Here is a 121,896-nt window from a genome sequence, read left to right as displayed (position 1 = left end):
TCATGTGAAAGAGAGAGTCATACAAGCTAAAATAAGCAAACTTTGTTTTGTTCCTCTTTTTTTTCCTTTTTCTCACTCTCTCTTTTCATCTTTTTCTTTGTTCTTCCTTTTTCATTTGTGATTTTAAGCTTTTAATATTTTAATTTTATTCTTCTTTTTGGAATGAATATAGGGTTTGTAAAAAGGAGAAATCAACCTTGGGTTTCAGTTAAAAGCAAAGGATAGAGAGAGCGTGTGGGATGCTAAAGATTGATAAAATCACCTTTCTATTCTTCTTCATGTGATGAATATTTTAGTTAGTTTATGTTTAGAAAAAGTCATTCCAAGGATTTTTTCCTATGAAATCACTTTATTCTACAAAATGAACATTTTTTTCCTTTAAATTCCGTATGTCATATAGACTTTTTTTCTCATCCCACCATATTATTTCAACGCAAATTAAGTTATGACATAACTGATTTGATAAACTTTATATCCAACTTATTAAGGCCATCGCTAGAAAAAATGTTGAGAGAAATCAAAGAATCATATATCATTCCATTAACTATAAGACCTAGCTAGCTATATATTTTCGAAAATTTCACTTCAAAAGTTTATTGTTTTTGGGGAAGCAAAAAAAAAAAAAAGGAGTAAAAAGATGAAAAATAAAATAAAAGGTGGAATGTAGATTAAGAAAAGAACAATAAAAATGGTTTAAAACAAAAATAAAGGATTTACTTTTCTGCTCCAAAGAAAAGAAAAGAGTGCAAAGAAAGAAAGAAAAAAGAAAGCCTTATTTACCATTTACCACTTTTGTTTTTTTTTTTAATTTCTTTTTCTTTTTCCAATTTCTTTATCTCTTTGCTTTTCTTCCCCTTTCTTAACCTAAGTTCCTCTAGCCCCCCATGTCCACACAAACACCTTTCTCTCTCCTCTCTCTCATACACACACTCAAGTGTCATTTTCTCACATATACTTCACACAAAAGAAACAAACCATTCACTACATACTACCTTGTCATTGATTTTTCTCTCTCTATATCTCTCAAAAATCTTTGCAAAATCTGCTTAACCTCCCAACTATAGAGAAACAACATTCTCAACAAAACCCAGAACTCTCTTCCTCAAATCCTTAATACCCCTTTTCTTTTTCCTCCCTTTCCCACAATATACAAAAATTAGGATAGCTCTCTTTTTATTATTTTCTTTGTCTTTAATTCAAGCGAACAAGAACTAGGGTTCATCTCTGGAAACCGACTGAAGAATCTATTCAAGAAGAATAATATAATAAGTTTTTAAAGGTCTCTTTCATGGAGCTGTTTCCTGCTCAGCCCGATTTATCCTTACAGATAAGTCCTCCAAACAGCAAACCATCATCCACATGGCAGAGAAGAAGATCAACATCAGATCAAGAAGATCATGAGGAACTCGATTTAGGGTTTTGGAGAAGAGCTCTCGATTCAAGAACATCTACTCTCGTCTCTAATTCCAGCTCAAAGCCAACCAATCATCCATTCCAAGACCTCTCGCTCTCTAACAACTCTCATCATCAACAACAACAACATCAACATCACCAGCCTCACCTTGTCCCTAATTGCAACGGCTCTAACATCTTGACCTCTTTCCAATTTCCGACACAACAGCAACAACAACACTTACAAGGGTTTCTTGCTCACGACCTTAATACTCACTTGAGACCAATCAGAGGAATCCCACTTTACCACAACCCTCCTCCTCATCATCATCACCGTCAGCCGCCGCCATGTTTCCCTTTCGATCCGTCCTCTCTAATTCCTTCTTCCTCCCCTTCTCCACCGTCTCTTACCGGAAACAACAATAGCTTTAATACTAGTAGCGTAAGTAACTCCGGTTTGATTACAAACCCTAATTACTACAATCATCATCATCATCACCAGACTCTGAACAGAGCGAGATTCATGCCAAGATTCCCGGCTAAGAGAAGCATGAGAGCTCCTCGGATGCGATGGACCACCACTCTCCATGCCCGGTTCGTTCACGCCGTTGAGTTACTCGGTGGCCATGAAAGTATGTTCCTTTTACCTTAAGGCTTATCTCTTTCTCATTTCTTAATTACCCTTTTAATAAAAGTTTAATGAGTTCTTGTTTTATTCACTTGTTAATTAGGAGCAACACCTAAATCAGTTCTTGAGCTCATGGATGTCAAAGATCTCACCTTGGCTCATGTTAAGTCCCATTTACAGGTAAATTAATTAATAGTATAGATAGTAATTTCTATGATTGATATATAATTAATTGGGATGAAAAAAAGAAAAAAAGTTATTAGTTAATAGTGTAATAATCTTCTCGGGTATCGATGCATTTGACTCGGTGACTTCCTTAAATCAGAGTTCCACTCGAGTCAGAACAGATCGAATCTTGTTTTCTTCTGATCCTTCCTTTTTTATTCTTATCTTAATTAAATCCAATTTCGCCCACCAATAATGCAGCCCTTGCTTGAGTTAAGACAAAAGAAAAATGCATTTAAACATTCCATACATTTATATTATAAATAAAAATTTCATGGTCCTTGATCGACAGTCTTCTTTTTGCAAGTTTTTAAAAAATAAAATTTCGTCTTGGAAGAATAAACTTGTCCTGTTACAAGTAAACCAAAAATTACTCAATATTACTATTACTGACACACATAGAATAGAAAGTTAGAGAGAGAAATTGAGAGATGAGAAATTACGTAAGTGATTGTGCTAATTTTCAAGAAAAACATTAGTAGTACATTGTGGTTTCTTATCATCCATTTTTCTTGGGTTATACACCAACATTTGGACTTTGTTTCTACATAATCATTTAGTTTTACACATTTTATCGTATTCGAATTAAGTATGATTGGATTTATTTTGTAATGTATATATATATATATATATATATATATATTATGATACTATAGCTCACAAGTCTAGTTTCTTATTAGGGATAATTCTTAGGACAATCTAATTATGGATAAATTCTAAGTAATAAGAATATATCGGTAGGAAAAAAGTAATTTTAATAATAATGAAAATAGAAAAATCAGAAAGGGAGAGTACAAGAAACACCATCATTTCTTAATGATGAATTGGTTTTGGTCTTACACACAGTCACGGTGAGAGAGAGAGAGAGAGAGAGAGAAGGTTCATCTAACTTAACCATGGTTCCACTTCTCCATATGTTTAATGGGCTAGATTTTAACCATGGTTAGACACATAAATTCATGCATGGGTACATGAAAATCGCAAACTTCATTAATAATGTCAATTAATGCTTCTGTTCCGAACAGTTCCATTTTTTTTCTAAATTATTCCAATGTGTCTGTGCACATATATATACTAGTAGAATATAATTGTATGCGTATATATATGTTTCTTATTTTGAAAATTGGTTGGTACTATTCAACTGTGTCGGAAGACAACAGTACATTGGTCTCCTTACTTTGGTCTCTTCTTCCTTTGCCATATAATTCGATACATGCATCTATATATATACGGATCTAAGAGTTTTGCTTTTTTGACTTATTAATCGAAATTCTAATACTGCTGACTAATACTGTACAGTGTACATGCGTTTTCTTAATTATATTTTTGATGCACATTTTTAAAAAATATTATCAGATGTACAGAACAGTGAAGACAACCGACAAAGCAGCAGCTTCGTCAGGTTAGTGTTAGGGAAATAATTCAGATTCTTTTGCGGTGAAATTTTTGGATATATATGGTTTAATAATGAAATTGTATGATTCTGATAGAAACCCTAATTGTTTGTTTTCTTCTATATGTTATTTAGGACAATCTGATGTCTATGAAAATGGATCGTCAGGAGATAATAACTCAGACGATTGGATGTTCGATATGAATCGAAAATCTAGAGATAGTGAGGAATTGACGAATCCTCTAGAGAAAGGAAATGGCCTATGGACCAATTCTTCCGGGTACGTGCATATACGGTCTATCTTTACACATACATTCATGCCTAGATATAGATGATTATTCCATCGTTAATAACTATATGTAACGTGAAGTCTCGCTCAAGCATGTACATGTTGCATGCTTTTATATATTTTTATATAATATAAGTGTAGTTAAGAATTGGGTTAGGTTTTATGTTTCAGCTTTGTAGTCCTGTTTTGTCTCTTTTCTCAGCCACAAACCCAACGGATTGGCGTTGAGACAAAACACATGATGGGTTAATCATCATGTGTTGTTCGCTCTCACTCCACAGTCACAACTCACAAGAATACACACATAGATATATATATATATATATCAAATTAATTCGAGATATATATTTAGGGGAATTAAAGCTCTTTTAGAATGGTTTACACATGAACAAATGGGCAAACACATGGGTTGGAGGAAAAGATTGATTTCTCAACTTTATACTAAAAATAAAGTAAGATATATATGTCAGAATATAATATTACAACGTTCTAAATTTTGCTTACGTTAAACAAACAGCCATGCCAGTCGACAGAGATTAAAACAACTTTAATTTGTTATTACCAAAAGAAAGACGCTTTGTTTTCTTTCGTCTTGTAATTTCATATCTTCCTTTTTCACTTTCTTCATCTTTTTGTTTATTTCTTTGATTCTTTCATTTTTATTTATTCATTTCTATAAAGCGAATATCACATATAACAAGCTTTTGTTGGCTTTTGCAGAGAAGCACGTTTGCATGGGAAGCTAATCGATAATGTTGCAGAAATTATGCTACCTTCTGAGGTACGATACATCTCTTTCTGCAACGTATAACTATGTATACGAAAAATGTGTGTGTATAGTATATGTATTGTACTACATATCAATTTATCTATGCATTGTCCATTTCTTTTCATTGCTAAGTCACCCGAAAACATAAAAAGGGGTGCCACAAAAAGGGCTTTCATTAAAGCTTGCTTTAGGAATTTTCAAAAGTAAAGGGTATTTTCGCTATTTAGACATTTATTAGGAAAAAAAAATAAAGAAAACCTAACCATGTTGACATTGACCATGATGAGATTTTTTGTTTTGACCTTTGACACGCATATATTGTGACTTGTGAAAGCTTATGCCTTGAGGTGCGGTTATCTAAGTTTGTCTTATAGGCTAATATGGGCAAAAGCAAAAACCACGGCAGCTTCCATTGAACAATAAGAAAGAATGAGAGTCTATAATTGTGTCAATGTCACACACTAGTCCTTAGGAAAATAATTAGGGTAAGCTTATATCTTAGAAACTAATTTCTTAATTAGTGGAACCGCTAGTGAAATGTTAAGATTATCTTTACTTAGTGTTGCATGAGTTTCTGCACTTTATAAACTAGTGATAAATTATTTACATTTACATGATGATCATTCATATAATAATGCAAAGCATATATTTTACACAATGGAAGATTTAGCTAATTGTGATGAATGTTTTTTTTAAAATTGGAACAGAAGGAAATAGATGGAAAGTGTTCAAGTTATGAAAGAATATCATCAGAAGAGATGAGCTCATCAAGCATCTCGGGAACAAGTCCATTCAAGCCAAATCTTGAGTTTACTTTGGGTCGATCTCACTAAATTTATTGTTTAGCTAGCTAGTAATTAATTAGTATCAAATTAACTTCTATTTTGGCTAATGACTAGTTCGATATTCATATCAATTGAATAAATTTTTTTTAAAGCTCAAATCTCAGTGTCCTCTTGGAAGGTTGACAAACACTGTTCTTTTTCCTTCTCTATTGAGAAGAGCTAGTAAAGAATCAACCACTAGAGGCACAATAAATGTTCTGTTTCTTTGGTTGAACATTTATTTTTATTATTCTACAATTCCGATAATAAAGATATATAGAAATCTATATAAAGAATAATAATAGAGTAAAAAAGAAAAGACATAAAAGAGAAAAAGCAGAAAAAGTAAAGAGAGAAAAAGGTTTAAAAGAAGGACAAAAGAGGACATGAATGAAAGAAAGCAAACAAATTAAAGGAGAATGGGTAAAGTTGTAAGAAGAATATTTATCATTTTTTCTACATATAAAAGTTCATTTATTTTGCTAAGAAAAAAATGGACGTGAGTTTGGTTAATATATGATTAGTGATTACCTTTAGATTGGCCTTAAGGTTTTAGAGTGGGTATAAAGCATATGAACTGTCTATCACCATAAGCTTTTGGAAAAGATAATTAACTTATACATTAAAGCAAAGAATATCTCTTTATTCTCGTTAAAAGTAAAGAAAAATATCTCGTATATATGTTTTTAGGTACCAAATATTATTAATATTGGAACTTGTTCTTGGAGTGTATTTACTATACATGACGATGTATCACTAAAGTCCATTGAATATATCATAAGGAAAAAGTAAAAGGCGTAAAAGAGAGAAAAAAAATAATAATAATTCAAACGTATAAGGTAGATAGATGCCCACCAACGAATGTTTAGTTCATTGCTTTCACTTAAGATTTTGATGTTTCCTTAGTCGTCAACACTCGAGCACACTGAATTATACGAAGCATGACGATTGCTATCCATCCGACAGACCAAAATAACTAAAATATTGAGATAAATTAATTGCTGCCAAATTGATTTTGTCATGGATTTGATTTGAGTTGATGAAATGATGTTTGTTAAATATTCATAACTGAAATAAATTTTAATATGTGTAATTGTAATTTGAATACGGATATTGGCAAAACAAATCTATGATTGATTTCAAATTAAAGTTAAATATATATAATGCAATTCGTATCTAATTTTTATATTTTTTCAAACCCACAAGTATTAGAAAATATAACGACTTCAACTCTAGACTTTTCGACTAGTAATAAGTTTTTCTCTTTTTATATTAACTAAAAAAATTACAAGGATTAAAGAGTATTTCTTTAGTTAAAAGAACAATAAAAAAAAATATAGAGTAAGTAGTGATTTTCAACAAAAATAAGTAAACAAAGAAAATTATGTTTTCATACAAACAAAACAAAGAATGTTTAACATCTATATCCAGCAATGGAGACATCGGGTTAGTTTGTTTTGAAATAAGGACATAGTCAAAGAATAATCGAATAATGATTTAATTGAAAAACAAGTTTTGGGCTAAACGACCCCGAAAAAAAATGATTAACATCAGTTAAACTAATTAATGTTTTTTTTTTTTTTTCACAAGCTGGTTGAATTGAATCTTATACTAATTAGGAAAATCTGAGTGATAGATCAAATAATTTAGTTTAGATCACATGGATGATCGAAGAACAAGTCATCAATGAAATTTTTTGATATGGATGGGTGAGTGGCAACATAACAAAAGATAATCACATTACCTAAGCCAATATCAAGTTGATGACATAACAAGTGATCAAAATTAGAGGCTAAGCCATTATCAAATTGGTTACTCAGTTATGTCATTAACATGATATACAAGATGATCCACATTGGAGCCTAAATTATGATTATATTAATTATCGAGGTATAGATTTATGATCATGAGATCATGAGATTTGATCTTTTAGAGTTAAATAGCCGACCAGAGTGATTTGGAATGGGATCAAATGGTAAAGTTGAACAATTTGTATGAGCTTAACGAAATAGATGAACAGCTAGATGAGTGTGGTGAGTTTATAATTAGCATCTCAACGTAGTTGGACGATTGAACTGATTGAATATTTATGTATCTGGACCGGATAATTGATCATGTCAAACCCAAACTAATAGACTAAGAAAGCATCTAGACTTAGTCGTTGTTCCAATGGATCTTGGCGGAGTTAGGATACCGATTAATATGTTTTATAAAAACATGGTACTTGAACCTTATGATCAATATGATTAATGAACGAGTGGTTTTATGTTAATTAAAATCTTTTCTGTTATGTGGTTTATAAAAAGTTAAATGAACCTAAGAATAAAAACATTTTATTAAGTTCTAGATACATGAGTTACCAACAAAACTTCACGTAAATCACATCAACGGAACATCTCCGTACAAATTGATTTATATATTATAACTTCTCTTTATTTCTTTCTCGTAACTTCTCTTTTGATTTACATATATAATAACTGAAAATATATATTAACCAAAATCGTAATGTGACCGAAAACAAACTTTAGTTCTTGTATACGATTTATTAATCATGGGGCAATTAAGTTCGTCTACCAATAAATTATCTAAAAAACTATTCATAAACCAAATAATAGATTGAGAGACTCATCCAATTTCTCTGTGGCCACGAATAGTTTACTATATACCCTCTAATATAAAACCGAAAGGCCTCCCAATATTAAAAATATTCAAATCAACATTTGATATCAACCATCTATTTATCAAATAAATAAACATATATTATATATCAAAATCATCCAAATTCTTGAGGAAAAATCTAAGAATTGACAATTGAAAGTATGGTTGTCTTCACATTGTATGGGTAGTCGCATTTGACAATTGAAACACGGCCTTGTGTCATTGTCTTGTCACGTGCAACGCGAAACATCCCAAACCTTACAATTTTAAAAGTTTATACTTTTATTTATTATTGTTTTCAAGTTTTGAAAGCAAAACGGAATATAAAAGGCACGCAAAAGGTACATTCACCAATAATTGCAACATACACCCACCCACTCATCCAAACTATTAAATGCTATCACATATTTTGCAAACAAAGTTATACTATTTCATACCCCTACAATGTAAATCTAACCAATTTCAGTTTGATAAATTAGCTAAATAGATCTTATTGTCAACACACAAAGTTTGATTGGTTTTTGTTTTTAATAGTTTGTTTTTGACATGTAGAGACAAGTTTAAAGTTGTTGGTGCTAGATGATGATGAATGATCTTGTGATAATATGACATAAAGAGGGATGGCACAATTAGTAGATCCATAAGAATCAGAAGGAGAATTATGGGGAAAAGAGAACAATTGGTCTTACTTTCTTTCTCTCTCTAGCTCAAAAGTCTTTCATCTGTCCTTTCTCCTTGGGCTACCCCCAAATTGATTGACTTTCTTCTTAAATTATTACTACTTTAATCATACAAATAAAAAATAAAATAAAATAGGGTAATACTACAAAAATTTAAAATTGTACTTTTGAGACGAAAAATGAAGTTTGCAACTATATTTAGCAACTCCAATGACTAGCTTAGCAAGCATGACACATTGTTGCTTAAAAATCGAAATCATCTCCCTTAAATAGGTAGAAAGATGACTATGGCCATCTCCAATGGTTTTCCCTATTTTTTCCTCTATAATAGAAGAATTTTATAATTGGGGTGAGTTTTACTCCAACCACCTGTATTCTCATCTCTAAAATAGAGATTGCTATTTTTTCCTTTATTTATAAAGGAACCTTTTAAAAAAATATGGTTCCTCTAAATAAAAGAAAAAATAGCAATCTCTATTATAGATGTGAGAATAAAGGTGGATTGGAGTAAAACTTATCTTAACTTACCTCTATAATAGAATTCCTCTATTATAAATGCAAAAATAGAGTACTATTGGAAATTGGAAATGATGTAAACCATATTTACTTAAAATGTAAATAAACTTTTCTATTCCTCGTGGTATAAGTAAAATTGTTACATGACCTATTCATATTCGCGCACTAAATTAAAAGAAAAAATAAACATTATCATATATTTATATATATTATAGTATATAATGGGAGTATAATTATAAAGCTTAAAAGATGGCTTCTGTCACTCTCTCACTTTCTCTGTGCGGTTTGAGGCAAAGACTGAAACACTGCTGGATAGTAATTTACTGTCTGTTGTACGAACAGAGAAGAGCACGAAGTCCACAGAATGTCAAAAAGTATATAAATTATTAAACCATCATTACATTATCATTTCAATCTTTGGATCTTTTCGTACAGAAGCTCTCTCATCCACGTGTCGTAGTCTCGACGATACGATTGTTGGGTTAGGTCTCTGCTGCTCTGCAAGCCGTCAGATGAGAGATATTGCCAAATGTTGCGAAGATGTTATACTGATCAACAAGAAAGTGACCAGTAAAGTTTACGCTCCTTCCTTGTTTTCACCTTCATGAGACATCATCTCTCTCTCTCTCTCTCTCTTTCTTTCTTATTCCTTTTTTTTTTTTTTTTTTTCATTTTTCAAAAAGTTTATAAGTCCTTACAAAAGACAAGAAAGTTTTATTAATTAAAATGCTCATTCCATTAACCAAAGAAAGACTATATATGAGTTTACATTTCTGAAAATGTCGTGCTATATACAGATACAATATCAATCTTTATATAGTCAGACACATGTATAATAATATGTTAGTATATACAGTATATAACAATTATAAGAGATGCAAAACAAAAAAAAAAGGTGAAAAGAGAGCAAAGGAAGAGACTAGTATTTGATGAAGTTTTGCAGTGTTTAATTGAGTAGCTCGAGGAGCTTTTTTGCATGGGGAGGAGAAGAAGCTGTGGTCGTGGGTCCTCTCAACGTTAATTCAAACGTCAAATGTGTGAAAAGATTTCATGAAACTATGGTTTATATATAAATATATATATATATATATTGAAATATTCATAATTAATTCAATTTTTCAATACTTTGAGATATAGAGACAATGCTATATAATTAATGTGATGATAAATTTAGGTGGAATTTTTGTGAATAATTGAAAAAGAAAAAAATGGAGAAAGACAAAAAAAATAAATTATTCTCAAAGAGGACAACGGATAATAAGGCGAAATTCTCGCGGGAACCAACGCCTCCCCTCTTTTCTCTCTCCCTTCCCGTAATAAATAAATATACAGACAAATTACATACCTACAAATATACTCTCTTGTACAATACATACATTATACATTATAGATATATATATAAAGACTAAAAAATACATCAACAGTTCTCTTACTTATATATAAATCTCGGATTTTCTATATCCAAATTAAAATTGAAATACAAAGAAAAACAAACATTTCTAGTGCATTAAAGACACCCACTAGATAAAATTGTAACAATTTGAAGAACAGAATAATCTATAACAGCAACTATAACAATTCAACATTTATTTTTCTCCTATTTCTTATGATCAACAGGCTTGACATAAATTAAATCACATGCAATAGAAAACATATAACAAAACAGTTATATAGAAAGAGAATGTAACGTATCCATATTTTAGAACAAAGATTAGTTTGTTTTTAAAAACGCAACTTAAATAAATTTTACTTGTCACATAAATTATGAGATAAAATCCGATACCATGTGTATGTAGTTAAGAATGTTTTTCAGTGTCATCATACTCAAAATAATAATAAGAAAAAAAGAGTCAAAAGGACCAGAAAAAAAGAGAGAGGTGTTGGGGGAAATGTCAGACGGTGGCGAAAGAAGTGACGTGTCAAAGGGATTTGGTCAATAAAAACACGAAAATTTACTGTCACAGAGTACCACCACCACCTCTTGGGGACCTTCTCTTCTTATCAACGACTATTCCTCCTCCTTCCTTCCTTCCCCCACCAATTCGTTTTGTCATTTATTGAGAGCTCTTTCACAGTCCTGTCACTGTATCCCTTTCTTCCTTTTTTTTTTTTTTTTTTTTTTTTTCTTTTTTGCACAGACAAAAATTCCTAAATCATACATAAGAATTGACAATTTGTTGGAAACAAACAAAACGAATTGTCAATTTTCATATTATTAATCAACGTTTCTTTTGTAGTATTCTTTGATTAGTTTTTTTTCTCTAAAAAATATATTATTTGACGAAAATTTCCCAAAATAATATTTTAAAAGTACCTTCATTCCCAGGCTCAGGCCCAGCCCAGATCCAACCAATAAAACTGTCTCCATAGTTTCAACTTGTATTGGATATGTTCGGTCGGCTACTGCAATCTATTAGACTATATGCTCTCTAGCTATGTTGCTCTTTCGTTTCAAACGTGATGTTGATCTAACTCTGATGTAGCCATATATGTTTTCGTAACAGCACAGAGGAACACAAATTTATGCGAACTTTAATATCTTTTATAAGCCAATGACTTTGTCTCGTCACCAAATGAGGTCACTATAAAGTCTATAATCGACGAAATACATTCAATAACATGATATATATAAAAATCAGTCAAGACATTTCCTAGAATACTACAAAGTACCTCACAAGCCAAACTGGGAGAAGTCCAGAAGTCGATCGAGACTTTTCACGAGTAGGTCGGAACTTCCTGTCTACTGGCTTTGCTACTGTGGATGGTCGCTCTCATAGTCCACTCATGCATTGGAGTCTCATGATCTGGTCTAGAGGAGAATGCTTAGCTTCACTAGCATATAGAGCGTTGGGCTTGGATTTGCGCCAAATTCCCTGGTCGGAGCCCAACAAGATAAAGGTATAGCTGTGGTTGTCGATGATAGGCCATGAATCTTATAAAGGTGACCTTACCGTGTGAAGACACTGTGGAAGATAACATGGTCCCTTTCCTGCTAAGCCTCTTGTCTTATGCAAGATTTGGCCCCTTGAGTTTTCGACTGTTGCTCTTTTGTTTGGGCATTGATTAAAGCTTATTGTAACGACCTCACAAAACAAAGATATAAAGAATCCTTCAGGATATAATCGTGAAAAGAAACCAGTCGGAACCATTGTTCTTTTGGGTGAACAACTCAGATCAGATTCCATGTCGGTGCCAAACAAAGAAAGAGATCATAAACTGACCAATTCCATCACTACACAGAAACTGGTCTTGTTTCTTTAAAATCTGATTGGACCTCAGAATATCGAGATATCTGCTGGCGTCTCATCGATAGAGGCCAAGCTTCTCGTGGTATCACACTATCTTGATTGGCCTCTAGGACTAGAATAGAATGTAAAAGGAGACCAGCAGTAGCGAGTTTGGTAACCGTCTTCATCCAAAAGCTCCCCAATATTACAGAATCATTTCGTCAGGAAGTAAAATTCTTAACTCATTCAGCAGCACGTTTTAATTTTGCAACGAACGAAAAAGGTGAAATAGTGAAGAGAAGTTTCACGCGATACTACTCAACGACCAAACTTTAGTCAATTCAAAGACTTCCACAACAATGTTTGCAGCTAAAGAAAAACAAAGACCCAACGACATCACTGTCTTATATAATACGCTTGTTCACGACAGAAAAGTCGACACATTAAGCCCTACCCACGACAGAGACCCCAAAACCAAAAGCCTAAAATTAGAAAAAGTCAAAAGGAGAACCACAAAGGCGGGTAGATTAGAAAGCAGCTTCCTTTTGATATTCGTCATCATCCTCTTTTTTTTACTTACAACCCACCTGCACCTTCTTCATGGTCTCTGATGCTTCCAGGAATCTCTTTCCCCAACTTTGGCTGGTGTCAAACAAAAAACGTTTTGTGAGCATCTTGTAAACATTATATTGTAAACTTACCATTCACGAGATCTCTACTACTAACTTACCTGGTTTTGAAGCGTTGTTATGGTGGACCTAAGCAGATTATCTCCTACAATCACCCTCAGTTTCCTCACAAAATCTGCTCTCGTCATCTTCTTTTCCTGCAGAACAGATTTCTTAAATATTTCAGCTCATGCAATTATCAAAATCATATATACATAGCAAACTCTCAGAATCAGTTTTTACTATACCCTCAGTTGTTGATAGTCAGCAATGATCAACGACATGTCCTTCTCTGCAACCTTATGTGAGATTGCTGCAAACAAAGTTGGAAAAGGCATCCATGGAGATTTGGGTGTAGTAGTGCTTGAACCGACACTATTTGCGCTCCCTGAACCTCCAGCTCCCTGCTTTTTTAAAAACACACAACAAAAGTATCGTTGTTGAATCCCTCTCTTACTATAGAGAGATTATACAAAGAAAAACTACATAACCAAACTCACGTTTCCCTCTAACTGCGGAGGAAGATCCTTAGGTCCTTCCAAAGTGACCCCCGAGTTATCACGCTTAGCAATCAAATTCCCTGCAGAAACCAGTGTATGTCATCGACTTCTAATACTACACAAAACAGAATTTGATGGATCGAAATACCCATTAAGGCGTGGATATCTCATCCGACCCCCGGATGATGAATCAGAGACGTGTCTCTTGAAACCCAAATGTGTTATAACACCGGAGGTCGTTAGGTTTATCATCACATAAGGACCCTTTTTTATCTAAATTTATCGGTTGAGACCTGAGCTTCAGCCAGATCTCTAAGCTGTGTCCCTTTCAATGCGTCATCAGTTGATTTGAATGTGGGAAATTTTATATGTGAGGAACAAAAAAGAAACAAACTAATCACCTTCAGCATTGGGGGGAACAGACAGCTTGAACCTAACAACAAACTCTGGAAAGATATGAGTGTTCATATTGATGTTCCAGACTATGTAATTCTTCGGGTTCTCGACATCATCAACTCCATTGTCGTATTCTTCTCCACCAGAAAAGAATTGCGCTTTATCACCACGAAGATGCTCCATATTCCCCATTATTACACGGCATAAAAACATGTAACGTACACCGTTTTCGTCAATATCACAATATCTAGCACTGAAAACAAGTTCACTGTTAGTACTTGGCAACCTAAGTACCTATAGCAGAGAGGAAGGTAATATACATGATCTCTAAACATGGAAAAACAAATGAATACCGAGACAAATTCAACGACAGAGCAAGAAAATACCTGAAATAAGGGCAGTCTGCAGCAGTTAAATGGATCCCAACACCATAGATGGACTTTCTAATAAATGCTCCACCAACTCCAAGTCCTTGCATCATAATTGCCGATAGAACTTCCCTCTTTGCAGGAAGCCAGGCGTACCTAACGTTTGCATCACCTCTATGTTTCTTGGTGATCTCAACCTGCTTCTGGAAAAGCGCCAGACGAGCTTTAGCAATCTCACTGGAAAAACGGCCCACATCCAGCACTGCAACGTGCCCTAGAGAAGCTGTGCCTACAGCAAACATTTTTTTAACTGCATCTTTATCAAGTACTTCGGTTCCAGTAGGCTTTGAACCAGAGACTATAGCATCAGTCTCATCCCATTTCGAAGCAGCAGCTCCAAGCTTGCGACTGCAGCTATCCTCTGTTGCCTCGTCATAGTGCTCATTTGAGGATCGTTGAGCACATGGAACATCGTCCATATTATCACCAGACTCATCACTGCACTCCTCCAAGTTCAACCTTGGAGGCTCGCCACCATTAACATCAATCTCAAGGCGCAGTTTGATATCTTGTGGAGCATACTGCTTTGGATCTTCCACACGGTTACGATGGCAACAATTGGTCCTTTCATCACTGTCGTAAATCTCAGGGAAAAAGCATTTGCCTCCAACGTCAATCCATGCAAGAGGGGTTTTAGCCCCTGTTTCCAAATCCAGTCTGTGCATGTGCAAGAAGTCCAAAATATAACTGCGACCACACAATTCAAACTCAATCGCGGCTCTCTTTTCATCTAGTTCATTTCGGATGGCGCAGATAATATGCTCAGGCAAATCATTCCATTCACCATTCTCATAGATCATAACACGTTTCGCAGCTCCAGTCTTCTTAAAATAAGAGTAGTATCTGACCAGTGACTTCCCAGAGCGATTCTCATAAGCACTAAGCTTGTTTTCACCTCCCAGTTTCCTTCTCTTGTCAGGAACCTGACTCTGCCCATTCGGTGGGGGAACATGTTGCAGCTGTGCACATGAAACTCCAGTAACATATGCAGCACAGGTTGCTACGCGCTTCCTCTTCTTCCCGAACCCATTTTCACACCTACTATCCAACACCTTGGCGATCTTGGCTTCCATTTCTATATATTAACAACGCTAATAAACCTATAACCTTGTAAGAAAAAGTCAACTGTGTAGCCTCTAAGTAAGTCCCTAGCAGTCCTAAAGATAGATTCTTGCCGACAGCATTAGACAACACTGCAAAAAAGACAATATTTACATGTTAACACAGAAACAAACCAAATCAAAACTCAATCAACAAACCTAGAGAAAGACAAAACACAGTAAAACCTAAAGCTATGAAGCTTAAAAATACTCACCCAAGTGTAACAGTTAAAGCCTGATAGATACAAGTGTTCATCATGTTCTCTGTCATAAAAATAAACACAATCAGAGAAGAAGTGCCACCGTCCTAAATCAGTTTTTTTTTTTTTACAGCCGCCGGCAAGATAAGAGTTCCTGCAAAATACAAATTTAAAACTGGTCAATTCCTTTTATCAAAAAAAAAAAAAAAACCTCTGTGCCTTCTTCACAAAATCAATAAATCGCAACAAGTCAATAACAGTTTCATTTGATTTGATTTGATTTCATCAAAAAAAAAACGCAGATCGTGGCCAAAACTCACACAAACAACTCAAAAAATCAAACGAAACAACTCAAATCGTCTCAGAACCATACGAATCTAACCCGATCTACAACAACCGACTTCAAAAGAAACATGCGACGAATTAAGAACAGAAACCAAACAAAAAAAAGAGAGATAAGCTAACCGACCTTCTTTTTTTTTCAGATCGATCGCTGAGGCAAGGGTTCTCAAAGCAAAAAGCTAAATCAGAAAATTAACAGAGAGGGAGAGAGAAGAAGACGAAGAAGAAGAAAGGATAAGATTTTGTTTTTGCTTATAGAGAAGAAAACCCTAAACCGGCGATGACGAAGAAGAAGAGACTAAATCGAAGGAGACGAGTCATTTATATATGAATCGGCGATATTGAAAAAAAGGAGATGAAGAAGAAAATCTTAAGTCGGCTGTTCCTGAGTTTTTTTTTTTTTTTTTTCCTCTTTTCTTTTTCTGTAACCCAAGAAAAATTGCTTGGACGAAAAGCAAATCATGTGGGTTTTCATTAAAACGACGAGCCGGTCATTTAATAAAAGTCAAAGTCGATATCTGATTGGGTGGTGACATTTACTTGTAGAGTCGGTCAATACCTCAATACAAAGGTGATAGATATGTTCGAATACAATAATGGAATAATATTATCATGAGGAGAATAAAATAATTATAAAATATTAACGTAACGGGAGAAAAAAAAATAATTATAAAATTATTGAAAAAAAAAAATACTAGAAAGTGTGTATTGACGGACCATGATTGATAAGATTGTGAAATCGATGGGTAGTAAGGAGCTTTTAGAGTGGAGGGATAACTTGGACAATAGAAAATTAGTGTTTTCATTGTATAGAGATCTACATAGTATTCACTTTATTATAAGGTGAATAAAAAGGTTTTGTTGTATGGCAAGTTGAACACAGATTTTTTAATAGTTGAGAATATTTTAGAAGGTTTTTTCATAGTATATAATTCTAGGTTGGAGCTCATTTTTGGTTACTAACAAATTAAATATATAATTTTACAATAATTTTTTAAATTTTTCGCGCGTAATATTTGTAACGGTTTTCTTTTGTTTCGCAGCAAAAAAATAGTAGACGTTATATCATCAACCGTTTTTTGAATTTTAGTGCGTTTGTTTGTAACGGGTTTTTATATATGTAATATTACAAGCAACATATGCATTACCAAAAAACATAATTGAACAATTAATAGTAATAAGGAAAAATATTTCTACGGCCAAATACATTTTTATAATGGTAATGACATCATTTAGAATACATATAATTTTCAAAACACATGGTAAATAAGATTCTAAAATCCATTAAATTGACTACCTCTTGATATATTTCCAAAAAAAAATATTTCATTTTTTTCTTTAATGTTATATATCACATTTCAAACTAAGTTTTTTTTTTGTCAACTTTGAATCGACAAAACCCAATTTATAGTCAATTTCTACTATGCCCGACAACACGGTTTAGTGGAGTTGAACTCTGATGGGATCGGTCGCATAAGTGGTTACTTGACTAAAAATATTTTCCAAATTTTGTTCTTCTTAAAATGGAGAGTTGCATGACTTAAAATATAGGGACATATGTTTGTTCCTTTAGTAGTGTTTTAAGATAATTTTGTTAATTGTAAAATAAGATTTTGATAATGGTAACTAACATTTCGATTCACTTATAAATCTATAAAACACACTATATGGATGAAGAGAATAGGAAGTAATTTAATTTCGCCTCTTCCACTACATCTTCAATTGCGTTAAACAAAAAATTAGTCAAAAAGTTGCAAACAAGGTCATATTATTCATCATAAATTATTTAGTGTTCTCTTATAATTAAAATAAAATATTAACAACTAAAATAATGTAGTTTTGAAAATTTTTGATTCGTAGTTTTCAGTTCCCACACTTCAAATCAATAATCTTTCGGGAGTCCAGCATAGAACAAGCAGATACAAGATTTTGAACATGTCTGACTTGGATGAGTGTCAAAATTAACAGAGTTAATAATGGGAGTCTCGAGTATAGGTAGAGAAGCATTCTTAGGAAGACTCTTAACGAGACCGGCCCTAACCATTTTACTATCTAAAAAAAATATTTAGGCATTAGAAAAAAATGTTGAAAACAAAATTTACAAATATTTTGCATTTTTTGAAGTCGAATTATCGACTTTGAATGACAAAAATAAGGGACTTAACCATTGATGGGGCACTATTGCATAACTCCACAAATGGTGTCCCATCAGTTATTAACTATAACATTTGTTTTACTAGTTTTAGCTCATGATTGGTCATGTTTATGATATGACACAGTGCCTTGCTTAAGGTGTTTTGGAAATGGCATTTGCCCTAAGCCACCGATTTTTTAAAATTTATTAAGCCACATTTTTTTTTCTATCTAGGCTTATATATATTTAAGTTGATGACATAAATATGTTTGTAAAGTGGTGTTTTGTTTGAGAAATCCATGACATTATGTAATTACAAAAAAATCAATATTTTTTATGTATAAGGAAATTTCTGCACATAAAACAATTACGTTTTATAGTTATAACTATAGTATAAGAATACTAATGGAAGACAATTAAAAAAAGGAGATAATTAAGAATAAAAGTATTATGTTTTGGAATTGTGGCTAAAAATATTTTTGAAAAAAAGATAAAAAAATTTGGTTTATACTATTTTTTTTTCATCTTAAGATCATTGTTGTGTTTGAAATAAATAAAAAATATTTTAATATTTTTGATAATAAAAGCCACAATTTTTATCCGCCCTAAGCCACAAATAACCTGAGCACGACACTGATGTGACATCTTAGTCAGTAAGTATTAACGAATTAATGAACGACATGATAAATACGGATATAGACCATATTTTAATATTTCATGTAGTAAAATTCAAAACTAAACGAATTCATATAGTTTTTTTTTGTTAGAATGGAGGATAATTACGGAAAGTAAAAAAATAATACTTTCATTGCATATACATTAGTCTTATTGCTCATGCTTACGTTTATTTATAGTTGTCTCATTCGAAATATATAGAAAAATTATTCTTTGAGCCACCTAAGCTTTTGAAAATATTTCAACAGAAAATCATCATTTTTATTTTGTCATTCTTAGAAAATTGAAAATTTGTTAGAAATGCCCCTTTAAGATTTTTTTTAAAAATACTATTTTTTGATTATTTTCATTTTCAACCTCTTTCACACGATAACAATATGTTAAATTAATTTGTCTACTTAAAAAAAATATGTTAAATTAATTTTTAGAATTTGTTTTTTAGATTTGGGTTCTATATGTTAGGGTATAGTTTTAGAGTTTAGTATTTGGAGTTTTGGTTTTAGAATTTAGTCATTTTTATATAGAAAATAGTATTTTTGAAAAATAAGACAGAAAAATGGCCATTTTTGAAAATACCCAATTTCATACATGTTGATGAAAACAATGATAAGTTAGAGATTGTTCAAACTTTGTGCTATCAAACGTTTTAATATTCTAATATAATGATGTTATTTTAATTTTAAATTTTAAAAAATTATTTTTTGATAAAATATAAAATTGATTAATCACCATAAAAAAAAGGTTTATGACTAATAAATGAAAATAAATTTTAAAATAAAAATACACATATATATATATATATATATCAAACTCCTCTAATAACATTTGACGTCATGGCTATGAAAATAAAACCATCAATCCCGCTCTTCTAATCATAGCTGTCTTGTAGTTGTATTTCAGTCTATAAGTCAAATCCAGCATCCGGTTAAGATATCAAGTGGCCTTAAAACCATTTTTTTTGAAATTTAGAGGATTCCTCTATTAGGAAATAGCCATCATCTTATTGAAAACCAATCTCTCGATTACTCGCATAAGGTAACTAGTCAAATTTAATTAAATCATTAATTAGTCTTATTTTATGTATTAAATACTAAATAATACATATCTACAAATTGCGCATTTAAACCCAAAAAAAATAGTGTAGTCCTTTAGTTTTGAAACAATTTTCCTAGCTTACCTAAATTTATTTAGTGATTCCAATTGTGGTGATAGATTATCTAACTGATCTAACTGAGGCTACATATGATACTATGGGGTGTATTGAAACCATGATTTTGGAAGATTTTATGATATTTAAGAAATTTAGAATTTTGATAGATTTTAGGGAAGTTGATATGATATATGGTAAAATTCTTTCTAATCCTACCTAAAACCATGTGATTTAGATTTCTGTATTTTTAACTAAACAAATCATCTCAAATCTTCTAAAATCACTAAAACTTATTAAAATACGAATCCATAAACTGTTTTGAATAATAGTGGATTGTAAAGTAAATTTTTATAATCATTAGTTCAATAACAGTGGATTTTAATGGACTTTTTAAAATTCATGATTGAATAACATAGGATTTATAAATTTTACACAAATCACTTAACATATGACTTTTTGTGTTTAGTGTAAAAAAGGAAAAAAAATTTATATTTTGTTCTATAAGCATTCTTAATTTTTAATAATGATAATTTTATATCCACTATAAATATTTTTTTTTTAAAAACAATATTTCTTGTTAAAGATAGAACCTTATTATTAATATAGTGAGAACCGTCACACCATTCATAAAATAAATTATTATTTTATATTGGATTTTAACTAGTTTTGCAGTTAAAAATATATAACTCAATTCATATATAAATGATAAATCTTACAATATTATATGAAAAATACTTGTTTGATTTCATATCTTAATAACATTTCTAAATCAATTGATATATACGGCTTGTTTATTATTCAACCCATGTGCTTTGAATGTAAAAGATCATGACTGACCAACGTTAACACCTTTGATAGCAAGAACAAAGGAGATTAAGACCCGTGCTAGAGTACGGGTTAAAATTTATTTTATTAATATTGTAATTTTTATATAAAATATAATTTATGTGATTGTTTTTAAAAGTTTTTTGGATAAAACATTATGTAAGAAAATCATATGTTAAATATGATGATTTGAAGAAAAAAAACACCTATTTGTAAATTTTATATTGTTAATGATTCTAGATAAGTACTCATGCTATAACACTAGTTAAATTTTATTTTATACAAAATTTTGTATATTTTATATTTTAAAATAAAATTTTAAAATGTTGTAGTAGTTTATGTATGTGAAGTTATTTCAACAATGTATATTCTATATTATGACTTGAGTGTCATTATAAAACATAATTTTGTAAATTTGATTTTTTAAAAGCGAGTTATTATATTATGAGTAATTGAATATATTATTATACTTTTTTTTAATATACTTGGTTTCTTGAAATTCTTTCATATTATAGTGACATATTATTGACATTGCTATAACAAATCAATTTAGAGTGTTTATAGTTTCTAACTTTTATATCAAGTTTCAATATTTTAAAAATATTTCAAAACAAATTATTTAAAGGTTATTATATAATATAAAATTATAAAATTCAACAAAAAATTATGAAATTGAATTGAAATATTCAATAGATATTTAAATTTTTAATTCAATAGATATTATTCAGTAAATTTTATTCAATAGATATTATTTTTAAAGAATAATATTACTAAAACTTGAATATTTTATAGATTGAACAATTTATATTTGTTTAAAAAATTCAACTTATGGTATATCCAGAAATAAAAATATTTTTTAATTATAATAAATAATATGATAATTTATTTGTTTCACAAAATAAAATAGACTCATATATAAAAATGAGAGGTGAAGTATAATGATAATTAACAAATTAATATGTTAAGTTAGATATCAAAGGATTTTCTTTGATGAATAACTTAATAAAAGAAATTAATATGGTAAGTTAGATGATATAAAATGATTCTTTAGAATATTCTCTTTAAGATTTTTGGAAACAACGTGCTCTAGTAATAAAATCTTCCGAAAATAAATTAAGATTGCATCCACTATTTAAATTGTAACCAATTAATCTATAACCTATTTGTAACTAACTTATTAAAATTATATAGTCTACAAAACAATGTTGTGTACTTCCGTTTTATTATAAAGGGGATTTGAAAGAAAAATACTTAGGTTCACTCCTAAGGTGAACCCCTTTGTTCACTTCTTTCTTTTTAGCCAATCAAAATCTTCTATACATTATTTCATTTTAAAAATAAATCAAAATTATATTAGAAAGCAAAACAAATTAAGGAACAAATTCTGCATACTTTTAATTAAGGAAAGTTAAATATTAGTTTGGTTTAGATTTTACAATTAGAACAAAATTATGTGTCGGTTTGAGTTTACAAATAAAGTGGTTAAGGTTTAGATGTTACAATTAAAACGAAATTATATATCGGTTTGGATTTACAAATAAGTGGTTATGGTTTAAATTTTATAATTAAAACGGAATTATATGTCGGTTTGGGTTTACAAATAAAGTGGTTAAGGTTTAGATTTTATAATTAAAATAAAATTATATGTTGGTTTGGATTTACAAATGAAGTGGTTAGGATTACAATTAGAACGAAATTATATGTCGGTTTGGGTTTACAAATGAGATGGTTAGGGTTTAGATTTTACAATTATAACGAAATTATATATCGGTTCGAGTTTTTATAAAAATGTACAGATTTTGTTTAATTATTTAATAAGGAGTTGAATGAATAGATTCTTAAATGTATTATAACATGTCAGATTTTCATTGGTTAAAATAAAGAGAAGGTGAACAAAAGGTTCACCTTGAACCCAACCTTGAACCCAAGAATTGTTCAATTTGAAACCCCCTATATACGTTTGCAATATACATTACAATTACAAATTTGACAAAAAAGACGACGGAGCTATTTATATAGTAGTCTTTAAAACTCCACCCGAGTGCACAATGCCACAAACCAATAAACACTTATTTAGTATCTAAAGACTCTTCACGCTCTCATTTTTGCAGCTGCTTCTTTGATCTGTTCAATAGTGAAAATGCCAAAGAAGTCGTCATCTTTTACAGCGTTGATTACAGCAAGTGCTAAATCATCGACGTTAACCGGTGGAGCCAAGAGGAGATCAGACGCAGGGAGAGCTCTCAATGGTCTAATCAACCTCTCTGCGGAACCATAGATCTTGTCTAGTGGCTCCCCGACCAGATCAAGTGGGACCTCGATTCCGTTTACTTTTCGTTTCCCGTATATGAAACCGGGTCTTAGCACAACTCCTTCAAGAACGACAAGCAGATCACAGATAACACTTGGTAAGCTTTCTGATAGGATATTTTAAAAACAAAAGACACAAAAAAACGTTCTCTTACCGGAGGTGGGATATTTTGAAAGAAGTTCTGCCTCCGCGTTACGTTTTCCAGTGAAATATCCGCTGGAGAGAATAAACGGCGGAAGATTGTAATCGTGAACAGTGATCAAGACGAACTTAGGAACCCCTGCACATGATGAAAGGCTAAAAATGAAAAAACAAAACACAGAAATGCTGGTAATAACTCGGATATATAGCTATAGAGACACTTAACCGAAATCCTTAGCAGCAGTCACAGCGATAACGTTAGCTTCACCGTTGATTCTTTTCATCTGTTCTTCATTTCCAAAACCACCAATAGTTGAAACAACAGCAGTGGCACCAAGAAGTACTTCATCCCAGTTCAAGTAGAAAACATCACCTACGAAATCCCAAAAGGTCCAACAACACATACACTTTAATTTGGACATGTCTATGTGAATCTTTGATATAACCAAAAACACAAGTGATTACCAGTAACCCATGTAACCTGATCCAACCATGAATCTTGGAAGTTAGGACGACCCGACCTAAAAGATCAATTAAGGAGATTAGTCATTGAAAAAAAAGGCGAGAGTGTGGTAAAGAACTCAAAGCACTCTGGTTTATACTTTAACTATACCTGCTAACACTCACAACCTCAATCCCATTGGAGATTGCTGCTTTGCAGATAGCTGAACCAACGAAACCATTGCCACCAAGAACTACAAGCTAAGTAAAAGAAATTGCCTTTTCAACTGAGACAGAAAAATCATAAAACCAAAACACAAGTAAAAGCTCGCCTCTTTCGCTTTTCTTACCCTTTCGGATTTGACATCTGCCACAACATCGATTGGGGATGACCACGAATCGCTGCTTAATCCAGCTTCAGCATAAGTACACTTCACACAAGACTTGAACAATCTGTAAACAAACGTAAAAAAACCAGGCTTCTCATTATTCAACTAATTTTTGTGCATTTGATTACTAAAGATCTTAACTTTCGAAAACCCCAATGCAGAGATTTTGATAAGTTGTTCAATCATATCCATGAATCCACAAAATTCAAAAAAAAAGAAATGACCTGGGAGATAAAGAGCGAGGACGAAATGAAACGCCGGAAAAAGCAGGTGGATGAGCTGAAATGGCGGAGAAACTAAGAAACGAAGCCATTTTCCCGGTTTCTGATTTTCAAAATTTCCGACAGAATTGTTTGATTGTAACAACCGGAGAGAAAACTAGTGTCTGTAAATCGCCGGAGAAGACGGCCAAGCGAGAAAAATGTTTTTGAGTACTACGCGGCGGAATTGAAGCAAGACACTTTTTTTTGTTTTTGTTTACTGTGTTTATTTTAAATGGTTTAAATCCAATATCCAAAACGACGCCGTTTAAGTTTATTCAATTAAAGCCCAAATAATCTTAAGATAGGCCCGTTTGATCAAGCGACGCCGTATAACAGTGATGAAAGACTTGAAGACTCTCCGTGAAGACGCAGACGTAGACGAAGAGCAGCAATCGAAGAGTAAAGAGGGATTTGTGTTCGTTTTTTTTTGTTTCTTCGATCGAGAATGGTGAAATCGACTAGTAAGGATGCTCAGGATCTCTTTCGTTCTCTTCGTTCCGCTTATTCCGCTACTCCGACTAATTTGAAGGTTCCGCCATTGTTTGTTTTCTCTTAAACCTTCGTTTTTTTTTATGGATCAATGGTTTATTTTGGAATTATGTCGAAATTGAACGTCACTGGAAATTTTTGATTGCAGATCATCGATTTGTATGTTGTTTTCGCTGTCTTCACTGCTCTGATTCAGGTACGTACTCTAACCTGTTGGAATTATGGTTTCTCTAGATCTGCGATTCTCGTTTATGTTTCTTATGGATCTCTTGTCTTATTTCACACGTCCGTGGTTTGTGAATTTTGGTGGATTAGGTAATCGATTTAGATCTAAAATCCCCCCTACGAACCTGTAACTTTAAAATGCAATGTAGTTTCGTAGCATTGATGTGCAAATGGGTTTGTTCTTTTACGTATCAGTCTTTTGTTTCGCTTTTATTTGAATGAAATGGGTAATTTGTATGTGAGTTTCTAAGGAAATGAGGAAATGGCTTATTCCAGTAGTACAAAAATTCCTGGTTAAGTTATTTTACTTACCTGTTTCTCATAAGGAGCATTTCAGTGGAATGACCAAAATTATAAGCACATGGCCACTGGAGTTTTAATGTTGGTTTTTGACTGAGTAGGTGGCTTATATGGCGATGGTGGGATCATTTCCGTTTAACTCATTCCTTTCTGGAGTTCTCTCTTGTATCGGGACAGCAGTTCTTGCTGGTAAGTTTATCTTGAGTTTACGACTGACAAATCTTTATACCTTGAGAATGTATAAATCTTACAGCATTCTTTATTTTGTGTTTATAGTTTGCCTCCGGATTCAAGTGAACAAAGAAAACAAGGAATTCAAGGTAATGCTACATTGTTTTAGAACAAATTAGATGAAAATTTTAGTTCTCTTCAATGATTATACAACTGTTTTTGTTTATCACAATGAAAATGTTTCATCATCTCCCTCCTCCTTACCCCCATGTTTAGTTGATTGATTTATATTTCCATCCACACTCAAACACTTCCATCTAAACCGTAGTGATACTGCAATTCTAATGATTAGGTGTGTTATTGTTAGTGTACTGAAAGACTATTGTAGCTAACCTAGGAGGATACGTATGGGAATGTGGTTATCTTTGATAGATTACCTTACCAACAGAGTTTAAGTAAGTTTGTTAGCTATGATATAAGAGTTTGGAAGGGAATTGGGCAGAAACTGTTTTAGGCAATCTTGAAGAAGTATCTAGGGTCTAGTTGGGTTTGTGGGAGAGTTAGTATACTATGTTTGGGATTGAAGATATTTACAAGGTTCTAAACCGGGAAATATAGATGTTGAAGAAAGCTTCTGAACATGGGAAACAATTTTCTTAGTAACATATCATTGATCTCATATTTCCCCAGGAGCCACTATAATATATCCATAAATATCGACTTTTTCCTTCAAAAACTGCAGGATTTGGCACCGGAGAGAGCTTTTGCTGATTTTGTTCTCTGCAACTTAGTCCTCCACTTGGTGATCATCAACTTCCTCGGATAGGTGTTTCACTCTTCCTATCCACAAGTCGCTTTCATGTTATCATGTGCCGGAGTTTTTAGGTGTCACTTGGAATTAAAAACTCTAGTTTGAGATATTTTTGTTGTTGTTGTCAAAAGAATCAAAAACTTTTATTAGTCACAATAACATAGCTCCTGCCGCAATGGGACCATTGGTTCAATTAGGTTCTCTCGGCCTATATTAGAGCCACTCACAATCTGACAGTTGTCAATAAACCCAATCCTCAAGTTGGTGAGTTGAGTTTTGTGCCGTTTATGTCACAAACAAACTCGCGACACTCTTTAAATGAGAAACAAAAAAAAGGAAAAAAAAAAGAAGGGGAGAATCTAATAATAATTGAAGCTTATCTAGTCAGTGTTTTTTTTTTTTTTTTTTTTGTGTGCAAAATCTAGACAGTGTTATGAAGTGCAAAACTGTATAAATCTAGTTTTTACAGTTGACTTTGACATTTCGTTATATGATTTTAAATAACGTGGACGCACGCACAAATGTGACTTCTTTAATTAATGACGCAACTAATGGGAAAAAGATAGGGTATAGTATAAAGTTATTTAGTTTGGTCTGGACTACGTAATTCCACAAACTATAATTTTAGAATCGTTACGTGATTTTGTTGTTGTTAACGTCACATGATTTATACAATAGATATTCATTATGTGTACACACAAACATGACTTCTTCAACCAAACACAAATGCAAAATACAAGTATAAAGATGTGAGGTTATAATTTGGTCTAGTCTTGAATCTTGACCCACAATATCTACATTTTATTCATTTGAAATTGTTACATATAACACTTTAATATGAGAAAATAAAATTACCGAGGCAAATGAGCTTGTAATTTGGTGAAATAAATAGAAATTAAAAAAAAAAAAAAACGTGAAAAAGAGGGACTCGTGGGATAAATAAAAAGGAAGAAGGAAGGAAGAGATCTCCGTCACACATATACAAACACACACACACACACACGCTCTGCTTCGTCCAATCACCAAACACGCTTTAATGACTCTCACATTTTCCTCCTCCGCCGCAACCGTTGCCGTTGCTGCTGCAACCGTAACCTCCTCCGCTAGGGTTCCGGTTTATCCACTCGCCTCCACGACTACTCTTCGCGGTCTCGTTTCCTTCAGGTTAACCGCCAAGAAGCTTCCGCCGCCTCTTCGTTCTCGCTGCGGCGGCGCGAGTGTGAGAGCGATGTCTGAGCTTGTTCAGGATAAGGAATCTTCTGCCGCGCCGAGCATTGCTTTAGATGAAGCCGCCGGAGAGACGCCGAGTGAGCTCAATCATTCCCGTACTTTCTTGGATGCGCGAAGTGAACAAGGTTAGTTAGTTAGTCTTCCTTCTTCTTCTTCTTCTTCTTCTTCTTCTTCCTGAGGAATTTGAATTGACTCTTTTAGTTTCACTTGCGGTAGCAATTCGGAAACGGAATGTAGAGTTATGGAGATTGTTCGATTCCACTTTGTTCATAATCTTATCGCGAAATCGATGTTCGTCGTTGTTTCTTGTTTGACTGGATAAGGTTTATCGAATTTGACTTCTTGCCTTTTGCTTCTGATCTTGCTCCATTCTTGTTCTGAATAAGGTTAATTGAAACTCTTACGTTGTGTTGTTCCAATCCTTACGTTGTATCTGTTTTCGCTTTCTTTCAGGAAGATTAGTTAACAAGAATGAAATCAGAAAGATTCTTTTTAAGTCTGTAGTCCACGATGAGCTGTTTATGTTTTTAGGATTCTGTAGTGCAATTAGAAGTTTCTTGATGGTTGTGACGCAATGCCTGTATTAACTCTGTGTATATCTTCATATTCAGATCTTTTATCTGGTATCAAGAAGGAAGCTGAAGCTGGAAGGTTGCCTGCAAATGTTGCATCAGGAATGGAAGAATTGTATTGGAACTACAAAAATGCAGTAAATGAATCCTTTCATCATCACTCACTAGTTTGTACGATTGGTGCTATGCTTTGGCATTAGATTGGTTTGGAGAACACCAGCTCACTGAACTTTGGCATTATATTCTTACGGATGCTTTTTAGGTTTTAAGTAGCGGAGCTTCCAGGGCAGAGGAGACTGTTATATCAAACATGTCTGTTGCTTTTGATCGCATGCTTCTTGGTGTTGAGGTACTTCTTTTGTCAATCTCTTGGAATGATTTTTCTATTACGAGATGTCATCTTAAAAATTCTCTTACTTGAGCTTCCTTGCGATGTGCATATTTCAGGACCCTTATACTTTTAATCCATATCATAAAGCAATCAGAGAACCATTTGACTACTACATGTTTGTCCATACATACATTCGTCCTCTAATTGATTTCAAGTAAGCTGGAATATGTACTCACAGTTATCATATCTGATATAGTATTAAATTTTAAATAGAAAAGCAAATATCGTTTTTGAATTTGTTTGGTTGGTATAAATGGGTCTTCCAGTTTTGTACTAACAGCCCTTGAACATATTATGTAGAAATTCGTATGTTGGAAATGCTTCTATTTTCTCTGAGTTGGAAGACAAGATTCGGCAGGTACTCTTCTCTCTTTCTTATGCTCGAGCTAACTGACTTGAAGTTTTTTATTGCATTTTGTTTCGATCAACAGTTGAATTATTTTTCATTTAGGAGTTTTAACGTTTAACTGGTTAATTTCAGGGACACAATATTGTATTAATATCAAACCATCAAAGTGAAGCTGATCCTGCTGTCATTTCCCTATTGCTTGAAGCACAATCTCCTTTCATAGGAGAGAACATTGTGAGCCTTCGAGCCTTACTCTGAGCTCTTCTGTATGCTATTGTCTGCTATACTTATCCTTTTTTTTTTCTGCTGCAGAAATGTGTGGCTGGTGATCGAGTCATCACTGATCCTCTTTGTGTTCCGTTTAGTATGGGAAGGTATCACGACCCCTCATTTGACAATGGTATGCTACCTGATGGGATGAAGTGTAATCTAAGCAACCTTGTGTGACTTCCGGGATTTCTCCTGCTTTCAGGAACCTCATATGTGTGTACTCGAAAAAGCACATGAACGATGATCCTGAGCTTGTTGACATGAAAAGAAAAGCAAACACACGAAGCTTAAAGGAGATGGCTACAATGCTCAGGTTATTGGAGCTAAATAACGAATGTTCTTATTAGATCTCAGAGTAGCCGAAGTTGATGAAAAGGTTGATGTTTTCTCTGCTAATGTTGCATAAACCTCACTGTAGGTCTGGCGGGCAACTTATATGGATTGCACCAAGTGGTGGGAGGGACCGCCCTGATCCTTCTACAGGGGAATGGTTTCCTGTAAGTTATTGACTGGAAATGCAGAGGTCTTACCTGGTTCTGGTAGATTTGCAGATATATAATGATCTAATATTGTTTAGGCACCCTTTGATTCTTCTTCGGTGGACAACATGAGAAGATTGGTTGAACATTCTGGTGCTCCTGGACATATATATCCAATGTCTTTGCTTTGCTATGACATCATGCCCCCTCCACCTCAAGTACTGATTATAATCTCTCTCTTCTCCATTTTGGGATTTCTCTGGTTTATTTCCTCTCATCACCTCATTGTGTACCTTCCAGGTTGAGAAAGAAATTGGAGAGAAAAGGCTGGTTGGGTTTCACGGTACTGGACTATCAGTTGCTCCTGAAATCAGCTTCTCAGACGTCACAGCAGCCTGCGAGAACCCTAACGAGGTCTGTCTATTACCATTTTCTTTAGTTTCAAGATTGAGTTATTCTTCTAGTCCATTGATTTTCTCATCATCATGGTTCCTTTCATCTGTATGACAGGCGAAAGAAGCATACAGCCAAGCTTTGTACAACTCGGTCAATGAGCAATACAAGATTCTAAACTCTGCGATAAAACACAGAATAGGGGTAGACGCATCATCTTCAACGGTCTCCTTGTCACAACCTTGGAATTAGTCTCTCATTTTTTTAGGGTAACACTTTCAAAAGCCCATAAATATCTTGTCTCAAGAATTTTGCTGCAACTATGTATATATAGAGAGCATTGTTCTTTTATATCTGCAGGGATACACAAACACAAATCAATGGAAATACTCAAAAATGGAGATATTATTCACACGTTGTCCTAGGGAGTGTCTTTGTTTTTTCGTTATTTTCAAAACCAAAAAAAAGTTCCAAAGTCTCCTTGAAACAACAACAAAAAAAGGAAAAACAGGTACGTTGGTTCTAACGTAGGAATGGTTTGTGTACATATGGAATAGTGAGAGAGAACATACTCTTGCTAGGCTCTTTGGTCACATATGCTTTCATATGTAATATTCTTTTCTTTTATTTCTTCTTGTGATTCCTACCTACTATATAGAGCCGAAATAATTCACAATCCCAGTTTATGCCTCTTCCTTCTCTGCTATCTCATACTTACGCTATATGGTTTTATAATTCGTGTTTAATTTTCCGTAGAGTTGTCTAGGATTTGATAACAGTAAACAGAACAAAATAAAGTTAGTTTTTGAAATTAGAAAAGAGGGAAATAAACTGAGAAGCAAACTATTGCTACTGAATAAAGTGTTTACGAAAAAGGAGTGTGTCTGTGGTCAAAATACATTCTATTTCACTATTTCAAAACAAGTTTTGTGGATGATCAAACTTGTGAGAGCGCGTAGAGAGTGAAGTACATAACATAGCTATATATGTGTTACATGGCAAGTGGACAGAATAGATGAGTGTCTGGCCTGTTTGGATCCTTATGTCACATACCCTCTCAAGCTTCTGTCTCTCTCTGTTTTCACGTGTCTCTTTTCTGTTTTCTTCTTCTTCCACTATCTCCCCTCTCACTTTCTCGCATTTTTTTCAGAAATAAAACACTCTACCTTTAAAGCATAGAAAAAAATACATATTTTACTTTCTCATTTATTACATTATCAAATTTGGATTCCATTTGTCTCAGTAGTAATTACGGATTGTATTTTGGAAAGTGACAACAGCACTCACACACCACGTCATCTGTTTTAGTCAACAATTAACACTTTCTTTTTAGTGTTAATTAGTGATCAAAGTTTGGATTACAGCTTTTCTCATCATTTATAATCATTCCCATCTTTATTTTCAAGATGATGTGATATACGACTCTCTTTTCCTTTTTTTTCGTACTATGAAAATGATAGAAATGTTTTTAAGAGAATCGTGTGATCAATGAATAATAACTACCATCAAATCTGTCTCTTCTTTTGTTCTATGATTCGTAATCGTAATTTACTTTTTTCTTGTTTTTAAAAAACTCCAACGCGGCTAAGTCCTTATCGGATCGAAGATTAAATTAGCCACTGCGTTTATATAGTAGTACTAAAATAACTAATACCATATTCCTTGGATGTGGAGTGTGGAGAAGATATAGTAGTCTTTTCTAGTGCAATTTAGAAAACACACCATGGATATTAAGACATAATTATATATCAATTACAAAGTTACCAATACCGGATTTTACTGATGAATATATATACTACCATTTTGATGATAATTGTTTTGGATTAATATTTGCAATCTCAACCAACTGGTTTAGAATATATGTTTAACTTTTTCGTTAAATGATTATTGTATAGCGTTTCGTGGTTTCTCCAATTATATTATCTGGAGCAAAACTAATCTTTTGAGATGGAAGTGAAAAGTTGCTGTAGTTTTCTCTTTTCACGGCTCGATATCCACAAATAGTTATCACGAGTACTATCACCTCTTTCGTGTCAACCTCAAGAAACAAAAGTTCTTCCTTTATAATTCGTTCAAGAAAAGATCTGTGTTATTTTATATTCTTGAAAAAAATGCACAATTTCACTAGACGACAAAAACAAAAACAAAACTGTTTGCTATTTGGCGATAATTTATCTTGGTGGAAAAAAGGTTCTCTATTCCCTTAATTAATTACGTTTTGATAAGTAGATCTAAATTTGTAAGTATGTACTAGTAATATGCATTAATATTGAATTTCACTTTTAAGGTTTTGTTATTTTACGTTTGTTGTATGGTAATTTTAAATAGTAAATGTTGTCTTTATCCTCACGTCTTTTGCGATAAACCATAATTACAAATGGCATGTAGAAATTTTTAGGTGCACGAGTCCCAGCGAGGAGCATGCACCCCTGATTTAATGTTCATATATTAAAATCTCTGTACACACTTTTTATTACTAGTTTCTTGATTCAATGCGATTTTCATCGCACGTGCCTCTCGAATCCTTTCACATTCTCAGACCTTGTTTCATTTTTTTTTTTTAGTATTTGTCAGTTTTAAATTTGGATGTAGTGTTTATTTTCTCGTTAAACGACCGGTTAATTTAATTTATTCAGTTCGTTTTTGTTTGTGTTATTCGCAATTGGTATTCTTGAATAAAACAAATGTATCGATGTTGGAATCCACGTTGTAAGGAGAAGAGTGACGTTTAAGCCTTCCCAGACACACGATTTGATTACTATTCAAATGGATTCTTGTAGCGCCTAGATTCTTGTATGAATAAATCAAAATTACTTAACTTTTGATAGTAAAATTAACAATTGGGATTTATAAGTAAACTTTTGCATAGCCTCATGCTTTTTTCGAATAATTTGATGCCTTTCGACACTAGGAGACTACTGTTTTTTGCTAACTTTAAATATATTTAAGTTTTAGGACGAAAATCACTGTTTGGTAACTAATTAGTACATTGAATATCGATTGCTTTGTATATTTTCGGTGGATAATTAACGAAACCAAAAGTTTACGACTGTCACAATCACGGCCACCGTTTTTGAAAATTTGTAAAGACTGTTATAAACATAATTATGATATATGCTCTAATCAGTATTAAAGCATGATTTGATCAAATTAATAGTACGGTCATTAAGGGACGATTTTTTTTCGTACTCGTATTATTTTCAACTTAATTTGCGTTGGATTACTAATTGTGCCTTCCACCTTGGAATATCTTTTTTAATTCATGAAACTCCCTAATAATTAATTACCTATCATTATTTATTTTTACCTTTGTGATTTATTGAAATATTTAGCCTTTATTATCATTTTTTGATATATTGCTAATTTGTAAGATATAGGTTTTTACAAGAAATGGACATTTTTAATCTATTACTCGAAAAAGTTTGTTATTTTCTGAAAGTAGTAAACAAAATGTTTACATATGTGAGCAAATATTTTCTTCTTGTACCTGTTAATTTCTTTTTTCTTTTTGGTTTTTTTTTTGTCAACAACAATTATTAATTTTACCTTTTTTATTTATAGAAATACGTAGCCAGCTTGGTTAGCCTTTTAATTAATTTGTACATTTTCAAGTTTTCATTATATATTTGCCGAGGCATATAGACCCTAATATTATCGGTCCGACTCTCATAGATCAACCACAAATCCACAACTAAAGAACCCGAATTTTAAAAAATTAAAAAACTTTTACAATTTTATACAAAAGTTAGTTTTCGTCCACCTCCGAAACCATTGTATAATATCTATTGATACATGTTATAAGAAGTGAGCAATATAAACTATATAGTATCATATAAAACATTTCATGGCCCAGCTGATTAAATAATATAATTCTAAACTTTTTTTTTTTTGACATCAAAAAAAAAAATGAGGTGCTAATATGCGTTTTAATATTAATCAACATCCATCCTACCCCACTTCTCGCACAACTTCCATCCAAGAGTGATCCACACTCTACATATAGATAGATACATGATTTTCCTAGTGTGCTCTTTCCAAATTACTGACCTGATATTTCAACACGATCTTCCGGTGCATTGGCCTCGAACCAGGCATTGCATATTTGCATGCATACTCGAACGTATACATGAGGGAAAAAAGTTCCGTATACAATTTAAATTTCTTTTCCATTATTTTGTTATAACACTTCTACTACTACACATCAGTCACAACAAATATTACTTTCCATTCTCAATTGTCAATTTTCATACGTGTTTGCAACAATAAAACATGTTAAAAACAAAAGAAAATAAAATGAATGAGTCAAGCCAGTGCAACAAAAAATAAGAGAAAAGAAAAACAGACAAGTTATTTAAACATTTTGTACTTTACACTATTCAATAAAAATAGAATCAGAGAGAAGCACGTGGCAGAGCAGGAGTGGGAAAACAAGGGAGAGGACCACAAAAGAGGAACCAAACAGATTTGTACAAAATCTAAAATAGTAAGCAAAAAGTGATTAGCTGGTGTGGGCACTCACCTACGGACAAAGAAAGAGTCATACAGATCTCTCTTTAGGGCCAAAGTCAAACCACATCTCTACACTCCAATTGAAAAACACACTTGTTTAGAGATCCTGATCCACGATAGCTCCTTATCTCTCACGCGCCTCCGTAGAGTAAAATCTGCCTAAGTGCGTAGCTTGGTTACTTGTCGGATTTCGTTGGTGTTTCTTGGAATATTATTTTAATTTCCCATTTTAATATTACAACTTTTGCAAAACATTTGCACTTATCATCACTTTTGAGTATCTTATTAAACAAATGTATATCCGAGTTCTATTTTGGCCGACATCTATTTTAAACCACATCTTTTCTACGAAAATAATTTTATCTAAATGCATTTGTTTCACATGTTGTTATATTAACTACAAATATATATATATATATATATAAAACTTTGGATTAATAATTATCATGTTCTTTGAATTTTTTTTATTACCCAAAATGAGATTTTAGCCAATCTCCAATGATTTTCTCTATTTTTTTCCTCTATAATAGAGATTTTTATAATAGAAATAAGTTTTACTCCAATTCACCTCTATTCTCATATCTAAAATAGAGTTCCTCTATTTATAGAGCAACCTTTTGTAGAAAAAAAATAGAGTTCCTCTATAAATGAAGGAAAAAATAGCAATTTCTATTTTAGATGTGAAAATAAAGGTGGATTGGAGCAAAATTCATCTCTATTATAGAAGAAAAAATAAAAGACCGTTGAAGATGGATTTTGTAGAGAAAAGTTGATAATGCATTTTGTAGAGAAAGCTCATAAGAAAAATTAATGGATGACATTATGTAAAATAACCTTAAAACTCGTGACTTGCAACATAGTGGTGCTATGATTATGATATATATTCAAATATGCATAATACTATATGTTATTAACAAAACAAATCTAAGTAAGTAACTGTTGGAAATAATTTTAGGTAACTAAAAATCAATCTTAAAATGATATGTGGACGTAACATTTGTATAAAAGGTGCAAAAAACATGTAATGCAAGCAATTGAAAGCACATTAAAAACAAGATACTGTCTATCTTCATTACGTGTATAAAGTGCCCACAACCAAAAGATGCCACTTTTATCTTTGATTTAACCTAACGTTATGGTTTCATCATATAAATTCTATCAACCAAGATCTCTCGTCATGATAAAGAAAACACAATATTCAAATCTAACTATCCGATATCCGAACGAGAAAACATAACGATAAGGAATAAATTTTTGCATACTTAAAAGTTAAGAAACATATGTACTTACTTGAGCACCAAAAAAGCATCACAACATATCATATGAGTATTATTAGAGTTTCTCTTTCTGCACAACGATCCACAAATACAAATTTCAGTTTAGCAAAATTGGTATCTGGAAAATCTACACGAAAATTTATCTTCTGAACAAATTATTAATTAATTTGAAGTCAACTGAATTACTTAGCATTTCTGGCTTTCACCTAAGTACATATATATACTAGCTATCTATTAAACATTATATATAAATATATATATATATATATATATATATTTGTATGGAGGATTTTCATGTATATGCTCTTCTTTTTACATTTCTTAGATGGATTGATTTATTTTTATATTATAATAAGAAAGACAAAAACATGCAATTATTGCATGTGTCTGGTGAACAATGAAAGGCCCCGACGCCCCGTTACATGCTTCTCATCAAATAACATTAATAAATGTGGGTCTGTCACTCTAATTTATATCAAGCTACAAAATACATAAGATATTTTTTGGGCGAACAAAAGAAAAACATAACATATTTTTTTAAAGTAATTCCTAAGATTGCTTAAACTTGTTTGAGATAGAGACATCATAAATTTGAAGGCTTGCTTTGGAGATGGTTTAAACTGCAGAGCTAGAACAAGAAGCTTGGACTAAGACCAACTAGAACCCATCTCCATTTCTATCTCCAAACTCTAACCCAATTCCATTTCCATCTCCAAAATAGAAATTTCTATATTTGTTTATATATTTGGAGACTTTTCATTCATTTCTCCATTTTGGAGTTGAGCTTTTTTTATTTACAAATCAATCCTTTAAATTTATATATATTTATATTTTATATCTAAATACAATTAATTATTATTACTTTATACTTAAACTTATAAATAATAATTTTAAAATTCAACAATAGCATATATTACATAGAAAATAGATAATACAAAAAGAAGGTACAAAATAGCATAACTAATAATAAAATTTAAAAATACATAATATTACTTAAAACAACTTAATTCAACAAAAACTAATAATTAATCTGGTATATTATTTGGGCATCCATTAAGATAGTTAAAATAGTGCCCAAACGAAGTAGATGACTCAGGAGCTTGTTGAAAGAGAAGTCGAAAGAGAAACTCCATCTCCATGCACCAATAGAAGTCGAAAGAGAAACTCCATCTCCGGAAGTCGAAACAGTGGATGATGATAATATCCGGTTTCAAAAATTTCTTGGTTGATATAAAAAAATTAAGGACAAACAAGCTCATTTTTCACTTCGAAACGCGTTAATCGATCATTTGTGAGAAAAACACTCTATGGATGCATAAACAAAAAAAATGATACGAAAAAAACATACATCATTATTATTCACCTAAACATAGTTTATAAATGTTTTGAGAATTCTTTAAATTTTTTGGGTATTAACTGAATTCAACTGATAACATTGCATAATCACATAATGATACGAAATATCATTAAGTTAGAATTATGTTGTATAATGAAAAATCTAAAAGAATATGCAATTGGATATATATTGTGGAATTGCAATATTAACTCCAATATGCAAAATTAATTTCAATACATTTGAAGTAACTTCTCATAAACATATATAGGACTACTAGAAGTTTTTTTTTCTTTAAGTCGTGAAAGTTTTAAATATTAACCAAAATTGATACATTTTTATTGTAAATAATTAGTTTCTTATCTTGACAATTGTTCATATTTTGCATATGTAAAATGAAGACAAATTAATATTTAACTACATAAAACATAATAGTAGTCGGAACACACAATTCCGTCATCATACATATTACAAATCTAATCAAAGCTGTTATACTTCTAGAATTTTGGTTTTCAAAGAAATTTCAAATTTTGATGAAATGAGATAATAACCCAAAACAGTTCAACAAAAATTTGTAAGAAAAGATGATAAAGAATGCTACTACGAGAAAAAAAAAAAAACGTTCAAACAGTATTGCCCCCAAAAATATAAAAAGTGCAAGAAGTAGTCGAGGATGCAATAAGTCCATTGGTACGTTTTGCTCCAAATATATATACAACATATAAAAAAAATCCTTATATATTTTACCATTAGCCGCCGCCGACCAAAATTTCCGATTCGAGGCTGGAGCGCGGTGGCTTCGTTAGCACCGGTTTTGGCCTCTCCCTCGTTTTAGTCTATTGTCTTCTTTTGCGGCTTTGTCTGGAGTAATTTCTCACTGAATCTGAACCTGATCGGAATTGGAAGAAGAAGTACGATGGCAGAGCTTGCTCATGGTTGGATTGTCTCTAGCCAGCCTTGTCTCCTAAATCCTTTGATGTGAACGGTAGTTTTATCCTGTTGGTTTTAGCTCTGTTTTCTGGTGTGGTTAGTTGGTTTAGCCTTGTTAGCAGAATTTTTCAACCTTCGACTGGGAAATTATTTTGTCTGTTTTGATTGATGATCTGGTGTGTGTTGAGGAAGTGGTTAGAGCGGCTAGATCTGTGTGGGTTTCTGATTACAGCAAAGACGATGGTTCCGGATCTCAAAAATCTACGGTTGGCTTGAAGAATAATGACATTATGGTTTGCTTGTTCCTGTAACATATCTTTTAGCCGGTCTTGTACTTATCATTGCTTCTAAGCGCCGTGTGGAGTGGTTGTGCGATCTCGTCCAGCCATTGCCTTTCCTCTCAATCCTTGTATCATCGTTTCAGCCAGTGGTTCCCTTTTGGCTCACTCCCTTCCCACGCAGAGGCTTTTTTGTGTTAAGATGTGTTAGGTCTCTAAGTCTGCAGGTTCTTTTCTCCTTGGTGTTGCTCGGTGTGGTTGTCAGCAGCCTTGAGTTATCGTCTTTCTTGCTCTAGAGTTTGGTGATATTCAAGGGCTTAGCTTCGCTCCTTGTCTTTGCTTTCCAGATCTGTGTAGATTGGTTTGCGTTTTGAAGGCTTCTAGCTAGATGTAAAAGGGTGCATCAGACGCCGTCGTCGCAGAAGCATGTTTGAGTTTCTCTTAGTATTTTTGCTTGCTGGGTTATGAAATTCTTAGTGTCGAGAGATCAGCTCTCATCTTGATAGGAGGTGATAGATGTTATCTTCGGGTTGGCCGAGGGCACTCTTGGTAAATCTCTTTCGCAGGAGCTTCTGGAGAAAAGTTTTTTGCTTTCTTAAGTCTAGTGTATTTCTTAGGATTCTAGCCTTTTGGTTTCTGTTTTTGGAGTAAGGGTTTGTCCTCCTTCATTATAGGTTTGCACTTTTCTGTGTTGTATTGGTGTTTTTAGTTTCCCTTTCATAGGGTTTAAGACTTTGGGGACATATCCGTGGTCCGCTGGCTCTAGCTTCCCTCTTTTGAGCGTTTGTATTTTTCCTTGGTTCCAAAACAAGTTCAATAATATAATTCAGATGACAAATATATATATTTTTTTTATAATTAGCAAACAACAAAGAATTTATAACTTTTTTTTCCCGTAGCCAAAATATAATTAACATTGAGGGTGTGAATGGTTATAGCGGTTGGGGTGGACAAATCCGTCTGCGGACTAGACTGTCTTTTATTTACCATTCAACAAATGTAGTCCGCAGTGGTACGGTCCAAATAAAACAGAGACAAGACCGCAACGGATCAACTGCGGATCGCTTTTGCATACAAATAGAGTTGGTCCGCAGCGGTCTGTTGTTCGCCTTAAAAATAGAGTGGTCCAAACTGCAGACGGATTTGGCTGCCCTGACCATATTTACCGTTCAAATCTTGAATTTTGTTTTCTCCCCGACTGAAAATTCATTGATATGATATTAGTCAAACAATATTGTCTTTTTTCTTTTAAACATGCAAAAATTAAAAATCAAGGAAGGGAAAAATAAATAGTAATTTTTTTTAATTAAGGAAGAGAAAAATAAATACTCTAGTAATTTCTTTTTAATAGAAAAAATAGAAACGAAGAAGAAACAGTAAAGACAGAGCACTAAACCAATTACCTAGGAAACGCACGTTCACTCTCACACGCTTTTTTTACTCACACACTCACACACTTCTCTCTCTCTTCTTCTTCCTCTGTACTCTCTCCCTCACAAACACACAAAACCAGAGTCTCTTTCTCTCTCTCTGCTTCTCTTTAAACTCTCTGTTAAATCTTCATCTTGTAGTATTTTCATATTCGTATCATTACTCTTTTTATTTTTCCCATCTCTCTGTCTTTCTTCAGTATCTGTTTCTCTCTCTCTGTCTCTCTAGCGACGGACTGATGCACACATCTTTGTACTCTCCGCCGTAACGAACTCACCTAATGGGGTGCATGTTCTCTCACCTCGCCGCCAAATTCGCTTTTTTCCCACCTTCTCCTCCAACCTACCACCTCACCAAAACCCCCGACGGCAAACTCTCCGCCGTCTCCTCCGCTTCCTCCTCCTCCTCTACTTTTCCCTCCGCCGGAGACCCATCTCTCGACGTGAAAGTGGTGAAGACTAGACGCGGCAACAAAGTAACAGCTTTTTACCTGAGAAACCCTAGCGCAAGACTCACGCTTCTCTATTCTCATGGGAATGCCGCAGATTTGGGACAACTCTTCGATCTCTTCGTCCAACTCAAAGTCAATCTCCGAGTCAACCTCATGGGGTCTCTCTCTCTCTCTCTCTTTCTCTGATGTCCATACTCTTCATACGTCGTCGTTTCGTGTTTACCTATTATCTTGATAAGTAATTTCCTTATTGAGATTTCTTTTGATGCTTATTATGTTTGTAATCGACAGTTTTATCAATAACTATGATTAAATTAGGCATATTTTGCTAACCGAATGGAGTAGTAATTAAGCATAGTTTTTCCTAAATTTTTGTTGTTTTTTTCCTTTGTTTTTTGTTTTATAATTTGTTACTACAAAATTGTTCTTTTGTTTTTGGTTAAAGGTTCACAATTTTTTTAACTCCATGAATATTTTTATGTCTTTTCGTTTCTTGAGAAAGCTCACGCTTTTGGGAAATGGGTTCTTGTCTTGTCTCGTTGCCCAAAAAGCTCAGATTTGGTGATATTTCCGACAAATTTTCTTTTTTTCCTTTTTATGTGTAAAAAATTGCAATGTTTTAGTAAAAATGTTTGGTGTTTTGCTTTTTTTGTTTTATTTAGTGTCGTTTTAATTTTCTTGAATTTGTCCCGTTGTTTTATTTTGAAAATTCAATTCGAAATTTCTCACCTAGTCACCATCAATTTGTGTATTTACTCTTCGATAACGTCGGATTCAAATAGGTTGGTGATAATAATATAAGGTGTAAGTGTAACCTTTCATTTTAGTAATCAATAGTATAGGTCAGTCAATTTATGACACTTCATTTATGAATGGTTTGAGTTTTGATTTTGATTTTTGTTATCTCTGTTTTAAATTTTCAGGTATGATTATTCAGGCTATGGAGCTTCTACCGGTAAGGTGTGTCAATGCGTCTCCTCTACTAAATAGATCGAATCTCAATAACTATTTTAATCGAAAATGTAACCTAAAAATGTTCTTAGGTTGAAATCCTCTTAGGTTATTGGAATGTTCTGTATCAGTCTCATTCATATAGCCTAGTAATGCTCTGTATCGATCAATAGATTAATGTTCTGCATTATTTTGAGTTTTTTTTAGTTTGCTCGGTTTGAAAATGTTCTCTGAAATGTGGTTTATAATTTTTGTTTGCAGCCGAGTGAGTACGATACATATGCGGATATAGAGGCGGTTTACGAGTGTCTGCAGAAGGATTATGGGGTTGGGCAAGAAGATTTGATCTTGTATGGTCAATCAGTTGGCAGTGGACCGACGTTGCACCTTGCCTCTAAGCTTCCACGGCTTAGAGGTGTGGTTCTTCATAGCGGCATTCTCTCTGGTCTCCGTGTTCTATGTCATGTCAAGTTCAAGTTTTGTTGTGACATTTATTCGGTAAATATCCCCTCTGCCTTTCACTATTTGTTCTGTTGATTTAAGGGATTAGAGTTTCTGGTTTAGGAAGAGCGAATGAGCAAAACCGTGCAAAACTAGTCAAATAAGGACCTATATGTTCTTTTGAAACCATGTTTTACTTGTCGATTAGTCCGATATTTTACATGAACCACTTTCATGTCCGAAGAAAGTTTAGCTAGCCTAGGAAAGTAGTTATTTGGAAGCTAACCGGTTTAGAATTGGATATGGCCGATGTGGAAGCAAATTGATTAAGGAGGGGCTATAACTAAGTTGGAAGCTAACCGGTCTAGAAGTAGATATGGCTAATGTGGAAGCTCACTGATTTAGAAGTGGCTATAGAAAGTTTAGAAGCTAACCGGTCATGGGGTTCTAATACTATCTTCTTACTGATTTTGTTGTTTAATTGCAGAACGTAAACAAGATAAAGAAGGTGAAATGCCCGGTTCTTGTCATACACGTAAGCATAATCTGTTTCATGTCTTTATCTTCAGCCTCAGCCTGAACCTGATTTATATCCGTAAAACTTAACTGATCTTACTATCTATTGTTGCGCAGGGAACGGAAGACGATGTGGTGAATTGGTTACACGGAAACAGGCTCTGGAAAATGGCGAAGGAACCATATGAACCTCTCTGGATTAAAGGTGGTGGACATTGCAACCTCGAGATCTATCCGGACTACATTAGACATCTCTACCGGTTTATAAAAGACATGGAGAATACAAACACTAAGTCTCGTCTCAAAAAGATTTGGCAAGAAATCCGTAGGCGAGACGAATCCACAGGATGTTGTAGTTCCGGACTGTGCAGACCTAGCTGCAGCTGTCACAAACCTCGATGTCCGAAACCCGGCTGCAGTTGTGGTTGCGGTTGCGGCGGATGCCGTTGTTTCAAGTGTTCGTGTCCGTCATTTAAGGGATGTTTCTCTTGCTGCAAGAAACCGAGCTGTGCAAGTAGTTGTTGCTGTCCCAAGTTCAAATGCTGCTGTTTTGGAAAGCCAAAATGTCCAAAATGCTCTTGTTGGAAATGTTTTAAATGCCCCGACTCTGAGTGTTGTCGGAGTTGTTGTTGCTTTGCCGGTTGTTTTAGCTGGCTGTGTTGCTGCGGGTGCGGCGGAGGGAGGAGGAAGGAGGGGGAGAGGGAGAGTAGAGGGACTACTACGGTGGCTAAGAGTGAAGGGTAATATTGATATTTCGATATTTTTGTATAGATATTGTTGAAAAGATTCGGTAAAACATTAGGAGAGATTCATGGGAAGAGACTCAGATTTGAGGCGAAAAGTTAATTTATCATTCCGAGGAAAAAATTATATGAAAAAAAAATATAGAAATATGAAATCTTGAATCTTGGAACCAAACCAAGTTTGATGTTGCTCATATCAAGCTTATTTTGTTAAATTATCGAATCCCTTCTAAATGGTTTATGGCTTATGCAAATGGTTTAAGTCTACTTCTGACTCTCAGCTTCAACTGCTAAATTGGGCCTATTTGTTGTACCAAGATTCTATAGTTCGCCCTATATCAAAGTAAGACAATGCACTTCGTCAATGAAACCATGCTTTTAGTTTTAACCAACCATGATTGAATTACACTGGAAGATTCTAACTTCTAAGCCTTGTCAATTCTCAATCAAAATGGTGAATCTTCCAACTACTTCAGCACGATAAAATAGTTAACAATGTCTCACACTAATGGAAGGAAACCAATAATACTGTACATCTTGAACTCATCCATATGGTCCACCAGGTTGTATATGGAAATACTTGGAATCCATGATATCTATGATTCTAATTCGTACTTTTCTGGTATATTTTTAGGATGCTTACCCGTAAGAAGTCGTTATAATGTTGTATTAGTCAGATATGTACATTACGTGAAACAATTGTACAATGGAATAACTAGTTGTTACAAGCTATCTCGGGATAGTTCATGCGAACAGCACTTCACATTATATTTGATTAATTAAAAGAAAAAACAGGTTTTGTCAAAATGCATACTTAAAGCCCTTATCCATATTACGTTTGGACCACATTACGTGCAAGATTTGTTTCGTTCTTATTAGCTTGTTTGGTATGACCCATTAGAAGTTATAATACTTAGGCATAAAATAAAAGGGAACAAAAAAAAATAATAAAAAATGAAAATGTACTTCAAGTAATGGTTTTGATCAGCATACTAATCTTTTGACTCGTTAAAACTTGAATGTTCTAACTCGTTGAGAAATATACAAATACGACTGTATATAATTTCAACAGAAGAAACATACAAACTGTTTATAATGTCAAAGTCAAACCTGCATACACATATTCTTTTCGAGAATGAGTATGAATTGTGAAATATTAACATTAGATGACGTCCGTTTAATGAAGTGCTGCTACCAAACCAAGTACTTTTCATTTTTTCTGATTTAAAAAATATATTGAAAAATTAATGGGAAGTTTAACGAAATAAACAGTCAAACTTTTAAGGATTGATGCGTGGTCTATTACATTAATTGATTACTAGATATATTAAATCTATTTATATAGCTTTTTTTTTTAATTTTACATAGAAAATGTATACATTACAAACTTTTTGACGATAAGTTATTTCCGATTCCAACAATTAAAATAGTACAAGGGAAATCAAGTGGAAGGTGAGGAAATTGTATAACAGAGGATTAAGTATAATCTAAATTTAATTAATTATGGGCTATTGGACCTAATCCGTTAATAAGTTCAATGAATTTTATTTAAAATCTTCTTAAAAAGGGACATTACTTTTGTAACATCCGCGAACCGAAATTTCGGTTTAGAGATTGCATTGGTCGATGCATAACCGATTTAGTGTGGACAAGTTTAAGTTAAACGCTGCGTTTTGGGTTAGGAAAAACCCTTAAACTCGAGTTTTGTCTCATTCGGTGAGTTTGGCCGTTTTTGAGAGAAAAGAAAAGAGAGAAAAGGTTCTTGAGTGTTCTTGAGGATTTTGAGTGATTTGAGGCTGTTCCTGTAGAGATCTGTAGCTGAGATCGTTGTAGGAGCTTCCTTGGAGCGTTGTTTTGCTTGTTTAAGGTTCAGAACCTTCTTGGCAAAGGTAAGTGCATGACCATGGCTTATCTAAGCTGGAGATTTCTCTGATCTGCTTGTTTTTGTGTTGTTTGGCTTGATAGAATGTTATTTGGGACGTTAGGAAGCTTTTTTTGTGGCTTGGGATCGAGTTTTGTGGTTGTAGGAACGAAGATCCGGCGAAAAGCTTCGGGGGAAAACGATGCTCGGCATGTGCATCGGTCGATGCAAGTGCGAGGACGGCGCGCAAAACCTAGGGTTTTCGTGCTATGTCGAGCATGCGTCGGTCGATGCAATGGGAGCATCGGTCGATGCATATCATGCGTCGGTCGACGCAACCCCAACTGGTGTCGGTCGATGCATGCTTGGTGTCGGTCGACGCAGAGTTCTGGTTTGTTGATTGTTGATTGTTAGTTGATGGTTAGAGATGTTTCTATTGCTTGTGTGTATAGCCCACTAGATGGGAGGATTGCCTTACTGAGTGTTTATTAAATACTCATGCATTGCAATTTGTGTTTGTGGTGCAGGTAAAGGCAAAGTGTGATCGTGGAATCAAGACAATGAAGAGGAGGATGTTCTAGGGATTCGATTGGATGTTGCTTGGTTTGCTAGGTTGCTAGAGTTGAGTCGTAGAATGTTATTTAGAATTGCTGGTTCTCTGGTTATGTTGATTGGAATTATTACTGGTTATTATTTATTGATTATTGGATATTTATAGGTATTGTTATTTCCGCTGTTTGGTGTGTTCGTGGTTAGGTGTCTAGTGGGTATGAAACCACTAGTTATAAAGTATTTATTTATTATTTATTATTTAAACAAAAATACGTGTAGGGTCGTTTCCACTTTGGTCGAGACTCCTGAGTTCGATCATGAATAGATGGATACATTGGATAGTCAAATAATATTTTGACTAACATTTTACAATTTTTTTAAAATTTATACAATTTTAATTCCATCCAAAAAAATACATTCATTTAACAACAAGGAAACATGGTGTTTTTTTTTGTGTGTTTAAAGGAAACAATTTTATTTATTTATATTTAATTAACCTAAGATTACAACTTCACAATTTTGTGTATCACTTACAATAAGTGATTACTATTACTAATGGAAAATAAAATCAAACGTTTCCTTACATAGTCCTAATCTTTTCCCTTTCTGAGTCAGCGCGTGGACGAGGTCCATGCATGAATCAGCAACACCACCAGTAACGAAATACCAAAACTACCCTTTATAATTACTCGAATTCCCCGTTTCTACCACCCACTTTGGTGTACACACTTTTTCGTCTCTTGGTGAAAACAGCATTAATAGCTGTGTTCAACACATTTTAAATTTATTATTCCTTACTTTAAATTAAATCGCTAATTTAAGGTAACAAAATCTCTTCACATTTGTTACCATTTAATATGGATTTTGTACCAAAACTTCGTGTTTCTTGATGATATATTTCAGAGATTTTGCGTTAATGGTAACTGAAAAAAAAAAAAAAAAAAAAAAAAGAGGAGAGTTAACATTTTTTTTTTTTAAAAAGATCTCATCAGTGATACTGATTTTGTATTGAAAAGGGTAAGAATTCCTTATGGATTTGATTCTCAATTTAATTTTCTCCACAGATCTTTTCCATTAAAAAAACCGAATACTTTGATTCTCCAAATAAATCTATATTCACTCAGTGCCGTTTTTTTTTGGCTCCGTCGCATATTTCCAGATTCCGGCGACGGCAGGATTAGATTGTGCTCATATATCAAACGATGTCCGGAGAATCTCCTTTAAGACATCCCAGAATCAGCCACGTGTCAAACTCCGGCAGCGATTTCGGAAGCAAGGAAGATTACACCAGTTACATCGTCCAGGTCCCTCCGACGCCGGACAACAACCCGGCGTCTCTTTCAATCGTTCTCTGTGACATCGATCCAAATCCGGTGACGGTTCCGACCGCTCCTGGAGACACCGATTCCGGTTCATCTTGCAAAGACGACGAACCGGATCAAACCGATCTGAGAAACAGTGAAGAAGAAGAAGGCGATACCTTGCTTTACAAGCTATCTCATCCTTTAACTCGTATCGTCAAAATCTCTCCGATCATCATCGCTCTTTATCGGTAATAATAATATACAAATCTCTGACGTGTCAGTTACAAACACTTTGATGTCACACTTTTCAGGATGTGTTGTGATTTTGTTTTTGTATTTTTTATTATTATTACAGGACTCTAATAGTTGTTCGAGTTGTATCTCTTGGTCTGTTTCTCACCTGGAGAATCAGAAACCCAAACAACAAAGCAATATGGTTATGGTTACTCTCTGTAATCTGCGAAATCTGGTTTGCTTTCTCTTGGTTACTCGACCAAATCCCTAAGTTGTTCCCTGTGAACCACGGAACCGATATCGAAGCCTTAAAGGAGACATTCGAACCGTCATCAGACCCCGATAAACCGACCGAGAAATCGGATCTTCCGGGTATTGATGTGTTTGTCTCAACGGCTGATGTAGAGAAAGAGCCTCCATTGGTCACAGCCAACACAATCCTCTCCATTTTATCCGTTGATTATCCTGTTCAGAAACTCTCTTGTTATCTCTCAGATGATGGAGGATCGCTTCTTACCTTTGAAGCAATGGCTGAAGCGGCTAGCTTTGCGAAAACATGGGTGCCGTTTTGCAGGAAACATAACATCGAGCCGAGGAATCCGGAGAGTTACTTTGGTTTGAAGAGGGATCCTTATAAGGGAATGGTGAGGCATGATTTTGTTAGAGATCGACGGTATGTGAAACGAGGTTACGAGGAGTTTAAGGTTCGGGTTAATGCGCTGTCTCATTCCATTAGAAGGAGATCGGATGCGTTTAATAGCAAAGAAGAGATGAAAGCTTTAGAGAAATGGAAGCATTGGAAGATTAGAGTTGAAGAGGACCAATTCAAGGAGCCAAGGCCTGCTTTAGTAGCTCCTAAAGCTACTTGGATGAGCGATGGAACTCACTGGCCAGGTACTTGGGCGGTCCCATGTCCGCACCATTCCAGAGGTGATCACGCTAGTGTCATACAGGTAAAGAAAACGCATGGTTTGAGATCTGCTTGATATATAGCGTATGAGTTTTGACTCATTGAGAATGGTGATTTTTGTTTTGCTTGTAGGTGTTACTTGATCCTCCTGGAGACAAACCAGTTATGGGGAGAGGTGGTGAAGGGCGCACACTTGATTTTGAAGGGATAGACATTCGTTTACCGATGCTTGTTTACGTGAGCCGCGAGAAACGACCTGGCTATGACCATAACAAGAAGGCAGGAGCTATGAATGCTTTGGTACGAGCCTCGGCTATAATGTCTAATGGACCGTTCATCTTGAACTTGGACTGTGACCATTATGTCTACAACTCTAAAGCATTTAGAAATGGGATCTGTTTCATGATGGACGGTGATGGTGACCGCGTTTGCTATGTTCAGTTTCCGCAGAGGTTTGAAGGAATCGATCCTTCTGACCGCTATGCTAACAACAATACTGTCTTCTTTGACATTAATCTGCGGGCTCTCGATGGGATCCAAGGTCCAATGTACGTCGGAACAGGATGCCTCTTCCGTCGAACCGCGCTTTACGGTTTCAACCCGCCTGATGTTTTTGTGGCGTACGAAGAACCATCTGGTTGTTTCGACTGCTGTTTCCCGCGGATCAAGAAACGTAGGCCCGCAACCGTAGCTTCTGAACCAGAGCGCTACATTGACGTCGAGGACGAAGATCGGGTTGATATCAGTTTGATTCCAAAGCAGTTCGGTAGCTCGAGTATGCTAGTGAGTTCAGTTAAGGTCGCGGAGTTTCAAGGTAGGCCTCTAGCTTCGATTCACTCGAGCAGACGCGGACGTCCTCCTGGTTCTTTAACCGGAAGTCGTGAACCGCTTGATGTTGCGATGGTAAACGAGGCGGTTAACGTGATCTCTTGCTGGTACGAGGACAAAACAGAATGGGGAATCAATGTCGGATGGATCTACGGATCAGTAACCGAAGATGTCGTGACCGGTTTTCGAATGCACGAAAAAGGATGGAGATCATTCTATTGTGTAACGGAGCCAGACGCATTCCGCGGGACGGCGCCTATAAACCTAACTGACCGGCTCCACCAGGTTCTCCGTTGGGCCACTGGTTCAGTCGAGATCTTCTTCTCCCGAAACAACGCTATCTTCGCGGGTCGGAAACTCAAATTCCTCCAGAGAATATCTTACCTCAACGTTGGAATATACCCATTCACAAGCATTTTCATCTTAACCTATTGCTTCCTCCCGCCGTTATCTCTCTTCTCTGGTCACTTCGTTGTTGAAACACTAACCGGATCATTCCTCGTTTACCTTTTGATAATCACATTGTCTCTCTGTGGATTAGCTGTTCTTGAAGTCAAGTGGTCAGGTATCTCTTTAGAAGAGTGGTGGAGAAACGAACAGTTCTGGTTAATAGGCGGCACTAGCGCACATTTAGTTGCGGTGCTTCAAGGTATACTCAAAGTCATAGCCGGAATCGAAATCTCATTCACCTTGACTTCAAAATCTTCAACAGGAGGAGATGACGAAGAGGATGATTTCGCTGATCTTTATCTCTTTAAATGGACTTCTCTGATGATTCTCCCGCTGACTATCATAATCTTGAACATCGTAGCGATACTTTTCGCGGTTTGTAGGACTGTTTTCAGTGAGAAACCACAGTGGAGTAATCTTCTTGGTGGGACTTTCTTTGCTGCTTGGGTGTTGCTTCATATGTATCCGTTTGCGAAAGGTTTGATGGGAAGAGGAGGAAGAACACCGACAATTGTGTATGTTTGGTCAGGACTTATCGCTATTTGCTTGTCTCTTCTCTATATTACTATCAAGAATTCGGACATTGATGGAGGATGGTTTCTGGTGACTTAGATACATCCCCATAGATAGGAGAATGTAAATATATGTTATACTGCTGCAGGTTGGGAACTGATAACAGAGTGGTGATATAAGCAACATAGTAGCATACATTTTATTTTTTAAACAGATCATTCCATCTTGGTTTCTTTTATTTTGTTTTCTGATGGTTTAATCCGTTAAGATTGTCTTGGTTGGTTTTATATGTTTTGTGCGATTGTTATAAACCAAACTAGATTTTAACCCGCGGTACACTGTAAACCAATTTTTGTTATTTTTTATTGTTTTTATATCTACGAGGTTCAGTTTTTCCTACTCCCTGGGACCACGTACATATTTCGATTTCACTAGAACAAGAAAGCAAATACAACCTATTCGCAAACGCGTAAATCAGACACAACCCTCTTAATTCACCGCTTCGTTCTATAACATAAAATCTTAAGGATAAATCTCTACCCTTAACTAACACCGAGCCTAGATTCAAACCAATATAACCTAACCTTTGGCTAAACTCCCCCTGAGCCTAGGACTCAGACCCACCGTGATGTCGCGGGGAAGTATTATAGAAAAAAATATTTTAAATTTAAAATTTAAAAATATACATTATGAAATTATTTGAATGTAATAGAATAGTTTGAATACATAAACTGTTACTATAAACACAATCATCAAAATGAAAACTTATAACAAAAAATATTATGTAGAATAAACGTAACTTTGCAAAACATATTGTTTAAAGTATTATAAATATAAGATTTTTTTATGAAGAATTATGGTAAAGAGCTACAACTAAAAAAAATCATTATGACGAAGTGATCCTTACTGAGTATATTGAACTAATGGTTATAATGAGTAATGTAATTTTCTATTAAATAACTATAATTAAAAATATATTTAATAATGAGTGAAATAGTATCAATAGAAAATTAAAATTAAAATACCAACTCTTATGAACAAAATAAAATAAATTTTTAATATTAAAATAGTTTTTAACGAAAAGTGATGATAAATAGACACAACTGTAAATTCTATATTAAGTTTTATTAAATTTCTATATTACTATAATCATTTCTAAAATTTTAGTTAGATTATAGAATAAAATTGAATATTAGATATTAATATTCAAATTATTTAGATTTAATATAAAATGAAAAATTTGTTTCAACAACAATGATTTGTTAGTTATTGATGAAGAGACAAACATATAAAGAGTTCAAAATATATGATTATTTAAATAGACACACCTATTAGAACGAAAAGTTGTGATGAAAAAATATGTACAAAATATTGTGAAAAGACACAACTCTACAATGAACAAATACAACTATTTGAATTTAAAAAAAACAAATAAAAACATTTTTTTTACGAAAAGGTACTACGAAAAATTGCAACTGTTGTGTGTGCACTTTATTATACCTACAAACTCATATAAACTGCTTTTAAATAGAATACATCTTTATTACCATATTCAAAAGTCAAATCCAAAAGCTTGTTATATAATCCATTTAACTCTTCGAAAAAGACTCTAGGTATAAAATTAACTAAAAGTTGTAAATTAAATTCATCATTCCAAAAATCTTTTGTTAAATCAAGAATTGGAGGAATCTCTTTACTTTTAAAAGAATGAATGCTAGAGAATAATTTAGAGAGCTGTAAAAACCGTTGAGATTGAAATTTTATATTATTTGGTATCATGGCAAAAAAAATGAAAACAGTTCAAACAGACAAATATATATAGATTTCAAAAGATACGAATATTCGAATAGACACAACTCTACAATGAACAGTTGCAACTTTACAAAAAAACCGTTACAATGAACAATCGCAACTTTGTGTAAAACACACAATTTAAATTTTCTACAGATTTTTTTGGAAAATTATCCAAAAAGTACGATTGAAAAAACACAACTTTGGTGGCATATATTCAGATTGCTATTATATATAGGTATTTTCATTAATTTTTTATATAAGATTTACTAAAAGTTGTAAATTAGATTTCATCATTCCAAAAATCTTTTGTTAAATCAAGAATTGGAGGAATTTCTTACTTTTAAAAGAAAAAATGCTAGAGAATAATCTAGAGATCTGAAAAAACCGTTGTGATTGAAATTTTATATTATTTTGTGTCATGGCAAAAAAATAAAAACAGTTCAAACAGACAAATATATAGATTTCAAAAGATATGAATATTCGAATAGACACAACTCTACAATGAGCAGTTGCAACTTTACAAAAAAACCGTTACAATGAACAATCACAACTTTTTGTTAAACACATAATTTAAATTTTCTACATATTTTTGGGAAGATTATCCAAAAGGTATGATTGAAAAACACAACCTTTGGTGGCATTTATTCAGATTGTTACCATATTAAAAAGTCAAATCTAAAAACTCACTATGTAATCCAACTAACTCTTGAAAAAACACTCTAGGTATTGTCATTAAACTTTTATATTTAAAATTAACTAAAAGATGTAAATTAGATTCATCATTCCAAATTTTTTTTTGTTATATCAAGAATTAGAAGAATGTCTTGACCTTTAAAAGAATGAATGCTAGAAAATAATTTAGAAAAATATATAAACCATTGAGATTGAAATTTTAGTTGATTTTGTGTCATGGCAAAAAAAATAAAAACAGTTCAAACAAACATATATATATAGATTTCAAAAGATACGAATGTTCCAACCAACACAACTTTACAGTGAACAGTTGTAACTTTTCATAAATAACCGTTTCAATGATCCATCACGACTTTTCAGAAAATATCCAAAAGGTACGATTGAAAAAACACAACTGTTGGTTGCATTTCTTCGGATTGTTATTATTATATAGATTAAAAATGAAATTTTATGAACCCAAATATATAACGGTAGTAATTTTGTAGTTAGAGTTTATGTAAACCGGGTTTTAAAATATTATTTATTTGTTTGCGTTTATGTGTTAAATGTATTATTGCTATATAATTTAATTTTATATGTTTTATTCAAACTTACTGTAAACAATTTTAGACACTTGTTTGCATCATAAACAACAATGCCTAATCATATTTTTCCTGTTTAAAAATAAAGTATATGTATATATAACTTTATGTTTTACTTTCACAACATAAGTTTTTTTTTGTATATAAGCTGAAAAAAAAAGTTTTTTTTGTATATTAACATTTGGTCTGCTGAGGCCCATTACGAAAAAACAGTCAATATCATCAAATTTAATTGATGGGTTAAAATGTCGTGGTCCAGTTCCTTACAAAGTACTAATATAGTTTTTCTTTTTTTGTCGGATTGTTTTTTTTTTGTTCTCTCCTGAAACGAATAAAATCCTTACAGTATCTGATTCCAACGATGTTGCTCTTTACTTGATTTCATAATCTCTGGAATTATGCCGTCGCAAAGGTATTTCCTTATCCAAAATGCCTAGTATCGTGGTTTGAAGGCTGTCGTTTTGCTATTAATGAATTTGCTGTTTACAATTATCTGTTTTACAAATTGGGGTTTGGTAATTTGGATCGGAATATTGGTGATTCCTACATGGGCAACACTCAATTCGACTGAATCGATATGGTTCTTCACCTGTTATGGTTTCCGTGTTATAGTTTATCACGAAACCTCAACTTCACGGTTAGATCCAATTATATTTGATATAAAGACAATATATTTTCATTTGAATTTTTTATTTAGGAAGGTGGGAGCGGAATATTACCTTTGTATGTTTTCACTTTGACAAATCTGAGGATGCAAAACACAATGACACCATTTGATGCAAATGAGCCCCACAAGGTACAATACCCTCTCGTCCCTATCAATCAAAATTTGATTTTAGTTCACGTTTTTTTAATAAAGGCTTAGAATTAGGCAGACAAATGTAACCTTTCGTCCCGCATCTCAAACACGAGTTTGTGCATTGACTTGTTGTTAACTTCAACTGTCTCCATATCACCAATGTTCACCACTTGACCAATCAAATCTGTAAATTTTGTACAACATAATAGAAACCATTAGAGGAAGTCAATGTTTTTTTTAACCATAGATATTTTAAGAATATAAGAGGAAATCATAAATAGTTACCAATCAACATGTTAGTGTTAAGCTGGATTCTCCTGTGTTGGCTGTATACTGGCGCCAATTATGAAGGACTTTGACCTGGATTCTCCATGCAGTCTTAGTCTTGTATGGACAATGTCTCTGAGGAAACCAAAAGAAGCCGCCATTGTTTTAGGTATGGATTTATTTAGCTTTGTTTTTTTTTACTCTATCTTGGTGAGGTTGTGTTTATATAGTTTGTAATTGGGAATTGTTATGATTGCGTAATAAAAATAAAGAATATGCGGGATTCTCTATTGTTGGGAAGATTATTTTTTTTGCTGATAGGATTGAGAATATTATGTTCAGTAATTTGCGTATGTTTATGAATAAGGTGATGTTATGGGTGCGATATCTTTGGAGACTGATATCAAAATAATAGTAATTAATCTTGATTATGATTGATTGTTGAATTTGCAGAAAATTAGGCCTGAAGTAGAAGGAAGTTAAGAGGTCTTATACTTTCTATATTTTCGGCAAAAGAAGCTGTATTATTGTTTTTTAAATTTTTGTTGATTTTAATTATAATGGCATGATTGTAAATAGTTCTGAACTTGAAGCCTTCTTTGCTAAAATTGCTGTGAAAATGTTAATATAGATTTTAAATTTGCTTGTTCATGGTCAGAAAGCCCAACCGGGAAGGAGGTTAATTGGGGATATATTTAAATTTTTTTTGGAGAAAAAAATGGAAGTGTCGTTTCTTTATTTTGAATGTATGTTTTGTTTTAAATTTACGTTTAGTTTTAATTTTAAATGTACGATTTATTTTTTAGGCTCCATTATGTATAAATGATATATAGGGGATATTTATCAACGGCCAAGATATTTTTGAGTGAGGGTGAATTTCTGAGGTGGTGTAAGTATGATTTTTAATTTTTTTTCTTTTAAAATTTCTAAATGTTGAGGATAAGCTTGAATAGCTTGAGATAGAAGTTATCCTAATCTCACCAAGTCATGGTTTCCAAAAGAGATTAGGATTATAACAAGTTAGGAGTTATCTAATTGTTATTTTAAATAAAGATTATTAAAGGGTCTCTATATATAAGGAGTTGTTGGGATGTAACAACACTTGTGAGATTAGAGAGATTGAGAGTGCTTTAGTTTTGAGAAGTTTCTAAGGCAATAAACGAGAGTTATTCGTTAATCTTTTGTGCTTGATTCAATATTCTTTGTGCTTAATTCAATATTTGGTATCAGAGCATCATTGAATTTTAAGCATAAGTTTTTTTTTGTTTTCCTCTTTACAAGAGATTCGTCACTAGAGCAAAACATCTGTTTGCGACTAGCTAAATCTGTTTCGATCAAGAGACAAGGGAGATATCGTTGCTATGACATCCGCACCAAAGGAGACCGGTACTCCGACTCTTCAGTGTCCGATGCTCACCACCACCAACTATACGGTGTGGGCAATGAAGATGACAATAGTGAGACAATTGAAACAGAGGAGGTAGCAGACGCTGACAAGATTGATCTAGCCAAAGCTCTTCTGTTCCAATCTATCCCGGAAACACTAACCTTGCAAGTTGGTAACCTAGTTACTGCTAAGGAGGTCTGGGAGGCAATCAAGTCACGTTTTGTTGGAGCAGAAAGAGTCAAGGAGGCAAGACTACAAACTCTTATGTCGGAGTTCGAGAGGATGAGGATGAAAGCTACAGACACAATCGATGATTTTGTGGGTAAATTATCAGAACTAACATCAAAGTCAGGAGCGTTAGGCATGAGTATTGAGGAGCCTAAGATGGTCAAGAAGTTTCTGAACAGCTTGCCAAGGAAAAAGTATATCCACATTATTGCAGCTCTGGAGCAGGTTCTTGATCTTAACAAGACTAGCTTTGTGGATATAGTCGGTAGGCTTAAGACATACGAGGAAAGAATTCGTGATGAGGAAGATCGGGAAGAGGATCAAACAAAGCTTATGTATGCATATAACTACCAAGAAGACTATGATCAAGGACGAGGTAGGGGTGCAAGAGGTGGATGCTTAACAGGACGAGGAAGAGGGCGAGGTCGTGGCAACTATCAGAACAAAGATAAGTCGGTGATTATGTGCTATCGCTGTGATAAACATGGCCACTATGCCTCAAATTGTCCGGACAGGTTACTTAAGCTACAAGAGATTCAAGGCTCAACTGATTCAGAGACTCAAGAAGCTGAAAACTTACTAATGCATGAGGTGGTGTTACTCAATGAGAAGAAGGTCAAGCCACAAAACTATGAGGCAAAAAAAGTTGGAGACAATGTGTGGTACCTCGACAACAGAGCCAGTAATCATATGACCGGCAACCATAGTTTCTTTACCAAGATCGATGAAACTGTCACGGGAAAGGTAAGATTTGGTGACGACTCGCGAGTTAACATCAAAGGGAGAGGTTCAGTTCTCTTTGTCACCAAGTCGGGTGATCGAAAGATCTTGGCTCAAGTTTATTGGATACCGGACCTCAAGAGTAACATACTCAGTCTTGGACAAGCCACAGAGACAGGATGTGAAGTAAGAATGAAGGAGAACTACTTAACTTTACATGATCGTGATGGAAAGCTCCTACTGAAAGGCAAACAGGTCACATAACAGACTTTACAAATTCCATATGGAAACTGAACACCACTTGTTGCAAATCTCGGATGATACATCTACAAGGTGGCACAAGAGACTGGCTCACATCAATTTTAAAGCAATGGAGTCAATGGTGAGAAAGGAGTTAATCATTGGTATACCAAACATGAGGTTTGATAAGGAGATGTGCGCGTCATGCTTGCTTGGAAAGCAAGCGAGAAAGATGTTTCCAAGAACAACAGGGTTTCGAGCTGAGAAACCGCTTGATTTGATCCACGGAGACCTCTGTGGTCCTATTACACCTGCAACAGCAGCACAAAATAAGTATATATTTGTCCTCATCAATGATCATTCACGGTACATGTGGTCTCTGTTTTTGAAGGATAAGAGTGATGCTTTCGGTGCATTCAAAAGATTCAAAGCTCTTGTCGAGCAAGAAATTGGGACAACTATCAAGGTGTTTAGAACATATAGGGGTGAATTTGTATCTTCTGAATTCACAAACTTCTGTGAACAATCTGGGATTCAAAGACACTTGACTGCTCCCTATTCTCCTCAACAAAATGGTGTGGTGGAGAGAAGAAACAGAACCTTGCTTGAAATGACAAGAAGCATTTTAAAGCACATGAATGTTCCTAATTACCTATGGGGAGAGGCAGTGAGACATTCCACCTATTTGATCAACAGAGTTGCCACAAGATCACTCTACGACAAGACTCCATACGAGATGCTTAAAGGCAAGAAGCCAAATTTGGAGCACTTGCGGGTCTTTGGTTGTATTGGTTATGCTAAGGTGGAGTCACAACATCTAAAGAAGCTGGATGACAGAACTCATGCATTGGTACATCTTAGAACCGAACCTGGAAGTAAATCATATCGTTTGTTGAATCCTTCAACAAGAAGAATAACAGTGAGCCACAATGTAATATTTGACGAAACCAAGAGGTGGAATTGGAGTGAATCACAGGAAGAGACAGAGGCTCCAGGGTCCTTCACTGTAAGCTTTGGAAACTTTGGCAACAATGGCCTACGAGAAGACATTGCAGACTGCGAACAAGTTCCTAATGTTGAGGATGGATTTGAGGTGCTAGAAGAGACTCAAGAACAAGTGTCGGAATCAGTTCAACCTATGTTAAGAAGATCAACTCGACCTAGTGTGAAGCCGAGTTATTTGAATGACTATGTCCTTCTAGCAGAGGAAGAGGGAGAACGACTCTTATTGTCGTTGAATGACGAACCAAGAAACTATGATGAAGGAAAGGAGCTAGAAGTATGGAGAGATGCTTGTAACGAGGAGTTAAGTTCCATCGAGAAGAATCAAACATGGAAATTAGTGGAGTTACCAACAGGTGTTAAACCAATAGGTTTGAAATGGGTATTTAAAATCAAACGGAATTCAGATGGGAGCATCAACAAGTATAAAGCAAGGTTAGTTGCGAAGGGATATGTGTAGAAACACGGGATCGACTTCGATGAGGTGTTTACTCCTATGGCACGACTCGAAACAATCCGCTTCATCATTGCTTTGATTGCGTCTAGAGGTTGGGAAGTGCACCATTTGGATGTCAAGATTGCCTTCCTACACGGAGAACTTAGGGAAGAAGTATTTGCTGTTCAACCGGAAGGATTTATGAAGAAAAGAAGTGAAACATTGGTGTATAAGCTGAACAAAGCACTCTACGGACTTCGTCAAGCTCCACGAGCCTGGAACCACAAGCTCAATCAAATTTTAATGGAGTTAAGGTTTGTTCGTTGTGCTAAAGAACCTGCTTTGTTTCGAAGACAAGATAAGGATCAATTGTTGATCGTTGCAGTGTATGTTGATGACCTTCTTGTCACCGGTAGTAGCTTGGAGTTGATCTACGAGTTTAAACAAGGGATGTCATCTAGGTTTGAGATGAGTGACCTTGGGAGGCCGACGTATTAACTTGGTATTGAGGTTTTACAAGAACACAGTGGAATTACTTTGAAGCAGGGGAGATATGCGGCAAAGATTCTTGAGGAAGCACGTATGAGCAAGTGCAATGCTGTACAGGTTCCGATGGATACAGGTACAAAACTCTATAAAGCTCTTACGGATCAGTCCTTTTGTGAACACGAGTATAGGAGGGGTATTGGTTGTCTCAGATACTTAATTCACAGTCGGCCTGATCTCGCATTTGCTGTTGGAATCCTTAGTCGCTACATGCATAGTCCGAAGAAGTGTCATGGAGCAGCATTGAAACACGTCTTGAGGTATTTACAAGGAACTACGGGTTATGGTCTCACATTCAAACGTGGAGATAGTTCGGGCTTGGTAGGATATAGTGACAACAGTCACAATGTGGACGAGGATGATGGTAAGAGTACGAGTGGCCACATTTTCTATCTTAATGGCTGTCCGATCACTTGGTGTTCACAAAATCAGGAGACAATGGCGTTTTCTTCTTGTGAGGCGGAGTTTATGGCGGCTACTGAAGCGGCAAAGCAGGCGATTTGGTTGTAGGACTTACTTTCAGAAGTTATAGGAGAAGCTCTTAAAAAAGTAACGGTTCACATAGACAACAAGTCAGCAATAGCTCTCACCAGAAACCCAGTCTTCCACGGCCGTAGCAAACATATCCATAGGAAATATCACTTTATTCGTGAGTGTGTGGAGAATGAGCAGGTGGATGTCGAGCACGTTCCCGGTATTAAACAAAAGGCTGACATCTTGACCAAACCGCTAGGAAGAATCAAGTTTGGGGAAATGAGGGACTTCATTGGTGTTCATGATGTGTCAAACAAGAACTTCAATCTTAAGGGGGTGATTGTTGAGGATAAGCTTGAATAGCTTGAGTTAGAAGTTATCCTAATCTCACCAAGTCATGGTTTCCAAAAAAGATTAGGATTATAACAAGTTAGGAGTTATCTAATTGTTATTTTAAATAAAGATTATTAAAGGGTCTCTCTATGTATAAAAGGGTTGTTGGGATGTAACAACATTTGTGAGATTAGAGAGATTTAGAGTGCTTTAGTTTTGAGAAGTTTCTAAGGCAATAAACGAGAGCTATTCGTTAATCTTTTGTGCTTGATTCAATATTCTTTGTGCTTAATTCAATACTAAACATTAGACCTAAATCTTACGTATATTACTGATGTGATTTTGTATATCACATCTCTAGTTACAAGTTTATACAATCATAACCAATCCTTCGAAATGAAGGCTGGAGTTTTAGTATACATTTTCTCAAAATTATTATTAGGCTTATTTTACATAAAAAGTGATGAATGAATTTCAAGACAATGGCGAATAGGTCACGAAGAACACATCCAGTAAAACTATGACCACAAAACATTGGTATTATTACATTATTCATACACCTTCCTATATTATTTTTATCTCTTCTTTCTCCTTGTTTTCCTATTTACAAATAATTACTAAAGTCTGTAATATAGTGGAAATATATCTATTTGAAGTTGTTATGGTTAGCAGTTTAGAGTCTCAACTTTGTTCTTATATTTTACATGCTTATGGTTTTCAACTTGGTATAATATTCAAGCTAGTAGAATTGGATTTATTTTCTTCTTATATAAAAGGCATAATAAAAGACGGTGTTGGATGTACTTTGGGTAATGGTAGGAGAAAAGTGTTGGTAATTTCAATACATTCACGCAAGATTAAATACAATATATACTAAATTTCAATACATCCATGCCGAGGTCGAAGCTTTAGTTTGGACAATGCGGTGTATGATTGGTGCAGACAATCAGCATGTTGTCTTTTTTACTCACTGTACTGATTTGGTGAAGATGGTGTCGTCGCCTTCTGAATGACATGCTTTCAAGTTGAATGAGATAGACGAAGACAAGGAAGAGTTTCTCTCTTTCTCTTTAGCATGGGTTCCCCGATCACATAATGGTAGAGCGGACAAGATGGCACGGAAAGCTCGTGTTGAACCGCGTCTAGTTATCTATGTAGACGATTTTCCTTTAAATTGGCTCGTTTCACTTGATCTAGTACTTTGTTGTCAAGAAAAAAAAACAAATATTTCTCAAAAGATAGAATTTATTATCAAAATTCCCATATTATCTTTATTATCAAAATATTCATTATATACTCTTGCAAATTTGAATTTTCCATTTCTTCAATTGATACGAGTTTTCTTGATTAAATGATTATTTTTAAAGTTTTATTTCGTTCCTGAATATTTTTCAATGAGTACATACACAACTTATAATTTAGTTTTAGAGATAAATATTTAAATTAATCTCATGCATCGTGTGGGCCATTCCATAGTATTTTATATAATAAAGAAAGGAGCCATTACAAACTTGCTCTTAGAGACTGTCATAGTATTTTAATTTATTGTTTTCTTATAGTTAATCTTATAGTGAAAAATTAGATAAGGACCTGCCTGATGTGCGGGTTTAAATTTTTATAAATAAAATTAAATTTAGTGAAAATATATTAAAATTTATTGTACATTATTTCTATTTTTTTTTGCTATGATACACTGATTTATATCCATCTACAAATATCTTATGTATGTTACCATTACAAGTGTATTTTTTACACCTATGTATACTGTATGTTACAAATATATTATTTACCACCACCGAAAAAGTCTATTTGAACAAATTAAGCTAACTATTATATGTCTCTTTACTTTCACTTTTGCATAGTTTCTTTAATCACTAACATTGTTGGCTCAAAAAACATTTTGAATAAAAAATAAATTACATCACAATAGTGTATGACTAACCTTGGAGAGAACCTCAATTCTGCCCTCCTCCCTTATGGAGAGAACCTTGCATCCAACCTCCTCCACCATAGAAGAACCTGCGCTCCGCCTTCTTCCCTTGGGGAGATAACCTTGCGTCCAACCTCCCCCACCTTCCTCCCTTGGGGAGATAACCATTGCGTCTAACCTCCTCGAGCATAGAGAAAACTTCGGTTCTGCCCTCCTCCTGTGTGGAGAGAACATGTTCACATCTTTTAGCTATCTAAAAGTGGCTTGCTCCAGAAACCAATGAAACTAAAGACCCTTTTCCAACGTCACAAAATCTTTTGATAGTAATTAATGTTAAATTTACCAATATATTTCATGGAAGTTTCTTTGACACACCATGATGTAGCCTCTGTCTCCAAGCTCATATGGATCTATCAACAACGATTTATGTTTTTCCAATCTATCTATGTTTGTTGTAGGCTTGAGTTTGATTAGCCTATTTTATCCAACCATTAGGTTGATAACCTTCTCCTCTTTATCTCTTTTTGAGAATAAATGGTAACAATTATGTTTGCACCAAAAAAATGGTCTATGACCAACCAATCAAGGTTGAGAAATTAGAAGAAAATTAACTTGACATAATTAATGAAATAATAGAAAATTATAAACACGGTAATATATGAATCTCAAATAATTCAAAGATGAAAATATAAATTAAATAAAATATCTAAAACTACTTTAATATATTTTAAAATACAGTATTTGAAAAAGAAGATGCATATATTAATCTTCCATTTTTTTTTGGCTCAACATATTAATCTTACCTATTCCAAACTGAATAAGTAGAAAGTAGGAGTATATTTTGGTTTAAAAAATAAGGAAAATTAGTCTTTCCATTAAACAAATTTGACCAATAAAACAAAGTTGAAAGCAATATTTTTGAATAAATTGTTTTGTTAGATGAATAATATGAGACGATATATATATATATATAGAAGTGAGAATTTACATTTTTTAGAATTAATAATCATTTGTATATTTTCCTTAATCTCTTTTCTATTTTATGGGAAAATTTATTCCAATGAGCCTTTTTTTTAAAAAAAAAATTTCTTGCTTCCCACTTTCTTGTAAGATGTACTATCGTTCGACGATAAGAACGTTTTTTTTTAGTTGATCTAAGTAGTACACTGTATATATATGCAAACAATCCTCTAGAACACATTGGCTAAATGGTTTTTAAGATCTAAGTTGCTCTTAAAATTTTTGGTTTCAAAGCCCGACAGCAGAAATTTCTTTTAGAACATTTTTTTTTTTGGAGTATATTTTGGAGAGAACAATAGATGCATTGATCGAGATTACTTGGGACCCGCCTTTGTTTCAAACCCTTCTTGGTACTGCTGAGGAAGCGGCATGGAGATGTCTTTTTAGTAGTTTGCTGTATATATGAACAAAGATCCGTTGTAGCACATTGGCTAAATGCTTCTTAAATTCTAAGTTTCTCTACAAATATCCAGGTTCAAAGCTCGGTAGCACAAAATTTGTTATGAAATATTTTTTTCATATAGTATATGCATTGTGCTAGTCTTTTACTTAGGACCCGCCTTTGTTTCAAACCCTTCTTTGTAGTGCCAAAGATGAGCGTGAAGATGCCTTATTAGTAGCTGTATATACATTCAAAAGATTCGCTGTAGTACATTGGCTAAATGCTCTTGAGATCCAATTTGCTCTTCCGAATTCCGGGTTCAAAGCCTAGCAGCGAAAAATTTATTTTGGAACATTTTTTTTTTGCAGTATATGTCAGAGAGAACTAGAGATACATTTTGCCAAACTTATACTTGGGACCCGCCTTTTCTTCAAACCGTTCTTGGTAAAGCCAAGGAAGCGGCTTGGGGATGCATTTCTTAGTAGTACGCTGTATGTAGATGCAAACAATCCACTATAACCTATTGGCTAAATCTATATATATATTTTTGAAGTACATTTTGGGTTCTATCCTTTTATTAGTAACTATTTAGAAAGTTAATTCCTAAAATTTTTGGCTACTAAATATACTAAAAATTGCTATTGTGGATCTTCATTTATTTTATTTTCTTTTTTCGCCAACTTGGATTTTCATTAAACGATGTATTTCCTTATATATCGATGATATATATATATATATATATTTATGAATAGTTAATCTCTTTTGGTAAGATTGCAAACAATCCTGTCGAACCTATTGGCTAAATGGTTTTTAAGATATAAGTTTTTTTTTTTTTTAAAAAAAAAAATTAATTTTCCTTTAAATAATAAAGTTACAAACTTAAGCCCAAAAGAGCTACAGCTTCGACAGGAAGAAACAAACCTTCTCCTGTTGTACAAAAACAAACCTGCAAATGCCACCTTAACGGATCCAAGTGGACTCTCCCCTACACTCATCACCACAAAAGAAAAATACAAACCACGACAACCAGAGCACATTAGTTCTGAAAAGTGCCAAAGCACGTTATGAGAATTGAATCGCCTTGAGGACTGAGTATGCTTCCTGCTCGCTGAATCCTTGAGAAAGGCTCTAGACGGATCCTTATGATTACTTTAATCTCTTCATTGATTGCGGTGTAGGTCATAGAGTTTGATGTGTGAAGCCTTGAGTTTCGTTCCTTCCAGAGTAGATAGATCGAAGCCTGGAAAGCCAATCTTAAAATAGTTGCCACCTTTTTGTCTCGAGACGGGTTCTTCACCCACCGCAAACGATCCTGAAACTGTGTTGGAGGCCTAACCCTTGCTCTTGAGTAAAAAAAACCTCCACACCTCCTTTGAGAAACTACAATCAAAGAATAAATGTTGCACGGATTCATCAAATGACCCACAAAGCAGGCACACCGATGGAACTGCCAGTCCCCATCCGATTAGCCTGTCTCTCGTGTTCAATCTATGTCTCGCCACCATCTAAGTAATGAAGGCATGCTTAGGAATCCTCCCCTTGAACCACACCGAATCACACCAATCAACTCTCTGCCCGGGCGGATTTAGATAAGCCCATGTTTTGGCCGTGGAGAACCTATCCGAAGCCTCGGTCTCTCCCACCTTCCACAGGAAAATATCATCCTCACCATCTGGTTGTGGGTTGACTACAGAAGCAGGCGGAAGGAAATCCTTTAACAGGACTATGATGGGATTCCTACTTCGACTTCCGGAGATCCACCAGTCACCATTCCTCAAAGCTTCTGCAACCACTGCATTCTTGGGTAGCCCTGTTGACATTGGACCCCTCTCTCCCGTGATGGCCAATAACGGCCCCAAACCTGTCCAGTTGTCACTTCAAAAATTGCACGTGATCCCTGTACCCACTTTACAAACCATAAACGGTCTAGCTAGAGCACGAAGCTTACATATGCTCTTCCATATCCAGCTTCCCGAGTTCACATGCACCATTTCCCAGAAGTTCTCTCGTCTGATTAAGTTTCTTCTTACCCAAGAAACCCACAAAGACCCTGCTGCAGAGAAAATCAACCAGATCAACTTCAATCCAAAGACTTTGTTCCAAGGCAGTAACCTTTTTAACCCGAGGCCGCCACTCTCCTTACTCGTACACACTGATTCCCAGATTACCTTGGCGCCTCTAGCTGAATTAGGAGCACCCTTCCACATGAAGGCATTGCAGATTCGCTCTATTTCCTCCAGACATTTATTAGGGAGAAGGAAGATAGAAGCCCAAAAAGTCACCGTTGAATATATCACCGACTGGATCAGTTGAAGCTTCCCCACAAAGGTGAGATGCCTTACAGTCCACGACGAGAGCTTCCTATGAATTCTGTCAATCAACGGCTGATAGTCATGCTTAGTCAATTTCCTTGAAGTTAGAGGAACCCCAAAATATCTAACTGGAAGAGACCCGTGACTCAAACCCGTATTTGTTGCCATACTCGCTGTCCTCTGAGAATTTAAGATCTAAGTTGCTCTTAAATTTGTTGATTTCAAAGCCCGACAACAGAAATTTATTTTAGAACATTTCTTTTTTTTGGAGTATATTTCAGAGAGAACAATAGATGCATTGATCAAGTTTACTTGGCACCCGCTTTTGTTTCAAATTCTTGGTACTGCTGAGGAGGCAGCATAAAGATGTCTTTTTAGTAGTTCGCTGTATATATGTAGAAAGATCCGTTGTAGCACATTGGCTAAATGCTTCTAAAATTCTAAGTTGCTCTACAAATATCCGGGTTCAAAGCTCGGCAGCGGAAAATTTGTTATGGAAATTTTTTTTCATGCAGTATATGCATTGTGCTAGTCTTTTACTTAGGACCCGCCTTAGTTTCAAAATCTTCTTGGTATTGCCAAAGATGCGGCGTGAAGATGCCTTATTAGTAGCCCGCTGTATATACATTCAAAAGATCTGCTGTAGCACATTGGCTAAATGCTTCTGAGATCCAAGTTGCTCTTCTGAATTCCAGGTTCAAAGCCCAAAAAGGTTATTTTGGAATATTTTTTCAGTATATGTCGGAGAGAACTAGAGATACATTGTGCCAGTCTTTTACTTTGGACCCGCCTTTGCTTCAAACTGTTCTTCTTAAAGCCGAGGAAGCAGCTTGGGGATGCATTTCTTAGTAGTACGCTGTATATAGATGCATACAATTCTCTATAACCTATTGGCTAAATGTTTTTTAAGATATAAGTTGCTCTTAAATTTTTTGGTTTCAAGGCCAGGCAGCAGAAATTGATTTTAGAACATTTCTTTTTTTGAAGTATATTTCAGAGAGAAAAATAGATGCATTGATCCAGTTTTCCTGGCACCCGCCTTTGCTTCAAACCATTCTTGGTACTCCTGAGGAAGCGGCATGGAGATGTCTTTTTAGTAGTTCGCTGTATATATGTAGAAAGATTCGTTGTAGTACATTGGCTAAATGCTTCTAAAATTCTAAGTTGCTCTACAAATATCCGAGTTCAAAGCTCGGCAGCGGAAAATTTGTTATTGAATATTTTTTTCATGTAGTATATCCACTATGCTAGTCTTTTTCTTAGGACCCGCCTTTGTTTCAAACCCTTCTTGGTAATGCCAAAGATGCAGCGTGAAGATGCCTTATTAGTAGCCCGCTGTATATACATTCAAAAGATCCGCTATAACACATTGGCTAAATGCTCTTGAGACCCAAGTTTCTCTTCAGAATTATGGGGTCAAACCCTGGCAGTGAAAAAATTATTTTGGAACATTTTTTTTTGCAGTATATATGTCAGAGAGAACTAGAGATACATTGTGCCAGTCTTTTACTTGGGACCCGCCTTTGAGTCAAACTGTTCTTGGTAAAGCCGAGGAAGCAGCTGGGGGATGCATTTCATAGTAGTACGCTGTATATAGATGCAAACAATCCTCTAGAACCTATTGGCTAAATTGTTTTTAAGATCTAAGTTGCTCTTAATTTTTTTTGTTTAAAAGCCGGGCAGCAGAAATTTATTTTAAAACATTTCTTTTTTTTGGAGTATATATCGGAGAGAACAATAGATGCATTGATCCAGTTTACTTGGCACCCGCCTTTTTTTCAAACCCTTCTTGGTATTGCCAAATATGCAGTGTGAAGATGCCTTATTAGTAGCCTGCTGTATATACATTCAAAAGATCCGCTGTAACACATTGGCTAAATGCTCTTGAGACCCAAGTTTCTATTCAGAATTCCGGGTTCAAAGCCCTGCAGCAGAAAATTTATTTTGGAATTTTTTTTTTTGCAGTATATGTCAGAGAGAACTAGAGATACATTGTGCCAGTCTTTTATTTGGGACCCGCCTTTGCTTCAAACTGTTCTTGGTAAAGCCGAGAATGCATCTTGGGGATGCATTTCTTAGTAGTACGTTGTATATAGATGCAAACAATCTTCTAGAACCTATTGGCTAAATGGTTTTTATGATCTAAGTTGCTAATTTTTTGGTTTCAAAGACCGGTAGCAGAAATTTATTTTAGAACATTTCTTTTTTTTGGAGTATATATCGGGGAGAACAAAAGATGCATTGATCAAGTGTACTTGGCACCCGCCTTTGTTTCAAACCCTTCTTGGTACTGCAAAGGAAGCGGCATGGATATGTCTTTTTAGTAGTTTGTTGTATATATGTACAAAGATCCGTTGTAACACTATAACATCCGCGAACCGAAATCCTGGTTTAGGGATTGCATCGGTCGATGCATAGCCGGTTTAGTGTGGACGAATTTAAGTTAAACGCTGCGTTTTGGGGTTAGGAAGAGAGAAAAGTGTTCTTGAGTGTTCTTGGGGATTTTGGGAGTTTGGAAGCTGTTCCTGTAGAGATCTGTAGCTGGGATCGTTGTAGGAACTTCCTGGAAGTGTTTTTTTGTTTGTTTAAGGTTCAAAATCGTCTTGGCAAAGGTAAGTGCATGACTATGGCTTATCTAAGCTGGAGATTTCTCTGATCTGCTTGTTATGTGTTGTTAGTCTTGTTAGAATGTTATTTGGGACGTTGGGAAGCTTTCTTGTGGCTTGGGGTAGAGTTTTGTGGTTGTAGGATCGAAGATCCGACGAGAAGCTTCGGGGAGAAATGATGCTCGGCATGTGCATCGGTCGATGCAACTGCGAGGACGGCACGATAAACCTAGGGTTTTCGTGCTATGTCGAGTATGCGTCGGTCGATGCAAGTGAACCTTGCATCGGTCGATGCATATCATGCGTCGGTCGACGCAACCCCGTACTGGCGTCGGTCGATGCATGTTAGTGTCGGTCGATGCTTGGCCCTGGTTTGTTATTGTTGATTGTTGATTGTTGGTTAATGGTTAGAGATGTCTCCATTGCTTGTGTATATAGCCCAGTAGATGGGAGGATTGTCTTACTGAGTGTTTATAAAATACACATGCATTGCAATTTGTGTTTGTGGTGCAGGTAAAGGCAAAGTGTGATCGTGGAATCAAGGCAATGAAGAGGAGAATGTTCTAGGCACTTGACTGGTTATTGTCTAGCATTGCTAGGTTGCTAGAGTTGGGTCATTAGAAACATTGCTAGGTTGCCGGTTTTATGTTTCCTAATATTTGGTATTTGGAAATCGTTTATGATATAATATTGGTTATTTAATTGGATATGGTATTGGTTATTTCCGCTGTTGGTTGTGATTGTGGTTAAGTTGCTAGTGGGTATGGGACCACTAGTTGCAGTTTATTTATTATTTAAAAAAAAAAAACGGGTCGGGTCGTTTCAGTTTGGTATCAGAGCCCTTACGGTTCTAGGTTTGGGTTAAATAGGCTTTGTGCTGTAGATGTTTTGGATTGCATGTCTTGATTGATTACGTGAGTTAGTCAATTGTGTGTGGCATGGAGTCCTAGAACATCCTCTTCGAGCCTACAGTGTGATTCCACTGTGAGTATATGTTTTTGTGTTATGTTAACTATTTGCTTAGCCTTCTGTTCATGGTAGTGCAGATGGTTAGAGGGGGTGCTGTGGCTGGTCGTGGTCGAGGACGCGGACGTGGTCGTGGACGTGGACGTGGTCGTGGTAGGGGCAGAGTCCTAGAGTTTAGTGAGACTGCAGACCAAAGTGTGACAGCTGAGGGTGTTGGCGAGTCGTAGGGTGTCCAGGGGGATTCCATGAGTGTGGCCGGAGGGGGCGGTGTTGATGCTCCAGTGGCCAGTGATGTTCGGGCTTGTTAGCACAGTTGTTGGTACCGGCTCAGGCTCAGGTAGTGCCACCAGTGGTGGCAGAGGAGCGGCAGCCAATGGCTGCAGATGTGGGAGCACATGGTCGTTATTTGTCCATGCTCAAGGAGATGAAAGGCATCGAGACTGCGAAGTTTTCGGGTGGTACATACCCTACTGCTGCAGATGCGTGGAGGACGAGTGTGGAAGGTAACTTCCATACTCTAAGATGTCCTGCGGAGTTTTGGGTGGATATTGGGGTCCACCATTTGATTGGTGATGCTCAGGTGTGGTGGAGATCAATGGCTGCTAGGAGGGTGCAGCGGGAGATGATTTGGGCTGACTTCGTAGGGGAGTTCAACCGCAAGTATTTTCCGAGGGACGCATTGGACCGGATGGAGGTGCAGTTCCTTCAGTTATCTCAGGTGACGCGGTCAGTGCGAGAGCTGGATTTGGAGTTTAGTCGGATTCTATGTTATTGGGGTCGGGCTATGGAGTCTGAGGAGGCCCAGATCAGGAGGTTTATGAGGGCTCTTCGTGATGACTTGAGGGTCCATTGTAGAGGACGGAGTTACGCTACGCGTGCAAAGCTGGTTGAGACTGCGGCAGAGATCGAGGAAGATATCCGGGCACAATCAGTGGCGGTTAGTCCAGCAGTTCAGCCTAGTAAGGCTCAACATCATGAAAGTTCTAGGAAGGGCGGCAAGCCTGCGCAGAGAACCAAGAGGAGGTGGGAGGCTATGCAGAGGCCGAGTGGTGCGAGTTGCTTCGGTTGTGGGAGCAAGGATCACAAGATTGCTAGCTGTCCCAAGAGGAGTGCTCCGACGGCAGCGGCTCATGTATGCTATCATTGCAGGGAGCCAGGGCACATCAGGCCCTTGTGTCCCAAGTTGCAGCCGGTGGCAGTGTCAGCGTTTCAGCAGGTGCAGCCGGGAGGGCAGCAGGTTGCACGGATTGAGCAGGCGCCACAGGTTTACACGACTGCAGAGGCTGGTGGAACCAGTGCCGGGGCGATCACAGGTATAATTTCTGCTACTTAAACTTTGTGAATTTCAGTAGGTTCAGATTTTATGTTTTTCCTGTGATAAAGTGTTAGGTTCTCAACACATGAGGTTTGTGTAGGGACCTTGTTGTTGGGCGGGTTTAAGTCCCACGTTATGTTTGATTTTGGAGCTTCTCATAGCTTCATTACTCCGGAGTGTGCAGAGAGCGCGAGAATCAGAGGGGATCCCGGGGAGCATACAGGAGTTGTCAGAGTTGCGGGAGGCAAGTTCCTGAGGGTTATTGGACGAGCCAGAGGAATTGATATTCAGATCGCAGGAGAGTCTTGGCCAGCGAATTTGCTTATCAGCCGAGTGGAGTTGTATGATGTTATTCTTGGGATGGATTGGTTGCATCGGCATATGGTGTATTTGGACTGCCATCGGGGTAGAGTGGAGTTTGAGCGTCCAGGAGGGAAGTTGGTCTTTCAGGGTATCAGACCGACTTCGGGGAGTCTCGTGATCTTAGCCATTCAGGCTGGGAAGATGATCGAGAAGGGCCATGAGGCTTATTCGGTTACTATATCAATGCCAGAGTCAGTGGAGAAGTCTACGGTTAGCGGTATTCAGGTTGTTAAGGAATTTGAGGACGTGTTTCAGTCATTGCAGGGATTACCACCATCTCGGTCTGATCTTTTCACGATTGAACTGGAACTGGGGACGATGCTGTTATCCAAAGCTCCTTACAGAATGGCTCCAGCAGAGATGGTAGAGCTGAAGAAGCAGCTAGAGGATTTGTAGAGTAAGGGTTTCATCCGTCCTAGTGTATCACCATGGGGAGCACCGGTGTTATTTGTCAAGAAGAAGGATGGGAGTTTCCGGTTGTGTATTGATTACCAGGGTTTGAACCGGGTCACTGTGAAGAACAAGTACCCTCTTCCTAGGATCGATGAGTTGTTGGATCATTTGAGGGGTTCTACTTGGCTCCCCAAGGTAGATCTGGCGTCGGGTTATCATCAGATACCGATAGATAAGGCAGATGAGAGGAAGACAACATTCAGGACGAGGTATGGGCATTATGAGTTTGTGGTGATGCCGTTTGGATTGACTAACGCACCAGCAGCGTTTATGAGATTGATGAACAACGTGTTTCAGGAGTTTCTGGACGTGTCTATCATCATTTTCATAGACGATATCCTGGTTTATTCCAAGAGACCTAAGGAACATGTAGTGCATTTGAGGGCAGTTCTGTAGAAGCTGCGGGAGCAGAAGTTGTTTGCTAAGTTGAGCAAGTGCAGTTTTTGGCAGCGTAAGATGGGTTTTCTGGGTCATATTGTGTCTGCAGATGGGGTTTCCGTAGATCCGGAGAAGATCCAGGCTATCAGGGATTGGTCTAGTCCGCAGAATGCCACAGAGATTAGGAGTTTTCTTGGGTTGGTAGGTTACTACAGGAGATTTGTGCAGGGTTTTGCGAGCAGAACACATCCTATGACTAAGTTGACAGGGAAGGATGTTCCTTTTGTTTGGTCTTAGGAGTGCGAGGAAGGCTTTGCAAGCCTGAAGGAGATGTTGAATACTACGCCAGTGTTGGCTTTGCCTGAGCAGGGGGAACCCTATGTGGTTTATACTGATGCATCCAGAGTTGGTTTGGGGTGTGTGTTGATGCATCATGGGAAGGTGATTGCCTATGTTTCACGGCAGTTGCGGAAGCATGAGGGCAACTATCCTACTCATGATTTGCAGATGGCTGCTGTAGTTTTTGCCCTGAATATTTGGAGATCTTATCTTTATGGTGCAAAGGTACATGTGTTTACAGATCATAAGAGCCTGAAGTATATATTCACTCAGCCTGAGCTGAATTTGAGGGAGAGGCAGTGGATGGAGCTTGTGGCAGATTATGATTTAAAGATAGCTTATCACCCTGGTAAGGCTAACTCGGTTGCAAATGCTCTGAGTCGGAAGAGGATAGCTTCGGCTCAGGAGCAGGAGATGGAGTCTCTGGTAGGAGAGATCAGTGCTTTGAGTTTGTGTGTTGTTTCTCTGGAACCATTGGGTTTGAAGGCGGTTGATAGAACAGATCTTTTGAGCAGGGTGCGGTTGGCTCAGGAGAAGGACTTGGGGCTGTTGAATGCCTCGAAGGATGTGGATTCAGTGTATCATGTCTCAGATAATGGTACTATCTTGGTGCACGGTCGGATTTGTGTGCCCAAGGATGAGGAGTTGAGACAAGAGATCCTGAGAGAGGCTTATGCGAGCAAGTTTTCTATTTATCCAGGAGCGACTAAGATGTACCGTGATCTCAAGAGGTAATATCACTGGGTCGGGATGAAGAAGGATGTAGCTAGTTGGGTCGCGAGGTGCGATGTGTGTCAGCTAGTGAAGGCTGAGCATCAGGTTCCAGGCGGGTTACTGAAGAGTCTACCCATTCCTGAGTGGAAGTGGGATATGATCACGATGGATTTCGTGGTAGGATTACTAGTGTCTCAGACTTTTGATGCTATTTGGGTCATTGTGGACCGGTTGACTAAGTCAACACATTTTCTGGCCATTAAGAAGACTGATGGAGCAGCGGTCTTGGCTAAGAAGTATGTGAGGGAGATAGTCAGATTGCATGGGGTGCCAGCGAGTATCGTGTCTGATAGAGATTCTAAGTTCACTTTGGTGTTCTGGAAGGCATTTCAGGCTAAGATGGGCACAAAGGTGCATATGAGTACAGCTTATCATCCCAGATGGACAGTCAGAGCGTACGATCCAGACGCTGGAGGATATGCTGAGGATGTGTGTGTTGGATTGGGGTGGTCATTGGGCAGATCACCTGAACCTGGTAAAGTTTGCTTACAACAACATCTATCAGGCGAGTATTAAGATGGCTCATTATGAGGCTTTGTATGGGAGGCCATACTGTACACCGTTATGCTGGACTCAGGTGGGGGAGAGGAACAAAGATTTGGGTTCTCAAGCTGAACATGAAGGAAGCTCAGGATCGGCAGAGGAGTTTTGCCGATAGGAGGAGGAGAGATCTTGAGTTTCAGGTAGGAGAAAGAGTGTACCTCAAGATGGCCATGTTACAGGGTCTGAACAGGTCATTGACAGAGACTAAGTTGAGTCCGAGGTATATGGGTCCGGTCAGAGTGATTGAGTGGGTTGGACCAATGGCATATAGACTAGAGTTACTTGAGATTATGCATGCTTTCCATAAAGTTTTCCATGTGTCTATGTTGCGGAAGTGTCTCCGTGAGGATGATCAGTTGTTAGCTAAGATTCCTGAGGATCTTCAGCCTAACATGACATTGGAGGCGAGACCAGTGAGGGCTCTCAGGAGGAGGATCAAGGAACTTCGGAAGAAGAAGATTCCTTTGATGAGAGTCCTTTGGGATTGTGATGGTGTTGAGGAGCAGACTTGGGAACCAGAGGCGAGGATGAAGGTAAGGTTCAAGAAGTGGTTCGAGAAGCAGGTCGCGACTTGAACTTGTTTAGCCTGGTCCCAGTTGTAGTCCGTGGCTGGAGCGGGAATGGAGTATTCCAGCCCAACTCTCTTGTTTACTTGGTCGCTTGGGGTGGTTGGTTGTGCGACTAAATAACAAGATGAGGTGGTGTTTGGGGTACGAAGTTTCCGTGAGGCGGGGTTTTGATGGAAAGGTTCCTGAAATGGAAGTTTCTAAAAGAGGAAAGTTTCCAAAAATGGAAAGTGCTAAAAATTGGAAAGTTTATGGGAGTTAGAATATGTCCATTTTAGTGGTTGTGAGCCTTGGAGGGGCAGACTTTTGAGTCATTGTGCCCGTGTGTGGTGGTCTTTTGAGACATTTTATGCCCTTTGCGGCGGGCTGTTTAGCCATGTGTAGCCTTTGTGGCGGGCTGTTTGGCCAATTGTGTGGCCTTTGTGGCGGGCTGTTTAGCCAGATGTGTGGCCTTTGTGGCGGGCTGTTTAGCCAGAGTACATGTTTAGGCGGTCCTTCGGGACAGATGGTCTTTGTGACGGTCTTTCGGCACAAATGGTCTTTGTGACGGTCCTTCGGGGCATATGGTCTTTGTTACGGTCCTTTGGGACAGATTGTCTTTGTGATGGTCCTTCGGGACATATGGTCTTTATGATGGTCCTTCGGGACAGATGGTCTTTGTGTCGGTCCTGTTTAGGACATTTGTTTGGCCTTGGTGGCGGTCCTGTTTAGGACTATTGTTTGGCCTTTGTGGTTGGTAGGACATTGTGTTGTCTTACGCGAGCCACGGGATGGAAGCCTGGATAGGGATAGGACTCAGACGTGTTCAGAATTGTTTGCTCGCGACTCTTGGGGGACTTAGGTTCTCCTAGTACTGCCATATTCTGAGACTTTGTGGCTTTGGAGTATGGTTGGTATATCGACTTCGGATGACGATCCGGAGGCGCGCTGTAGGGTGGCAACCCAAGAGACGAGTATTGGATTTTTCCTTATATATTATGGCATGCGGGCTTAGGCCCGATGTGGAGCCAACATTATGGCATGCAGGCTTAGGCCTAATGAGGAGCCAATAAAAACTCAAGGTTTAGGCGTAAGAGTAAAGGAAAGTCCAAAAGTCGAGAGCAAATAATTCCTGGAGCGTGAGTCTATCGCCTAGAAGTGACTTTCCGTAGATCAGTCGAAGGAGTTCGGGCCGTGGAGACGGTCACACGGGAGTCCTTGGCTAATGGTTGTTCGAGATTCGAGAACAAATCTATGTTGGTGGGGGAGAATTGTAACATACGCGAACCGAAATCCCGGTTTAGTGCATCGACCGATGCATAGCCGGTTTAGTGCGGACGAGTTTAAGTTAAACGCTGCGTTTTGGGAAGCTTTCTTGTGGCTTGGGATCGAGTTTTGTGGTTGTAAGAACGAAGATCCGGCGAGAAGCTTCGGGGAGAAACGATGCTTGGCATGTGCGTCGGTCGATGCAACTACGAGGACAGCACGATAAACCTAGGGTTTTCGTGCTATGTTGAGCATGCGTCGGTTAATGCATATTATGCGTCGGTCGGTGCAACCCCGTACTGGCGTCGGTCGATGCATGTTGGTGTCGGTCGATGCTTGGCCCTAGTTTGTTATTGTTGATTGTTGATTGTTGGTTGATGGTTAGAGATGTCTCCATTGCCTGTGTGTATAGCCCAGTAGATGGGAGGATTGCCTTACTGATTGTTTATAAAATACTCATGCATTGCAATTTGTGTTTGTGGTGCAGGTAAAGGCAAAGTGTGATCGCGGAATCAAGGCAATGAAGAGGCAGATGTTCTAGGGACTCGATTGGTTGTTGTCTGGCATTGCTAGGTTGCTAGAGTTGGGTCATTAGAAACATTGCTAGGTTGCCGGTTTTATGTTTCCTAATGTTTGGTATTTGGATATCGTTTATGATATAATATTAGTTATTTAATTGGATATGGTATTAGTTATTTCCGCTGTTAGTTGTGATTGTGGTTAAGTGGCTAGTGGATATGGAAACTCTAGTTGTAGTTTATTTATTTATTTATTATTATTATTTTTTATTTACTATTTATTGTTTTAAAAAAACGGGTCGGATCGTTTCAAACACATTGGCTAAATGCTCTTGAGACCCAAGTTTCTGTTCAGAATTCCGAGAATTCAAAGCCCTGTAGCGGAAAATTTATGTCGGAACATTTTTTTTTTGCAGTATATGTGAGAGCAAACTAGAGATACATTGTGCCAGTCTTTTATCTGGGACCCGCCTTTGCTTCAAACTGTTTTTGGTAAAGCCGAAGAATCAGCTTGGGGATGCATTTCTTAGTAGTACACTGTATATAGATGCAAACAATCTTCTAGAACCTATTGGCTAAATGGTGTTTATGATCTAAGATGCTCTTAAATTATTTTAGAACATTTCTTTTTTTGGAGTATACATCGGAGAGAACAAAAGATGCGTTGATCAAGTTTACTTGGCACCCACCTTTGTTTCAAACCCTTCTTGGTACTGCTAAGGAAGCGGCATGGATATGCCTTTTTAGAAGTTTGTTGTATATATGTACAAAGATCAGTTGTAGCACATTGGGTAAATGCTTCTTAAATTCTAAGTTGCTCTACAAATATCAGGGTTCAAAGCTCGGCAGCGGAAAAGTTATATGCATTGTGGTAGTCTTTTACTTAGGACCCGCCTTTGTTTCCAACCCTTCTTGTTATTGCCAAAGATGCGGCGTGAAGATGCCTTATTAGTAGCTTGCTGTATATACATTCAAAAGATCCGCTATAGCACATTGGCTAAATGCTCTTGAGATCCAAGTTGCTCTTCAAAATTCTGCGTTCAAAGCCCGACAGCGGAAAATTTATTTTGCAACATTTTTATTTGCGGTATATGTGAGAGAGAACTAGAGATACATTTTGCCAGTCTTTTACTTGGGACCCGCCTTTGCTACAAACTGTTCTTGGTAAAGCCGAAGAAGCAGCTTGGGGATGCATTTATTAGTAGTAAGATATATATAGATGCAAACAATCCTCTAGAACCTATTGGCTAAATGTTTTTTAAGATCTAGGTTGCTCTTAATTTTTTTGGTTTAAAAGTCGGGCAGCAGAAATTTATTTTAAAACATTTCTTTTATTTGTAGTATATTTCGGAGACAACAATAGATGCATTGATCCAGTTTACTTGGCCCCCGCCTTTGTTTCAAACCCTTCTTGGTATTGCAAAAGATGCAGCATGAAGATGCCTTATTAGTAGCCCGATGTATATACATTCAAAAGATCCGTTGTAGCACATTGTCTAAATGCTCTTGAGACCCAAGTTTCTCTTCAGAATTCCAGGTTCAAAGCCCTACAGCGGAAAATTTATTTTGGAACACTTTTTTTTGCAGTATATGTGAGAGACAACTAGAGATACATTGTGCCAGTCTTTTACTTGGGACCCACCTTTACTTCAAAATGTTCTTGGTAAAGCCGATGAAGCAGCTTGGGGATGCATTTCTTAGTAGTACGCTGTATATATATGCAAACAATCCTCTAGAACCTATTGGCTAAATGGTTTTTATGATCTAAGTTGCTCTTAAATTTTTTGGTTTCAAAGTACGGCATCAGAAATATATTTTAGAACATTTCTTTTTTTGGAGTATATATCGGAGAGAACAAATGATGCATTGATCAAGTTTATTTGGCACCCGCCTTTGTTTCAAACCCTTCTTGGTACTGCTAAGGAAGCGGCATGGATATGTCTTTTTAGTAGTTTCCTGTATATATGTACAAAGATCCGTTGTAGCACATCGGGTAAATGCTTCTTAAATTCAAAGTTGCACTACAAATATCAGGGTTCAAATCTCGGCAGCAGAAAAGTTATATGCATTGTGCTAGTCTTTTACTTAGGACTCGCCTTTGTTTCAAACCCTTCTTGGTATTTCCAAAGATGCGGCGCGAAGATGCCTTATTAGTAGCCCACTGTATACACATTCAAAAGACCCGCTTTAACACATTGGCTAAATGCTCTTGATACCCAAGTTTCTCTTCAGAATTCCGGGTTCAAAGCCCTGTAGCGGAAATTTTATTTCGGAACATTTATTTTTTGAAGTATATGTCAGAGTGAACTAGAGATACATTGTGCCAGTCTTTTATTTGGGACCCGCCTTTGCTTCAAACTGTTTTGGTAAATCCGAGAAAGCAGCTTGAGGATGCACTTCTTAGTAGTACACTGTATATAGATGCAAACAATCTTCTAGAACCTATTGGCTAAATGGTTTTTATGATCTAAGTTGCTCTTATATTTTTTGGTTTCAAAGCTCGGCAGCAGAAATTTATTTTAGAAAATTTCTTTTTTTGGAGTATATATCGGAGAGAACAAAATATGCATTGATCAAGTTTACTTGGCACCCGCCTTTGTTTCAAACCCTTCTTGGTACTGCGAAGGAAGCGGCATAGATATGTCTTTGTAGTAGTTTGTCGTATATATGTACAAAGATCCGTTGTAGCACATTGGGTAAATGCTTCTTAAATTCTAAGTTGCTCAACAAATATCAGGGTTCAAAGCTCGGCAGCGGAAAACTTATATCCATTGTGCTAGTCTTTTACTTAGGACCCACCTTTGTTTCAAACCCTTCTTGGTATTGCCAAAGATGCGGCGTGAAGATGTCTTCTTAGTAGCTTGCTGTATATAAATTCAAAAGATCCGCTATAGCACATTGGCTACATGCTCTTGAGATCCAAGTTGCTCTTCAAAATTCTGGGTTCAAAGCCCCGCAGCGGAAAATTTATTTTGGAACATTTTTTTTTGCAGTATTTGTGAGAGAGAACTAGAGATACATTGTGCCAGTCTTTTACTTGGGACCCACCTTTGCTACAAACTGTTCTTGGTAAAGCCGAAGAAGCAGCTTGGGGATGCATTTCTTAGTAGTATGTTGTATATAAGTGCAAACAATCTTCTAGAACCTATTGGCTAAATGGTTTTTATGATCTAAGTTGCTCTTAAATTTTTTGGTTTCAAAGCCCAGCAGCAGAAATTTATTTTAGAACATTTCTTTCTTTTGAGTATATATCAGAGAGAACAAAAGATGCGTTGATCAAGTTTACTTGGCACCCGCCTTTGTTTCAAACCCTTCTTGGTACTGCTAAGGAAGCGACATGGATATGTCTTTTTAGTAGTTTGCTGTATATATGTACAAAGATCCGTTGTAGCCCATTAGGTAAATGCTTCTTAAATTCAAAGTTGCTCTACAAATATCAGGGTTCAATCTAATTTCAGATTATTTCTCGTAATACCTCAGCCATAACTCACTATAACTCAGCCATTACATGGATCGATGAGACCTTTCGTTTTCTCGTCAAACTATAACTCAGTCGTCAAGCAATATTTTGGCGGGAAATCATAATTTAACCTAATAATAGATGTGACCTTTCGTTTTCATATTGTTTTTTCTTTATATTCTCCTCATTCATATGTGTGACTCTCTTTCATCTCATTCTTCGTTTCTATTGTTTCACTTTATACACTCCTAAATCAAAGATTTGTCTATCTATTACATCTTCCTATCGACATGGAAGTTGTTCCTCATATCGATGGACAGTTTTTTAGAGATGTCGAAGCGATCATTTGCGCCACTGATCGGGGGAATATTCCGGTTCTAAACCCTGGTGTGGGTTCCTGGGTTGACACAACCACTGTTACGTGGTTCAAGTTCCTTCATGTTCTCTCTATCGCGATTTGAGGAATACTTCAACACAACTTGCACCATGCGTGGCCGACGTACCGCTTAATTCCCTTCCATTTTAAGAGACGATGGTTTATCGTCCTCGCAGTAAGATCACTAAAACAAACCACCATATTGATATTATTCTATACTCTTACTGTTTCTTTCCTTTAATTGTAGCGTAAAAACACGTGGGATCCAAAACATACTTTAACGGTCTGGACGCAGTTTAATTTGGTGGCTAGAACGTTATTCAGATCCCAGATGCGTGCTCTCAAGAGGATATGAGCGAAAGGTGGCAATAAACCCGAGATGCTGAGCAGCATAGTTTGGAATGATTTGGTCCATATGTTTGAAGAATTTGGTCCAGATGACGTCGGTTTCATAAAGTGATTTCCATTGTACTTTCGTGTCGTCTTCTATATGAACTATGAACTATGATTTTGTGCTTTTTTTTTTTTTTGATTTCGTTTATGTTGTACCTTCATATTAATATAAATCAGTCGTTATTTCGATATCTCAGTCATTACGGAATGATAACTCAACCATAAAGTTCGATAAGTCAACCACAATATTTGATAACTCAGTCATCACTTTATCTAAATTTTTTACATAACTCAGTTGTGAATATCTCATAACTCAGCCAACCCTCAAATTAGAATGTGTAAAAATCACTCTAAGTCTATAAATATACTTTTTATTTGTTTTAATGATAGTAATATTCATATAAAAAAATTAATATTCAATGGTTGGAGAAATACGTTTTCAAAAATAAAATTCGAATAATAATTATTTAATTATTTTGAATTATATATTGTGAAAAAAGCTCACTCTATGAATTTATTATGCGTGTGGATTTGAGCAAGCACAGAATTAGTGATTTTTCGCGTTTTCCTAACAACACTTTTTGTGACATCGATAGACGTTTTAATATTTATTAGGAGAACGAAAGATCAAGGAAAGAAAGAAGAATATGTTTTCATATTAATGAGAATACCCTAAACGATAATACAACCGTCATAAAATATATCAGCCATGACTCCAATTATAAGACTAAATAACCGAACAAACCGAACCGAACCGAAAAACTAATTTTCTCCCATTTGGTATTTTTTTGTATTGGTATTTTCGATTAATTACGGTTATATGCAGGTTAATATCGGTTATATTAAGTTAATCTACCTAATTTGGATAACATTTGGGTTATTTATGGTTATATATTAATCTAACCGGCCCATAACCGGAGATAACCGAATAGTAATTTCAAAAATTTTAAAAATTTGAAATGGTTATCATATTAGTAAACCCAAATTACCACCTTAAATCAAACACATTAGAACCAAAACCAAACTGTTAAATTAAAACCCATAATGTTGGAAATATGAACCCTACACCCCAAACCCTAACCCTAACCCCTAAATGTCATGTTTTGACTATTTGACATATTTTGATCAGAATATGTAAAAATCACTCTTTGTCTATAATTATTACTTTTTATTTGTTATAATAATATTAATATACATATTTCCATTGTAAATTTAAATTTTGAGTTAGAAAAATTTTAATTTACAAATATCTCATAAGTCAGCCGTTTATTTCGATGATAACAAGAAACATAATTATAGTTTGCGTGTGTGGATGATAACAAGAAACATAATTATAGTTTGCGTCTCCCCAACAACATTTTTTATATTCTCGAGAATGTATATAATAAATTAATATGGTTGTTGCATAACTCAGTCGTAACACAATTAATATGGCTGCTACATAACTCAGCCGTAACATCAATATTAATTTAATATACCACCTTAAGTCAGTCGTGTAAAGTACATAACTCAGCTGTAACGTATAGTATTGTTAAACGACGTCGTTCGATTTATTGTTTTAGTATAAATGATGGGATTGTAGTGATTTTGTGCTTTAGTAATCGAGTGAAAACGATGGCTCAGGGAGATATCTACAGCGGCAACTCCAGGGCTGATGAGAAAACTGCTGCTGAAGCACTAACTGAGGTACATCTCTGGACCATCTGAAATCTCTAAGCATTATCGTAATATTATGTTTGTGGTAATGTGGATGAAAATGAAAATGAGGTACGGCGAAATCTGGAGGCGCGACAAGGGCGTTCCAGTCGGGTGTAATTGTGGTGCAGTGCTTCTCGTTGCCAGATCTTATTTTTGTGTTCATCTTGATTTTTTTTTTAATATTTTAATACCAGTTCTGTACTACTTGTAAGGGTCCCGGTCAAGGCTGCGGTTTCAGGAGGTGGTGGACTGATGCATTGCGCGACGAGTTTGCCAATATTAAGGAGGAGAAGAATTAGATGAATCGGAAATAACCAAAAAAAATTTAACCGACCCATAACCGGAAATAACCAAAAAAATTTAAAAAATTTGAAAAAAATATTCATATTACCACCTTAAACCAAACACATTAAAACACATTAGAACCAAAACCAAAAAACAAATAATGTTACTCATCTGAACCCTACATCTCAAACTCTAAACCCTAAACCCCAACCCTAACCCTAACCCCTAAAAGTCATGTGTTGTATGTTTTACACATTCTGATGAGAATGTGTATAAATCAATCTTTCTCTATAATTAATATTTTTTATTGGTTATAATAATTGTAATATTCATATTTCAATTGTACATTTAAATTTTGAGTTATAATAATGTAAATTTACAAATATTTACAAATATTTCATAACTCAGCCGTGTAAGTCAATGACTCAGTCATCACTTAGTCACTTTGTCGGAATTATTTTATTTTTTATTCGAATTTTGAGTTCAGTTTTTTTATTATTTTGTATAATATATTGTGAAAAAGCTAACTTTATGAATTTATTACGCGTGTGGATCTGAGCAGACACAGAATTATTGAGCAGACACTTTTTGTAATATCTGAGCAGACACTTTTTGTAATATCGAGGCACGGCACGAAAGACCAAACGAAGCCGTACCATGTACATAAGCCATAACTCAGCCGTACGAAGTACATAACTCAGCCATAACATATATGTTTATTTAATATTTACTTATAACTCAGCCGTATGAACATAACTCAACCGTGTGAAGTACATAACTCAGCCGTAACATTGAAAAGATACTATAATATCCAAATGTTTTCAATATCCAAGTACAATTCCTACCAAAAGAAATCCAAACGTTTTCAATATACAATTCCTACCACAAGAAATCCAAATGTTTTCAATATACAAGTCCTACCAAAAGAAATACAAAATTACGTAAATTGACTCACAGGTGCCTCATCGTAGATTTCTGCTACCATTTTAACACGTATATCCTGGATATTTTGATCACAGATTCCATCGAAAGACACACCAAGCGCTTGACATTCTATAAACTTTAAAGCGTACACGCCACAGTCACCAACCTGTACGTTTTGCGGGACCTTGGAGACTCTCCTCCTCCTGAAGGTGAACTGTTTGAAAGTAGGTTCACGATATTCGTGAGGAACGTGCTCGTTCATCATTGCTGGAATCATCCGCGTAAACGCCCTACAAGCATTCAGTATTTTACCCTCACTTTCTTTGGTTACTTGTCCGACGATGCTATCATAGCAATCAATATGTCCCCTAAGCAGATCCACGTGCAGCGCCACCCAGTGATTGCCCAACGGTTGATCTGAAAACATTTGGATTTCATGTGCAGATCCACATCTTCTATCCACTTCAAATTAGTCGGTTGATCTGAAGGTATCAAACCTTTAACTAACTCTTCGTAACAGTTGCCATTGAATTTAAATAGTTTGGGTTTCATCTCGAACTGAGCATAGTCACGAACCATCGTCATGGTGAACCACGGGTCTACAAACGCAATGCGTTTGTTGTGATATGGGAAGGGATCTCGTTTGTACCTTACACTGAGGAGTCTCATATACGCGCCCATGTGCTGTAAAAAAGGAAACTGAGTAAAGAACAGCAACTCAGCCATAATGTTTTTAATAACTCAGACAACGACAACAATAACTAAGACATTAAAATAAACTTACTTCATCAGTAAGCCACCAATAGGTACCATAATTTTCTAGTTTCACTGGCCAGTCCTTTCGTTTGATGATTAGCTGCCTATAGAATTCAATTTCGATTTCGCCCTTGCCTAACGGAATATTCCTAACAAACAAAATAAACACAAGTTAATATAATGTTAACAATCTGTGATTAACTTGTTAAGAAAAAGGGTCTAAAGGGTCATACTCGGCTTTCTTTAGAAAATCCATAAGTTTCTGCAACGTGACCGGATCAACAGGTGTCAGAGGATCATATATTCCATGTCCAGGTGAACAGTTCTTCCTCATACACGTCAGTCTGTTGTCTCCAATATAAGGGATAATCCTGCTTGGATGAGCTTGTTGTGTATTCAATGCACTCCCATCCGGGGACAGCTTAACACTCTCCAGCCTAAAAACTTTAATTCTATCAAGTCTAATCTTTTCCTCCTCATCATCCTCAGATTCAGGTTCAAGTGTGTTGGCTTCAGCAATATACTGGTCTGTAATATCTTTTGTACCAGCTTCTGCACCAGCTTCTCCCTTATTCAAACCTCCATGTAGTACAATAAACAACGGCATAACAGCATTAGGATTTTTAGGCTTTCTACCTCTACCTCTTTTCTTTTCCTGAATGTCTCCAGCCGCTAATTCTTTGGCCTTCTTTGCCGCAGCTACTTCTTTGGCCTTCTTTGCCGCTTGTAACTCTTTGGCTTTCTCTTTCGCCTCTAACTCTTTGGCATTTCTCCTCGTGTAAGGCCGTGTTTTCGTATCAGCTGGTTTCTTAGCAGCTGGAGACTTCTGAAGGAAATCAATAGGATTATCAAACTTATCCATCAGATTCTTACTGATCTCATCCAAACCACTGCCATCAACAGAATTCTTTTCCTATATAACATAGCGAAGACAATTAACGATAATGATAACTCAACCTAAACATCCTGGAAAATCAGCCATAAAATTAAGATAAATCAGACATTACCGGAGGACTGTTGACAGAGTAGTTTTCTTGTATTTTTCCTGGAATGACTGGTGGAACTGTTGTTCTCTGTAGTTTTGCATGAAGATCCGGTGATATCAGGTTTGTTATCGGTACATCCGTAAATGCAGATGCCGTGTTTTGGCCATTTTCCCCAACACTCATGGAAAGCACGTGATCTTTCATCTGTTTGAGATCACGCTCAAAAGGTCCAAACCTGGTATCAATCCTTTCCTTCATCCTCTGTTCTATTATATCTCCAATCTTCTTCTCCAGATCCAGAGGCATATTTGCAATGTTTGTATCAAGGGTGTCAAACCTTGAGTTTAACCTGCACACCAAGTCAACGAGAGTTCTAACCGACACATCTTCCCCCGCATCTTCCTCCTCACTAGCCAACTGAAACAAATACACAAACTGTCGTAAACAGGCTAACGAAAGGTTACATAAAATATAAACTCACTATACACCATATCACTTACCTTTTTTCCTTTCTTCTTCGTCTCCTGTGCAGCTCCTTCTCCTTTGCAGCTCCTGCTCCTTCACCAGATTCACCACCCTGAATGGTGGTCACTTGGTTATGGACTTTCCGCTTCTTTGCGGGAGGTGATTCAGACTCAAGAGCTGCTTTAGCTTTCTTTTTCTTTTTCTTCTTCTCAATCTCCTTCACATCCCAAAACCCTTTAACAAACTTATCCATATGTATGTCTTTGATCAGGCGATTAATTGCTGGGTCGTCTTCTTGATCTGGCCACATATGAAATAGATCGTAGCCATTTTCCTTCATAACCATTTTACAGACACGCAGCTGTAACATAAGAGGTTATGAAACCCATCAGTAAGTTTTAACTCAGCCATCACTAAACAATTAACTCAGCCATCTAAGACCATAAATCAGCCATCAAAGAACCATAATTCAGCCATAATAAAACCATAACTCATCCATAACTAAACCATAACTCAGCCATATAATACCATAAATCAGCCATCATTAAACCATAACTCAGCCATAAAAGAACAATAACTCAGCCATAACTCAGCACATACTAGACTAAATAATAACTCAGTCATAACAGCCGCTAATCATTCAACCACTGCTAAACCATATATCAGCCATCATTTAAACAATAATCAGCCAGTAACTATCAGTCTATCATAACACAATCAAAACATTACCTCACCAAGCGCTTTGATCTCTTCAGCAATAACCGTTTCCATCGTTGAACGTGTACGGTTTCCACGCCATCAAAGCAACGGTATGGCATCATCTTCAGCTGATGCATTCCCAAAACGATCTCCAAAGCATCATCTTCAGCTGATGGACTCATATGCCCAAGCCTGTAACACGGGTGTAAACCCACTAAGGGTGTACGATTTCCCCGTAGGCCTCAACATCTTTATGCCATCAACAAGGGCTTCAAATGCTGACCGACCCCATGGATAAGTCTTCATTGCTTCATCATCAAAAACTCTTTTGGCACTTTCATATGGAATTCTAGAGTTATGATGCAAACCATAAATTCCAATGTGTTGAAGAAGCAACAGCCCCAACAATTTATGATGATTAGGGATTTTCCATCCCCGGCACACTTTTAATGCTTTCCTGAGTTCATTTAATGATGGACCTTCCCCACCAGGCACTTGCAAAAGTCTGAAGAACGCTTTGTGTTCCTCTTCAAGTTCAACCCATTCTGTCGGCATTGGGTCTATGTTTAACCCCGTGACATGAGCAAATTCATTCAACCCAAACCTGATAGGTTGACCACCGACCACAAACCAAAGCTCCTTCTTATGTACCCTTAACTGGTTACATAGTAGGAAATGTACAACCTTACCAGACCAGACGAATTGGCTATCAACTAGCTTAGAGATTATTCCAATAGGTACTTTCTTCGTTTCATCCCACGCATCTTGTCCTATTGATTCTCTAATCGTAGGGAAATCTCCCATCCTGAAATTGGTATTAATTTCTCTAAACTCTATATTAGAGTTTCCTTCAGCGTATAGTCTTGGGGGTAATCCCTTGCTTGTTCTTCAGAAATAATCACCATCGACATTTGATAAATAATATAATTCATAAGTAAATCATAAAATAAATCAGCCATAGCATAAAACAAACTCATACACAAAGCATAACATAACTCAGCCACAAATACATAACTCAGATCTAAAGCACAAAATAACTCAGTCACCAAAACAAAACTCAGCCGTAACTCAGCCACATCAACAAACAAATCAGCCATCAAATCGAATAGATCTAACAAATCAGCCGTAAACCCTAAAATTAAATCAGCCATCGAATCGAATAGATCTAACAAACCAGCCGTCATTAGAGACGGCGACAATCAGCCATAAATCATCGATAAAAACCCACATTCAGCCGGAAAACTCGAAACTAAACATTCGACACATACCGGAACGTTTAAACGAAGACGAAGACGACGAAGAGAGAGAGAGCGACGACGAAGAAAGAGAGTGCGACGACGAAGAAAGAGAGTGAGACGACGAAGAGAGTGAGTGCGACGACGAATAGAGAGAGAGCGAGCAAATACGGCGAGAGATGACGGCAAGAGATTGACGGCGACATAGTGGACAATGACAGGTGTGACCGGCGACGAGAGACGACGAAGAAGAGTTTTTTTTTTTTTTAGTATTGGCGGTTTGTGAACAGTGAAAACTGTTCATTTTCCCTCTCTTTAATATAAACAAGAAAAAATAAATGTTGATCTGAAAAAAACGGCTTAATGACATGTTAAATCATATCTGATGTGTATTTTAATTTGCTGATTTGTATTTTTTTTTTTTGTGACCGAAATCGAAAAACAAAACCCAAAGGGTAAATTATAATTACACCCAAAGCACTAAACATTTGAGTAACTTTCAAAAGATTTATAGATACAAGTAATAAACCAACTTTTGGATATGATTTGAGTAATTTTTTCTAAAAAGTAATATGAACCTGAAAATCGAACTAGAGATTCACAGCCATTTGTATTTCCTATTGACATCTGTAGAAACAATGGCTCGAACAAATCATACCGGCTAAAGAATCTCCACAAGTATAGAAAGGATATCTTCAGATCGAATATGAGAAGATATCATGACAACCTTCAGGTACAATAGGAGCCTACGAGGTTTCATTGGCAGTCCAAAAACTTTTCTCTTCAAAAAATAATTCAAAATCCCATAGGCAGAGACAGAGAGCTCTGTATTTTGGCTCCATGAAATATAAGAATAGGACTATTTATCAACGGCCAAGATTTTTTTTTTTTGGTAATAAAGATATCATAACATATGAGTGTGTGTCCGATAAGCAAAAACATTACAACGATTATGATGAATAGAGGAGAAAACTCATATTCCATCGCTACAAATCTCATTTTCGAGTTTTGCCAGCAAAGTCAATCGGAAGGTTTCGCTGTGTGTTGGAGCTACGGAGGTCCATGCTTCGCCGTCCGGATTTCCACGTCTCTTATTTATAGTCAGACGAGACTACGACTGGCTCTTCTTCTCGTCGCCTCAGCCTCATAGTCCATATGAGAAGTCTTCTCATGTAGTAGCCAAAGAGTGTAGCTATTTTGCATGTGAGTAAGACAGTTCTCATGTTACAAGGTTTCGTGTGAGCATTTGTCATTCTGTTGACTTTAACATTTTGGTTATCATGTTCATGTTCCTAATTGTGCTACAGGCAGTGAAAAAGAAGAACATATGTGCTGAGAGGCCGAGCCTAGTTTCCATGAATGGACTGAATAATTCATTCAAAATTTCACAAGTCCGTTGACCTATCAAATATACTCTCTATTTCATTCATTTTAATTTTTCAATTTTTTTACTCTTTTATTTTACTTCTTTGTTACTCACAAACGAATTTTAAGTAAAAAAAAATTGGCACAAATAAATCTTATAAAAGTCTTCTTTCATCAGGATCACTCTCAATCTCAGGCCGGCGTTGCTGCCGGCGATTTCTCCGTCGTTCCCGCGCTTCCGTACCGCCAAATTTCAACCTTCCCGTATTTTTAAACCTATCTTTCTCCGCGGGAACAATCACACACTCGGGGGGAGCCTCAGGGTACCTAACGGTATCATAACAGTAAGAATAGTACATGAAACGTTGCCGAAATCTTCGCATGGCGGCCCGTTGACGTGAGTTGATGGTTGAGTAATCTTGAGACTCGAGGAAGTCGACGGAGTCGGAGCAATCCACGGGTACTTCTTGGATAGGATCAACGGAGCAGCCGTCAAGAGAGAAAGATTTGAACTCGGCTACGAATGGTGCAAATTTGTAATTAGCTTTGCATTTGCCGCCGGAAGTGGCCCAATCTGAAGCGTCCCAAATGGTGGCGTAAAGAGACATTGGCTTCGCGGGGTAATCAGCTCCCATTGCATCGTTTCTTATCACTTCTCTTATTGGCACATCATCTACCCAAAATCTACAATATTTGTGTTTAAAATTTCGTTAGCTAAATTGCTAATTGTTTTTTTTTTTCAAAAACAGACACATAAACTAGACTTTGTCATTATAACAAACAATAAAAGATAAGCAGAAAAAGAAATTTAGCTGATTATTTTAGTTATGATTAAGATTTTATTTTTGCTATATTATTTTAACTAAAAAAGGTAGATGGTAATGGACTAATGGTTAATTGCATTTAATTGTCACTCCAGCAGGCCTAAGTAAATTCTCATAAATTTAAATTTTATATGTGTTCTGTTTATATAAAAAAAAGTTATGATTAACGGTTCTCGTTCTTCAATTTTGAAGACGAAGGTTCAATAGAAAGTCAAATTTATTCAACTGTTAATTTTGGCTTTAAACTAATATGCGTGAGCGTGACGACTGAGGCTTAATACGCGTCAAAAAAGATAGCTCTAAGCTGATGTTTAACAATAATGACGAATTGAATGTTTTGTAAAAGCTGACTCTTTATCGATTTTAAAATTTTAAATCAAATAAAAAATGGAGCAAAAAGTAATAGTAGAAAAAATTGTATTTTAGAAAGCAAAAAAAAAGTGCTACTAATCTTAGGAAAAAAAAAAGTAAAGGAAGAAACGTTCTGTGAAAGACAAACATTCTTTTTTTTTTTTTCATCTTATAGCTTTGTCCCACCAAATTTAATAATATTGATTAACCGGGTTTAGTCAACGCTAATGAAACAACTAAAACAAAAGAAATGAGAAGATCTTGAAGAAGCTTACATGATCTTGTGAGGAGTCCAGAGGATACTGTAACGATGAAACTCCTTAGAAGGATCAAACCAGAGACGATATCTTTCTTCACGACCTCTTTGTGTACTTCCATTTCCGTATAGATTTGTCTGAAACCTCCATGGCTTTCCTTTTATGTTCCCTAGAAACTCTATGTCTAGTTCGTCGTGTGTTTTCTCGAACACGTCTCCGTTTGATGTCTACACATATCCATTTAAACATAAAAATTAGATCCCAAGTCTTTTAAAAGATTGGTGCATTTTTCTTTTTTCTTGGGAAAAATAGAAACTATTTTCTAGGGAAAATTAATGACTATTTTCTAGGCAACCAAACAGAGAAAATTGTGTCGTTGGGTTCTTCGACAAATCGTTTGGTATTCCATTTTCAATGACGATTTTCTCGGCCAAAAAAAAAGAAAAAGTTTCAAATTAGATCAAATGAGTTAACATCATGGTTTTTTAAAAGATAATAATGAATAGTTTAGGTAAATAATTAGGAAAACAAATTAAAGAATTAAACATTCATGCAGATGGATGAAAAACGAATAAAACATATGTTTTGTGTTAATCAAAACATTTAAAACAAAAAATGAGCCGGAGACTTACATAAAAGGCGACGACGACGCCGGCAGTATAATCAGCGGGAAGCTTGATCATGGAGCTGTAGAATCCATGTTGATACATATTCGATGATATGAAACCAGAACCTATAATTATAATCATCATCAATCATCACCATGACATCATCTTTAAAAAGTTATTTATAAAACCCATGTGATAAAGATGTATATATACCGGTATATCGATCAAGAAGGAGACGAACGGAGAGATCATCAGGTGAACGGACAAGATTAGCATCGCCAAAGAGAGGAGAAAGTGATTCTTCGAAACTTAAGGTGTTGAGATTCGTGAAGGCTAATGATGATCTCAAATACAAACCCAAGATCAAGATGATGTTGAAGAAGAAGATATGATTATACGATGATTTTTTAGACATTTTGATTCTTTCTGAGAAGAAGAACAAATGAAAAAAAGATTTATGATTTGTGTTTATTAGTTAGTTACACATATAGCTTTTGACATAAGAGAGAGAGGTTTCTCTTTTTTTTTGTTTTTTTTTTTGTTTTGGCTTTTGGTGTAGGGAGAAAATTGCTCTTTGGCTTCCACGCTCGTGGTGTTTATATAAGGGAGAGTTATTATTGTTCAATAGTCTTTTCTGATTTGTCTTCTTAATCTTTATTTTCCAGTTTTACCCTTTTTGTATATTAGTCTGCCACGGTTTTGCAGCTGTTTTATTTGAATGTGTGAGTTATACATTAGAGTGATGTCAAGGATGATCGATCAAGAAAGAAAAAAAAAATGATTAGAGAACTTGGTTATGAATTCATTTTTAATGTGAAATTTGATATTTTAAAAGTATCATCATATTATGATGAATTATTGTAACTTTTACGTTGAACGATTCTAATTTCATGCATTACTTGAAAACCATGGTATTATTATTACACATACATGTTTTAAATTTTGAGTCTCATAATATTTTATCTAACTTTTATATTATTTTACAGTTTTTTGAAGTACAAGTTTTTTGAGACTTCTATCATCATGACGTTTATACTATTAAACCGTCTGATCTTGTGATATATAGTTGTTGTTATTTCGATGTCTATGATACATTTTTATGTGCAATATGTTAGAGGTTTTTTTTTTTATGCTAAAGGTTTTAAAGAAAAGCACGAATTATTATGTCGCTTAAAAGACATTATGAAATCCTTTAAGTAATTTGAAAATTTTGAAATCGTGTTGAGTAGAGATTACGTCATTACGTGTATAGGCATTTGGCAAAATAAGTCTTTAAATGGTTTTATAGCTGTTAATATAAATTAGCATGTGACAAGAAAAAAGGATAGAGAGTAATATTACTATTAGCTTATAAAATATTACTTATATATAGTTTGTATGGTTTATATGAAAGGGTAGATTTGTCATATTCCATGATGAAAGCTAAAACAAAAATGACAACTAAGCATGAAATGGACATGAAAGGGTCTTTATTCTGTCTACCCATGCAGATTGTATATATATAATCACCACAGTCATCCTCATTTATTAAATAAGTTAATTCTATTAATACATATTTTACGTGTAGGCGTTCAAATTAGGTGGTTACACTAATCAACACTTTAAATTAATAAAAAGGTTTTCGACAAAAAGAAAATTTTAATATAAAGGTATAGATTCCAAAACGATGGACAGCCAAACGTAAACATTTCGAAAGACTCTTTTGTTCCTTAATTAGTTAGATCTTTCCTCTTTATATATTCACAATACTTTAATGTTACGCTTCACAATATCAAGATCAGATTAGGTAGTGTCGTGTATATAAGATAGACATAAAGACAAGGAACTAACACGACTTTAGTTTTGTAGTGAATTACAACGTTTTATAGTAGATAGTACTATAGTAGTATCCTGTACTAGTATAGTAGTATATAATTAAGCTTTTAATTGTCTTTTAGTCAAACTAGTCCCTTTCGTTTAATTAGTTAAAACCAGATAACCAAATCGCCGTATCATCTAAAATAATCATATGGTAGGATATGAGTAGTTGTTTCGTATATATATCTATTCAGAAGCTCACTTTCGAATAATTTATAAAACCGTAAACTTAGATCAATGAATTACCGAGTTCAGACAAAATCAGTTACCGATTAAGGGAAAAGAAAAAAAAAGAGTTACGATTAGACTAATCCACTCCAATAATTAAACTCTCACAACACTAATAAAAGTTAAAATAATCCTCAGTTGGTCGACAGAAATTATATTAGCATATATGTCCGAAGAGGGCCGCTATATGTAAGAGTGTAGCTGCCGTCACAAAAGAATAATATAAGTAAAAGTGTGCATTTAGTTGATTTGGTTTACCAACCTTCTCTAACCTCTATGCATGCATCTGGTCTGGTCATCAACTTTATATACAAAGTAAAGTAATTACAGGACCAAACTATTTAATCACGGACTTGTTATTCTGATATTGTCTAACATAAAAACTCATAAATTTGTGATATTATATATGATAGAAGCCGTGAATTGTTCAAGTAGCAAAACATATATAACAACGAAATCATTATTAATTGAACAAAGTTTCGTCGTATTATCTTTTAATTAATCTCAGATTAGTGGATAATTAGCAGGTGAATCATAAGGTGGATCTTTGTTACGTAACCACTACCCTTTTTTTGTTTTTTTGCTTCTCTAGAATGTACACACAGTTAATCATTTTCTAAAAACTATATGTATTTTGCATCATACAACTAAGTCATCCGATCATTCTCTCTATATAAGAAATATATATATATATATTAAAGAAAGATTGCTTCCTTAGTAATATGTACTATGGAGTTTTAATTCAACCTCCAAATTCTGTATATTCTTTTGTCAACTAATAATATATAGAATTTGGAGGTTGAATTAAATCTCCATAGCACATATTACTAAGGAAGCAATCTTTCGTTTTTTTTTCTTTTTGCCTTGTTCTCTTTTCTTTGAGAGACAGAGAGAGATTCCATTACCATCTGTACACACAATCACTACTGGCCCGCAGTGTGTTCAATTGTCTGCTAGCTTCTGCACTCGGCTAACAAATAAAGATAAACGTTACATATATATGTTTTCTTGTTTTCTTTTGACATTATCCATTGGAATCTTCTTATAGATATGTATTGTATCATAAACTTGATGCACATTTTTTTTTTGCCTTTTATAAAGCTAACCTATCAATCAATTTTTTAAAAAACTTATTCTTCTGGACACATATGAAGGCATTATGTGGTTTTCGATGGTTTAAGTCATTAGTTCAAGAGGACTTATTCTTCCGGACACATAAAGGCATTATGTGGTTTTTGATAGTTTAAGTCACTAGTCCAAGAGGAATGAAACCTTAGGTACGTCTAAATTCATGAAGAACATACTATTGGTTTATCATTTAGAAAAGAAAAAAAAAATTACAAATATAATTGTATTCCAAAACAAACCAATGTACTATGTATAACATATTGGCTGGCTATTGTGATATTTATACAGAAACGGATCAAATAGAGAAATTACCAAAAACAAGGTTCATCAATCATCAACCAATTAGAGAAGAATGTGAAAGTCTTTGAGGTATTGAATAAGGTAGACAGACTCAACTGCATCATCTTCTATAGAGGGTTGACCTTATACAAGAGTATTTGCACGTGGATGCCATCATTACTAACGAAATAGTTTATTTAGCATCTCCACTATAATTACCCTTATTGTTGTTATTTTAAGCTGATAACTAATAATTGCATAATCTGTATTTCAGGTTGTATAGCTCTGTGTAGTGTTGTAGAAACCAATGAGGATTTAGGCAACAATAGTGTCTTGAAAAAAAATATATATATATATGGGCTAAATGAGAAAATGTTATTTGGATTGTTAGTAATTTTATAAGTTAATGTGTACACATAAATCGATTTAAAAGATGCCTTAAAATTGAAGCTAAGGATTAAGGAACATTATTCGAAGATGCTTATTATATAATATGTATAACTCACTAGGTTCTTGATCCATATATAGTACAAACACAATCCACATTACAATAATTGAGGATGTTCTTCTCTAACAAAATTATTGGAAATTGATATTTAACCAATAATAATGTGGTTAACTTACAAACACACAAGATATGACTCAATTGGTTAGGAGAACTGCATATGGTAGGGTATGCCATGTAATCATCTCCCATACTTATCTGTATGGATAATGATAATGATTTTGTAGATTAATTATTATGCAAGTTTTGTGCGCTTGTGGTACCGTGTCCCCAAGTTGAGATATACTAATGTAATGATGTTTCATTACAAAAAAGTTTCATTTATTTAAATCGTATATAATTGGGATTTGAAACCTGAAGTGGTGTATAACTACTTTCCAGAATTTAAGCTTAAGATAAAAATGAGAAAGTTTCTTACCTTCTATTTATGTAATTTAATTTTTGGGTCAGAAGAAGATTTAAAATTGAGCTAATATATATGCTTGATTTTAATCTAATGTTTTGAAATGTAGTTTATTCAATTTAACAAATATGAGTCGTTAACAATTTTCCCATGACACATTAACATTTACATTCATTCACTACTTTCAAAAAGTACAATGTCAAGGAGGACTAAACTCAAGCCTTGAGGAAATGGTATTTGGATTCAACATAGCTCTCTGAATCCCATAAGAAAGACCCAAAAGCCACAGCTTCCAAAACCAACATCGCAAGTCCAGAGACACTCAAAGACAGAACCTCGTCGTTGGAAGTATCAAGCTTACCGTCCTCGAGTATCCTTATGTCTGGTCGCCCAAAGAGCGCTTGCGTCTGCTTCTCAATCAGAGTCATGGCTTCTTTAGAGCGTATCGTGGCATATCTCTGAAGCGTATCCGAGTCCAAATACGTAACATATGATCTCAACCCATAAGACGATGACTCATCTTCATTTCTTTGTATGGCGTATTCATCGGGGTCATATTCCTCTGGTTGGATCCTGATCAAGGAATTCGGGTCCCATAACGGGTAAGGAGGCGAGGGCTCTTCGAAACGTTCCCTGGTTTTCTCAGGCCGTTTTGGAAGTGTGTTCATGGTTCTCTCGAGCTGGTATCTTTGGTCTACTCTTCTAAGGAAATAGCCATACATGGCGGAAGCAGCGTAGAGTTTCCCGAGTTTGATTTTGCTTATCTGAACTATAGAGCTTAAAGGACCAACCGCTGTTCGGTCTCCAAGAACTGAAGACAAGTGACTCTGTATCATCTCGAATGCATCCGCGGAGTGAATGACTTCGAGCTTCTCTTCTTGGTTTGGCCATAAGTCTATCCGTCCTGCTGGGTCTGAAGTTGGTTTAATCTGAGGAATCATAGAGATCCCTTTCTCCACAAACCGTTGTACCACTAAACAGTAAATGATCTCAGCCAAAGTTTTACGTCTGTCCTTGTCCCTAACTTCAGATATTCTCCTGCAAATCAAGCACACAACGAGGAAGAAACGATCTGAAAAATTGCTCATTACTAATGAATGTAATCGAATAGAGCCTACACATATAGACTGGTGAAATTGCATTGCTCATTACTAGTGAAGATATATCTCACTAGTGATCAAAACAGGATGGAGCCTAATATGAAGACTCAACCAATAGAGGCTCTAAGCCTAAGGTTCTGTAAGCATTGCAATTAAGAAACATATTCCCACATTTTCAGTAAGTTTTATGCATCCAACGAAACAGAATGAAACTAACACGTAGACTCCACCAATACGTTATCTAACCCTAAGGTACTGCGCCTAAACCCTAAAGCATTGCAAGAGACTTATTCCCAAAACATCAATGAGCTGTATGGAGCCTATATGAAGACTCAACCAATACAGGATCTAAGCCTAGGTTCTATACTTAAGCACTGTAAGAGATTTATTCCCAAAGTGTGATATGTTGTAAGCAAAAGAAGACTTACTTAGAGAGAATATCTTGTGAAGAAGACGAAACAGATTTAAGAGTCTCGTTCCCAGCGGCGAATTTCTCGAGCTGCTCATCGACAGTAACGGGGAAAAGATGAGGATGAGTTCTAAGAATCTGGTCCAAAAGCTGTCCCACAGGAGATTCAAGCTCAACAGGAGCAAGCGGAGCAAAGTTCTCATTAGAGTCTTCTTCTTCTTCTCCTAAAGCTCTCACAGTCACACCTCTTCCTCGGCCACTCTCAGTGGTACTTCCAAGCTTCGGAACACAAAACGAATGGCATCTCTGTAATTTAACACAACGAAAGCAAAAAAAAAAAAAAAAAAAAAACAAGAAGTGGAATTAAGATTTAGACATCAAATCCAAGAGACTGAGTGGTTTGGTTCATCACTCATCTTCTTCAAATCGTAGTAGTGAATCATTCAAATTCCGGGAAACGAGAGAGTAATATAATAATAATAATATTTACCTGAGGGAGAAGGGATGGAGAAGAAGAAGGAGAGAGGAACTTGGAGGAGAGAGAGTGGAGAGAGTGGTTGAAGCAAAGCCTGCCATGGCCGCTGCTGCCGATGGCTTGCATTTTTTTTTTTTTTTTTTTTGGTTTTTTTGATTTGATTTTTTTTTTCCGAGAAACGTATCCCAAAAGATTGTGAGAGAGACTACGAACGAAATAAATTGTGGCTCATGTCAAAAACCGAAAAATAATAATAATGTACGGATATAAATAGTTAAATAATTACATAAATAGTGTTTTTAAAAAAAAATATATATAAGACAACTTTATTTCGTATAAATATCTAAAAACAATCTAGAAATGAAAATAAGAACATTCCATACCATATAAAAATTTATGAAAATAGCCTAAAAATTTCAACAGCAAAATTAGAAAAATTAATAATAATAATAATTGAAAAAAAAAATTACTCACTTAAACCTGAATTTTCAAACTTCAGAACAAAAATCAAATCAAAAAAGCCACACAAAAAAAAAAAAAAAAAGAGAAAATTTGGATTATTGACTGATTTAACATTCCTACAAACAACTGGTTTTCTAAAGATGAACATTTGCGTTTGCGTTTCTCTAGATAGACCCAAACGCAATCGCTATACACAATGCGTAGTCCAGTTTTTGGAGACAAAACAAAAGTGGAAAATCTCAAAGGAAAAAAAAAAATATACACAATTTGTTAACGATGAGACTCTATCCTTTTTTTTATTATTCCTGCTTCCTCCTACTTGAACGCACCATCAAAGGCAAAGCTTATAAAACACTAAAGAAACCACACCAAATCTGGTTCCCAAAATTAAATTAGCTGCTGTTCTTCGGTCAGGCTGAGTTGTTGTTGAAGGAACTACAGAGTGGTCTACGCAACATCCTGACGTGCGCCTCTCTGTGGTTCTTGCTCATTCTTGTTCAACTCTCCTCCTTCCAGTGACGGGACTGACGAAAACTTATTCTGCAAGTACGCGTTATGAGGTAAAACATCAACTCTTGAAATCTATGTTCAACGCAAATTATTGTAATTTCTTATCTTTACCTTGAGAGAGCTATTTTCAGCAACAAGCTCTTCATATTGGCTTTTAAGCTTGTTAATTTCTGCTCTAAGACTTGCGTTTTCTCCATTCAAAACCTCTGCTCGTTGTGCTAGCTCATCACATTCCGCCTTAACACACACAGAAAAGGTTTTGATCATTCATACTCGATAGGCATGACGCTAGAGCGGCTTCAAGATATATGTTTTATGATATATACCTGTTTACGCAACCTGGATCTACGAGCAGATTCCCTATTGGATTGCTTCCGTCTCTGTCGCTTAAGCTCTCTCTCATCCTGAATATTCACCAAAACAGTTAACAAGCTGCTTGAATTAACCGTAAAAGAGAAGTAAGAAGAGGAGACACTTACACAAACTTGTAACCATGGCTGTGATTGGGAACCATCTACTACAACTCCTGGAACTGCTCCAGGAACATTCCCATGACCGCTCCAATAGTCCATTCCGATATTTAGATTTGTTGGCGGGCCTGGAACACCTGTAGCCGACACTGGCATGATCGCGACGGCCTGGCTCACCAGTAGATTACTTCCATTACGGAGTGGTCCATGAGCAGAACCACCACTCTCTGAAGCTGTTTCACCTTAATATACGAAATACGAAAGAGCAATCTCTAAATAAGCAGATTCTAACATTTTAGGTCATAACATGTTACGAGATGAGAATTAAAAAGTTATATTAGCTAACCATCCTTCCCGTTGTGTCTAGAGCCAGAGTCCTACAAAAATCAATACCATGACCATAAACGCTCATTTCCATATGTAATCCAACGTAATGATTTAATGGATTGCTACAAACTTACATTTTGTGAATTTGCATCACTTCCGTCACTTGATCCATCAGAAGCGCTTTCAGCACTGTTAAACCGTGAACAAATCAGACAAATCTATTCAATAACATTATCATTGCTAGCAATCATAAGTATTCAGTATGCCAACACGATTACGATTTTCAAACAAATATGAAGTCACATGCCTTTTAGAACAAGCTCCATTAGCTGATGCTCCTGAGTTTTTTCCAGTTTCATTGTTCTTTCCTATAATCATATTCAAACTCCCCAAGCTTCCTTTTGATCTTTTGATTGGCAATTTTTCCTTCCCATCAGATGGTTTACCATCACCCTCGAGACCACTCCCAGTATTACCCTGAATCGAAAACATTCCTCAAACAAGATCCCATCTGACCCAAACTCTAATAAAAAAAAAATGATAGAAGGGAAAACTCACAGAAGCTTCAGCCATTCCATTAGGAGAAGGCATTGCATAGGGACTATATGGATACGACCCCTGTTGCAGCTAAAGAACATGTTAACAGAAACTACAAAAACATTCACTATTTTGAGTACATAACCGAAGATCCAAAACTGTAACAGTACCGGAGGTAATGAAGGATGTGCGTACATGCCACCTGGAGGATACATCGCAACATACGGATGAGGAGGTGTTCCATAAGGAGGCATCATATGCTACAAAAAGAGAAAAACAATGTCTTGAATTGATGCTACAAACATTACTCAGCACAATTGCTATGGAGAACCTAACGAATTATATATGTTTGAAAAAAAAACTAATCTCAATTAAATCTAGACAAGCGATCAAAATTATATCCCAAGTACGCAAATATCAATAGCAAAAGTTCTGTGAATCGTCAAGTAATCCCCTGAAGCTCCAAAGAATGCTTAAAGTTAAAATCATCTAGACCGGATTAGGTGAGGAAAACAATTGGATTTACCTGAACGCCCCACATATAAGGGTGAGGTTGAGGACTTGATGCTACGTAGCCATGAGGTGGCATCGGAGAAAAACCCTGTTCAACAAGAAACGCATGAGCCACATAACACCTAAATGCAACAAACAAACAAGAAAGACAAAGGAATCTCGTATTAGACCTGGAAACCCGACCAATCTTGAGTAGCCATTCCAGCACTCACAGCAGAAGAAGGTGGTTCCTACAAACAAACAAAAAACATCAAAGCCTTAACACTAAAAGAAACACTTTGCTATACCAAATTTACACACCAATTCAAACCTGTGAAGTCGCAGCAGCGGCAGCAGGAGCAGAAGAAGAAGACGAAGGTGGTGGAGTCTTAGGTTCTTTCTCTTTACCCGATTTCTCCATCTCGCTGCTACCCATTAACCCTTGATCACATTCACCAACTTCTAACCAACCGGTGAACGCTTCTTCACACAAAAACCAGAACAAGTTCTCAAACCTAACAAATCCTGCAAATTAGATGTCACACAGTTGGGTAACTAAAACATTGAACCAATACAGTTCCTAAGCAATTCAACTGATAATCCCAGAAGCTAAAAAAGGTCACATTTTTATCTCATGATTCCAAAAAAAAAAAACCTAACTTTTAAACTTAACAATGCTGGAGGAACCAAAATAAGAGACGATAACACAAAATCTAAAGAATTACACCCCCAAAATCTAAAGTCTGAATTTAGAATCTATTTAAACGGAATTGAAACTAGACACAGGTAAAAACTTTACCTGGAGATCTGCAATGTTTGATCAATCTGAGCAAAACCCAGATACGTGAAATGAAGCAAAAAAAGATTTGCAGAAATTGGTAGTGAGATTTGAGAGAATCAAAAGAGAGAATGTTAAGAGTTTTTTCGGTGATTGGTCGTGTCGTGTTTTCTGACGGGGAAGAGGAGGAGGAGGAAGCTGCGTGGCCTTGACAGGGAATATACTATTTTTAAGTAAACCCAAATCTTTATCTTATTTATGAAATTAACCCTGTAAATCTCTGAACAACATTTTTGTAACCACATTTTATATCATTTGTAAAAGTTAAAACTTAACGAGTAGAGGCTTTAACCTCTTCAAGATGAAAATGTATGATGAAAGTTCCTAGATTTGTTAGGATCTGATCGACGACCTATTTCTTATCAGAAATATCGTATCGTATCAAAACCACTCATAAATATGACAACGACTCAAATATCATAACGAAAACAAAGACTCCGTGAACACTAATTCATATAAACGAAATTTTTACTTTAAATACTTTTTTACTAGCCCTGGGCATTCGGTTAATTCGGGTTATTCGGTTCAATATTTTTTTTTTGGGCTATCAAAAAAAAGCTACCGAATTAACGCGAATAAAAAGTTCGGTTCAGATCCTTGGATACTCAGAATTTTTGGTTGGCTTATATTCCATAAAATTAATTCCAAACTGAACCAATTATCAATTCCAAAAAAGAGTTAAAATGTTATCAGTCCAGCGCATCTTTAAATGGGAATGCTTATCTTTTGATGCAAGGGAAGTAATGGAAGGGTATGATTGTTTACTCGCTTTTGATATTACAAGAGAGAAATTTGGAGAGCTTCTTTCTATACCGTTTTCACATGATTTTGGACAGATGGGAAGACTATCTTGTGTTAAAGAAGAGAAACTCGCGGTGTTATATCAGGGATCATATGCATATAAGGTAGAAGGTAGAGATATGGATGACAACTATGATTAAGCCCAATGCGGTGTTGTGGAGCAAATTCTTACCTGTTAATATGGAACCAAAAATGTTCTTATATCCTCTTTCCAGCTATACGACCAGCATCCTCAGTTATAGCCTCCAATGCACCAACTTAAGAGGTTAAGCTATTACAATCACGATTCATATCAACAAAACTTGTTTTAGTGTCTCATGGTCGTTCCTAACATTGTTTCGTGGACCTCGAGAGATCATGGAAAATAAAGACACACATGCATGAGGGACCAAGATTTGAACACTAGCAATAAATCGAAGACAACTTAACAAACCTATTTACTTACTTCTTTTTTATACATTTCCAAACAATTTTCTTTTCATTTTTCGTATAATATGAAGATAAAATATTGACTCAACCTTATATGATATATGAAATTCTCAACTAATAAAACTATATCATATATATACACATTTTTCATTATTTGGTTGAACTCCAAAGGATCAAGTCGACGCATTTATTGGACTGTCTGACTCTATTCTAGTATAGTATGTGTATGTTTTGGAAGAGGGTATTTGAATGCTATATTCAATATTACATTCGTAAATATATTTTAAGTGTTGATGATTTCAATATTGCATAATTTGCATTCCTAAGAGAAACAATTATGAAGACTCTTAACAGTCCCTAAGTCTTTTTTTAGTGAAGCCTGTGAAAGCATCTATATATAATAGCAAACCCACTTTTTCGTGTCATCTTTAATCCAATGGTTGAGATTAGTTTTATTATTCCATCTAACGGTTTAAACTTATTAATGATTCCAACAGTTGCAAGTTTTTGTTCCTTCAAATAATCGTGTCTCTTCCTCGTACCCCATATTTCAAAAATCACACCTTTTAACTTTTCTATCTCTTCGTCTTACCCCAATCTTTTAAGAATCACATCTATTAATTTTTGCACATTTTTGTTTCACATTTTATGTTTTACACCTCTTTTTATTATATATTATAAACTTTTATAGATTACCAAAACAAGTTTCGAATTTATTGTTATCAGAGTATTTTTAAAAATAAAAAATAAATTCAAAGAATTGTTTATTGGAGTGTTTTTAAATTAACATGCATCAATTTCTATATCAAGGTATTTTTATGAACTTGTTAGTGTCTATTCCGAAAAATTGGTTTTGTTCTCTCCTCCATTTCGTTCTCATATATAGATTATAGATTAAGGAAAAGTTTTGTTTTTATTAACTGATATGTTTGTCTTATATTGTCCGTTAGATAATTTACTCAAGATAACACTTAATTTTAATTTCTTCAAGTTAAAGTAGTAGATTAACAAAAGGAAAGGACGTGAGATCAATATATGGGCTGTACTTTTTCTTGTCACGGGATTGAGGCGAGCGACCAAAAAAATCATCGTCACGTCATTCACCATCGTGGCAATTTACATAAGAGTTACGACCATCTGATGTACGAGCAAAGGTTTTGATTTACTTATACCAGATACAACTCAATTTAAATTCGACGTGATAATGAGTGAACTTATTTTAATATACATTATAGTATTTACCAATGTTTTCCCAATAAATAAATCAAACAGAAATAAACCGTCTAACCAAATCGGGTAGCTTAATTATGTTTAAAATATGTATGCAAATAGACTAATCCAAATCGGGAACTTATTTCATCTCATTAAAAACAAAAATAATACATCGTGATAACAAGATAAAAATTATCCGTTGCCAAAAAGACACAAGATAAAATTAGTGAAGTGACGTAATAGGTGATTAGTATAGTACTACACAACGGTCAGTTATGAAACCATACGACCAAAAGGTACAACTCTCTGTTTAAAAAGGTACATCGTTTCAATCATGACTATTAGATATTATATATATATACATTAATATTCTAAAGTTACTAGAACAAAACTCACTATTCCATTAGTCTTTTCTACAGCAACTTCAACCTAACTACACAAATTCCACCGTATAAATATTTATCAAATCTGCAAATGAAACGTGGACAGCAACGCATTTTAGGAAGGGTAATACGAAAATGGGAATTCAGAAATCCAAAAAATGGAAATAAAATTATTAGTTTGAATTTTCTTCTTCTGGATGAGAAGGTAACTTATAACATTCATACAAGTTACTTTTAAAAATGTTTAACATATGATTATTACGTGCGTCTAAACTAAGTTTTTTTATAGGATACAACAACTATTATGGGTTCAATTTATAAACGATATATTGATCGTTACTTACAAAATTTAATCGAAGGAACCATATATTTTCTCAATGATTTGGAAGTATGGCGAGCCGTAGATTATTATAAAATTTCCGACCATGTTTTTACTATACGGTTGAACGACCATTCAAATATATCCCAGATAGAAGATGATACTTTCTCTATTTCTTCAGAAAAATTCAGTTTTCGTAGTTATGATGAACTCATGGATATATCAGATAAAAATATTCGTTTTGAAGGTATGAACTTTCTTAATAAGTTACGTTAGTGCTTCAGTGGCATATGAAATTTTCTAACACAAAGTTCTTAATAATAATATAGAAAATAGTAAAAATAGCATTATACATGTGTCATGATGGCATACATATGTTTAATTTTTGTATGGTTGTGTGAAAATAAAAATGAACTTAATAAGACACCCCATGTCGCTTTTTAATAGATTGAGGCATTGAGCATTATCATACTTGAATTTACAAACCTATTCTAAATGTCTATAATATTAAATAATATATTTTGTCTATCTTTTTACAGATATTATCGGAGTTATAACCGATAAAAAATGATGAACGAATATTCAAGCAATGGAAATGAGAGAATAACTTTAGATATTCAACTGGAAGGGTTTGTTATATACATCCCCTTTTTACTCTATGATTGTTTAATAATAGTTGTCATTAGGAATAGAAGCTACCGTTTCATGTTAATTTTCATTACATTATTAGTAAATTTAATAAAAATAATATGTAACCGAAGAAGCAAAGTTTGAGTTATTTCATCTAACGGTTTAGAATTATAAATGATCATAACAGTTGCAAATTTTTTTTGTTCCAATGATCGTGTTTTTTTGTCATACCCTCATTTTTCAAAAATCACACCTATTAATTTTTACATATTTTTGTTTCACACCTCTATATTTTACAACTCTGTATTTTATATCTCTTTATTTATTATATATAGATTTTTATGGATTATTAAAACAAGTTTAAATTTTATTGTTGTCTGAGTATTATTTTAATTTTAAACTTACAAAGATGATTTTGAACATAGAGGTGTGAAACAAAAATGTGTAAAAATTAATAGGTGCAATTTATGAAAGATGAGGTATTATTGTTTTCTGAGTATTATTGTTTTCTGGGAATGTTTCAATTTATGGATTTTGAAAAGAGTTTTTTTCTTTGAGTATTATTTCACACCTCCAAGTTTTAAAAATTATAAGTATTGTTTTCTTTTAATTTATATATCAACCTTTTAATTTATATATCAACATGATTCACTCATCTTCGTTAAAATTTAGATTGTTTTACATATTGATTCATTCATCTAACTTTTGTTTGGTATCGTTTTCCATTTATACCCGCATCGATCATCTCTTCCAAATATTAATCTAGGTAATTGATTGTGATTTCTATTTTTTCATAGATTTATATGTTTATATATTATAGCAAACTCACTTTTAGGGGTCAATTTAAATATAGCGGATGAGTTTTTTTTTGTTATCTCATCTAATTGTTTAGATTTGTTAATGATCTTAAAAGTTTTAATATTTTGATCCAACAATTGTGTTTCTTCGTCGTACTCCCAGCTTTCAATGTTTACATTTGTTAGATTTCACACATTTTTGTTTTACACGTCTTTGTTTATATATATATGTTTATGGACCTTGAAAATAGTTTTTGTTCTTTGAGTATTGTTTAACATCTTCAAATTTAAAAATTATGAGTATTATTTTCTTTCAATTTATTAATCAACATTAATTCACTCATCTTTGTTAAAAATTTTAGATTGTTTTATTTATAGATTCATTCATCTAACTTTTGTTTGGTGTCGTTTTTCATCTAACACATATTGATCATCTCTTCCAAGTAATAATTTAGGTAATTAATTGTGATTTCTAATTTTTTGTAGATTTATCTTTTTAGTCAATTTAGTTGGTTGCAACTATAAGCTCTTTCTCCCTGATTCTCTTATTATTTTTTTTATAAATTTCGATAGAATAATTATTTAAATTTTATTTTATATGAATATCTTTCAAAATTGATTATCTGAGTATCATTCAGTAAACCTAAATTTATATATCTTTAATATTATTTTCTTCTTTGTCACTGAATTGATTTTTCATTTTTATATATGCAACAAATATTTTATTTAAATGATTTAGTTGATTAATTTTAGTAATTATTTATGATTTTTATACTATACAGTTAAAGAATTACCATAAAGTTTTCATTGGAAATGTGAAATTAATAATGTTAGTCATTTTAAGCTTGTGCGTTACCACCGACATCCTAGTATATATAATGGAAGATATTACTTAAATTCAAATTCGTTATCATCAATCTTAGGACAGTCACCAAGCCCTCTCATGCGTCCAGAGAAGCATATATATAGCCCCCTCAAAGATCGATGTCGGTTTTCCGGATTTAGAACAAACATTTAACAATTTGTGTTTTAAGTATAGATTATCAACGTCCCCAAATTTGGTTTTGAAGACGACACCATTAACATTTACTAAGACTAATCAAGAGTATTTTGTAGTCGGTTTAAACGACAAGTAATTTAGATGTTTTTGTCTCTTTTTGACTAAAGGAGAGTTGACTTTGCTAACAGTTAACACTACCAAGTCAATACGATTTAATGCTTACTGTGAGAATTGATGACGTGGCGAGATCTAAACTGTCGAATCATTCTTCAATCGAGACCGTCGGATTATCTCAATAGAAACGATCCCAATTCTTTTCTTCCTTACTCCTCTTCTCTCCCTCTCACGACACAACTCGAAGATCAAAAAGTTCGTGAATTATCTCTGTTGAATCATTTCTAGAAGCTGAGATTAAATGGGTTTCGAGGATGATCCGTAAGTTCTTCTTCTTTCTCTTCAATTCGAAATTTTTAGCTTTGTTTTGTAGATCAAAAATCTCAGCTTCATCCCCCTTTGATTGAATCTAGGGTTACCGAAATCAATCTCTTCGTCTTCGATTTATTTTTCTAATTTCGATTTCGATTTGATTAGAAAAGAGTATTTTGTTTCATGGGCATACGTAAAGCTTCATTTTTTAAATCCTTCTGTGTTTCAGATTCATACCCTTTTTTTTTTTAGTGTTGAATAGATTGTTTTGCATTTTTTTTTCCCAGGTACCGTGATGTTGATGGAGAGCCAATAGTGGACTTTGATGATATTGGAAACGATCGTGAGCCATCTACAGAGCCACTTCAGGACTTTGATGAAGGCTTGGCTGATGATATGGGAGATTGGGATGTTGATGGGACACAAACGCATGGTTATGATAACGATAAAGTAGCCAAACCGAGGAAGAGGTTGGTGAAGAAATCGTCTAGTGAACGTACTATCGATGTTCCTGAATTGATTGATGAGGAGGTGGATGATGCGGAGTTCGATGAGTTCATGGAAGGAAGAAGAGGAGGAAGAGGTGGTACTGATTATGATGATAAGGTTGGTAGGAAGAGGAAGAAGGAGAAAGATCGAAGTAGTAGTGGTAGTGGGAAGGATAAAAGGCATAAGTTCCCAAACCGTGGCGAGAGGAAGTCAGATGAGATTGATGAGATGTGGAAATCTATTGCCCATAACCCAGAGGTGCACCACTTTGGCTATACTTCTGAGATTGCAGACAGAAGTTTGTGTTTTTCATCTTATTAAAGTGTTTTGTTTATGTTATAGAATGATGAAGAAGGTGTTAGGACTATGGATGACGATAATTTCATTGACGATACTGGTTTGGATCCTTCTGAGAGGTATGGAGGTAACGCTGGAGACCGTTCTCCAACCCATTATCCTCAGGTATGACTAGGGTCTTGAATTATTAATCTCTGGATCTAGCTTTTTGTTTGATGTTACATAATATTTTTGTTATGAAAAAACAGGCAGATGAGGGTGAGGACGATGATGAGGTAAATAACCTTTTCAAAATGGGGAAGAAAAAGAAAAAGACGGAAAGAAATCCTGCTGAAGTCGCTCTCTTGGTTGAAAATGTGATGGCTGAGCTTGAGCTCACTGCCGAGGAAGATGCAGAACTTAATAGACAAGGGAAGCCTGCTATCAACAAGCTTAAGAAACTATCGCTTCTTACCGATGTACTTGGAAAGTAAGTTGCAAATTTACTGTTAGCCTATACACTACACTCTCTTCCTAACAATCTGTTTTGTAATAACGCATAATCGTTCTTTATCCAGGAAGCAGCTTCAAACAGAATTCCTGGACCATGGTGTTTTAACTCTGTTGAAGAATTGGCTTGAGCCTCTTCCAGATGGAAGCTTGCCAAATATAAACATCCGTGCAGCTATTCTAAGAGTTCTTACTGATGTAGGCTCCTGTTTCTCTGTAAAGAGATTTTTTGCGTGGTTTTGACCCTTTCTAGCTCTTTTATTCATTCCTGACTTTGTCTTGCAGTTTCCAATTGACTTGGATCAGTTCGATAGAAGGGAGCAATTGAAAAAGAGTGGGCTTGGAAAGGTTAGGATACATTTACCTGATACAAATTGACAAATCGGTATGTAGGAATTTATATACCCAGCCAGGAACTTAAATTTGTTCTGGCTTTGGCAGGTCATTATGTTCTTATCAAAGTCTGAAGAGGAAACTAATTCCAACAGACGACTTGCTAAGGATTTGGTTGATAAATGGGTAAACATCTTTTTTTCAATAGCTCCGATCGCTTGAAACGAATTCCAACCATTTGCTCACTATATACTTTGATGTTGCAGTCTCGTCCGATTTTCAATAAGAGTACTAGGTTTGAGGACATGAGAAATCTCGATGAAGATAGAGTTCCCTATAGAAGGCCACCAGTGAAGAAGTATATCCCAAAACGCTACATTATATTCAATTTCACTCGCTTTCACATTTCATATACTGATTCGTAGCTTCTCTTGTTCTACTGGGGTTCACATAGACCTACCAACAAAGCAACAGTGGAGTCAAGAGATGGTGACTTCGACTTGGAAATTCGGTATGCAGAAAAAATCTTCTGAGTTTGTGGATATATGAACTTCTATGTTTTAACACTAGTCATTGTTTGTTGATATATATTTAGGGAACGTAAATCGGGTCTGACTTCGGGTCAGAGTTCAAGGGGAGACAGGCAAATGACGATGAGGCCGGAAGCAACCCCATTGGACTTTTTGATCCGTCCTCAATCCAAGATTGACCCGGATGAGATCAGAGCCCGTGCGAAACAGGTTTCTCAGGACCAGCGTCGGGTCAAGGTAAAATACTTTTACCAGTTATCTGTTATATATGGCAGACAAAACACCATATAGTTTAAGTACATATTTGGTATGGATAACATTTAGACTTGGGACCTGTATACAACCAAAATCGTTGTTGTCATAGTATATAAACAAAAACCTATTGCTGCTCTTTTATAGCCCTTGAGCTGGCTCTGTGTTAATTGCAGATGAACAAGAAACTTCAACAGCTAAAAGGAACAAAGAAGAAGCGGTTGCAAGCCACGAAGGTGAGCGTGGAAGGTCGAGGTATGATCAAGTACCTATAGAGAGGTTGCAACCAGGCCGGACCATCGAGCCACAATGGAACTGGCTCTTCTATCTTATTATCTTCCAAGTTTGATTGGGTCAGTGTTTAAAGGTCTTCGAGGTGAAGTCAAAGACTTGAAGGCATTGGGGTTTATACGTATTTGTACTCTTCTATATATGGTTTGCTTGGAGCTCTAATGTAATGGGGGGTGAAAAACTTTGTTCGTCACTTTCTTCTTGTGAGCAGAAAAAAATATTCTTATATTTTGATAATGAATTTTCAATTTTCAATAAAGTTACGAGTTTATATTTTCTTTAAATCAATGAGCCTCTTCCTATTTACTTTTCGAGCTTGAACACTAAATAACCCAAAATTGGCTTGTTGTTATTTGCAGACACAAATGCAGCAAAAAAAAAGAAGTCAATTTCTTTATATCTTTCTGAAACTCTGTAACAATGAAAAGAACAAATTTTCTAATTACTACTTGCTAAGTGTCTCATCTACTCGCTCCATATTTTGAAGCTGCAAAAACATATGAACCCACAACGCAGGCAAGAACAGCAAGAACCAAAGAGAAGAGCTGAAAATTAGCTAGAAACTCTCCAGAGACTTCAGAGTCGACTGATCTGCAAACTACAGAGTTTTGTTTTAAACTGCAGCCTTCAGGCATCATAGGGCCATAGAGAGTGAAAGCTGTCTGATAAAACCAGAGGCCTTGGAGAGTCATTGCAATGCCATTGCATAGATCTACTGGGAAGCTCGTAGGGCAGATTGCTCCTGCGATTGAGGAGATGACACAGAGACCGATGAGAAAGACAAGGAGGAGATGATAATAACCTTCAAGACCTTTGTGACTTGTGGAGTGGAAGAAGAAGAGAAGACATTCTGCTGTAAAAGCTGTTGCAGCAACTAGACACAGAGCTTCTTGTGGCAGAGGAAGTAACCTATGACAAATATGAAGCATCACAGTGAATATATTGGTTCATATAAATCCATATCTCTATCCATTTCAATATTTACTAAAAACAACTTTCGAGCTCTCAAAATCACCAAAGGTCTAGCCCAAATTCAAAGCTAATATACCAATCTTTATGATCTATTGATAACTGAATCAATTTATCAATGATCAAGATCCATCTTTAGGATTGTTTTCATCTAAACTAAGTCAAGAATCACTAATAAACCACTTTTGTATACTCAAAATCAACAAGAATCCAACCTAACTCTACAGATATATACCAATCTTGCATCTCAATGAATCTATTAATAATCGAATCATTTTATCAAACGATCTTGATCCATTTCTAGGATCGTTTTTCATCGAAATTTAAGTCAAGAATCATTGAAAACCCAACTTTTGACTTTTCAAATCACAATAGTTCCAACCCTATAACTAATTAACTAACATTGACATAAATGGTATCAACTAAACAATCATTCAATACCTTGTTTTCTCGGAGAGCAGAGCAATAAATCCGAGCATGAAGAACATGAGAAGCATCCCAGAGTGCTCGAAATCATTCATGTGGGAAGGATTCAGAACACCATTAACAAAGAACTTGAGATGAGTTGAGTACAAAAACTCGATGCACAAGTCAATGAATGAGCCAATGGTAACAACGTAAAGCTCCAAGTACTTGATCCTATCGTTAAAACCAGGAACAGGGTGCCAAACTCGAACCCGAAATGAACTAGGATTCGATATGAACCGAACAACTGAGCTCCAAATGTGCCATACTCCAACCACTAAGAACAATGTACCTGGGAAAGCATGACCCTTGAAAGATCCCATCTGTCTTTCAGATTCCTGATCAAGAGAAAAGCAATAAGAACAAGTTCAAGCTACAGATTCTAAAACTCATGATCCAAAGAGAAGAGTATACCCCTGTAAGAAAATTGCAGATCAGATTCCTTCTTCTTCTTCTTCTCTTATGGGTTTCGATCAAAGATAAAACCAACTCTTCAACAAAGTCAGAGTCGTCGATGAAAACGAGAGAGAGAACAAACAGATTGGGTCAAAGTAGCTAGAAAGTAGAAACTTCACTCAAATTTTAATTTCCGTGGAAGACTAAAAGATTGGTTGTTCTCAACGTGAAGGAAACTCAGAAAACAACAAAACCCAGAGAACAAAAATGGAAACTTTAGATCAGAAGAACGTAAAAATCTAAACTTTTCCACAGAAAGTAATGATTTGGATCAACCTGGACAGAAACAAAAATTCTCAAAAGAGGGTTAAAAATGAAACCTTTTTTGGGGTTTGAGGAGAGTAATAATAGCTCAATGATAGAGAAAGATTAATACTAATAAAACTCATCTCTCTCTCTCTCTCACATGTCAAATGCGTTTTGATGAGAGAGCATTTTTTAGAATCTGATCTCTCCTCATCAAAGATAATGTTTTTTTTCTTTTTAATTTGGTCCATAAACTAATCACATTTAGTAAAACACTTTACCAAATAAAAAGCAAAAGATCTCTTTTACACCTTACCATATATACCTGTCACAATTTGACGAAGTGCTTTGGAAAAAAAAATATATACAGTATATAGTTTTCCGATGTGTATTCCGACGAATTCTCCGGCAAATGTATGGAGCTGGATCTGATAATCAACGCTTTGGATCCGTTGAGTCTTGAGTGGATCATTCCTATGTTTGATTCTATTTCTAACCATTTTGGTTTCTTGTTCTTGATTTGGCCACCGGATTCGTAAGAACAATAGGAGATTCTGAATTGACTCGATTTTGATTCTCAAAATCTACAGATATATGTATCTGTAAAAATCGTGTCAATCCAAAAGCTCCTCTTGTTCTTGAAGAAAAAGCCTCACAACAAGAAGTCTGAAGAAAGCTTCAAGAACATATCTGACAAGTCAAAAAGTGGAGCGAACACTGTTACTGATCATTATTACTGTAAGTCTTTTGTGACATGTTTGTTCTTTTGTTGATGCACTGTACAAATTGTTAGCCCCAGATTTTAGTTGACAGGAACGAAAGATAAAACTCGAAAATGTCGTTGTTTTGCAGTGTTTATATTATATTGTGTGTGCACAAAAAAAAAAAAAAAAAAAAGATTATATTGTATATATCCCTTTTGGGTTGCTTTTGGATCTCATTTCAAACTATTTTGTATTGATGATGAAACCTTTTAAGGTCTTTTAGACAGATTCTGAGAGAATGAGGATCTATAATTCATCATTATCCTGTATGTTCAATGCAAATTTAATCGACTGAAGATCATGTAGAACATCATGGACCCCTTTGCTTAGATTCTCGAACTGTTGCTTTGGTATCTGATATGTCACTACACCATCTTCGCCAACTTGCTCCTGCACAGTCACCATCTCTTCCAGTAACTTGTTAGCCTTGCTGATATCCCCGAGTTGAGTTTTTCTCGGTGATTCTTGATTGGAAACTGTGATGCTTGTGTCAGTATTTCTCTTCGCAGCAGAATTGTCTCCAGATGATGAATTACCACACGAGTTGACATTCTCTGAGGGTCTTGGTGACTTCTTTCTCGTTGAAGAAGGAGAGCCGGAAACAGATGGGGACGTGGTCTTTTCTTTTGAAACCCGGGGGTGTGGGGGGTTGTTGTTACCACGCGAATTGAAAGCTTCAGGAGTTCTTGGTTGCTTCATCCTCGTTGAAGAAGGAGAACCAGATAAAGAAGATGACCTGTACGGTTCTTTTGAAACTCGCGGGCTTGGGGGATTTGTGTGACCACGAGAGTTAACAGCTTCAGGAGATCTTGGTGACTTCCTCTTTAAATGAGAACCATGAAAATTTGGTGACGTGTTCGATTCTTTTGAAACTCGTGAGCTTGTGGTATTGTGGTGCGTTCTGTAGTTCTCTCGCATTGGAGGAAGAGGAACAGAGGATGTATGTCTTGGAACCCGAGGAGAAGAGCTCGATCCTTTGGCTAAGTCTGCTACCCGAGGTAACATTCTTGGTTTTTTGACAGGAGAACCTGTTATAAAAAAAGCAAGACGTCAATCCAGAAACAAGGGAATCAACAGTGAGACCTGAACATGAGAGCATATCATTTTACCGCTTGGCTTTGGCGACAACGTATGTGCCTTGGATGGAGATCTCCCAGGAGAGCTAGGAAGCTGAAACGTGACATGACCCTGACTCCTTGTTCCCCCCGAGCCCCTGAGAGCTCCCTTAAGATCCTTAACATCATCCGCTGCTCTTCCCGAGCTTCTATCAGGACTCTTTGCTGATCTAGGTGATGATCTCTGAACCGATTTAGGCTTATCAGAGCTCCCATCAGGGCTCTTGGTCGATCGAGCTGATGACGTCTGAACACATTCAGGCTTATCAGAACTTCTATCCGGGCTCTTTTTCGGTTTAGGTGATGATCTCTGAACCCATTCAGGCTTCTTTAAAGGATGCTTAGTTGCTAGCTCTGAACCTGTGAGACTCCCTGCATAGCTACTATTTTCATGGCTACGACCATCTGCTCTACTCACCTCGATCCTTGATCCAGTAACAGAAGTCTCTATTTTTGTCTCCGTTTCCCTCTTCTTTACCACTTCTTGACCTTTTCCCTCAGCTTTTGCAGCTGATGTTTTCCACTTCCCTGGAGAAAGAGATATTGCCTTTGTTTCGGTTGTTACAGCCGCTGTTGTAGTCACTTGTTTCTGCTTTGGATGTGAAGCCCAAAGCATGTGAGAAATTTTCTTGGCCTCAGACTGCAACACCGCAACAGAAGGCTTCCACCACCGAATGTACCGAACCGTTACATCAGCCTCATGGAGTCGGGCAGGAAAGCAACATTCCATCAGCAATCGGACGGATATAATCTTTCCAGGCCAATTCCGGCGTCTCAGTTCTAGCTGGAACTACGCCGGGAACATCCTGATCATAACCAAACTGCAATGCCACACGGTGAGGATGATAACGTTCAATGCAATCTAAACCAACCAGTTTAGCGAACCTCAAACACCGACCAAAGGCTACAACAGTCTCATCAGATTTTACACGAACCCAACAGTCATCTTCCACATAAAACTTTGGGAACTTGAAGTTATTCACAGGCTTTGTGTATGGACGATAGTCAAAACTCTCTTTGGCCGAGTCCAAAACCGCTCTGATATCCTCAGGGTAGCCGTACACATCCTGACCACCACCATGATGATGCCAACGCGCTATCCGTGGTTCACCAGGCTTTAACTGACTTGGCTGGCCTGGTGGCTGCAACGCCATGAATCTCTCTAAAGCCCAAACCTGCACAAACTGAAACGGAGACTTCACCACCATTGTCTGTTTCTCACTACCACCATTGAGATGCTCTTTCAAAACACCGAGATCCCCGTAAATCCTAGCTAAAACAGCCGGAGCTAGAGCCAACCTAACTCCCTGAGCAAGCTGAATCGCAGCCGGAAACAACTTCTCTCTCAACACATCACCTGAACTAGGGAAAACGAAACGCGAGAGCCACGAAACCATAAACGCCTCATGCTCAATATCACTCCCCGAGTTCATCATATCTTTCATCCAAGAGCTAACACCACATCTCTTCTCCAAATTCGCCTCGATCCCACGCTTAGCCGCCTTCATCTTCTCCTCCACTTCCTTCATACCTCCTCGTTTAACCGGAGCCAAAGCATTGTTCCCTGTAACAGAGAAACCACCAAGAACAATCATATCCTCCAACGTCACCGTCGCTTCTCCCCAAGGGAACATAAACGTGTTCGTCTCAACACACCATTTCTCAATCAACGCCATAACCAAATCATCATGCCTCTTAATCTGATACCTAGACGACAAAATCGCCTCGTAAACTCCAGATTTCTTCCACACCGTCTCGTGTAACTCAGCCATCGCATTCACCCATTCGATCCAGTTCAACGACGGAGATCCCCAACCGGAAAACGAGACCTTCGCCTCCAGATCAAACCCTCCCGGTCTACACACGAACGCATCGAGAGGGAGTTCGAAGATACCGTCGTCGAGAATTGACGTCGTCGTGTAGTTTAAAAACCTCGCCGTCCGTAGAATTTCGAATTTCTCACCGTCGGGACACATCAAAGCTTCTCTGACTTGAACAATTTGTTCATCCTCTTGATCTGAAGATCCTCGAGACTCATCCATTTTATCTAGGGTCAAAAGAGAACAAAATTCACAAAGGGGAAAAGATTAACAACACAAAATCTTCGTCTCCGCCGAGTCTATTGCCGGAGAATCTTCGAATTTTCCGGCGGAAGTAACCGGCACGTCGACCTCAGAAAATTTCCCGCTTTAACAGCAGAGACGAAAAAGAAAGAAAAAAAAAATTAGAATGTTTTAAGAAAAAAAAAAAAGCAAATAAAAATTTTAAAAACTATTTATAAGAAAGAAAGCTTCGCCGTAGAGATGTTGTATTGTATATAATCAATCATACAACGGCTCTAAATTTACAGAGTTTTTTTTTTTTTTTGATCTAACGGCGGCTGAGGAGCTTTGCTTTAATGGCAGGCAGGATGTATACTGCAATTGATGTGACATTGTATCTTCTTCCTTTTTTTTGGGTCAATTACAGAAGTTTTATCAAGAAAATTATTATTGTTTACAGCTATGAGCTGACTTGAAAAGAAAATGAAAAAAAAAAAAAAAAAAAGTAGTTTGCAGATAATAGTGATCGAATTAGCAAAACCAACTTTCAGATTGGAAAAAAAAAAAAAAAAAAACATTGATGAGAGAAAGGAATTACAAAAGTTACTTAGAAAAAAAATGTTAGTCTATGTGTGTATATATTAGAGTAGATGTACAAAGTAATCATAGAAAGAAAAATAATTAAATTAAAACTAAACATCCATGAATAGTATTTTTATGTCAGAGTTTTCAGGTTTGTCTTGTTTTTCTTCCTTTTTGATTTCTATCACCTTCTTTATTTCCATTATTACCTCCACCATACTATTTTCTAACTACAAAACACCACCGTCTCTTCCGTTCATGTCACAATCGACTCCGCAAAAACAACAATCGTCATTGTTTCTTCTTTTCACCGCCTTTCTCTCTTCCTTTCGGCGACATTGTGGTGGAGCTACGATTGAATTTCTTACCACTATCATTACCACGGTTATTGTTAATTTCTTTTTCTCAACAAATTTATATGGTCAAACTCTTTGTATATTGATGGGTCATCTCTCTCTTTTTCAACACCCGAAGATATTTATTTTGATCTTTATGACATCCTGATTTCAAAAACTTGAGGAGAAGTTTAAAAAAATTAATTTGATCATCTATGTTACGAAAGTGCACTTCTCTTTTCGGTTAAGATTCTTGAGAAAATTCTAGAGTTAAACGTATTTGAGCTGGAGTAATCTCAGAATGGATGATCTTCTGGGAAATGGTTGTCGGAACTGTGCAAGCAAGGACAAAACACATAGAAGGATCATGTGATGATTTGTAAGGGCGGTAACAAATCTTTAAAGCCTCCCGAACATGACAAACCGACCGTCGGATATGGTTAGGCTCACGAATCTAATAAAAAGACGTGAAACCTATTAAAAAAGTGAGCCTATAAACAATGAATATACATGGAACCCACTGAAAAGTGGAGGTCGGAACATTAACGGATCTCAAGTTTTTTTTATACTTTTTGTTGTCAAATTACCTTTTTTCTTGGTTAGATGTTCGCCATTTTATTTTGTAACAAGTTGTTTTCTTGTATTACACATTAGTTATTAAAATCGCATGTGCACAAAAATGATTTTAATGTTAGAAACACATTGTTTCTCTATATAACACGTCTATCTTTTAATTTTAAATATACCATGATATTTTTATTGAATAATATGTTTTTTTCTAAAATTACAATACTTTATTGTATCTTTGTTTTTTGTTTGATGGCAATTCTTTTTTTTCTCTCAAAAATGTTAGTTCCCTAAACTTTCCAACTTATAACTATTTTATTTATTCTTTGTGGATGTATATCCTACTATATTAATTGAGAAGTACAAATATGAAACTAACTTTAAAATGTGTAAAAAATTACATTCAATTGTCATTAGAAAAAATTAATTAAGCTTAATTAATTAATTTAAATAAATATAATTAATTAAAAATAAAAAACACTCACAGATCAAATATTAAAAAATCTAAAAATAGATTTTCTTTCTCTAATAAATTATGGACGAAATTACTAACTATTTTTAAAAATATATATATATAAACCAATTAGAATTTTAGAAACCTAAGATTTTATATCCAAGTATGCAATACAATTATTTTTAATAACTAAATTCGAAGATTTTGTTAAGATTTCAAATTATGATTCTCCTATCATCTTTATTTTATTTTATTACAAATTGTTTGGAATTTTCATATAATACTTATAATTAATAAAATGCATATTTTTCTGTATATGTTGTGATTTGAATTTTTTTAAACGAATATATATTACTCAATATATGAAAATGTGTGTTTTAGTTTCCACATTTGCGGGTTGGTAAAACTAAATTTATATAGATGATAAATTACTAATTTTTATTTGCTCACAATTATAATATTAAAATTACTATTTTATATTAGAAAAAGTATTCAATGCAACCTAAGTTTTAATACTAAATTTAAAAAAAAAACAAAGATTCTTAATTAAAAATATATGTTAATGATTATATAAGTAGTAGATATAATATTAAAATATCACTAAAGATTCAAAATTATTTAGGATATCACTAAAGATTCAAATTTATCTAGGTGACTAAGACGACTAAGTTTATTTCCTCAAATTTAATCACAGCAATCTTTTGTTCAACATAATGTTTTTTTAAGTTATAATAATTCAAAAGGAATTACAACCAACTTTTAGACTGAAAAAATGATAAAAGAAAGGAATTACAAAAGTTACTAGAAAAAGAAAAGAAATAAGCACTAGTAATTTATATACTTAAAAATCAATTAGAGTATCTTTTTGGTTCAATATTATGTTTTAAAAACTTACAAAGTACCATATGTACTATACATATGTATATATTATTCCTAATTAAAAATTCAAGATTTCGTTGTTTAAGTTTTTTATAAATTTTATTATATAGTGCTTTAAATTTTATTTCATTGTTTTGAAGAGATTTTGATTCCAAAATGAGAAAGAAACATAGGAGGGAGTTTTCCATGCAACTAAGTTTTAATACTAACTAAAAAGAAATATTATTAATAAAAAATGTTAATTATTAGATAAGTCAGTAGATAAAATATTAAGATATTACTATTGATTCAAAAAAATTTAATATATTACTAAAGGTTTAACATTATGTTTTTAAATTGAGATTTTTAGAAATTACATTTATGTGATGCCCGTTTTCAAGAAATTTTTTTCTCAAAATAAGAAGGAAACATCCCACCTAGTTTTTTTATGCAACCTAAGTGTAAATACAAACTATATATATATATATATTGTTAATTAAACATATGTTGATGGTTAGTTGATAAAGTATTAAGATATCACTAAAGAATCAGAATTATTTAGATATCACTAAAAGTCTAAAATAGTCAAATTTATTTAGGTGATTAAATAAGTCTTTCTAAGTATGGGCTTGATTTACATTATAAGGCCCATCAAGAGCCTATAAGATATAAGAATCCCACTATAATTCTTCCTAGTCCGAGCGTAGCTGTTGCATGTTGTCCTATTGGTAGTGTGGTGACGAACATCGACAGATGTCAGATGCAGATCATAAAGTTCCATTATTTAATTAACTTCTAGATTCCAACTACTTTTGTTGAATTCTTACTAATTAATTTATTAATATTTTATGTAAGTTTAAAAGTCATAAGATTTGGCATTTGGCATTTGAGTTTACATATTGTTAAGTAACTTAAGTTTGAATGTGCATGTTTTCGAGAAGATTATAGACTTTGCTTTTCTTTATTTATCTACAACTGACTTTCGTCAAGAATTATGCATAAATTTAAACCGGTTGGCTTTTTAAACAAATACATTACTTTTGCTAAAGATGGTTCAACAAATACACTGACACTGCAAATTTTGAAATAATCAACTAAAACATTATTCAACAAATCCAACTGAGTAATCCGGTGAAGAATTCTCTTATAAACTAATAAGAGTATCCACCAAAACATTAGGGTGATAATATAATGCCTTGTTTTATTTAATGCAGTTATAAATATATTTATTTGAATATATAAATATTTAATATGCTAAATCTTAGTATTATATACATATTTCATATGCTAAATCTTACTTTAACATGTTGTATCTCCTCCAATTACCAATATGTTGAATATTGTGCGAAACTTTAAATGGCAATTTACATTATAGTCGTAGGTATATAATTTTGTTACTATTAAAACTGCGCACTTCATCGTATGGTTCCATCTCTAATCGAAACCTGAAACTGTAAAACCAATGTTATAATTAAGGACATAACACAAATTTAAATGATTTCTTTTTCAGAGGATATAACACAAAATATTCACACATGGCACCACACACAACTAATCATGGTGCTCTCACCAAACCCCATCGTCCTTCTTCTCTTATCGATTTGTCATAATTGTTTTTCTTCCATTATCTTCTATTTTTATATAGTCGACAGCCCCGCTTGGAGAAAAAGGCACGTAATCCGTAATCTCATGTTTCTCATTCACATTTCTTCCAAATATATTTTCTTACCTTATATTTTCCATTTGACCGGAAATATCGTATATATTTTTGCGTAAATATTAATCGGAATTCGCAATTTAGAAGTCTATACATATTGTCAAGAAGAATTTTTTTTTGTAACGAACCATTTTTGAGTTGTTCACTAAGATGATACAATTTCTTATCGATTGACCAGCTTTTTCGTATCTTTAAGACAATTTTTGTTTCTTTTAAAATCATGTTTTTGTTGTCTTTGGTTTATAATAGTTAATTTTGAAAAAAAAACTGTTTGGTATGTAAATCTATCACCATGGTTTGTTGCGAGGTTGACAGAAGAAAAACACTATAAAAACCGGATGACGTAGAGTTAAATTCGCTCATCGTCATCAGTCTTTTCTTTTTTTCTGCTGTTTATTGATATTTGGTGAACTGTAGTAATAAGCTATAAATAACAGATTTCTTAAAATATTGAATTGTAGGTTGTCGTATGCATTTTTGTATTTTTTTTTATTTTTGTTTGAGTGTTCTAATTAGAAAAAAGAACTTGATTCGTAAACGCAAACAAAAGAAGAAACTCCGACAGTCCCACTTGACTTCACTAGGCGTTTGATTTTATATTCTAGTACTATAAAATATTCTAAAAGGAAGAAGTTCAAAATTTTGTAAACGTTACATGTCAATTGTCAACACAAATAAACACAATAAACTGCGTTAGCAGTCGAGCACTACAAAAAAAATGGATGGATTACATCAATTAAATTGTATCAAAAAACTAAATAAAACTAATTTAAATGACTTATTAATAATTGATACAAAATATCTAATTTAACATCATTAATGATAATTGATATTAATATTAATTTATTTTACATCAATTCATCAAAATTGATGCAAGTTTATATTCGTTTGTATCACTTTCAAAATACTGATACAAATATATATATATTTCCCTCACTTAAATAATTTATGTATTTACTAACATCACTTAAAAATTTTAGGAAAAAAATTACATCAATAATAAATGATGCTAATAAAATTCATATAAATTACGCCAAAGTTAATTATGCGATTTAGTTTCAATTGTTAAAACTGATGTATTTTTACCTTAATTTGCCTCATTTAAAACATTTGAGACTAATAAAACCAATTTTACTTGAATAAAAAAACTTAAATATTGAAATAATTATGTTTGCATCAATTGTTAAGTAAACGATAGAATATATATATATCCAATAAACTGAGTGGTAATAAATTTCTATTGTGCGGGAGACTTTTAGCAAACATAATTGTTAACCGAAATTTATGGCAAGTAAAATATCTTCTAATTCAGATTCAAAATTTTTTGTTACAATATTTAGCATTGACAATAATATCTCCTAAGTGATAAAACCTACACGAGAATCAAAAGCTAAAAACAAACTTTTCCTCATCTTCGATGTCATATACATTAATGTGACATCAAACTTCTCTTTGAGTCCAGCACTCCAGCTTTCTCTGAATAAGCTCTATCTCTCCGGTGAAGATGTTGAACCTCTCCGCTAAAGAACACTCCTGTCGGCATCTCAAAGATTTGTTTTTCTAATGTGTTCCATATGATGATGATGTAGAGTTCTTGTACTGGTGCTTTACGGAGGAGACATGTTCTTCTTGCGAAGATTGGGAGTGAATCCAACCGGGGCATCTTTCTTTCACAGTAGTCCTGGTGCAGCACAGGTTAAATGTGTTTTTTCGTGGCGAATGGCTGTTTTGGTGAAGGAGAGTGATTAGTGTTGGATATGGGCTACGCCCAATATGCCACTCGGCCCAACGACACTCATTAGTTGCATTCTCGGCCCAGCAAGATTGGAAGCAGGTCATTAATTCCCGCAGAAGGGCAATCTCGGGAATTCGTAGAGGAAACCCTAAACTCTCTTAGGTCAACAGTCTCCTATAAAAGGAGAGGGCATTTATTGGGATCATCATCCTGACCCGCGGAAAATACCCCCAGAGCAATACTTTGCATCGAAAACTGCTATTATCTTTCGTATAACTCGTCTTGTTTTCAGTTCGTCATTTTAAGCTTACTAGTTCGTCTGTGGACTAACAAGCTCTAGCACGATTTGTTTAAGTGACGATCTCACGTTTTCCCCGATTAATAAAGGACTCGCTCGCTCTTTCCCACAAACTCTTTATTTGTTTAAACTGCGTAATCCTCGGTACAAACAACTGGCGCCCACCGTGGGGCAAGAGTAAAACGTTTCTTTTAACGACTCAAAACCGACGATCCTCACTTTCTCGAAATCTCGAAGGTCATGACGAACCCCAGCGAAAACTTCGACGAAGCAACGGAGCAACCAACGGGGCAGCGATGGGGGCGAACGAGAACGCGAACTGTTCCCCTGCCGAGTTCCCTGCCGAGCTCCCTGCCGAGCTCCCTGCCAAGCTCCCTGCCGAGCTCCCTGCCGAGCTCCCTGCCAAGCTCCCTGCCGAGCTCCCTGCCGAGTTCCCTGCCGAGCCCAGACGAGGGCCCACTGCCGAGCACAGTCTCTCCGCCGGCGCCTGACACATCCTCCGAGCCTCCCGTAGCTGCGCACGCCGGAGCCGGACCTGTCGCAGACCAGCTGGTTACCAGCGCCGCTGCCCTCCTAACCGCCGCTCTCACCAACGCTACCGTTCCCCCCAGCGCCGCTTCTCCCTTACCTGTACAAAGAAACAGACTCGACGATATGATGCAGATCATTCTCGGTCGTCTTGATGGCCAGGAAACACGAACGAACGAACGGCTCGAGGCCATCGCAGCCGCACAAGAGGCCTCGCAGAACCAAATCAGCAGGCTCCAACGAAGGAGGGGCGAGCGCCGAAACGACAGCAGTCCCGCCAACGAGAACGAGAATCCTCCCCCAGCGCAACCTTCTGTGGAGGACCGATACGACGGCCACAGACGCCGCCCGACATCCATTATCGTAGGATCTGTTGATCGCCGCGGTCGAGAGGAGCCAAATGAGGAGCTGCGAGACGG

At 35.5% G+C, this 121,896-nt stretch overlaps 13 protein-coding genes, 2 long non-coding RNA genes and 2 pseudogenes across 27 annotated transcripts in view; 9 read left to right on the top strand and 8 right to left on the bottom strand.

Moving 5' to 3' along the window:
* The first annotated feature begins 747 nt into the window (after positions 1-747).
* On the top strand, positions 748-5,639 carry LOC104741819 (putative transcription factor KAN2). The gene is made up of 6 exons (XM_010462741.3): positions 748-2,024; positions 2,124-2,200; positions 3,602-3,647; positions 3,774-3,918; positions 4,648-4,708; positions 5,404-5,639. The coding sequence occupies exons 1-6, from the start codon at positions 1,289-1,291 to the stop codon at positions 5,527-5,529; spliced, it is 1,191 nt and encodes a 396-aa protein (XP_010461043.1). The 5' UTR covers positions 748-1,288; the 3' UTR covers positions 5,530-5,639.
* Positions 5,640-12,890: 7,251 nt separating this feature from the next.
* Positions 12,891-16,817, bottom strand: LOC104777256 (inactive poly [ADP-ribose] polymerase RCD1). 4 transcript variants are annotated; one of them, XR_015580573.1, is made up of 8 exons: positions 16,363-16,817; positions 15,909-16,047; positions 14,552-15,786; positions 14,171-14,418; positions 13,770-14,086; positions 13,518-13,676; positions 13,332-13,427; positions 12,891-13,243 (listed from the first exon to the last, which is right to left on the bottom strand). XR_015580573.1 is itself a non-coding variant. In XM_010462739.3 (8 exons), exons 3-8 carry the CDS (start codon positions 15,664-15,666, stop codon positions 13,178-13,180), a joined length of 1,764 nt encoding a protein of 587 aa, XP_010461041.1. In that variant the 5' UTR covers positions 15,667-15,786; positions 15,909-16,047; positions 16,363-16,817; the 3' UTR covers positions 12,891-13,177. The 4 variants fall into 4 exon arrangements, 2 of the variants coding, with proteins under 2 accessions (XP_010461041.1, XP_010461042.1); XR_015580572.1 differs by having other exon boundaries at positions 13,518-13,673; XM_010462739.3 differs by having other exon boundaries at positions 13,770-13,849.
* Positions 16,818-22,950: 6,133 nt separating this feature from the next.
* On the bottom strand, positions 22,951-24,783 carry LOC104741817 (uncharacterized protein At1g32220, chloroplastic). Its single transcript, XM_010462738.3, has 7 exons — positions 24,526-24,783; positions 24,263-24,365; positions 24,085-24,173; positions 23,937-23,992; positions 23,698-23,844; positions 23,485-23,610; positions 22,951-23,391 (listed from the first exon to the last, which is right to left on the bottom strand). The coding sequence occupies exons 1-7, from the start codon at positions 24,612-24,614 to the stop codon at positions 23,111-23,113; spliced, it is 891 nt and encodes a 296-aa protein (XP_010461040.1). The 5' UTR covers positions 24,615-24,783; the 3' UTR covers positions 22,951-23,110.
* A 90-nt stretch (positions 24,784-24,873) lies between these two features.
* On the top strand, positions 24,874-26,753 carry LOC104741816 (dolichyl-diphosphooligosaccharide--protein glycosyltransferase subunit DAD1). The gene is made up of 5 exons (XM_010462737.3): positions 24,874-25,093; positions 25,202-25,249; positions 25,680-25,767; positions 25,855-25,898; positions 26,492-26,753. Exons 1-5 carry the CDS (start codon positions 25,010-25,012, stop codon positions 26,573-26,575), a joined length of 348 nt encoding a protein of 115 aa, XP_010461039.1. The 5' UTR covers positions 24,874-25,009; the 3' UTR covers positions 26,576-26,753.
* Positions 26,754-26,943: 190 nt separating this feature from the next.
* Positions 26,944-30,656, top strand: LOC104741815 (glycerol-3-phosphate acyltransferase, chloroplastic). Of its 3 annotated transcripts, XM_087485310.1 has the most exons (14): positions 26,944-26,998; positions 27,429-27,915; positions 28,402-28,499; positions 28,625-28,711; positions 28,810-28,907; positions 29,054-29,111; positions 29,235-29,336; positions 29,415-29,476; positions 29,575-29,685; positions 29,791-29,869; positions 29,950-30,069; positions 30,152-30,265; positions 30,362-30,513; positions 30,605-30,656. In XM_087485310.1, exons 2-13 carry the CDS (start codon positions 27,597-27,599, stop codon positions 30,494-30,496), a joined length of 1,383 nt encoding a protein of 460 aa, XP_087341436.1. In that variant the 5' UTR covers positions 26,944-26,998; positions 27,429-27,596; the 3' UTR covers positions 30,497-30,513; positions 30,605-30,656. The 3 variants fall into 3 exon arrangements, with proteins under 3 accessions (XP_087341436.1, XP_019090827.2, XP_010461038.2); XM_019235282.2 differs by having other exon boundaries at positions 30,362-30,656; XM_010462736.3 differs by lacking the exon at positions 26,944-26,998 and having other exon boundaries at positions 27,336-27,915.
* A 9,299-nt stretch (positions 30,657-39,955) lies between these two features.
* On the top strand, positions 39,956-43,298 carry LOC104741814 (uncharacterized). Of its 2 annotated transcripts, none has more exons than XM_010462733.3 (5): positions 39,956-40,611; positions 41,377-41,413; positions 41,666-41,902; positions 42,333-42,380; positions 42,479-43,298. In XM_010462733.3, exons 1-5 carry the CDS (start codon positions 40,283-40,285, stop codon positions 43,103-43,105), a joined length of 1,278 nt encoding a protein of 425 aa, XP_010461035.1. In that variant the 5' UTR covers positions 39,956-40,282; the 3' UTR covers positions 43,106-43,298. The 2 variants fall into 2 exon arrangements, with proteins under 2 accessions (XP_010461035.1, XP_010461036.1); XM_010462734.2 differs by having other exon boundaries at positions 39,992-40,611; positions 41,377-41,408.
* Positions 43,299-46,030: 2,732 nt separating this feature from the next.
* Positions 46,031-50,155, top strand: LOC104741813 (putative cellulose synthase-like protein D6). Its single transcript, XM_010462732.2, has 4 exons — positions 46,031-46,534; positions 46,677-47,069; positions 47,177-48,008; positions 48,098-50,155. Exons 2-4 carry the CDS (start codon positions 46,720-46,722, stop codon positions 49,853-49,855), a joined length of 2,940 nt encoding a protein of 979 aa, XP_010461034.2. The 5' UTR covers positions 46,031-46,534; positions 46,677-46,719; the 3' UTR covers positions 49,856-50,155.
* Positions 50,156-53,071: 2,916 nt separating this feature from the next.
* Positions 53,072-54,529, top strand: LOC104741812 (uncharacterized). 4 transcript variants are annotated; one of them, XR_015580407.1, is made up of 4 exons: positions 53,072-53,236; positions 53,437-53,620; positions 54,001-54,059; positions 54,344-54,529. It is a non-coding gene; the product is annotated as an uncharacterized LOC104741812 (long non-coding RNA). The 4 variants fall into 4 exon arrangements; XR_760379.2 differs by having other exon boundaries at positions 53,075-53,236; positions 53,522-53,620; XR_760380.2 differs by having other exon boundaries at positions 53,099-53,236; positions 53,522-53,620; positions 53,924-54,059.
* A 183-nt stretch (positions 54,530-54,712) lies between these two features.
* On the top strand, positions 54,713-56,489 carry LOC147928290 (uncharacterized). Its single transcript, XM_087486084.1, has 2 exons — positions 54,713-54,774; positions 55,172-56,489. The coding sequence occupies exons 1-2, from the start codon at positions 54,713-54,715 to the stop codon at positions 56,487-56,489; spliced, it is 1,380 nt and encodes a 459-aa protein (XP_087342210.1).
* A 7,430-nt stretch (positions 56,490-63,919) lies between these two features.
* Positions 63,920-64,579, bottom strand: LOC109128692 (uncharacterized; annotated as a pseudogene).
* Positions 64,580-87,639: 23,060 nt separating this feature from the next.
* On the bottom strand, positions 87,640-90,246 carry LOC104743716 (putative xyloglucan endotransglucosylase/hydrolase protein 30). Its single transcript, XM_087485309.1, has 4 exons — positions 89,862-90,246; positions 89,673-89,773; positions 89,059-89,267; positions 87,640-88,292 (listed from the first exon to the last, which is right to left on the bottom strand). Exons 1-4 carry the CDS (start codon positions 90,061-90,063, stop codon positions 87,764-87,766), a joined length of 1,041 nt encoding a protein of 346 aa, XP_087341435.1. The 5' UTR covers positions 90,064-90,246; the 3' UTR covers positions 87,640-87,763.
* A 3,896-nt stretch (positions 90,247-94,142) lies between these two features.
* LOC104741810 (UV-B-induced protein At3g17800, chloroplastic) lies at positions 94,143-96,735 on the bottom strand. Of its 2 annotated transcripts, none has more exons than XM_087485306.1 (3): positions 96,048-96,735; positions 95,577-95,836; positions 94,143-95,086 (listed from the first exon to the last, which is right to left on the bottom strand). In XM_087485306.1, exons 1-3 carry the CDS (start codon positions 96,156-96,158, stop codon positions 94,264-94,266), a joined length of 1,194 nt encoding a protein of 397 aa, XP_087341432.1. In that variant the 5' UTR covers positions 96,159-96,735; the 3' UTR covers positions 94,143-94,263. The 2 variants fall into 2 exon arrangements, with proteins under 2 accessions (XP_087341432.1, XP_010461033.1); XM_010462731.3 differs by having other exon boundaries at positions 95,577-95,863; positions 96,048-96,294.
* On the bottom strand, positions 96,567-99,881 carry LOC104741809 (bZIP transcription factor 68). Of its 2 annotated transcripts, none has more exons than XM_010462730.3 (13): positions 99,630-99,881; positions 99,162-99,355; positions 99,022-99,081; positions 98,865-98,939; positions 98,509-98,598; positions 98,360-98,419; positions 98,109-98,278; positions 97,936-97,990; positions 97,821-97,851; positions 97,484-97,716; positions 97,331-97,408; positions 97,116-97,241; positions 96,567-97,034 (listed from the first exon to the last, which is right to left on the bottom strand). In XM_010462730.3, exons 2-13 carry the CDS (start codon positions 99,264-99,266, stop codon positions 96,942-96,944), a joined length of 1,176 nt encoding a protein of 391 aa, XP_010461032.2. In that variant the 5' UTR covers positions 99,267-99,355; positions 99,630-99,881; the 3' UTR covers positions 96,567-96,941. The 2 variants fall into 2 exon arrangements, with proteins under 2 accessions (XP_010461032.2, XP_087341433.1); XM_087485307.1 differs by having other exon boundaries at positions 97,484-97,707; positions 99,630-99,806.
* Positions 99,882-105,475: 5,594 nt separating this feature from the next.
* On the top strand, positions 105,476-108,605 carry LOC104741808 (protein IWS1 homolog 1). Its single transcript, XM_010462728.2, has 11 exons — positions 105,476-105,674; positions 105,953-106,412; positions 106,497-106,616; positions 106,700-106,920; positions 107,009-107,138; positions 107,226-107,288; positions 107,382-107,459; positions 107,540-107,631; positions 107,728-107,784; positions 107,869-108,040; positions 108,232-108,605. The coding sequence occupies exons 1-11, from the start codon at positions 105,655-105,657 to the stop codon at positions 108,328-108,330; spliced, it is 1,512 nt and encodes a 503-aa protein (XP_010461030.2). The 5' UTR covers positions 105,476-105,654; the 3' UTR covers positions 108,331-108,605.
* Positions 108,606-108,722: 117 nt separating this feature from the next.
* LOC104741807 (uncharacterized) lies at positions 108,723-111,138 on the bottom strand. The gene is made up of 3 exons (XM_019236176.2): positions 110,195-111,138; positions 109,757-110,118; positions 108,723-109,255 (listed from the first exon to the last, which is right to left on the bottom strand). The coding sequence occupies exons 2-3, from the start codon at positions 110,101-110,103 to the stop codon at positions 108,808-108,810; spliced, it is 795 nt and encodes a 264-aa protein (XP_019091721.1). The 5' UTR covers positions 110,104-110,118; positions 110,195-111,138; the 3' UTR covers positions 108,723-108,807.
* Positions 111,139-111,419: 281 nt separating this feature from the next.
* LOC109125004 (uncharacterized) lies at positions 111,420-114,553 on the bottom strand (annotated as a pseudogene). Its single transcript, XR_015580482.1, has 2 exons — positions 112,356-114,553; positions 111,420-112,274 (listed from the first exon to the last, which is right to left on the bottom strand). The product of XR_015580482.1 is annotated as an uncharacterized LOC109125004 (transcript).
* A 5,628-nt stretch (positions 114,554-120,181) lies between these two features.
* The window catches only part of LOC147928289 (uncharacterized), a 13,003-nt gene continuing 11,288 nt past the window's right edge, over positions 120,182-121,896 (top strand). The window contains exon 1 of the long non-coding RNA XR_015580481.1: positions 120,182-120,664. This is a non-coding gene — a long non-coding RNA (uncharacterized LOC147928289). The remainder of the gene's footprint in view (positions 120,665-121,896) is intronic.

This window comes from Camelina sativa, chromosome 14 (genome assembly GCF_030686135.1).
Source record: "Camelina sativa cultivar CO46 ecotype springtype chromosome 14, ASM3068613v1".
Classification (NCBI taxonomy): domain Eukaryota; kingdom Viridiplantae; phylum Streptophyta; class Magnoliopsida; order Brassicales; family Brassicaceae; genus Camelina; species Camelina sativa.
This window is presented reverse-complemented; position numbering and strand designations above follow the sequence as displayed.

Bases quoted from the DNA above. Each gene is read 5' to 3' on its own strand.
- LOC104741814 (XM_010462733.3), top strand. From the start codon at position 40,283: ATGGGGTGCATGTTCTCTCACCTCGCCGCCAAATTCGCTTTTTTCCCA. The intron at 40,612-41,376 runs GTCTCTCTCTCT...TTAAATTTTCAG, and splicing joins CTCCGAGTCAACCTCATGGG to GTATGATTATTCAGGCTATG. The intron at 41,903-42,332 runs GTAAATATCCCC...GTTTAATTGCAG, and splicing joins TTTGTTGTGACATTTATTCG to AACGTAAACAAGATAAAGAA.
- LOC104741815 (XM_087485310.1), top strand. From the start codon at position 27,597: ATGACTCTCACATTTTCCTCCTCCGCCGCAACCGTTGCCGTTGCTGCT. The intron at 29,337-29,414 runs GTGAGCCTTCGA...TTTCTGCTGCAG, and splicing joins CTTTCATAGGAGAGAACATT to AAATGTGTGGCTGGTGATCG. The intron at 29,477-29,574 runs GTATCACGACCC...TCCTGCTTTCAG, and splicing joins GTTCCGTTTAGTATGGGAAG to GAACCTCATATGTGTGTACT.
- LOC104741819 (XM_010462741.3), top strand. From the start codon at position 1,289: ATGGAGCTGTTTCCTGCTCAGCCCGATTTATCCTTACAGATAAGTCCT. The intron at 2,025-2,123 runs GTATGTTCCTTT...CTTGTTAATTAG, and splicing joins GTTACTCGGTGGCCATGAAA to GAGCAACACCTAAATCAGTT. The intron at 4,709-5,403 runs GTACGATACATC...AAATTGGAACAG, and splicing joins AAATTATGCTACCTTCTGAG to AAGGAAATAGATGGAAAGTG.
- LOC104741809 (XM_010462730.3), bottom strand. From the start codon at position 99,266: ATGGGTAGCAGCGAGATGGAGAAATCGGGTAAAGAGAAAGAACCTAAG. The intron at 98,940-99,021 runs GTCTAATACGAG...CTTGTTGAACAG, and splicing joins AAGATTGGTCGGGTTTCCAG to GGTTTTTCTCCGATGCCACC. The intron at 98,599-98,864 runs GTAAATCCAATT...CTCTTTTTGTAG, and splicing joins CTTATATGTGGGGCGTTCAG to CATATGATGCCTCCTTATGG.
- LOC147928290 (XM_087486084.1), top strand. From the start codon at position 54,713: ATGATATATAGGGGATATTTATCAACGGCCAAGATATTTTTGAGTGAG. The intron at 54,775-55,171 runs GTGGTGTAAGTA...CCTCTTTACAAG, and splicing joins AGTGAGGGTGAATTTCTGAG to AGATTCGTCACTAGAGCAAA.
- LOC104743716 (XM_087485309.1), bottom strand. From the start codon at position 90,063: ATGTCTAAAAAATCATCGTATAATCATATCTTCTTCTTCAACATCATC. The intron at 89,774-89,861 runs GTATATATACAT...TTATAATTATAG, and splicing joins CCTTCTTGATCGATATACCG to GTTCTGGTTTCATATCATCG. The intron at 88,293-89,058 runs GTAAGCTTCTTC...CAAATATTGTAG, and splicing joins TGGACTCCTCACAAGATCAT to ATTTTGGGTAGATGATGTGC.
- LOC104777256 (XM_010462739.3), bottom strand. From the start codon at position 15,666: ATGGAAGCCAAGATCGCCAAGGTGTTGGATAGTAGGTGTGAAAATGGG. The intron at 14,419-14,551 runs GTATTTTCTTGC...ACTTGTTTTCAG, and splicing joins GCAGACTGCCCTTATTTCAG to TGCTAGATATTGTGATATTG. The intron at 13,244-13,331 runs GTAAGTTAGTAG...GTTTGACACCAG, and splicing joins TAACAACGCTTCAAAACCAG to CCAAAGTTGGGGAAAGAGAT.
- LOC104741817 (XM_010462738.3), bottom strand. From the start codon at position 24,614: ATGGCTTCGTTTCTTAGTTTCTCCGCCATTTCAGCTCATCCACCTGCT. The intron at 24,174-24,262 runs GTAAGAAAAGCG...TCTTTTACTTAG, and splicing joins CAGATGTCAAATCCGAAAGG to CTTGTAGTTCTTGGTGGCAA. The intron at 23,611-23,697 runs GTTAAGTGTCTC...CATCATGTGCAG, and splicing joins GACTGCTGCTAAGGATTTCG to GGGTTCCTAAGTTCGTCTTG.
- LOC104741807 (XM_019236176.2), bottom strand. From the start codon at position 110,103: ATGGGATCTTTCAAGGGTCATGCTTTCCCAGGTACATTGTTCTTAGTG. The intron at 109,256-109,756 runs GTATTGAATGAT...TATTTGTCATAG, and splicing joins CTGCTCTCCGAGAAAACAAG to GTTACTTCCTCTGCCACAAG.
- LOC104741816 (XM_010462737.3), top strand. From the start codon at position 25,010: ATGGTGAAATCGACTAGTAAGGATGCTCAGGATCTCTTTCGTTCTCTT. The intron at 25,768-25,854 runs GTAAGTTTATCT...TTGTGTTTATAG, and splicing joins CGGGACAGCAGTTCTTGCTG to TTTGCCTCCGGATTCAAGTG. The intron at 25,899-26,491 runs GTAATGCTACAT...CAAAAACTGCAG, and splicing joins AAGAAAACAAGGAATTCAAG to GATTTGGCACCGGAGAGAGC.
- LOC104741808 (XM_010462728.2), top strand. From the start codon at position 105,655: ATGGGTTTCGAGGATGATCC. The intron at 106,921-107,008 runs GTAAGTTGCAAA...TTCTTTATCCAG, and splicing joins CTTACCGATGTACTTGGAAA to GAAGCAGCTTCAAACAGAAT. The intron at 107,460-107,539 runs GTAAACATCTTT...TTGATGTTGCAG, and splicing joins AGGATTTGGTTGATAAATGG to TCTCGTCCGATTTTCAATAA.
- LOC104741813 (XM_010462732.2), top strand. From the start codon at position 46,720: ATGTCCGGAGAATCTCCTTTAAGACATCCCAGAATCAGCCACGTGTCA. The intron at 47,070-47,176 runs GTAATAATAATA...TTATTATTACAG, and splicing joins ATCATCATCGCTCTTTATCG to GACTCTAATAGTTGTTCGAG. The intron at 48,009-48,097 runs GTAAAGAAAACG...TTTTGCTTGTAG, and splicing joins ATCACGCTAGTGTCATACAG to GTGTTACTTGATCCTCCTGG.
- LOC104741810 (XM_010462731.3), bottom strand. From the start codon at position 96,158: ATGCAAGCCATCGGCAGCAGCGGCCATGGCAGGCTTTGCTTCAACCAC. The intron at 95,864-96,047 runs GTAAATATTATT...GTTAAATTACAG, and splicing joins CTCCATCCCTTCTCCCTCAG to AGATGCCATTCGTTTTGTGT. The intron at 95,087-95,576 runs GTAAGTCTTCTT...CTTGATTTGCAG, and splicing joins TCACAAGATATTCTCTCTAA to GAGAATATCTGAAGTTAGGG.